The sequence below is a fragment of the Neovison vison genome, chromosome 2, assembly GCF_020171115.1.
Source record: "Neovison vison isolate M4711 chromosome 2, ASM_NN_V1, whole genome shotgun sequence".
Taxonomy (NCBI): Eukaryota; Metazoa; Chordata; class Mammalia; order Carnivora; family Mustelidae; genus Neogale; species Neogale vison.
The window spans coordinates 126,320,750-126,464,928 of record NC_058092.1 but is presented as its reverse complement, the minus strand read 5'-3'; the positions used below and the strand labels follow the sequence as shown (position 1 = coordinate 126,464,928).

Here is a 144,179-nt window from a genome sequence, read left to right as displayed (position 1 = left end):
ATCTCACCTCAGAGAACTGGTTTGAAGACCAGCATCTGGGGCTTCTGAAGCACCAAACAGAACATATCTCATCTCCATATGGGGAGCTTTCTTATTGGAGCCATGTTGGTTTGGCGAATTCTGCAAGGCCCCTGAGCCACCAGCACATCCCTAGGTCTCCATGGACACAAACCAACATTACAACCCATCCTCAGGAGAGTCCATTTCAACTCAGCCCCCTGGGTAGCTCTCCCCAGAGCAAGCAGTTCAAACATGTCTTGTAGCTAATAGCCATTGGGAATGTGAGGTATGGTGTACAGCTATCCATCCTTTGAACCCTGCTCTCCAGTCCTTCTGTATGGGACATCCTGGAGCCATCCAACAGGACTTAACTCTCCTGCAGAAGGAAACCTTGTGGTATGGAGCAATGCACAAACTTAGCATATGTGCTGGTGTCTAAGGTGCTGTGCAGGATTCTCCAACCATGAGGGTTTGGCACAGGTCGAAGGCCACGGTTTCCATCTGGTGACAGGAGATGTTCTGTTGTGTGGCTCAGTGTCCACATGTTGTATCCTAAGTTGGTATTCCAGAACAGAGCCTTCAGGACAGATGCCTGAAAACCTAATCTAGGATTCAAATGAGATCCTAGGGATATGCCAGGTTCAATATTCTGACTCAGGAACATTGACTTGGCTGTCTGCTTGGATGTAAGTGATCAAGGTGTTTCAGACTGGCATTTGCATCCAGTGCTGCTGACAATATTGGGGTGCGCTCAGGGAACTTGCATGTATCTACTAATATGGAAGGTTTGGGCAGCTTTGACAGGCACAGTTTCCATGGGGATAGCAGGCACAGTCCTGTGGTGTGGATCCAGAGACCCTATTCTAGAGGGCATGTGAGCCATGGTTTTGGGAGAGGAGTCTGCAAACACAAATGTGGGTTAGGGTTAGTGGCAAGGTGATGGCAGGACCAATGCATAGACCTGGAGTGCAGCTCGTCAGGAACTGCAATTAGGGTGACTGGAAGTCGGTAACACAGGCTTTTCTATCTGGATTGTGTATCCAGAATGTACTCTGAATGCAGTTGTGGTCTCTTGGGTTTATGGGAGACATTACCTCACTTAGGATCCTGGTGGCTCTCCATAGTTTGGTGTCATTTTCAGGGAAGGGAAGAGTGCTGTTTTCCATCTTAAGGGTTTCCGAAAACAGGGATGCCTGAGACGAGCTCTCGATCTGGGTTCCTGGAAAATCACACCAAGTTTTAGATTTGGGCCTAAGGGCGTATAAGTCCTGCAATGCAGGATCATGGTGGTGCAACTGAGAGGGCGTGCTTGAAAGAATGATCAGAATGAGGGTCACAATGCTTGTTTCTGCCCAGAGCGGCCCTCATGAGTGGCCATGTTCTCATTGGCCATGGAGCTGGCTCCCACTTTGTGGGTTGGACACCCATGCCTACAGTCAGGTCACCTGCCATAAGGAAGGTGAGTTTTCTATTGGCCTTCAGGTTCCCCCAATGGCAGGGATTCCAGCCAAGGTCTGGGACAGGTGACTGAATATCAAGGATGGGTAGAGATGACGTACATGGGCCATGACATACCCCAATGTTAGATATGTGGCCCGCTCTCTGGTGGCTGAAATGCGGTTGGGGCTCAGGCTCTGTCAGACACAGCAATAGTGGCCATGGAAGTCTATAAATCGGGGTTGATTCGTAGACGGAGAAGATTGATCCTCATGTGGGGCTTCTGGGCAGACTCAGCAGGCACTTCTTCATTTGATGGGGAAGGCAGAATTCTCCGTTGTGGCTCCAGATTTCCCTGAGGGCTTGGAGACCAGTCGGGTGAGGATGGAATTGTAAACACAAGCTACATTTCACCTGAGTGCCAAGCAGAACCCAGTTCCAATGTGCAGAGGTTTATTTGAGACATCCAGCACCGGAATAAGGGTGGATGTCTGATGTTTGCTCACACTGGAGTTTGTGTCTATGATGACCGACCAATGGACGAGTGGCGTCAAGAGGCCATGGAGGATTTCCCAAGCTGAGGCTTGTGAGATGCTCTAAACAGCAAGATTTCCTTCTACTGGACAGTTGGAGTCTGGTTTGTTTGCGCCAGGGTCCCTCATGTGAAAAGTTTGGGTAGCAGAGCTCTCCCATATGGATGAATGAAAAGAATACCTCTATTGACCATTGCAGCTGAGGAAAATGGCAGGTTCGTTCTGGTGGCTCTGGGGTGAAGTACCAAGGCCTTGAGTTGACATGGAATCTCTTGCAGATGGACCACAATGCTGATTTGTTACCAGGGAGATCTTAGAACGTGCTGGTCTCTAAGGGGCCATGCAGGATTCTCCTACACTGAGGGTTTGGCACAGGTCGAAGATCACGGTTTCCTTCTAGGGAAAGGAGATGTTCTATCGTGTGGTTCAGGGACCACATGATGTGTCATAAATTGGTATTACAGAACAGGCCCCTGAGGACAGATGCCGGAAAACTTAATGGGGTTCCAATGAGGGCCTCGGGGCATTTCAGGTTCAATTTTCTAACTCATGATCATTGACGTGGCTGTCTCCCACGTCAGGTGATCAGGGTGTTTCAGACTGCTCATTTGCGTCCAGAGTGGTTGGCAATATTGGGGTGAGCAGAGGCACCTTACAGGTTTCTCTTAATCTGGAAGGTATGGGCAACTCTGTTATGCACATTGCCTTTGGGTATGGCAGCCAGAGTTCTGTGGTGTGGCTCCAGAGATCCCATTATGGTGAGAATGTGAGCTATGGTTTTGGGAGAGAAGTCTGGAAACATAAATTAGGGTTAGTGAATTTGTGGCGATGTGATCGCAGACCCAATGCATATACCTGGAGGGCAGCTCATCAGGGACGCTAACTACGGTAACTGGAAGGCAGTAGCACAGGCTTTGCTCTCTGGATTGTGTGTCCAGGATGGCCTCGCAATGCAGCTGTGGTCTCATGGGTCCACGGGAGACGTTTCCTCTCTATGGATCCTGGCAGCCCTCCATAGTTTGGTGGCTTTTTAGGGGAAGGGAAGAGTGCTGTTTTCCATCTAGGGGTGCCCCAAAACAGGGATTCCAGAGACAAGCTCTGGTTATCGTTGTCTGGGACATCCCACCAAGGGTTAGGAGTTGGGCCTAGGGGCTTACGAGGCCTGCGATGCGGAATCATGGTGGTCCAAATGAGAGACATTGTTTGAAAGCATGCTCAGGCAGAGGGTCACAATGCCTGTTTGTGCCAAAAACTGCCCTCAGGAGTGGGTGTTGTCTCATTGGTCTTTTGACAGGCTCCCTATTTGAGGGTTGGACACCCATCCCAACAGCCAAGTTTCCTGCCTGGAGGAAGGAGGAGTTCTCTCTTGTGCTTCAGGTTCCCCCATTGGCAGGGATTCCAGCAAAGGTCTGGGGACAGGTGCCTGAATACCAAGGATGGGTAGAGATGACATAGTTGGGTCATGGCCATCCCAAATGCTAGATGTAGGGCTCACTCTCTGGTGACTGACACTAGGTCGGGGATCAGGCTCTGTCAGACACAGCACTAGTGGCCAGGGTAACCTATAAATTGGGGTCCTTTTGGGACGCCTGGGTGGCTCAGTTGGTTAAGCGGCTGCCTTCGGCTCAGGTCATGATCCCAGCGTCCTGGGATCAAGTCCCGCATCAGGCTCCTTGCTCCGCCGGGAGCCTGCTTCTCCCTCTGCCTCTGCTGCCACTCTGCCTGTGCGCTTGCTCACTCACACTTGCTCTCTCTCTCTCTGACAAATAAATAAACAAGATCTTTAAAAAAAAATTGGGGTCCTTTTGAGGGCCAAGCAGATTGATCCTCATGTGGGCTTTCTGGCCAGAATCACCAAGCGCTTCTTTCTATAGGGAAGGCAGAATGCTGTGTTGTGGCTTCAGAATTCCCTATCAGGAGGGCTTGGAGACCAGTCGGGTAAGGATGAAATTGTACACACAAGCTACGGTTCAATTCAGTGCCAAGAGGGAGGCCGTTCCTAAGTGCAGTGGCTTATTCAAGATATCCCGAACCTGAGTGAGGGCGGATGTCAGATATTTGCTCACACTGGAGTTTGTGTCTTCGATGACTGACAAATGGAAGGGTGGCGTCAAGAGGCCATTGAGGGGTTTTCACGTTGAGTCTTATGAGCTGCTCCAAACAGCAAGGTTTCATTCTACTGGACAGGTGGAGTCTGTTTTATTTGCTCCAGGGTTACCCCTGTTGAATGATTGGGTAGCAGAGCTCTACCGCATGGATGCCTGAAAAGCTCAACTCCATTGACCATTGCAGCTGAGGAACATTGCAGGTTCATTCTGGTTTCCCTGGAGCAAAGAACCAAGTCCTTGAGTTGACATGGAATCTCTTGCAGATGGGCCACAATGCTGGTGTGACCAGGGAGATCTTAGAATGTGCTGGTGGTTAAGGTGCTGTGCATGATTCTACTACCCTGGGTTTTGGGACAGATGTAAGGGCCTGGTTTCCTTCTGGGGACAGGAGATGTTCTGTTGTGTGGCCCAGGGATGACATGTTGAATCATAATCTCACATTCCAGAAGACGCCTTTAAGAACAGATGTCTGAAAAACCAAAACTAGGGCTCCAATGATGTCCAAGGGGCATGTTAGGTTCACTATTCTGACTCAGGACCATTGATTTGGCTGTCTCCCCGGATGTAGGTGACCAGCGTGTTTCAGACTGTGCATTTGCATTCAGAGCAGCCGCCAATATTTGGGTAGGCCCAGGGGCCTTGCAGGTTTCTCCTAATCTAGAAGGTTTGGGCAACTGTGACAGGCACAGTTTCCATGGGGATTGCAGGGACAGTACTATGGTGTGGATCCAGAGACCCCATCCTGGAGGGCATGTGTGCCATGGTGTTGGTAGAGAAGTCTGCAAACAAAAATTCAGATTAGGGTGAGTGGCGAGGTGACCCCAGGCCCAATGCATAGACCTGGAGGGCAGCTCATCTGGAACTGTAATTAGGGTGACTGGAAGGCGGTAGCACAGGCTTTTCTCTCTGGATTGTGTGTCCACGATGGCCACAGAATGCAAATGTGTTCTCATGGGTCCATGGGAGACATTTCCTCTCTATGGAACCTGGAGGCTTCCCATAGTTTGGTGTCTTTTTTGGGGAAGGGAAGAGTGCTGCTTTCCATCTTAAGGATGCCCCAAAACAGGTATTCCAGAGATGGGCTCTGACTCTGGGCACCTGGAATATTCCAGCAAGTTTTAGGATTTGTGCCTAGAGGCATACGAGGCCTGCAATGCGGGATCATGTTGGTGCAATTGAGAAGGATTATTTGAAAGCATGCTCAGGCTGAGGGTCACAATGCCTGTTTGTGCCCAGGGTGGCCCTCAGGAGTGGGAATGGCCTCATTGGCCTTGTAACTGGCTCCCCCTTTAAGGGTTGGACACCCTTGCCAAAAGCCAGGTTTATCGCCATGGGGGAAGTGGAGTTCTCTGTTGTGATTCAGGTCCCCCCATTGGCAGGGATTGCAGCCAAGGTCTGGGTACAGGTGACTGAATACGAAAGTTAGGTAGAGATGACCTACGTGGGACATGACCATCCCAAATGCTAGATATTGGGACCACTCTCTTGTGGCTGAAACTGGGTTGGGGGCCCCTGAAGACAGATGACTGAAAAACTAATTGGGTTCTATTGTGGGCCTAGGGGCATTTCAGGTTCAATCTTCTAACTCACGATCATTGACTTGGCTGTCTCCCTGGATGTAGGTGATCAGGGTGTTTCAGACTGCACATTTGCGTCCATAGTGGCCGGCAATATTGGGGTGGGCTCAGGGGCCTTACAGGTTTCTCCTATTCTGGAAGTTTTGGGCAACTCTGATATGCACAGTGTCCTTGGTGACAGCAGCCAGAGCTCTGTGGTGTGGCTCCAGAGTTCCCATTTTGGTGGACATTTGAGCCATGGTTTTGGGAGAGAGGTCTGGAAACACAAATTCCAGTTAGCAAATTTCCGGTGATGTGATCGCAGGCCCAATGCATAGACCTGGAGGGCAGCTTTTCAGGAACTTTAAATAGGGTGACTGGAAGGCAGTAGCACAGACTTTTCTCTCTGTATTGTGTGTCCAGAATGGCCGTGGAATGCAGGTGTGGTCTCATGGGTCCATGGGAGACTTTTCCTCTCTATGGATACTGGCGGCTTTCCATAGTTTGATGGCTTTCTTGGGGAATGGAAGACTGCTCTTTTCCATCTTAGGGGTGTCCTAAAACAGGGATTCCAGAGACAGACTCCGGTTCTGGGCATCTGGGACATCCCACCAAGGGTTAGGATTTGGGCCTAGGAATGTACGAGGCCTTCAATGCAGGATCATGGTGGTGCAACTGAGAGGGATTGTTTGAAAGCATGCTCAGGCTGTGGTCACAATGCCTGTTTGTGCCAGGGCGGCCCTCAGGAGTGGGCGTGGTCTCATTGGTGTTGTAACTGGCTCCCCCTTTGAGGGTTGGACACTTATCCCAACAGCCAAGTTCCCTGCCATGAGGAAGGAGGAGTTCTCTCTTGTGCTTCCGGTTGCCCACTGGCAGGGATTCCAGCAAAGGTCTAGGGACAGGTGCTTGAATACGAAGGATGGGTAGAGATGATGTACTTGGGCCATGGCCATCAAAAATGCTAGATGTGGGGCCCACTTTCTGGTGATTGACACTAGGTTAGGGCTCAGCCATGACCTTCATCTCTACCCATCCTTGGTATTCATGCAACTGCCCCAGTACTTTGCTGAAATCCCTACCAATGTGGGAACCTGAAGCACAATAGAGAGCTCCTTGTTCCAAAATGGCAGGAATCCTGACTGTTGGGATAGGTGTCAAACCCTCAGAATGGGAATCAGCTGCATGGCCAAGGAGACCACGTGCACTCCTGAGGGCCGCCCTGAACACAAGCAGGCATTGTGACCCTCAGTCTGAGCATGCTTTCAAACAAACACTCCCGGTTGCAACTCCACGATCTGGCATTGCATGACTGGTATGCACCTCGGCCCGAATCCTAACTCTTGGTAGGATTTTCCATAGGCCCATTCCCAGAGTCCGTCACTGGAATCCCTGTTTTGGGGTGCCACTAAGATTAAAAACAGCACTCTTTGCTTCCCTTAGAAAATAACCATACTATTGGGAGCCGCTGGGATCCTGCAGAGAAAAAATCTCCCATGGACCCATGAGACAACACCTGCATTCGAAGCCATCGTGGATACAAAATCCAGATATAATAGCCTGTGCTACTTCCTTTGAGTCACCTGATTTACAATTCCTGATGTGCTGCCCTCCAGGTCTAGGCATTGGGCCTGCGATCACCTCACCACTAACCCTAACCCTAGTTTGTGTTTGCAGACTTCTCTCCCAAAACCATGGCTCACATGCCCTTCAAGATGGGATCTCTGGAGTCACACCACAGGACTGTAGTACCTGCCATTCCCAAGGAAACTGTGCCCATCACAGTTGCTTAAACCCTCCAGATTAGGATAAACCTGCAAGGCTCCTGACCCCACCCCAATATTGGAGGCCGTTCTGGACACAGATGTGCAGTCTGTAACATCCTGATCACCTCCATCCAGGCAGACACCCATGTCAATGGTCTTTAGTCAGATGATTGTACCTGACATGCACCTGGGACCTCATTGGAAGCCTAGATTGGCTTTTCAGGCATCTGTCCACAGAGGCCTCTTCTGGAATACAAACTTATGATACAACGTATGGTCCCTGAGCCCCATTACAGAACATCTGCTGTCCTGAGATGAAAGCCACGCTCAGGTCCTTTGTCAAACCCTCAGGGTATATGAATCCTGCAAAGCCCCTTAGCCACCAGAACATTCTATGATCTCCCTGGTAACAAACCAGCATTGTGACACATCTTCATGAGAATCCATGTCAACTCATGGCCTTGGTACTTCGACCCAGAGCCACAAGAACGAACCTGCTATGTTCCTCAGATGCAATGGTCAATGCAGGTGTGCTTTCCAGGCATCCATGCTGAAGAGTTCTGCTATCCAGACTTTCCACACGGGGAAACCTCGAGAAAACAAACCAGACTCCACCTGTCCAGTAGAAGAACACCTTACTGTTTGGAGCATCCCACGAGCCTCATCGGGGGAAATCCTCCATGGCCTCTTGACACCACGCCTCCATTTGTCGGTCATAGACATCATAGACACAAACCCCAGCATGAGCAAACATCTGACATCCGCCCTTACTCAGGTGCTGGATACCTCGAATAAGGTGCTGTGCATTGGAACTGCCTTCCACTTGGCCCTGAATTGAACCATAGTTTGTGTATAAAGTGCCATCCTCACCCTACTGGTCCACAAGCCCTCTTGATAGGGAATTCTGGAGCAACAACCCAATATTCTGCCTTACGCATAGAAAGAAGTAGGGCCTGGTGCGTCTGGCCCAGAAACTCTACATGAGGATAGATCTGCTCAGCCCTCGAAGGAACCCCAATTTATACGCTGCCTTGGTCACTAGTACTGTGTGACAGAGCCTGAGCCCTAACCTCGTGTTAGCCACCAAGGATGCGGTACCCATATCCAGCATGTGAGACAGGCCATGGACCAGGGCCATCATCTCTACCAATCCTTTAGGCATCAGTCCCCAGACCTTTCGTGGAATCCCTACCAATGGGGTACCTAAAGCACAATAGAGAACTCCTTCCCCATGGCAGGATTCCTGGAAGTTGGGATGGGTATCCAACCCTCAGAGTGGGAGCCAGCTGCATGTCCAATGAGACCACTCCCACTCCAGCGGGCTGCCCTGGGCAGAAGAAGGCATTGTGACTCTCCGCCTGAGTATGCTTTCAGACAGACACTCTCAGTTGCACTTCCAGGACCCGCATTGCAGGCCTGGTAGGCCCCTAGGCCCAAATCTTAAAACTTGTTGGGATTTTCCAGGTGCCCAGACCAAGAGCCCGTCTCCTGAGTCCCTGTTTTGGGGCACCCCTGTGATGGAAAACAGCACTCTTCCCTTCCTCGGTTAAGGCACCAAACTATTGGGAGCCTCCTGGATCATTAGAGAGGAATAATCTCCCATGGACCCATTAGACAACACTTGCATTCTGAGGCCATCCTGGACACAATATACAGACACAAAAGCCTGTGCTTCTGCCTTCAAATCATTCGATTTACAGTTCCAGACGAACTGCCCTCCAGGTCTACACAATGGGCCTGTGATCACCTTGCCATTAACCATAACCCAATTTTGTGTTTGAAGACTTCGCTCCCATAACCATGGCTCACATGACCAACAGGATGGGGTCTCTGAAGCCACACCACAGGACTGTGCCTTCCATTCCCAAGGAAAAAGTGTACATCATAGTTGCCCAATAATCTCCATATTAGGAGAAACCTGCAAGGCCTCTGAGCCCAGCCTAATATTGGAGGCCACTCTGGACGGAAATGCACAGTCTGAAACAGCCTGATCACCTTTTTCCAGGAAGACGCCGAGTCAATGGTCCTGAGTCAGAAGATTGAATCTGACATGCCCCTACCACCTCACTGGAACCCTGAATTAGGTTTTCAGGCATCTGGCCTGAGAGTCCTGTTCTGGAATATCAATATGATACAACATATGGTCCCTGAGACCCACAATAAAACATCTCCTCACCCCAGATGGAATACGTGCACTTGGACCTGTGTCAAACCCTCAAGGTAGATGAATCCTGCATGGCCCCTTAGCCACCGGCGTTTCTAAGATCTCCCTGGTAACAAACCAGCTTTCTTACTCCTGTTCATGAGATTCCATGTCAAAATAAGTCCTTGGTACTTCTCCCCAGAGCCACCAGAATGAACCTGCCGTGTTCCTAAGCTGCAATGGTCAGTGGAGGTGTGGTTTCCAGGCATCCATAGGGGAGTGCTCTGCTACACAATCTTTCCACATGGGGGACCCTGGAGACAACAAACCAGAATGCCCCTGTCCAGTAGAAGGAAATCTTGCTGATTGGAGCATCTCACAAGCCCTAGCCGGGGAAATCCTACATGGCCTCTTGACGTCACCCCTCCATTTGTCAGTCATCATAGACACAAACCCCAGCATGAGCAAACATCTGACATCCGCCCTTACTCAGGTGCTGGATTTTCGATTCAATCGCTGCACACTGAAACTGCCTTTCACTAGACTGAATTTAAACATACATTGGGTTTAAAATTCCAACCTCAACCTCCTGGTCAGCAATCCCTCTTGAGAGGGGATTCTGGAGCCACAATGCAACATTCTGCTGTCCCCATAGAAAGAAGAAGGGATGGATGAGTCTGCCCTGAAACTCCACATGAGGATGGATCTGCTCGGTGGTGAAGGGAACCCCGATTTATAGACTGCCCTGGGCACTAGTGCAGAGCCTGAGCCAAGACCTAGTGTCAGTCGCCCAGAGATCAGGGCTCATATCCAGCATGTGAGACCGGCTGTGGCCCAAGTCCATCATCTCTTCCTATCCTTGGTATTCAGACATCTGTCCCCAGACCTTTGCTGGAATCCCTGCCAAAGGGGGAACCTGAAGTACAATATAAAACTCCACCTTCCCCATGGCAGGAATCCTGGCTGTTGGGATGGGTGTTCAACCCTCAAAGTGGGAGCTGGCTGCATGGCCAAGGAGACCAAGCTCACTCATGAGGGCCACCCTGGCACAACCAGGCATTTTGACCCTCAGCCTGAGCATGCTTTCAAACACACGCTTTCTGTTGCACCACCAGGATCCCACATTGCAGGCCTGGTACACACCTAGGCCCAAATCCTAACCCTTGGTGGGATTTTCCAGGGGCCCAGACACGGAGCCCGACTCTGGAATCCCTATCTTAGGGCACCCTTAAGATGGAAAACAGCACTCTTCCCTTCCCCGCGAAAGCCACCAAACTATTGGTAGCCACCAGGATCCTTGAGAGGAAAAATTTGCCATGGACCCATGAGACGACACCTGCATTCCGTGGCCATCCTGGACATACAATCCAGATACAAATCGTGTGCTACCACCTTCGAGTCATCCGATTTACAGTTCCTGACAAGCTGTCTTCCAGGTCTTTGCATTGGGCCTGCAATCACCTCGTCATTAACCCTACCCCGAGTTTGTTTGCAGACTTCCCTCCTAAAACCATGGCTCACATGACCTCCAGGTTCTGGTATCTAAAGCCACACCACAGGACTGTGCCTGCTATCCTCAAGGAAACTGTTCCCATCACTTTTGCCCAATAACTCTAGATTAGGAGAAACCTGCAAGTCCCCTGAGTCCAGCCCAATAATGGCGGCTGCTCTGGACGCAAATGCACAGCCTGAAACACCCTGATCACCTCCATCCAGTCAGACACCCAAGTCAATGGTCCTGAGTCAGAAGATTGAACCTGACATGCCCGTGGACTTCATTGGAACACTAGATTAGCTTTTCAGGTATCTGTCCGCAGAGGCCTGTTTTGGAATACCAACTTATGATACAACATATGGTCCCTGAGCCACAGAACACAACATCTCCTCCCCGAGAAGGAAGCCATGCTCTTGGACCTGTGTCAAACTCTCAGGTAGTTGAATCCTGCATGGCCCCTTACTAACCAGCACATTCTATGATCTCCCTGGTAACAAGCCAGCATTGTGACCCATCTTCATGAGACTCCATGTCAACTGAAGGCCTCAATACATCGCTCCAGAGCCACCAGAACGAGCCTGCCATGTTCCTCAGCTGCAATGGTCAATGGAGGGGTGCTTTCCAGGCATCCAAGCAGGGTGTTCTGCTACACAAACTTTCCACATGGAGAAACCAGAGAAAATGAACCAGACTCCTCCTGTCCGGTAGAAAGAAACTTTGCTATTTGGAGCATCTCACAAACCCCAGCGTGGGAAATCCTCCATGGTCTCTTGACGTCACCCCTCCATTTGTGGCTCATCATAGACACAAACTCCAGCGTGAGCAAACATCTGACATCCGTCCTTGCTCAGGTGCTGCATACTGGAACTGTTTTCCCTTCGCAATGAACTTAATCAGAGCTTTGTATGACTATTCGATCCTCACCTTACTAGTCCGCAATATCTCTTGATAGGGAGTTCTGGAGCCACAACACAGTATTCTGCCTTCCACATAAAAAGAAGAAGGACCTGTTGAGACTGCCCAGAAACTGCACATGAGGCTCAATCAACTTGGCACATGGGGCAACCCCAATTAATAGTTTTCCCTGGCCACTAGTGCTGTGTCTTACAGAGACTGAGCCCCAACCTCGTGTCAGCCACCCAGAGGTTGGAGCCCATATACAGCATGAGAGATAGGCCACGGCTCTGGGCTGTCATCTCTACCCATTCTTGATATCCAGGCATCTGTCCCCCGACCTTTCCTGGAATCCCTACCAATAGGGGAACCTGAAGCACAATAGAGAACTACTCCTTCCCCATGGCAGGAATCCTGGCTGTTGGGATAGTTGTCCAACCCTCAGCATGGGAACCAGCTGCATGGCCAATGAGACTATGCCCACTCCTGAGAGCCAACCCGGGCACAAGCAGGCGTGGTGATAATCAGCCTGAGCATGCTTTCCAGCAAACGCTCTCAGTTGCTCCTCCAGGATCCCGCATTGCAGGCCTGGTATGCCCCTAGGCCCAAAAGGCTCAAAACCTAACCCTTGGTGGTATTTTCCAGGTTCCCAGTCCCAGAGCGCGCCTCAGAATCCATGTTTAGGGCACCCGTATGATGGAAATCAACACTCTTCCCTTTCCGGAGAAAGGCACCAAACTATTAGGAGCCAGGATCCTTAGAGAGGAAAAATCTCCCATGGACCCATGAGAACAAACCTGCATTCTGAGGCCATTCTGGACACACAATCCAGAGAGAAAAACCTCTGCTACCACCTTCGAGTCACCCTATTTACAGTTCCTGAAGCGCTGCCCTCCATGTCTATGCATTGGGCCTGCGATCATCTCGCCACTAACCCTAGCCCCAGTTTGTGTTTGCAGGCTTCTCTCCCAAAACCATGGCTCACATGCCCACAAGGATATGGTCTCTGGAGCCACACCACAGGAAAGTGCCTGCCATCCCAAAGAAAACTGTGTCCATCACAATTGCCCAAAACCTCCAGATTAGGAGAAACCTGCCAGGGCCCTGAGTCCACCTCAATATTTGAGGCTTCTTTGGAAGCAAACGTGCATTCTGAAACACCTTGAGAACCTCCATCCAGGAAGACAGCCAAGTCAATGGTTCTGAGTCAGATAATTGAACCTGACATGCCCCTAGGACTTCACTGGAACCCTAGATTGGGTCTTCAGTCATCTCTTCTCAGATTCCTGTTCTGGAATACCAAATTATGATACATCATGTAGTCCCTGATCCCCACAACAGAACATCTCCTGTCCCCAGAAGGAAAGGGTGTTCTTGGACCTGTGTCCATCTTTCAGGTTAGATGAATCCTGCACGGCCCATTAGCCCCAGCACATTCTATGATCTCCCTGGTAACAAACCAGCATTGTGACCCATATTTATTTGACTCCATGTCAGCTCAAAGTGTTGGTACTTTGCCCAAGAGCCACAAAACGAACCTGCCATATTCCTCAGCTAAAATGGTCAATGGATGTGTGCTTTCCAGGCATCCATGAAGTAGTTCTTTGCTACCCAAAAATTCCACATGTTGCACCCTAGAGCAAACAAACCAGCCTGCCCTTGTCAGGTAGAAGGAAACTTTGCTGTTTGGAGCATCTCACAAGCCCCTGCATGGGAAATCCTCCATATTCTCTTGACGCCACCCCTCCATTGGTCGGTCATCATTGACACAAATTCCAGCATGAGCAAACATCTGACGTCTGCCCTTACTCAGGTGCTGGATATTCGAATCAGTAGCTGCACACTGGAAATGCCTTTCACTTGACACTGTATTCATGCATAGTTTCGGTTTACAATTCCATCCTCACCCTACTGGTCCGAAAGCCTCTTAATAGGGAATTCTGGAGCCAAAACGAAACATTCTGACTTCCCCATAGAAAGAAGAAGGTCCTTGTGAGTCTTCCCAGAAACTCCCCATGAAGATCACTCTACTCGGCCCTCGAGGGAACCCCGATTTATACTTTGCCCTGGCCACTAGCGCTGTGTGTCTGACAGAGCCTGAGCCCCAACTTCGTGTCAGCCACCCAGAGTGTGGGGCCCTAATCCAGCATGTGAGACTGGTCATGGCCCATGTCCGTCATCTCTACACATCCTTGGTATTCAGGCAACTACCCCAGACCTTTGCTGGAATCCCTACCAATGGGGGAACCTGAAACACAATTGAGAACTCCTCCCTCCCCATGGCAGGAAGCCTGGCTGTTGTGATATGTGCCCAACCCTCAGAATGGGAACCAGGTGCATGGCCAATGAGACAACGCCCAGTCCTGATGGCCGCCCTGGCAAAAGCAGGCATTGTGTCCCTCAACTTCAGCAGGTTTCAAACGTTCTCAGTTGTATCTCCAGGATCCCGCATTGCAGGACTGGTCTGCCCTTAGGACCATACCTAACCCTTGGTGGGATTTTGCATGCCACCATACCCAGAGCCCGTCTCTGGTATCTCTGTTTTGGAGCACCCCTATAATGGGAAACAGCACTCTTCCCTTCCCTGAGAAAGGTTCCAAACTATTGGGAGCCTCCAGGATGCTTAGGAAAAATCTCTCATGGACCCAAGAGAACACACCTGCATTCTGAGGCCATCCTGGACACATAATCCAGATACAAAAGCCTGTGCTACCGCCTTCGAGTCACCTGATTTACAGTTCCAGATGAGCTGCCCTACAGACCTACACATTGGGCCTGTGATCACCTCACCATTAACCCTGACCCAAGTTTGTGTTTGAAGACGTCTCTCCCAAAACCATGGCTCACATGCCTTCCAGGATGGAGTCTCTGGAGCACACCACAGGAAAGTTCCTGCCATCCCCAAGGAAACTGTGTCCGTCACAGTTGCCCAAACCCTACAGATTAAGAGAAACCTGCAAGTCCCCTGAGCACAGTCCAATATTGGAGGCTGCTCTGGATGCAAATGCACAGTCTGAAACACCCTGATCACCTCCATCCAGGCAGACACACATGTCAATGGTCCTGAGTCAGATGATTGAAACTGACGTGCCCGTAGGACTTCATTGGAATCCTAGATTATCTTTTCAGGCATTTCGCCTCAGAGGCCTATTCTGGAATACCAATATGATACAACATATGGTCGCTGAGACCCACAATAGAATATCTCCTGTCACCAGTCGGAATCCATGATCTTTGACTCGTGTCAAGCCTCAGGTTATATGAATTCTGCACAACCCCCTAGCCACCAGCACATTCTAAGATCTCCCTGGTAACAAACCAGCATTGTGACGCATATTCATGAGATTCCATGTCACATCAAGTTCTTGGTAATTCTCCCCAGAGCCACCAGAATGAACCTGCCATGTTCCTAAGATGCAGTGGTCAGTGGAAGTGTGCTATCCAGGCATCCATGTGGGAGTGCTCTTCTACCCAGTATTTCCACATGTGGGACCCTGGAGTGAGCAAACCAGACTGCCACTGAGTGGTAGAAGGGAACCTTCTGTTTGGAGCATCTTAGAAGCACCAACGTGAGAAATCCTCCATGGCCTCTTGACACAACCCCTCCATTTGTCTTTCATCATAGACACAAACTCCAGCATGAGCAAACATCTGACATCCACCCTTATTTAGGTTCTGGATTCTCGTTTCCACCGCTGCACACTGGAACTGTGTTTCACTTGACACTGAATTTAACCATAGCTTGGGTTTAGAATTCCATCCTCAGCCCCCTGGTCCACAAGCCCTCTTGAGAGGGAATTTGGGAGCCACATAGCAACATTCTGCATTCCCGATAGAAAGAAATAGGGCCTGGTGAATCTGCCCAGAAACTCCACATGAGTATCAATCTGCTTGGCGCTCAAGGAAATCTTGATTTGTAGGCTGTCCTGGGCACTAGTTCTGTGACTGACAGAGCCTGAGCCAAGACCTAGTTTCAGCCACAGAGAGATCTGAGTCCATATCTAGCACGTGAGATCGGCCAGGGCCCAAGTCCATCACCTCTATCTATCCTTGGTATTCAGGTATCTGTTCCCAGACCTTTGCTGGAATCCCTGCAAAGCACAATAGAGAACTCTTCGTTCCCCATGGCAGGAATCCTGGCTGTTGATATGGGTGTCCAAACCTCAAAGTGGGAGCCAGCTGCATGGCCAAAGAGACAACGCCCACTCATGAGGGCTGCACTGGGTGCAAGCAGCCACTGTGACCCTCAGCTTGAGCATGCCTTCAAACAAATGCTCTCAGTTGCACCTCTAGGATCCCCCATTGAAGGCCTGGTACAACCCTAGGACCAAATCCTAACTTGGTGGGATTTTCCATGTGCCCATACCCAGAGCCCGTCACTGGAATCCCTGTTTGGGGCACCACTAAGATGGAAAACAGCACTCCTCGCTTCCCTGAGAAAGCCGCCAAACTACTGGGAGGCCCCAGGAAACTTGAGAAGGAAAATCTCTCATGGTCCCATGAATCCACACCAGCATTCCAAGGCCATCGTGGATACACAATCCAGATACAAGAGACTGTGCTACTACCTTCGAGTCACCTGATTTACAGTTCCTGACGTGCTGTCCTCCAGGTCTATGGATTGTGACTGCAAACACCTCACCACTAACCCTACCCCAAGTTGGTGTTTGCAGACTTCTCTCCCAAAACCATGGCTCACATGGCCTCCAGGATGGGGCCCCTAGAGTCACACCACAAGACTGTGCCTGCCATCCCCAAGGAAACGGGGCCCATCACAGTTGCCCAAAACCTCCTGATTAGGAGAAACCTGCAAGGCTCCTGAGCCTACCCCAATATTGGAGGCCGCTCTGGATGCAAATGCACAGTCTGAAACACGCTGATCACCTCCATCCAGGCAGACACCCAAGTCAATGGTCCTGAGTCAGATAATTGAAACTGACATGGCCCTAGGATCTCATTGGAAGCCTAGATTAACTTTTCAGGCATCTGTCCTCAGAGGCCTGTTCTGGAATACCAACTCATGATACAACATATTGTCCCTGAGCCCCACAACAAAAAATATGTCCCCAGACAGAAGCTGTTCTTGGACCTGTGTCCAAACCTCAGGGTATATGAATTCACACAGCCCCTTATTCACCAGAACATTCTAAGACCTCCCTGGTAACAAACCTGCATTGTGACCCATCTTCATGAGGCCCCATGTCAACTCAAGGCTCTGGTACTTCGCCTCAGAGCCACCAGAAAGAACACGCCATGTTCCTCAGCTGCAATGGTCAATGGAGATGTGCTTTCCAGGCCTCCATATGACAGTGCTCTGCTACACAAATTTTCCACATGAGAAACTGGAGCAAACAAACCAGACTCCCCCTGTCCAATAGAAAGAAATGTTGATGTTTGGAGCATCTCACAAGCCCCAGGGTGGGAAATCCTCCATGGCCTCTTGACGCCACCCCTCCATTTGTTGGTCCTCATAGACACAAACTCCAGCCTGAGCAAATATCTGACAACAGTCCATACTCAGGTGCTGATATTGGAATCACCTGCTACACACTGGAACTGCCTTTCACTTGGCACTGAATTTAACCCCAGCTTCGGATTACAATTTCATCCACACCCTACTGGTCCTCCATATCTCTTATAAAGAATTCTAGAGCCACAGTGCAACATTCTGCCTTCCGCATAGAAAAAAGGACCTAGTGAGTCTGCCCAAAAACTGCGCATGAGGATCAAATACTCAGCCCAGGAGGGAACGCCAATTTATCGTTTGCCCTGACCACTATAGCTGTGTCTGACAGAGCCTGAGCTCAGACCTCGTGTCAGCCACCCAGAGGGTGGGGCCCATATCGAGCATGTGAGACCGGCCATTGCCCAGGGCCATCATCACTACCCACCCTTTGTATTCAGGCATCTGTCCCCTAGAACTTAGCTGGAATCCCTACCAATGCGGGAACCTGAAGCACAGTAGAGAACTCCTCCTTCACAGTAGAGAAATCCTGGATTTCAGATAGGTTTCCAACCTTCAGAATGGGAACTGGCTGCATGGCCAAATAGACAACGCCCACTCCTGATGGCCTTCTGGGCACAAGCAGGCATTGTGACTCTCAGCTTGAGCATGCCTTCAAACAAACGCTCTCAGGTGCACCTCCAGGATCCTGCATTGCAGGACTGGTATGGCTCTAGGCCCAAATCCTAACCCTTGGTGGGATTTTCCAAGCGCTTAGACCCAGAGCCCATCTCTGGAATTCCTGTTTTGGGGCATGACTAAGCTAGAAAACAGCACTCATCCCATCCCCGAGAAATCCACCAAACTATTGGGAACCGCCAGGATCCTTGAGAGGAAAAATCTCCCATGGACCCATGAGACCACACCTGCATTCCAAGGCCATCCTGGAAATTAAATCCAGATACAATAGCCTGTGCTACTGCCTTTGAGTCACTAGATTTACAGTTCCAGACTTGCCGCCCTCCAGGTCTATGGATTGGGACTACAATCACCTTGCCGCTAACCCTAACCCGAGTTTGTGTTTGCAGACTTCTCTCTCAAAACCATGATGCGCATGCCCTCCAGGTTGGGGTCTCTGGAGTCACACCACAGGACTGTGACTGCAATCCCCTAGGAAACTGCCCAGCACAGTTGTCCAAACCCTCCAGATAAGGAGAAACCTGCAAAGACCCTGAGCCCACCCTAGTATTGGACGCCACTCTGGACGCAAATGCGCAGTCTGAAACACCATGATCACCTGCTTCCAGTCAGACATCAGAGTCAATGGTCCTGAGTCAGAAGATTGAACCTGACATTCCCCTAGGACCTCATTCGAAACTTAGATTAGGTTTTCAGGCTTCTTTTTTTTTTTTTTTTTTTTTTTTTTTAAGTGATTCACAGTTTTTTATTTTTATTTATTTTTTTTTTTAATTTTTTTTTTCCCAATTTATTTATTTTCAGAAAAACAGTATTCATTATTTTTTCACCACACCCAGTGCTCCATGCAAGCTGTGCCCTCTATAATACCCACCACCTGGTACCCCGACCTCCCACCCCCCCGCCACTTCAAACCCCTCAGACTGTTTTTCAGAGTCCATAGTCTCTCATGGTTCACCTCCCCTTCCAATTTACCCAAATTCCCTACTACTCTCTAACGCCCCTTGTCCTCCATGCTATTGGTTATGCTCCACAAATGAGTGAAACCATATGATAATTGACTCTCTCTGCTTGACTGATTTCACTCAGCATAATCTCTTCCAGTCCCGTCCATGTTGCTACAAAAGTTGGATATTCGTCCTTTCTGATGGAGGCATAATACTCCATAGTGTATATGGACCACATCTTCCTTATCCATTCATCCGTTGAAGGGCATCTTGGTTCTTTCCACAGTTTGGCGACTGTGGCCATTGCTGCTATAAACATTGGGGTACAGATGGCCCTTCTTTTCACGACATCTGTATCTTTGGGGTAAATACCCAGGAGTGCAATTGCAGGGTCGTAGGGAAGCTCTATTTTTAATTTCTTGAGGAATCTCCACACTGTTCTCCAAAGAGGCTGCACCAACTTGCATTCCCACCAACAGTGTAAGAGGGTTCCCCTTTCTCCACATCCTCTCCAACACATGTTGTTTCCTGTTTTGTTAATTTTGGCCATTCTAACTGGTGTAAGGTGATATCTCAATGTGGTTTTAATTTGAATCTCCCTGAGGGCTAATGATGATGAGCATTTTTTCATGTGTCTGATAGCCATTTGTATTTCTTGATTGGAGAAGTGTCTGTTCATATCTTCTGCCCATTTTTTGATGTGTTTGTCTGTTTCGTGTGGGTTGAGTTTGAGGAGTTCATTATAGATCCTGGATATCAACCTTTTGTCTGTACTGTCATTTGCAAATATCTTCTCCCATTCCGTGGGTTGCCTCTTTGTTTTTTTGACTGTTTCCTTTGCTGTGCAGAAGCTTTTGATTTTGATGAAGTCCCAGAAGTCTATTTTCGCTTTTGTTTCCTTTGCCTTTGGAGACGTATCTTGAAAGAAGTTGCTGTGGCTGATATCGAAGAGATTACTGCCTATGTTCTCCTCTAAGATTCTGATAGATTCCTGTCTCACGTTGAGGTCTTTTATCCATTTTGAGTTGATCTTTGTGTACGGTGTAAGAGAATGGTCGAGTTTCATTCTTCTACATATAGCTGTCCAGTTTTCCCAGCACCATTTATTGAAGAGACTGTCTTTTTTCCACTGTATATTTTTTCCTGTTTTGTCGAAGATTAATTGACCATAGAGTTGAGGGTCCATATCAGGGCTCTCTGCTCTGTTCCACTGGTCTATGTGTCTGTTTTTATGCCAGTACCATGCTGTCTTGGTGATCACAGCTTTGTAATAAAGCTTGAAATCAGGTAAGGTGATGCCGCCAGCTTTATTTTTGTTTTTCAACGTTTCCTTAGCGATTCGGGGTCTCTTCTGATTCCATACAAATTTTTGGATTATTTGCTCCAGCTCTTTGAAGAATGCCGGTGGAATTTTGATCGGAATGGCATTAAAAGTATAGATTGCTCTAGGCAGTATAGACATTTTAACGATGTTTATTCTTCCGATCCAAGAGCATGGAATGGTCTTCCATCTTTTTGTATCTTCTTCAATTTCTTTCATGAGTGTTCTATAGTTCCTCAAGTATAGATCCTTTACCTCTTTAGTTAGGTTTATTCCCAGGTATCTTATGGTTCTTGGTGCTATAGTAAATGGAATCGATTCTCTAATTTCCCTTTCTGTATTTTCCTTGTTAGTGTATAAGAAAGCCACTGATTTCTGCACATTGACTTTGTATCCTGCCACGCTGCTGAATTGCTGTATGAGTTCTAGTAGTTTGGGGGTGGAGTCTTTTGGGTTTTCCATATAAAGAATCATGTCATCTGCGAAGAGAGAGAGTTTGACTTCTTCATTACCAATTTGGATACCTTTTATTTCTCTCTGTTGTCTGATTGCTGTTGCTAGGACTTCTAATACTATGTTGAACAAGAGTGGTGAAAGTGGGCATCCTTGTCTTGTTCCTGATCTCAACGGGAAGGCTGCAAGCTTTTTCCCATTGAGGATGATATTTGCTGTGGGTCTTTCATAGATAGATTTGATGAGGTTCAGGAATGTTCCCTCTATCCCTATACTTTGAAGCGTTTTAATCAGGAACGGATGTTGGATTTTGTCAAATGCTTTTTCTGCATCAATTGAGAGGACCATGTGGTTCTTCTCTCTTCTCCTATTAATTTGTTGTATCACATTGATTGATTTACGAATGTTGAACCATCCTTGTAGCCCAGGGATGAATCCCACCTGATCATGGTGGATAATCTTTTTAATGTGTTGTTGGATCCTGTTGGCTAGGATCTTGTTGAGAATCTTAGCATCCATATTCATCAGTGATATTGGTCTGAAATTCTCCTTTTTGGTATGGTCCTTGCCTGGTTTGGGGATCAGGGTAATGCTGGCTTCATAGAAAGAGTCTGGAAGTTTTCCTTCTGCTTCAATTTTTTGAAACAGCTTCAGGAGAATAGGTGTTATTTCTTCTTGGAAGGTTTGGTAGAATTCCCCAGGGAATCCGTCAGGTCCTGGGCTCTTGTTTTTTGGGAGATTTTTGATCACCGCTTCAATCTCGTTATTAGATATCGGTCTATTCAGGTTGTCGATTTCTTCCTGGTTCAATTTTGGTAGTTTATATTTTTCCAGGAATGCATCCATTTCATCAAGGTTGCTAAGCTTATTGGCATATAACTGTTCGTAGTAACTTCTGATGATTGTTTCTACTTCCTTGGTGTTAGTTGTGATCTCTCCCCTTTCATTCATAATTTTATGAATTTGGGATTTCTCTCTTTTCTTTTGGATTAGTGTAGCCAGTGGCTTATCGATCTTATTGATTCTTTCAAAAAACCAGCTTCTAGTTTCATTGATACGTTCTACTGTATCTCTGGTTTCTCCCTCATTGATCTCAGCTCTAATCTTGATGATTTCCCTTCTTATGTGTGGAGTTGGTTTGATTTGTTGTTGATCCTCCAGTTCTTTAAGGTGTAGAGACAGCTGGTGTGTTCTGGATTTTTCAATTTTTTTGAGCAAGGCTTGGATGGCTATATATTTTCCCCTTAGGACCGCCTTTGCTGTATCCCATAGGTTTTGGACCGAAGTGTCTTCATTCTCATTGGTTTCCATGAATTGTTTCAGTTCTTCTTTGATCTCCTGGTTGATCCAAGCATTCTTAAGCAAGGTGGTCTTTAGCTTCCAGGTGTTTGAGTTCCTTCGGAACTTTTCCTTGTGATTGAGCTCCAGTTTCAAAGCATTGTGATCTGAGAATATGCAGGGAATAATCTCAGTCTTTTGGTATCGGCTGAGTCCTGATTTGTGACCCAGTATGTGGTCTATTCTGGAGAAGGTTCCGTGTGCACTTGAGAAGAATGAGTATTCTGCTGTTTTAGGGTGGAATGTTCTGTATATATCTATGAGGTCCATCTGGTCCAATGTGTCGTTCAATGCTCTTGTTTCTTTATTGATTTTCTGCTTCGATGATCTGTCTAATTCTGAAAGAGGCGTGTTAAGATCACCTACGATTAGTGTATTCATATCAATATGACTCTTTATCTTGATTAACAGTTTTCTTAAGTAATTGGCTGCTCCCATATTGGGAGCATAGATATTTACAATTGTTAGATCATCTTGGTGGATAGTCCCTTTAAGGATTATGTAGTGTCCTTCTGTATCTCTGACTACAGTCTTTAGTTTGAAGTCTAATTTATCTGATATGAGAATCGCTACCCCAGCCTTCTTTTGAGTCCCATTGGCATGAAAGATGCTTCTCCACCCCTTCACTTTCAGTCTGCGTGTATCTTTAGGTTCAAAATGGGTCTCTTGTAGACAGCATATGGATGGGTCCTGTCGTTTTATCCAATCTGCAACCCTGTGCCGTTTTATGGGTGCATTGAGGCCATTCACATTGAGAGTGATTATTGATAGATACGTTTTTATTGACATCGAGTTACCTTTGAAGTCTTTCTTTCTGTAGACTGTCTCTATATTTCTGTTCAATGCTATTCTTGGGATTTTTCCTCTTTTATAGAACCCCCCTTAATATTTCCTGCAGTATCGGCTTGGTGGTTGCATAGTCTTTTAAGTCTTGCCGGTCTTGGAAACTCTTTATCTGTCCATCCATTTTGAATGTCAGTCTTGCTGGATAAAGTATTCTTGGCTGCATGTTCTTCTCATTTAGTGCCCTGAATATATCTTGCCAGCCTCTTCTGGCTTGCCAGGTCTCTGTGGACAGGTCTGACGTTATTCTGATGGGCTTCCCTCTGTAAGTAAGGAGCCTCTTTGCCCTGGCAGCTTTCAAGAGATTATACCTACAATTATAATTTCTCAATTTGACTATCAGGTGTCGTGATGTTTTTTTGGAGTGTATAATCTTGGGTGGAGACCGTTCAGCCTCTAGTACATGAACGCTGGTTTCATTCGCGAGATTCGGAAAGTTTTCATGAAGGACTTGTTCCACGACATCTTCTAGACTTCTTTCTTTCTCCTCCCCTTCAGGAATTCCAATAATTCTGACGTTGGAACGCTTCATGGCATCACTTATTTCCCTAATTCTGCTTTCGTGGGATCTAAGCTGTTTGTTCCAGGCTTCCTCCTGATCCTTTCTCTCTATCTGTTTGTCTTCCAGATCACTAATTCTATCTTCTGTCTCAGTTACCCTAGCTTTGAGAGAGTTTAGATTGGATTGGAACTCATTGAGAGCATTGTGGACCTCCTCCCTGGTAGCTTTAAGCTCCGCCCTAACATTGTGAACATCCTGTCTGGTCGCTTTCAGTTCGGCTCTAATCAATTCTGTTTGGTCATCCATGGCTTTCTCCAACCTAGCTATTGCCTGGATAATTGTTAGCCTGAATTCTCTTTCCGACATATTGTCTATGTTGATAGCCGTTAGCTCTGTTGCGGAAGGTCCATCCTCTGTATTTTTCTTCTGTTGGGCATTCCTCCTCCTAGTCATTTTGGTGGGAGAAGACTGAACAGATGTAGCTGGATGTATCAACTCTGGTGCAGTCAAGGTGCACCCTGGAACACTTCCTGATCTCCGTCTCAGAAGCCTCAGTCTGGGTGCAGAAGCTGAATAAATTCCCCCTTGGATGCTGGCAGTGCAGGTTCCAAGTTAAAGACCCTGAGGGCGCAGGATCTTTTGCTCGTCCCCAAAGCCAAGGCAGTGGCGGCTGTCTGGGAGCTCCCGACCACCAGAGAGGTTCCAAGCAGCGATCGCACACTGAGATTTTGCCGCCGGCCCGGGCTGGGAGTGCCCGGCTTGCGCGCACCTCTTTTCAGAGGCGGCTGTGGGTCGGGCGCGCGTCTGGGGCACTGAGAACGGGGCGCTGGTCCGTAAGCCGCAGGCTGGGCTTTTGCGCGCCTCTGTCCGGGGAAGAGTTTCGCGGGCGGGAGGCTTAGAATTTGAAACAATGGCCCGGGTCAAGAAGCGCCCCAGGGCCTTAGAAACCCAGGAGAGCTGGAGCGAAGTGCACGCGCATCTCAAGCTTTGTGGTAGGGCTAGCGCGCGTTCTGCAGACTGGCGCAGCTCCCATCCCCTCACAGGAGCCGGAACCCCGCGCTCTGGGGCGCGCTGGCGGCTTAGGGACCAGGAGCCGGTTTCCCCGCCGCACTCTCTCTGCCTCCGCGCCGGGGAGGCCGTCTGGGACCGGGGACTCAAGCCCCTGTCCCTAGCCGCCCCGATTCCCACAGTTTGCCCCCGCGATCCTTTGCTCTTTTGGAGTGCTTTCAACCAGTCTCTGAGTTAATGCTGGTCCCCAGACGCAGGGCACTCTCGCTCGTATCGGGGTATTACTTTCGCACCGGTCGCCTCTGGTGGCTCCCTCCCCCTTTTGTTTATCTTCCGATATCAGTCCGCTGTTCCCATTCCGCTTTACCTGCTCACTGGCGTCTTCTGCCCCTGTAGAGATCCAGACGTGTATAATTCTGATCTCAGGCTGATTTCATGGGTGATCAGAGTTCTTTGGTAGGTAATCAGCTCACTTTGGGGTACCAGCTGAAAAGACGCCTCTTCCTAGTACCCCGCCATCTTGTCCCCCCCGGTTTTCAGGCTTCTGTCCTCAGAGGCATGTTCTGGAATACCAACTTATGATACAAAATATGGTCCCTGACCCCCACAACAGAACATCTCCTGTCCCCAGATGGAATCCGGGCTCTTGGACCTGTGTCAAATACTCTGGCTAGATGAATCCTGCATGGCCCCTTAACCACCAGCACATTCTAAGATCTCCCTGGTAACAAACCAACATTTTGACCCATCTTCATGAGGTTTCATGTCCAATCCAGTCATTGGCTCTTCACCTCAAAGTCACCAGAATGAACCTGCCATGTTCCACCGCTGCAATGGTCAATGGAGGTGTGCTTTCCAGGCATCGATGCGGGAGAGCTATGCTATCCAATCTTTCCACATGGAGAACCCTGGAACAAACAAACCAGACTTCCCCTGTCCAGTAGAAGGAAACCTTGCTCTTTGGAGCATCTCACAAGCCCCAGCCTGGGAAATCCTCCATGGTCTCTTGACACAACCCCTCCACTTGTTGGTCATCATAGACACAAACTCCAATATGAGCAAACATCTGACATCCGCCTTTACTCAAGTGCTGGATATTTGATTCAACTGCTGCACACTGGAAGTGCCTTTCACTTGACATTGAATTTAACCATAGCTTGGGTTTACAATTTCATCCTCAGCCTCCTGGTCCGCAAGCCCTCTTGATAGGGAATTCTGGAGCCAGAGCGCAGCATTCTGCCTTCCCAATAGAAAGAAAAAGTGCCTGGTGAATCTATCCAGAAACTCCACATGACGATCATTCTGCTTGGTGCTCAAGGGAACCCCGATTTATAGGCTGCCCTGGGCACGAGTGTTGTGTCTGACAGAGCCTGAGCAAAGACCCTGGGTCAACCACCCAGAGATCGGTGCCCATATCCATCATGTGAGACCAGCCATGGCCCAAGCCGTCACCTATACCCATCCTTGGTATTCAGGCATTTGTCCCGAGACGTTTACTGTAATCCCTTCCAGTGGGGGAACCTGAAGCACAATAGAGAACTCCTCCTTCCCCATGACAGGAATCCTGACTGTTGGGATGGGTGTCCAACCTCAAAGTGGGCACTGGCTGTATGGCCAAGGAGATTACGCCTACTCATGAGGTCCGCCCTGGGCACAAGCAAGCAATGTGAAACTTAGCCTGAGTGTGCTTTCAAACAAGCCCTCTCAGTTGACCCAAAAGTATCCCACATTGCAGGTCAGCTATGCCCCTTTGCCCAAATCCTAACAGTTAGTGGGATTATCCAGGGGCCCAGACCCAGAGCCAGTCTCTGGAATTCCCTATTTTGGGGAACCTCCAAGATGGAAAACAGCACTCTTCCCATCCCCAAGAAAGCAACCAAACTATTGGGAGCCACCAGGTAACAGAGAGGAAAAACCTCCATGGACCCATTAGAACACACCTGCATTCCGTGGCCATCGTGGACACACAATGCAGATACAAAAGCCTGTGCTACCCCCTTCGAATCATCTAATTTACAATTCCTGAAGATTTGCTTTCGAAGACTATGCATTGGGCCTGCGATCACCTCGCCACTAACCCTAACCCAAGTTTGTGTTTGCAGACTTCCCTCTCAAAACCATGGCTCACATGCCCTCCAGGTTGTGGTATCTGGAGCCACACCTGAGGACTATGCCTGCCTTCCTCAAGTAAACTGCACCAGTCACTGTTGCCCCAAATCTCTAGATTAGGATAAACCTGCAAGGCCCCGGAGCCCCCCTCAATATTGGAGGCCACTCTGGACTCAAATTCACAATCTGAAAAACCCTGATCACCTCCACACAGATACACACCCAAGTCAATGATCCTGAGTCAGAAGATTGAACCTGACATGCCCCCAAAGACTTCATTGGCACACTAGATTAGGTTTTCAGGTATCTGTCTTCAGAGGCCTGTTCTGGAATACCAACTTATGATACAACATGTGGTCCCTGAGCCACAGAACAGAACATCTCCTGGACCCAGAAGGAATCCGTGCTTGTGGACCTGTGTCAGACACTCAGGGTAGATGAATCCTACACAGCCCCTTAGCAACCAGCACATTGTATGATCTCCCTGGTAACAAACCAGCATTGTGACCCATCTTCATGTGACTCCATGTCAACTCAAGGCCTTGGTACTTCGACACGGAGCCACCAGAAAACACCTGCCATGTTCCTCAGCTGCAATGGTCAATGGAGGTGTGCTTTCCAGGCATCCATGCCAGAGAGCTCTGCTTCACTAACTTTCCACATGGGGGAACCTAGAGCAAACAAACCAGACTTCACCTGCCCAGTAGAAGGAAGCCTTATGTTTGGAGCCACTCATAAGCTTCAGCGTGTGAAGTCCTCCATGGGCTCTTGATGCCACCCCTCCATTGGTCAGTCATCATGGACACAAACTCCAGTGTGAGCAAACACCTGACATGAACACTTTTCCAGTGCTGGATGTCTCGAATAAACTGCCGCACATTGGAACTGCCTTTCTGCTTGGCACTGAATTGACCTGTAGCGAGTGTTAACAATTCCATCTTCACTCGACTGGTCCCCAAGCCCTCTTGATAGGGAAATCTGGAGCCACAACGCAGCATTCTGCCTTCCCCTTCGAATGAAGAAGTGCCTGGTGAGTCTTCCCAGAAACCCCACATGAGGATCAATCTGCTCGGCCCTCAAGACAACCCCAATTTATAGGCTGCCATGGCCACTAGCATTGTGTCTGAAACAGCCAGAGCCCCTACCGAGTTTCAGCCACCAGAAATCGAGACCCATATCTAGAATTTGGGATGATCATGGCCCAAGTACGGCATCTTTACTGATCCTTGGTATTCAGGCACTTGGCCCCAAACCTTGGCAGGAATCCCTGCCAATGGGGGAACCTGAAGCACAGTTGAGAACTCCTCTTTCCTCAAGGCAATAAAGCTGGCTGTTGGGATGGGTATCGAATTCTCAAACGGGGAGCCAGTTACAGGAACAATGAGAAGACAGCCACTCCTGAGAGCTGCTCTGGACACAATCAGGCATTGTGACCCACAGTCTGAGTACACTTTCAAACAATTCCTCTCAGTTTCACTGTCATGATCCCACATTGCAGGCCTGGTATGCCTGTAGGCACAAATCATAAAACTTGGCGGGTTTTTCCAGGTGCCCAGACCCAGAGCCCGTCTCTGGAATCCCTGTTTTGGGGTACCCCTAAGATGAAAAACAGCACTCTTCCCTTCTCTGAAAAAGCCACCAAACTATGGGGAGCCACCAGGATCCATAGTGAGTTAAAGTCTCCCATGGACCGATGAAAACACACCTGCATTCCGAGGCCATCCTGCACACACAATCCAAAGAGAAGAGCCTATGCTACTGACTTCCAGTTCCCCTAATTAATGTTCCTGATGAGCAGCCCTACAGGTGTACGCATTGGGCATGCAAACACATCGAACCAAAGTCGGTAACCCGAATTGTGTTTCCAGACTTCTATCCAAAAACCATGGCTCACCTGCCCACCAACATAGGATCTCTGAGCCACACCACAGAATTCTGGCTTCCATTCCCAAGGACACTGTGCATAAAAGAGTTTGTCCAAACCTTCCAGATTAGGAGAAACCTGGAAGGCCCCTGAGCCCACCCCAATATTGCCGCCCACTTTGGACGCAGATGCGCAGTCTGAAACACCCTGATCACCTACATCCTGGGAGACAACCAAGTCAAAGATTGTGAGTTAGAAGATTCAACCTGAAATGCCCCTAAGCCCTCAATGGAACCCAATTAGGTTTTCAGGCATCTGTCCTCTGGGGCATGTTCTGGAATACTAATTTATGACATATCATTTGGCCCATAGCCACACGACAGAACATGTCCTGTCACCAGAAGGATACCGTGCTCTTCGACCTGTGCCAAAGCCTCGGGGTAGGAGAATCCTGCATGGCATCTCAGCAACCAGCACATTCTAAGATCTCCTTGGTAACAAAGCAGCAATGTGGCCCATCTGCAAGAGATTCCATGTTAATTTAAGCCTTGGTACTTCGCCCGAGAGCCACCAGAACGAACCTGCCATGTTCCTCAGCTGCAATGGTCAATGGAGGTGTGCTTTCCAGGCATCCATACCGGAGAGCTCTACTTCACTAACTTTCTACATGGGGGAACCTAGAGCAAACAAACCAGACTTCACCTGCCCAGTAGAAGGAAGTCTTATGTTTGGAGCCACTCACAGGCTTCAGCGTGTGAAATCCTCCATGGCCTCTTGACTGCACCTCTCCATTGGTCGGTCATCATAGACACAGACTCCAGTATGAGCAAACACCTGACATGAACACTTTTCCGGTGCTGGATGTCTCGATATACCACTGCACATTGGAACTGCCTTCCGCTTGGCACTGTATTGACCCGTAGCGTGTGTTAACAATTCCATCCTCACCCGACTGGTCCCCAATCTCACTTGCTAGGGAAATCTGGAGTCACAATGCAGCATTCTGCCTTCCCCATCGAATGAAGAAGTGCCTGGTCAGTCTGCCCAGAAACCCCATATGAGGATCAATCTCCTCGGCCCGCAAGTCAACCCCAATTTATAGGCTGCCATGGCCACTAGTGCTGTCTGAAAGGGCCTGAGCCCCTACCGAGCTTCAGCCACCACAGAGTGAGACCCATATCTAGCATTTGGGATGGTCATGGCCCAAATACGTCATCTCTACCGATCCTTGGTATTCAGGCACCTGTCCCCAGACCTTGGCAGGAATCCCTGCCAATGGGGGAACTTGAAGAACAATAGAGAGCTCCTCTTTCCCCAAGGCAATTAACCTGGCTGTTGGGATGGGTGTCGAAACCTCAAAATGGGAGCCAGTTACAGGGCCAATGAGACCACGCCCACTCCTGAGGGCTGCTCTGGACACAAGCAGACATTGTGACCCTCAACCTGAGCATGATTTAAACAATCTCTCTCAGTTGCACCGCCATGATCCCGCATTGCAGGCCTGGTACGCCTCTAGGCACAAATCATAAAACTTGGTGGGATTTTCCAGGTGCCCAGACCCAGAGCCCATATCTGGAATCCCTCTTTTGGGGCACCCCGAAGATGGGAAACAACACTCTTCCCTTCCCCGAAAAAGCCAACAAACTATGGGGAGCCACCAGGATCCATAGAGAGGAAAAGTATCCCATGGACCCATGAAAACACACTTGCATTCCGAGGCCATCCTGGACACACAATCCAGAGAGAAAAGCCTGTGCTACCGCCTTATAGTCAGCCTAATTACAGTTCCAGATGAGCTGCCCTCCAGGTCTATGCATTGGGCCTGCAATCACATTGCCTCTCACCCTAATCCAAATTTGCGTTTGCAGACTTCTCTACCAAAACCATGGCACACATGCTCTCCAGGATTGGGTCTCTGGATCCACACAACAGTACTGTCCCTGGCATCCCCCCAAAACTGTACCTGTCCCAGTTGCCCAAACCTTCTAGATTAGGAGAAACTTGCAAGGCCCGTGAACCTGCCCCAATACTGGCGGACTCTCTTAACGAAAATGGGCAGTCTGACACACCCTGATCACCTACATCCAGGAAGACAGTCAAATCAATGATTCAAGTCAGAATAGTGAACCTAACATGCCCTAGGACGTCATTGGAACCCTAGATTCGGTTTTCAGACATCTGTCCTCAGAGGCCTGTTTTGGAATGCAAACTTATGATACAACATATGGTCCCTGGGCCACACAACAGAATACCTCCTGTCTTCAGAAGGAAACTGTGCCCTTCCATCTATGCAAAAGCCCAGGGTAGTAGAATCCTGCACAGCACCTTAGCCACCAGCACATTCTTAGGTCTCCCTGATAACATACCAGCATTGTGGCCCATCTGAAAGATTCCATGTCAACTCAAGGACTTGGTACTTCGCTACAGAGACACCAGAACGAACCTGCCATATTCCTCAGCTGCAATGGTCAATGGAGTTGAGCTTTCCAGTTATCCTTGTGGTAGAGCTCTGCTACCCAAACTTTCCACATTGGGGACACTGGAGCAAATAAACCAGACTCCACCTGTCCGGTAAAAGGAAACCTTGATGTATGGAGTAGCTCATAAGCCTCAACATCAAAACCCCTCCATGGCCTCTTGACGCCACCGCTCCCTTTGTCAGTCATCATAGACACAAACTCCAGTGTGAGCAAATATCTGACATCTGCCCTTACTCAGATGCTGGATATTTGAATAAGCACCAACACATAGGAACTGCCTTCCAATTGGCACTGAATTGATCCGTAGCTTGTGTTTACAATTCCATCCTCACTCCACTGGTCCCCAAGCCCTCTTGATAGGGAATTCTGGAGCCACAACACAGCATTCTTCCTTCCCTATAGAAAGAAGTGCCTGGTGAGTCTGGCCAGAAATCCCATCTGAGGATCAATCTGCTCGGCCCATGAGGGAACCCCGAATTAAAGGTTGCCCTGGCCACTAGTGTTGTGTCTGACAGAGCCTGAGCCCTGATCTAGTGTCAGTCACCAGAATGTGGGACCCACATCTAGCATTTGGGATTGCATTGGTTCAAGTACGTCATCTCTAGCCATCCTTGGTATTCAGGCACCTGTTCCCAGACCTTGGATGGAATCCCTGCCAATGGGGGAAATTGAAGCACAATAGAGAACTCCTCCTTCCTCGTGGTAGGAGATTTGGCTGTTGGGATGGGTGTCCAAACCTCAAAGAGGGAGCCAGTTACAAGACCAATGGGACCACACCCACTCCTGAGGGCCGCCCTGGGCACAAACAATCATTGTCACCCTCAGCCTGAGCATGCTTTCAAATAATTCCTCTCAGTTGCAGCACCATGGTTTCACACTGCAGGCCTCATACGGCCCTTGGCCCTAATTCTAACGCTCAGTGGGATGTCCCAGGCGCCCAGAACCAGAGCTCGTTTCTGGAATCCCTGTTTTGGGGCACCCATAAAATGGAAAACAGCACTCTTCCCTTCCCCGACATAGTCACCAAACTATGGAGACTTGCCAGAATACATACAGAGGAAAAGTCTCCCATGGACCCATGAGACCACACCTGCATTCCTAGGCCATCCTGGACAAACAATTCAGAGAGAAAAGCCTGTGCAACTGCTTTCCAGTCACCCTAATTAAAGTTCCTGATGAGCTGCCCTCCAGGTGTACACATTGGGTCTGCGATCACAAATTTGCTTACCAAAATTTGTGTTTCTAGACTTCTATCCCAAAACCATGGCTCACATGCCCACCAGAATGGGATTTCTGGATCCACACCACAGAATTCTGGCTGCCATCCCCAAGGAGACTGTGCATATCCGAGGTGCCCAAACCTTCCAGATTAGGAGAAACCTGGAAGGCCCCTGAGCCCACCCCAATATTGCCAGGTACTTGGGATGCAAATGCACAGTCTGAAACTCTCTGATCACCTACATCCAGGGAGACAGCCAAATCAATGTTCGTTAGTTAGAAGATTGAACCTGAAATGCCTCTATGCCCTCAATGGAACACCATTAGGTTTTCAAGCATCTGTCCTCAGGGGCCCTAACCGAGTTTGAGTCACCAGAGAGAGGGCCCCATATGTACCCTTTGGGATGATCATGGCCTAAGTACGTCATCTCTATACTTCCTTGGTATTCAGGCACCTGTTCCCCGACCTTGGGTGGAATCCCCGCCAATGGGGAAACCTGAAACACAATACAGATCTCCTCCTTCCTCATGGCAGGAAACTGGGCCCTTGGGAAGGTTGTTCAACCCCCAAAGTGGGAGCCAGCTACATGGACGATGAGACCACAGCCACTCCTGAGGGCCGCCCTATCCACAAACAGGTATTGTGACCCTCAGCCTGAGCATGCTTTCAAATAAGCCCTCTCATTTGCACCAACATGATTCTGCATTGTAGGTCTGGTATGCCCTTAAGCCCAAATCCTAAACCTTCGTGGGATTTTCCAGGGACCCCGATCCAGAGCTCGTCTCAGGAATCCCTATTTTGGTACACCCCTAAGATGGAAAACTGCACTCTTCTCTTCCCCAAAAAAAGCCACCAAACTATGGACAGCCACCAGGATCCTAAGTGAGGTAACATCTCCCATGGACCCAAGAGACCACACTTGCATTCAGAGACCATCCTGGACATACAATCCAAATAGAAAAGCCTGTGTTATTGCCTTCCAGTCACACTAATTACAGTTCCTGACGAGCTGCACTCCAGGTCTACGCATTCGGCCTGCGACCACCTTTTCACTTACCCTAAACTGCATTTGTGTTTGCAGACTTCCCTCCCAAAACCATGGCTCATATGCCCTCAAGGATAGGGTCTCTGAATCCAGGCCACAGAACTGTGCCTGCCATCCCCAAGCAAACTATGCCCATCAAAGCTGCCCAAACCTTCCAGATTAGGAGATACATGCAAGGCCCCTGAACCCACCCCAATATTTTCGGCAATGCTGGACGCAAATGCACATCTGAAACACCCTGATCACACACATCCAAGCAGAAAGCCAAGTCAATGTTCCTGAGTCAGAAGATTGAACCGGACATGCCCCTAGGACTTCATAGGAACCCTGGATTAGGCTTTCAGGCATCTGTTTTCAACGTCCTGTTCTGGAATACCAACTTAGGATACATGTGTTCCCTGAGCCACACAACTGAACATCTCCTGTCCCCAGAAGGAAACTGTGCCCTTCGACCTGTTCCAATCCCTCAGGGCTGGATAATGCTGCACATCACCTTAGACACCAGCACATACGCTAATTTGTGATTTGCTCCAAACCACAATGTTTCCATCTGCAGGACAGTCGAATCCTGTTGAATGGCTCCAGGATGTCCCATACAGAAGGACTGGAGAGCAGGGTTCAAAGGATTGATGCCTGTACACCATACCTCGCATTCCCATTGGCTATTAGTGACAAGATATGTTTGAACTGCTTGCTCTGGGGCAAGCTACCCAGGGGGCTGAGTTGAAATGGATTCACTGAGGATGGGTCGTAATGTGAGTTTGTGTACATGGAGACCGTGGAATGTGCTGGTGGCTCAGGGGCCTTGCAGAATTTGCCTAACCGAAGCGTTTGATATGGTTCCAATAAAAAAACTCCTCATGTGGAGATGAGAGAGGTTCTGTTTGGTGCCACAGAAAAGCCCCAGATGCTGGTCTTCAAACCAGTTCTCTTAGTAGAGACACCTGGAAACCAAAGCTAAGGTTCATAATAGTGCCTAGGTGCCTGTCCGTTTCAATCTTCTGTCTCTGGGGACACTGTCTGAGTGTCTAAGTGGAGATAGTTGCTCAGCTGGTGTCAGAGTGGCCCTCTTAGTCCAGTGCAGCTTACACTATTGGCATGGCTTTGGAGGCCTTGGAGGTTTCTCCTAATCTGTAGGGTTGTGGTCAATGGATTGGCCACAAAGTTTTCATGGAGAGGATAGGCACAGTCCTTCTCTGTGTCTCCATAGGTCCTAGCCTGCAGGTGTGTGTGTCTGGGCTGTGGGTACAGAAGTCTGAAAACACAAACTCGGCTTAGGTGTGGCGCCGAGGGTATGGCAGGCCGGATCCACACACCGTGAGGGGAGCTCCTCAGCTTATGAAAGAAGGGCGAATGGGAGGCAGTTGCACAAACATTTGTCTCTGGATGTTGTGTCCCCCATAGTCGTGGAATGTAGGGGTGGCCTCAGAGGCTATGGAAGAGTCTCCCTCTCTGAGCAGTTGGACCAGCTCCCAAGATTTTGGGGTCATTTTGTGGGAAGGGTGGAGTCCTGTTGTCTGGCTCAGGTGTTTCTCCAGGAGAGGAATTCCAGATCACAGCCCTGGGTACGAGTGACTAGAAAACTCAAACTCTGGTGAGTATTGGGATTATAGGGGCTTGGCCAGTCCCATATGCGGGCCCTTGGTCCAGGCCATGAGAGGCCTTACTTCGACATAGGGCTCATGTTGACGGTCACAATGCGAGTTTGTGCCTAAGGCGGCCCTCAGGGGCCATGAAAGTTTTCCTTACCCTGAAGGTGTGACTCCATGCCAACAGCAAGCTTTACAGCCCTGGGGAAGGAGGAGTGCTTCAGGTACCCACTTGTGTGGGGATTTGATATAATGTCTAGGTTCAGATGTCAGAAAACACAGGTTGGGAAGAGATGACGGCCTAAGGCCATGGCGTGTCAGATGCGCTGGGTGTGAGGCCAACTGTCTCCTTGTCTGTCGGAACGTCTGGCCTCAGGCAGTGTCAGAGCATTAGTGCACAGGGCAGCCTATCCAATTGGGGTGCAGTCAAGGCCCGATCAGGTTGATCCTCATTTGGGGCTTCTGGAAAGTCCCATAGGGCAACGTTTTTCTTCTGGTGGGCAGGCAGAGGGCGGCATTGTGGTTCCAGAATTCCCAGTCTGGAGGGCTTGTTTGCCAGGAGTGTGAGGAAGGAAGTCCAAAAACACAAGCTAACGTTAGGTTTGGGGCTGAGGGCATGGCAGGCCTACCCTGCAGAGACTAAATCGAGATCTCCTGCATCTGAGGTCAGGGCGAATATTAGACGTTGACTCAGGCTGGAGTTTGTGTCCATGATGGTCCCTTCCTGAAGGGGGTGAGAGCCTCATGAGGCCAGGGATGTTTCCATACGCTGGGAGTTATGAGCTTCTCCAAACCTCAATGTCTCCTTCTGCAGGACATTTGAGTCCTATTGGATGGTTCCAGGACGCCCCGTATGGAAAGACTCAAGAGCAGGTGTCTAAGCATGGATGCTTGGAAACTCCACCTCACATTCCCACTGGCTGTTGGGACAAGGCAGGTTCAATCTGCATGTGCTTGGGTGGGCTACCCAGAAGACTGAGTTGAAATGGACTCCTCCTGAGGATGAGTCATATTGTGGGTTGGTGGCCATGGAGACCTTGTGATGTGGTGGTAGCTCAGGGAATCTGCAGGACTCTCCAACCCGAAAGGTTTGACACAGCTCCAGCAAGAAAGCTTCCCATGTGGAGATGAGAGGTGTTCTGTTTGGTGCCTCAGGAAAGCCCCATATGCTGGTCTTCAAACCCAGGCCTCTGAGGAGTGACACCTGGAAACCAAAGCAAGAGTTCAGATTAGGGCCTAGGGGTGTGTCCAGTTCAATTTTCTGTCTCTGCAGACATTTGTCTGCATGTCTGTGTGGAGGTAGTTGCTCAGCTTGTATCAGGATGCCCCTGTTTGTCCAGGGTGGCTTACAGTAGTGGGAGTCCTCGGGGGCCTTCAGGCTTCTCTTATTCTGTTTGGTTGTGGGCAATGGAATGGGCACACTCTCCTATAAGAGAGCAGTCCTGTGATGTGGCTCCAGAGGGCCCAGCCTGGAGGCTGTGTGGACCAGGGCTGTGGGGACAGACGTCCAAAAACAAACTCGGCTGAGGTTTGGGGCCGAGGTTATGGCAGGAGTGATCTACAGTCTGTGAGGCGAGCTCCTCGATATTAGAAAGGAGGGCGAGTGAGAGGCAGTCGTTCAGGTTTATGTCTCTGGGTGTTGTATTCATGTTGGTCGTTTAATGTAGGGGTGGCCTCATGGGCCGTGGAAGAGTTTTCCTCTCTGGTGATTTGCCCAACTTCCAAGAGTTTGAGGTCATTCTGTGGGTAGGGAGGAGTCCTGTTTTCTGCCTCATGGGTTTCCCCAATAGAGGGATTCTAGAGCAGAACCCTGGGTACAGACAACTGGAATACCCGCCCTCTGGTTAGGCCTGGGGCCTATGGGCATGGCAAGCCTCATAGTCGGGCTCTTGGTCCAGCCACTGAGAGGCATTACTTGAAGAGGGGACTCACACTGAGGGTCACAATGTGTGTTTGTGCCCAAGGCGGCCCTCAATCATGGGCGGGGCCTCATTGAGCATGCAGGTTTCTCCTACACTGAACCTTGGACATGCCAACCTCAAGGTTTCTTGCCATGGGGAAGGAGGAGTTCTGATTTCTACATCACATTCACCTCTGGGAAGTCATTGGAGATAAGGTCTAGGTTCAGAAGGCTGGAACCTGAGGTTGGGAAGAGATGACGACCTAAGGCCATGGAAGGCCCAATGTGTTCAGTTTGGGGCCAGCTTTCTATGTGTCATTCAGGAGGTCTGCACTCAGGCTGTGTCAGACAGGTCATTAGTGTTCAGATAGGCTGTATAATTGGGGTCAGTCAAGTGGTGTGCAGAAGAAAATCATTTAGGGTTTCTCAGTAGCCCCATAGGGCAAAGTATTTCTTTTGGAGGGCAGGCAGAGTGCTGCATTCTAGCTCTGGAAAGGCCAAACTGGAAGGCTTTTGGGCCAGGATTGTGAGGACGTATGTCTCAGAACACAAGCTTGGCTTGGTTTCAGGGCGAGGACACGGCAGGCACACTCTGCAGACCTAAATTGAGATTTCGTGCATCTGATGTCAGGGCGAGGATCAGACATTGGCTCAGGTTGGAGTTTCTGTCCATGATGGTCCCTTCATGAAGGGGGATCATCATGAGGCCATGGGGGTTTATCCAAGGAGAGTAGTGAGATGCTCCAAACCACAGGGATTTTCTGCGGGTCAATTTAAACATGTTGGATGACTCCAGGACATCCCATATGGATCGACTCCAGAGCAGGGTTCTAAGGATGGATGCCTTGGCAGCCCGCCTCTCATTCCAATTGTCTCCTAGTGACAGGACACGTTAGATCTGCTGGCTCTGGCATAGCAACCTATGGGTCTGAGTTGATGTGGAATTCTCCTGAGGATGGGTCATAATGTGGGTTTGTGTCCATGGAGACCTTGGAATGAACGGTGACACTGGCGCTATGAAGGGTTCTCCTAACCAGAAGCTTTGAAACAGCTTCAGTGAGCAAGTTTCCCATGGGGAAACAAAATTTATTCTAATTGGTGCTTCAGTAATCCACATAAGTGGGTATTGGAAACCAGAACTCTGAGGAGAGATACCTGGAAACCAAAGCAATGGATCTGATTAGGACCTAGGGTCCTGTCTGGTTTAATCTTCTTCTCTCGGGTCATCTGTCTACGAGTCTGAGTGGAGGTAGTTCCTCAGCTGGTTTCAGATAGCCTCTGTCCTGGGAGGTCTACACTATTGGGATGGCCTCTGTGACATAGGAGGTTTCTCCTAATTTGCAAGTTTATGGCCAACGAAATGTGCAGAATTCCTTTGGGCAGGGAAGGCACAGTCCTGAGGTGTGGCTCCAGGGGCCCAAGCATGGAAGGTGTGTGGACCAGAGCTGTGGGGACAGAAGTCGGAAAACAGAAACTCGGCTTAAATTTGGGGACGTAGTTATGGGATGCCCAATCTACAGACCTTGAGGAGAACTCTTCAGGATATGAACAAAGGGTGAGTGTGAAGCACTTGCTCATGATTTTGTCTCTGGATTTTTTGTCACCGATGGTTGTGGAATGTAGGGGTGGCCTCATGGGCCATGGACGAGTCACCCTCCTTCAGGATTTGGCCCGATCACAATATTTTGGGGCCATTCTACGTCATAGGAGGAGTCCGTTCTGATTTCTTAACTCAGGCGTGCCACTGAAAGAGGAATTCCAGAGCAGAGCCCTGGGGAAGGGCAAATGGACAACCCGAACTCTGGTTAAGATTGGGGGCCTAGGGGCATAGCAAGCCAGATATGCGGGACCTTGGTCCAGCCACTGAGAGGTCTTACTTGAGGAAAGGGCTCACACTGAGGCTCATAATGCATGTTTGTGCCCAAAGCAGCCCTCAAGCATAGGCGGGGTCTCATGGGCCATGTTGGGTTCTCCTACACTGAACTTTGGACAACACACCAACCACAAAGTTTCTTGCCGTGGGGAGGGAGAAATTCTGATTTCTGCATCAAGTTCACCCTTGAGCAGTGATTGGGGATAAGGTCTAAGTTCTGAAGCCTTAAAACCGAGGTTGGGAAGAGATGAAGGCCTAAGGCCATGACGGGTCCGATGTGCTCAGTGTGCGGCCAGCTGTCTGAATGTGGGTTGGGAGGTCCAAGCTCAGGCTTTGGCAGAAAGGGCATTAGTGCCCAGGGCAACCTGTATAATTGGGATACAGTCAAGTGGCGTGTAGTTTGATCCACATTTGGGGTTTCTGGATAGCTCCAGAAGGCAATGATTTTCTTCTGGAGGGCAGGCAGAATGCTGCATTGTAGTTCTGGTATTGCAAAACTGGAGGGCTTGTGGGCCAAGAGTGTGAGGACGGAAGTCTGAGAACACAAGCTAGGCTTAGGTTTGTGGGTGAGGGCACGGCAGGCACCCTGTGCAGAGCTGAATTGAGATCCCATGCATCTGAATTCAGGGAGAGGACCAGACGATCGCTCAGGTTGGTGTTTCTGTCCCTGATGGCCCCTTCATGAAGGGGAGAGGATCACAAGGCTATGGAGCTTTTCCCACGATGGGAGTTGTGAGATGCTCGAAACTGCAAAGATTCTTCTACAGGACAATTCAGACCTGTTGGTTGGCTCCAGGACTTCCCACATGGAATGATTCTGAGCAGGGTTCTAAGGATGGATGGCTGGGCAGCCCGCCTCACATTCCAATTGTCTCCTAGCGACAAGACAGGTTCGATATGTGGCTCTGGGGTAGCAACTGAGGGGGCTGAGTTGAAATGGACTCTCCTGCGGATGGGTCCTAATGTGGGTTTGTGTCCATGGAGACCTGGGAATGAGGTGGTGGCACTGGGGCCCTGAAGGGTTCTCCCAACCAAAGACTTTGACACAGCTCCAACACACTGTTAGGGTCCGTGATCAAAGGAATGAGACTGATACAAAGCGAAGGTCAAGCAAAACTTTATTTCGCACCAAGCATCAGGAATCTAACTACCAGTCAGAGCTACCTCTTATGAAAAGGCGGTGACGATGAACCCAACAAGGTCACTTCCAAGAAGGCCACTCTGGACGAGGCCGCTCTAGATGACGTTGCTGCTCCACAGATGAGGCCGCTCCATGATTGGAGCCGTTCCCAAGAAGAGGCCACTCCGAAGACAAGGCCACTGCTCAATGAAGTTTCTCCCCGGACAAGGCCGCTCCCAAGAAGAGGCTGTTCTGGACAATACCATTTCCTGGATGAGGCCACTCCCAATGACGAAGAAGCAACAATGACAAGGAGGACAACCCAGATGACACAGACTCTGTTCCGCATGATGCTACTCTGACCAGGCTTCCACCCGGAGGAAGCCACCACTGCGGACAAGGCCACTTGTGGTTCGGGGTGGCGAGGCATTTTGCAGCGAGGCTGCTGGTGTCTAGGGGCCGATGGCATCTCAGGGCTGCTTACGCCTCCAGACTGCTGGCATCTAGGGGCTGCAGGTGTCAGGACTGACTGCTGGCCTCTAGGGTCTGTAGGCATCAGGACCGCAGGCGTCGAGGGACCGCTGACAACTGGACCCCAGATGTTCAGGACCGCAGGCGTCGAGGGACCGCTGACAACCGGACCGCAGATGTGTCAGGACCGCAGGCGTCGAGGGACCGCTGACAACTGGACCGCAGGCGTCGAGGGACCGCTGACAACTGGACCGCAGATGTCTCAGGACCACAGGCGTGGAGGGACCGCTGACAACTGGACCGCAGATGTCTCAGGACCACAGGCGTCGAGGGACCGCTGACAACTGGACTGCTGGGCCGCCGCCGGAGGCTGGAGGCTGCAGGCGGCGGCTCGGGGCGGCGGAAGGCGGCAGGCTGCAGGCGGCGGCGCTCGGGGCCACTGCCGGAGGCTGGAGGCTGCAGGCGGCGGCGATCGGGGCCGCCACCGGAGGCTGCAGGCTGCAGACGGCGGCGTTTGGGGTCGCCGCCGGAGGCTGCAGGCGGCGGCGCTCGGGCCGCCGCCGGAGGATGGAAGCTGCAGGCGGCGGCGCTCGGGGCCGCCGCCGGAGGATGCACGCTGCAGGCGGCGGCTTGGCGCCGCCGCCGAGGCTGGAGGCTGCCGGCGGCGGCTCGGGGCCGCCGGAGGCTGGAGGCTGGACCGCCAAACGCGGTTATAGCTCTTACAAGAGCTGTTACAGCTCTTCTATACACCGTTGACTCCCCTGCTCTTCTGCGACTTCCACCGCTCTCCGCTCCACTTCACCGCTCTCCGCCGACTTCACCGCTCTTCGCTCCACTCTCCGCAGACTCGGCTCCACCGCTCTCCTGCAGCAGCCCCCGGCCCTCCTGCAGGAGCCCCGGCTCTCCTGCAGCAGCCCCCCTTAGCAGCCTGGCAGAGCACCCTTTATGGGGGTGGTTAAGCCCCGCCCCTACACAGGTGGCCAATTGAATTCCAACCTTCCCAGTGGATATACATATGGCCTACTGATTGGATGACTCCACTCAGTCTGCCCCACCCTTACATTCCCCCCTTTTCTTTGGAGATTAGTCAAATCCTTGACTTTTCAGATGGTTCTACCTTATATTGAACATATAAGACTAACATTTTATCACCCCAATTTTCTTTAGTATAGCAACAATACACTCACAGTTTCTTTAGTCTTAGTTTCAGTCTATGGTCAGCAGGGTCTTTTGGCTGCATTTCCCATTTCTGTAGGGCATCCTTACTCTCAGCTCGTTTGACATGACCCGCATGAACCCAGGCCCTGATGCCTTCCACTTTTACTGCCGTGGGGGTGGTTAGGATAACAGTAAATGGTCCCTTCCAACGAGGCTCCAAATTCCCCACTTGATAGCGACGTATCCAAACCAAGTCCCCGGGTTGGTAAGGATGTGGTTCCACCGTCTCTGTTCCAGTATAGGCAGTTTGGATCCCTTCTTTTTAAGACAGACTGTAATGCCTGCAGTGACTGGGGTATAGACTGATCAGTCATTTCTTCTAGGGCAACCTCCTGTAACCTAGGACAGAGCTCCCAAACATTATTTTAAATGGGGTCACCTTGTTTATTACATCGTGCCCTGAGAATAAAAGGAAGGAGATTTTCTATCCACCGCCAGCCTCCAAAATTAACTTTGTCAAGGTCTTTTCGAGAGTCTGGTTCATTCTCCTTGCTCAGAGCTCTGGGGCCAGTAGGCACACTGTAGTTTCCAGTTAGTGCCTGTGGCCTCGGCCATCTGTAGTGCATTGGTGAATGCAATCAGCTTTGCTTTTCCACCGAGATCCTATGTGGCAGGGCTGTCATCCAGAGTCTCTGCCCAGGATAAACCATTGCAGCCCCCGCATACCTCTTTTCCACTGACCATGTAACTACTCCCTTCTGTGAACAGAGTCATTTCCGCATCCGGGAGGGGAGTGTCTCTGAGATCCGGCCTTATTCCTGTGACTTGGGTTAAGACCTCCCCACAGTCGTGTGGATGGTCAGCTAGCTCTTCTGGCAGCAGTGTGGCTGGATTTAGCACTGCTGGGGGTCGGAAGGCCACTTTTGGTTCATTGAGGAGAAGGGCCTGATACCCCGTTACTTGGGCGTTCGTCATCCATCGGTCTGGTAGAGTCCGGAGAAGGCCCTTAATCGCGTGTGTGGTGGTTATAACAAGATTTTGGCCCAAAGTTAATTTACTCGCATCCTTAACCAGGAGGGCTGTTGTGGCAATTATGCGGAGGCAAGGAGGGAACCCAGCTGCTACTGGGTCTAGTTTCTTGCTAAGATAGACCACTGGCCTTCACCATGCCCTAGAGTCTGAGTCAAAATTTCTTTAGTCAGCCCTGCCTTCACATACAAGTGGAAGGGCTTGGTAACATCTGGGATGACCAATGCTGGGGCACACAGTAAGGCTCTTTGTAATTCCCGAAATGCTCCTTCTGCCTCAGCTGTCCACACTCTACCATAGTGAGTCCTCCCTTAGCCAGTTCGTAGAGAGGTTGTGCCATCTCCGTGAAGGTAGCATCCACAGCCTGCAGTAGCCCACCGTCCCAAGAAATTCCCTCTTGGAGATCAAAGCAAAAGCAACCGGTATTCCCTGGCAGTCTTCCATCCAAGTACTAACCAGGCCCGACCCTTCTTAGCTTCCAAGATCAGACGAGATCTGGCGCCTTCAGGGTGGTATGGCCGTAGACAATCATAAGGTTCTTACCCGATATTCTCAGATGAGTGTACGTGACACCCTATATAACATGGAACCGTCCTCCCCTTGCTGGAGGAAGCTGAACTTTCTCATACCCTACTGTTACCTTAATTTGTTCAGGCTTGGTTAGCTACCATATCTCTCTCGTTCATAGTTACATTGGCCCCCGGCCTTCTTGGGCTACTGATGCCTTGTGGTCATACCCATTCTGTACAAAGGAGGAGGTAGTGGAGGGTTTCTAAGTGCTTGGAACAGAATGATGTTTCAGACAGATGGACATGTTGTTCAAAGATGCAGAGGCTGCAGAGAGCCAGCATATTCAGAAACGTGCCAGCAGCTGCACATGTATCAATCGGGTCAGGTCCCTGGCAGTCTCCGATGGCCAAGATTTGAAGCCTTGACTCCCGAGCTCCTCCCATAGGCCCTTGTGTGACCCATCGAGTCCAGACATCAGAGAAGAGGGACGAGCAGCTCACGGAGCTTCAGAGAGTTTTCTTCCTCTTGGAAGATGGCTTCCTAGACTCAAAGTGGACCCTCAGGCTCTCGTTTTTCTAGGGCTGAGAGCCAACACAGAGGTGCTAAGCAGAGTCCAAATTCATTGCACAGAATTTCCCCTGTTCCATCTCCCAGATTCTGGGTGGAGGAGCCCAGAGAGAACAGCTGTGATCTGCTCTGCCATTGGAGCAGGGCTGTCCCTGGATGCTGCCCTGCTCGTGTCCCTCGTGGGAACTTAGGAGCGTCTTATTTAAGGTCTGTCTGGACCTTAAGTAGCCCCCTGGACTGGGCTACTCCATGGAGTAGATGACCGTTATGCCATATGAAGCCCTGCAAGATTTAGGGTGCAGTCCATTCAGACTCCATAGTGGAAGCGGTGGAGCCATAGAGATACATTCACACAGTCAGGCATTTTCCAGATTCAAACAGGTTGGACATCCTCCCCTTTTGGTATCCCTGGCTAATGGGAGGTGATCAGTCTCCCCTTCCATTCTTTTACGAATGGATTTAGCTCTGACAGTGGCCTTAGGGCTGTTTATCTCTCTTTTACATATCTCCTACTTTTTACATACAGAGTTGCTTTTCTCATTTCCATCAGTCTTAATTACACTTAACAGAATTTTGTACTCTTAGAAATACCTTAACCTCTACTTAAGACTAAATATAAACCAATGGTGAGTTGTTACAACAGAATTCTTTAGATGGCAAATTTATCAATCAGTTAAGCACAGAATGTGTTCACCAGCAGATTTCAAAAGTACAAACCCAGTTCCAGCAAACAGCGCCCTAGCATTTCATCCCATTTGGTTAGGATCTAGATGTCCAACAAATTTAACTCCATTTGTCATTCAAGCAACCCTTCACAGTTTCAGGTTATCAAAGACTTCGGAAGCCACTTTAACAATTACTCATTAAACCCTTGAAACAGACAGTTAACCATCAGCCCAGCCATCCCTTCGCCAACAGACCTCATGCTCCACCTGGGCCCATTCCACTTCAGATGCCATGCTTTCCCTGCCAGCAAGGGGGAGGGGCCAGGCAGTCCACGTCGGGCCAGAGAAGGCAAGGAATTCCCCGAAACAAAAGAAGTTTCGGCAGCTGCTTGGGAATATTCCTTAAAGTCTCTGTCTCGAGGTTGGTTCATCCCACAGTACCAGTTCTGCTTATCAAAAGTGGCCCACTAGGCACTTATTTTCCATGCCCGGCTCTAATGAGCATCAGCATTGGACACCTTAACCCGGCATTTGACTAACTCTAGGTAGCTCGTTATAGCCCTTAACACACAAAATGAGTGAGGGAGAAGCCCCACATCTATTATGAGGAACAGAGAGATGAAAGCTAGCGTCCCCTTACTCTCTGCTTGCCACATTCCTTCAACCATAACAAAACACAATAGACAACAAAAAACTAAAAACAAACAAATAACCACAACCCCAGTGGCCCTCGTCCAGAGCCTGCTGCTGGGGGGGGGGGGCTTCCTTTCCTGAGCTCCATGAGCTTTTTCATATTCTCCTATTATCTTGTTATTTATCTTTCTATTTGTTGTTCCTTTAGAGTTCCTATAACCTTTAAATGGTTTATTGTAATGTATACTTTAAAAGTATGAATTGTGTCCAATCAAGTTCTGGACATTTTCACCATCCTAAATGAAACCCCATTCAAACATTGGTCACTCCCATCTCTTGGCAACCTATCTTAAGTAACTATTAATTTACTTTCTTTTCCTATAGATCTGAGTTTTCTGGACATTTCACATATAAACAGGATCATACATGTAGTCTTTTATCACTGGCTTCTTTAATTTGGCCTAATGTTTTCAAGGGTCATATATCGTTGCCACAAGTTTCCCATGTGGAGACGAGATTGAGTCTGACGGGTACCTCAATAAACAGCCGTATGTTGGTATTGGAATCCAGGCCTCTGAGGACAGATGCCTGTAAACCAAATCAATGGATCTGATTAGGGCCTAGGGGCCTGTTCGTTCCAATTTACCTCTGGGGACATCTGTCTCTGAGTCTGAGTGCAGGTAGGTGCTCAGAAGGGCTCAGATTTCCCCTGTTTGTCTTGGGATAGCCAACTCTATTGGGATGGCCTCAGGGACTTTGGAGGTTTATCCTATTTTTAGGGTTGTGGCCAATGGAATGGGCAGAATTCCTTCGGATGGGGCAGGTACAGTCCTCATGTTTGGCTCCAGGAGCCTGAGCCTGTAGGCTTTGTGGGCCAGAACTGTGGGGACAGTTGTTTGAAAACACAACTTTGGCTTAGGTTTCGGGTCGTAGGTATGGCAGGACTGATCTATAGACCGTGAGAAGAACTCTTCGGGATATGAACAAAGGGCGAGTGTGAGGTGCTTGCTCAGGCTTTTGTCTCTGGATATTGTGTCACTGATGTCCATGGAATGTCCAGGTGTGCTCATGGGCAATGAACGATTCTTCCTCTCTGGGGATTTGACCCAATCCCAAGAGTTTGGTGTCATTCTGTATGAATGGAAGAGTCCTCTTTGTTTTTTTACCTCAGGTGTCCCAGCAAAAGAGGAATTCCAGAGCAGAGCCCTCGGGAGTGGCAAATGAAAAAAACGACCTCTGATTAAGAATGGGGGCTAGGGGCATAGTAGCCCCATATGCGGGCTTTTGGTCCAGCCACTGACTGGCCTTACTTGAGGACAGGGCACACGCTGAGGGTCACAATGAGTTTTTTGCCCAATGCAGCACTCTAGCATGCTCATGGGCCACGCTTGTTTCTCCTAAAATGAACGTTGGACAACATGCCCACCACAAGTTTTCATGCCAAGGGGAAAGAGAGTTCTGATTTCGGCATCATGTTCACCCCTGGGCAGGGATTAGAGATAAGGTCTAGTTCTGAAGCCTGAAAAACGAGGTTGGAAGAGATGACGACTTAAAGCCATTGTGGGTCCAATGTGCTCAGTGTGCGGCCAGCTGTGTGATTTATGGTTGGGAGGTCTGGGCTCAGGCTGTGTTAGACAGGACAATAGTACCCAGGGTAGACTGGATAATTGGGGTCTAGTCTAGTTGAATGCAGGTTGATCTTCATTTGGTGTTTCTGGATAGCCCCACAGGGCAACGTTTTTCTTCTGGAGGGCAGGCGGAGTGCTGCATTGTGGCTCCAGTATTGTCAGAGTGGAGGGCTTGTGGTCCAGGAGTGTGAGGATGGAAGTCTGAGAACAGAAGCTGGGCTTATGTTTCAGGGTGGGGGCATGGTAGGCACACTCTGCAGAGCTGTATCAAGATCTCATGCATCTGAATCAGGGTGAGGATCAGATGTTGGCTCAGGTTGGAGTTTCTATCCATGATGGCCCTTTCATGAAGGGGGCTGGGAAGCACGGTGCAAAGGAGGTTTTCCCATGATGGGAGATTTGAGATGCTCCATGCAGCAAGGATATTTTCTGCAGGACAGTAGAGACCTGTTGGATGGTTCCAGGACGTCTCATATGGGATGACTGCAGAGAAGGTTCTAAGGATGGATGTCTGTGCAGCCTGCATCACATTTCGATTGTCTTCTTGTGACAAGACCGGTTCGATCGGCTGGCTGAGAGGGAGTAAAGAGGATCCTGCAATGTGCTACAATGTGGGTTTGAGTCCATGGAGACCTTGGAATCTTGGGGTGGCACCAGAGCCCAGAAGGATTCTCCTAACTGTATGTTTAGACCACAGCTCCAATGAGCACGTTTCCCATGTGGAGACAAGATGTGTTCTGATCGGTCCCTCTGGATACCCCCATATGCTCATATTGGAAACCAGGCCTCTGAGGAGAGATGCCTGGAAACCAAAGCAATGGATCTGATTAGGGCCAAGGGGCCTGTCAGTTCAATCTTCTTCTCTGGGGACATCTGGGGTAGTTGCTCAGCTGGTGTCAGATCGCCACTGTTTGTCCTGGGCAACCTACATTATTGGGCTGGCCTCGGGGACTTTGGAGGTTTCTTCTAATTTATATGATTGTGGCCAATGGAATGGGCAGAATTCCCTTGGTGAGGGCAGGCACAGTCCTGTGGTGTGGCTCCAGGGGTCCCAGCCAGGACGGTGTGTGGCCCAGGGCTGTGGGGACAGAAGTCTGAAAACACAAACTTGGCTTAAGTTTCGGGACATAGGTATGGCAGGCCCGATCTACAGACCATGAGGAGAACTCTTTGGGATATGAACAAAGGGTGAGTGTGAGGTGCTTATTCAGGCTTTTGTCTCTGGATTTTGTGTCAATGATAGCCGTGGAATGTGGGTGTGGCCTCATATGATATGGATGTGTGTCCTTCTCTGGGGATTTAGCCTGATCCCAAGAGTTTGGGGTAATTCTGTGGGATGGGAGGAGTCCGTTCTGTGTTTGTTTGATTTTGTTTTGTTTTGTTTTACCACAGGTGTCCCACCAAAAGAGGAATTCCAGAGCAGAGCCCTAAGTGGGGCGACTGGACAACCCAACTTCTAGTTAAGATTGGGGGCCTAGGGTCATGGCAAGCCCCATATGCGGTCTATTGGTCTAGCTACTGAGGGCCCTTACTTGAGGACAGGGCTCACACTGTCACTATGTGTGTTTGTGCCTAATGCTGCCTTCTAGCATGGGCGGAGCCTCATGGGCCATGCTGGTTTCTACTACACTGTGCATTGGACAACATAACAAACACAAGGTTTCTTGTCATGGGGAAGGAGGACTTTTGATTTCTGCATCACGTTCACCCATTGGCAGGGTTCAGAGATAAGGTCTAAGTTCTGAAGCCTGAAAAGCTAGGTTGGGAAGAGATGACGAGCTAAGACCATGGCAGATCCAATGTGCTCAGTGTGCGGTCAGCCATCTGGGTGTCGGTTGGGAGGTCCGGGTTCAAGCTGTGTTAGACAGGGCACTAGTGCCCAGGGTGGACTATATAATTGGGGTACAGTCGAGTGGCGTGCAGGTTGATCCTCATTTGGGGTCTCTGGGTAGCCCCAGAGGGCAATGTTTTTCTTCTGGAGGGCAGGCAGAGTGCTGCATTGTGGCTCTGGAATGCCAAACAGGAGGGCTTGTGGGCCTGGAGGGTGAGGACTGAAGTCTGAGAACACAAGCTAGGCATAGATTTGGGGCGAGGGCACTGAAGGCACACTCTACAGAGCTGAACTGAGATCTCGTACACCTGAAGTCAGGTGGCGAGGATCAGACGTTGTCTCAGGTCCGAGTTACTGTCCAAGATGACCCCTTCATGAAGGGGGGTGGGGCAACATGAGGCCATGGAGTTTTTCCCTCGATGGGAGTTTTGAGAGGCTCCAAACCGCTAGAATTACTTCCGTGGGCAATTGAGACATGTTGGATGGCTTAAGGACGTCCCATATGTAACAACTCCAGAACAGTGTTCTAAAATTTGATGCCTGGGCAGCCCTCTTCATATTCCAATTGTCTCCTTGGGACAAGAGAAGTTCAATCTGCTGCCTCTGGGGGAGCAACCAAGTGGGGTGTGTTGAAATGGACTCTCCTGCGGATGGGTCATAATATGGGTTTGTGTCCTGGGAGGCCTTGGAATGGGGCAGTGGCACTGGGGCCCTGAAGGTTTCTCCTAACCGGAGGTTTTGAAACAGCCCCAACGAGCAAGTTTCTAATATGGAAATGAGATGTGTTCGGATCGGTGCCTCAGGAATCCCCCGTATGCTGGTATTGAAAACCAGTCCTCTGTGGCAATACCTGGAAACCAAAGCAGTGTATCCGATTAGGGCCTAGGGGCCTGTCCGGTTCAATCTTATTTATGGGGAACATCTGTCTACGGGGCTGAGTGGCGGTAGTTGCTTAGCTGGTGTCAGATGACCCCTGTTTGTCCTATGGTGCCGACACTATTCGAATAGCCTCAGGCACTTTGGAGGTTTCTCTTAATTTGTACAGTTGTGGCCAATGGAATGGGCAGAATACCCTTGGAGAAGGCATGCACAGTCCTGATGTGTCACTCCAAGGACCCCAGCCGGGAGGGTGTGTGGGCCAGGGCTGTGGGGACAGAAGTCTGAAAAAAAAAACTTGGTGTGGGTTTGAGGACGTAGGTATGGCAGGCCGAATCTACAGACCGTGAGGGGAACTCTTTGGGATATGAACAAAGGGCGAGAGTGAGGCTCTTGCTCAGGCTATTGTCTCTGGATTTTGTGTCAACGATAGCCTTGGAATGTCGAGGTGGCCTCATAGGCCATGGATGAGTCTCCAACTCTGGGGAATGGTCCAATCCCAAAGGGTTGGGATGATTCTCTGGGATGGGAGGAGTCCATTCTGTTTTTCTAACTCATGTTTTTCTAACATGTCCCACCAAAAGAGGGATTCCAGAGCATAGCCCTCGGGAGGGGCGAAAGGACAAACTGACCTCTGATTAAGAATGGGGACCTAGGGGTATGGCAAGCACCATATGCGGACTCTTGGTACAGCCACTGACAGGCCTTACTTGAGGACAGGACTCACGCTTAGGGTCACAATGCATGTTTGTGCCCAATACAGCTCTCAAGCATGGCTGGGCTCTCATGGGCCATAATGGTTTCTCTTACAGTGAACGTTGGAAAACATGCCAACCACTAGGATTCTTGCCACGGGGAAGGAGGAGTTCTTATTTCTGCATCACATTCACCCCTGGGCCTTTATTGGAGTTAAGGTCTAGCTTGTGAAGCCTGAAAAACAAGGTTGGGAAGAGATGACAACCTAAGGCCATGGTCAGGTCCGATGTGCTCAGTGTGCGGCCAGCTGTCTGGGTGCTACTTGGGAAGTTCGGGCTCAGCCTGTGTCAGATAGGGCATTAGTGCTCAGGGTAGACTCTATAATTGGGGTACAGAAGAGTGGCATGCAGGTTGATCCTCATTTGTGGTTTCTGGGTAGCCCCATATTGCCACGTTCATCTTCTGGAATTCAGGCAGAGTGCTGCATTGTGGTTCCGGAATTACCATCCTGAGGGCTTGTGGGCCAGGAGTGTGAGGACAGAAGTCTGAGAACACAAGCTAGGCATAGGTTTTGGGGTGAGGGCACGGCAGGCACACACTGCAGAGATGAATCAAGATCTCATGCATCTGAAGTCAGGGCGAGGATCAGACGTAGGCTCAGGTTGGAGTTTCTGTCCATGATGGCCCCTTCATGAAGGGGGCGGGGCATCATGAGTCCATGGAGGTTTTCCCACGATGGGAGTTGTGACATTCCCCAAACCGCAAGGATTCCTTCTGCGGGACAATTGAGACCTGTTGGATGGCTCCAGGACATCCCATAGGGATGACTCCAGAGCAGGGTTCTAAGAATGGATGCCTGGGCTGCCCGCCTAGCATTCCAATTGTCTCCTTGTGCTAATACAGGTTCAATCTGCTGGCTCTGGGGGAGCAACTGAGTGCACTGAGCTGAAATGGACTCTCCTTTGCATGGGTCATAATATGGGTTTGTGTCCATGGGGACCTTGGAATGGGGCGTTGGCACCAGGGTCCTGAAGGTTTCTACTAACCAGAGGTTTTGACACAGATCTCACATGCACGTTTCCCATATGGAGAGGAGATTTGTTCTGATGGGTCCCGCAGTAAAGCCCCATATGCGGCTATTGGAAACCAGGCCTCTGAGGAGAGATGCCTGGAAACCAAAGCAATGGATCTGATGAGGTCCTAGGGGCCTGTCCGGTTCAATCTTCTTCTCTGGGGACATCTGTCTCTGAGTCTGAGTGGAGGTAGTTGCTCAGCTGGTGGCAGATAGCCCCTGTTTGTCCCGGCGGCCTACAGTCTTAGGATAACCTTGGGGACATTGGTGGTTTCTCCTAATTTGTTCTGATTGGTGCCACACCGACATTCCATGGCCATCGTTGACACAAAACCAAGACAAAAACCTGAGCAAGCACCTCACACTTGCCCTTTGTTCATATCCCGAAGAATTCTCATGATCTGTAGACCAGGCCTGCCATACCTACGTCCCCAAACCTAAGCCGAGTTGCTGCTTTCAGACTACTGTCCCCACCGCCCTGGCCGCATGCCCTCCAGGATAGGGCCCCTTGTGCCACACCTCAGGACTGTGCCTGACCTCTCTAAGGGAATTCTGCCCATTTCATTGGCCAGAACTGTACTAATTAGTAGAAACCTCCAAGTCCTCAGGGCCCCGGATCCACCACCCCATTCCAAGGTCTCCATGGACACAAACGCACAATATGACCCATCTTCCGGAGAGTCCATTTCCACTCACTCCCCTCAGTTGCTCCCCCAGAACCAGCAGTTTGAACCTGCCTTGCCACTAGGAAATAATTGAATGTGAGGTGGGCACACCACACATCCATCCTTAGAATCCTACTCTGGAGTCATTCCGTATGGGACCTCCGGAAGCCATCCAGCAGATCTTGAGGTTCCTACAGAAGGAATCTGCTCTGTAGCATCTCACAACTCCCATCGTGGGAATACCTAAATGGACTCTTGAGAACCTCCCCCTTCATGAAGAGGCCATCATGTACAGAAACTCCAACCTGAGTAAAAGACTGATCCACGCCCTGAGTTCAGATGCACGAGATCTCGATTCAGGTCTGCAGAGTGTGCCTACCATGCCTTTGCCCCGAAACCTAAGCCTAACTTGTGTTCTCAGGCTTCCATCCTTACAATCCTGTCCCACAAGCCCTCCAGTTTGGGAATTCCAGAGCCACAATGCAGCTCTCTGCCTGCCCCCAGAAAAAAAAAAAACTTTGCCCTATGGGGTTACCCAAAAACCCCAAATGAGGATCAACCTACATGCCATTCAACTCTACCCCAATTATACAGTCTACGCTTGGCACTAATGTCCTGTCTGACACAACCTGTGTCTGAACCTCCCGACCGACACCCAGACAGTAGACCACACACTGAGCACATCATACCCAACCATGGCCTTATATCGTCATTTCTTCCCAACCTCGTTTTACAGGATTCAGAACCTAGACCTTATCTCCACTCACAGCCCAGTGTTGAACCTGATGCAGAAATCAGAGCTCTTCCTTTCGCATGGCAAGAAGCCATGTGGTTAGCATGTGGTTGAACATTCAGATTAGGAGAAACCAGCGTGGTCCATGAGGCCCCATCCATGCTTGAGGGACAGGTTGGGCACAAGCTCACACTATGACACTCAGTGTGAGCCCTGTCCTCAAGTAAGGCCTTTCAGTGGCTGGACAAGGAGCCAGCATATGGGGCTTGCCATGCCCCTAGGCCCCCATTCTAAATCAGCGGTCAGGTTGTCCAGTCACCCATCCCCAGGGCTTTCCTCTGGAATGTGTCTTACTTGAGGTTAAAAAAAAAAAAAGAAAAAAATATTATGCTGAGTGAAATAAGTCAAGCAGAGAGAGTCAATTATCATATGGTTTCACTTATTTGTGGACCATAACAGATATCATGGAGGACAAGGGGTGTTAGAGAGGAGAAGGGAGTTGGGGTAAATTGGAAGGGGAGGTGAATCATGAGAGACTATGGACCCTGAAAAACAATCTGAGGGGGTGTGGGAGGTTGGGGTACCAGGTGGTGGGTATTAGAGAGGGCACGGATTGCATGGAGCACTGGGTGTGGTGAAAAAATAATGAATACTGTTTTTATGAAAATAAATAAATTAAAAAAAAACAGAAAAGACTCCTCCCAACCTAAAAAATGACAACTAACTCTAGGGATTGAGCCAAATCTCCAGAGAGGGATACACGTACATAGCCAATGAAGCCACCTCGACATTCAATGGCTATTATTGACACAAAACCCAGAGAAAAAAGCTTGATGAAGCACTTCACATTCGCCCTTTGTTAATATCACAAAGAGTTCTCCTCACCATCTCTAGATCGTGCCTGCCATACCTACATCCCCAAACCTAAGCCGAGTTTGTGTTTTCAGACTTCTGTCCCCACAGCCCTGGACCACACACCCTCCAGGATGAAGCCCCTGGAGCCACACCTCAGGTGTGTGCCTGCCCTCTCCAGGGGAATTCTGCCCATTTCATTGGCCCCAACACTACAGATTAGGAGAAGCCTCCAAAGACTCCGAGGCAATCCCAATACTGTGGGCCGCCCGGGACAAACAGGGGTGATCTGACACAATCTTAGCTACTACCTCCACTCAGACTGGTAGATTGATGTCCCCAGAGAAGATTGAACCAGGCAAGCCTTTAGGCCCTAATCAGATCCATTGCTTTGGTTTCCAGGCCTCTCTCCACAGAAGCCTGGTTTCCCATGCCAGCATATGGGATTTCCTGAGGTACCAATCAGAAAAAAATGTCCTCTACAAATAGGAAACTTGCTCTTTGGAGCTGTGTCAAAACCTCCACTTAGGAGAATACATCAAGGCCCCGTAGTCACCGCCCCATTCCAAGGTCTCCATGGACACAAATCCACATTATGACCCATCCTCCAGAGGGTCCATTTCAACTCAGCCCACTTGGTTGCTCCCCCACAGCCAGCAGATCGAACCTACCTTGTCAGTAGCAGATAATTGGAATGTGAGACAGGCTGCCACCCATCCATCCTTAGATCCCTGCTTTGGAATCGTTCTCTTTGGGACGTCTTGGAGTCATCCAACAGTCTCAACAGTCCCACAGAAGGAATCCTTGCGGTTTGGAGCATCTCAAAATTCCCATCATGGGAGTACCTCCATGGCCTCGTGAGATCCTCCCCTTGATGAACGGGTTATCATGGACAGAAACTCCAACCTGAGCCAACGTCTGATCCTCGCCCTGACTTCAGATGCATGAGATCTCAATCCAGCTCTGCACAGTGTGCCTGCCATGCCCTTGCACCAAAACCTAAGCCTTGCTTATATTCTCAGATTTCCATCCTCACACTCCTGACCCACAAGACGTCCAGTTTGGAAATTCTGGAGCCACACTGCAGCACTCTGCCTGCCCTCCAGAAGAAAAACGTTGCCATCGGGGGCTACCCAGAAACCCCAAATGAGGATCAACTTACACGCCACTCGACTGTACCCTGATTTTACAGTCTACCCTGTGCACTAATGCCCAGTCTGACAGAACCTGAGCCTGGACCTCCGACTGAAACCCAGAGAGCTGGCCACACACTGAGCACATCGGACCTGCCAAGGTCTTAGGTCATCATCTCTTCCCAACCTCGGTTTGCTAGCTTCAGAACGTATACCTTATCTCCAATCACTGCCCAGGGGCGAAGGTGATGCAGATATCAGTACTCTGCCTTCCCCATGGCCAGAAACATTGTGGTTGGCATGTTGTCCAAAGATCAGTGTAGGAGAAACCAGCATGCCCCATGAGGCCCTGCCCATGCTTGAGTGCCATGTTTAGCACAAACATGAATTGTGACCCTCAGCGTGATCACTTTCCTCAAGTAAGACCTCTCAGTGGCTGGAACAAGAGCCTGCATATGGCACTTTCATGCCCCTAGGCCCCCAATCTTAACCAAAGGTCAGGTTGTCCTGTTGACCGTCTCCAGGGCTCTGTTCTGGAATCCCTCTTTTGGTGGGACTCCTGCGGTGAAAAAACAGGAAGGACTCATCCCATCACACAGAATTACACTTAACTCTTGGGATCGGGCCAAATCCCCAGAAAGGGAGACTCTTCCATGGCCCATGAGGCCTCCTCGACATTGCACGGCCATCGGTGACACAAAATCCAGAGAGAGAAGCCTGAGTAAGTGCCTCACAGTTGCTCTTTGTTCTTATCCCAAAGAGTTCTCCTCATGGTCTGTAGATCGACAGATCTGCCATACCTATGTCCTGAAACCTAAGCCGACTTTTCAGACATCTGTCCACACAGCCCTGGCCCACACACCCTCCAGGCTGGGACCCCTAAAGCCACAACTCAGGACTGTGCCTGCCCTCTCCAAGGGAATTCTGCCCATTCCATTGACCAAACCCTAAAGATTATGAGAAACCTCCAAAGTCCCCGAGGCAATCCCAATAGTGTAGGCCGACTGGGAGAAACAGGGGTGATCTGACACCAGAGGAGCAACTACCTCCACTCAGACCAATGGACAGATTTCCCCCGAGAAATAGATTGAACTGGACAAGCCCCTAAGCCCTAATCGAATCCATTGCTATGGTTTCCAGGCATCTCTCCTTAGAGGCCTGGTTTTCAATACCAGCATATTGGGGTTTCCTGTGGCACCGATCAGAACAAATCTCATTTCAACCTGGGAAACATGCTCGTTGGATTATCGCAAAACTGCCGGTTAGGAGAAACCTTCAGTGCCCCGGTGCCACTGCCCCATTCCAAGGTCTCCATGGACACACACTCAGATTAGGACCCATCCACAGGAGAGTCCATTTCATCTCAGACCCCTCAGTTGCTCTCCCAGAGCTAAAAGATCGCACCTGTCTTGTCGAGAGGATACATTTGGAATGCGAGGCAGGCTGCCCAGGCATCCATCCTTAGAACCCTGCACTGGAGTCATTCCTTATGGGAAGTCCTGGAGCCATTCGACAGCTCTCAATTGTCCCACAGAAGGAATCCTTGCGGTTTGGAGATTCTCACAACTCCCATTGAAGGAAAACATCCATGTCATCGTGATGTCCCGCCCCCTTCATGAAGGGGCCATCATGGACAGAAAATCCAACCTGAGCTTATGCCTGATCCTCGCCCTGACTTCAGATGCACGAGATCTTGATTCAGCTCTGCAGTGTGTGCATGCCGTGCCCTCGCCCCGAAACCTATGCCTAGCTTGTGTTCTCAGAATTCCATCCTCACACTCCTGGCCCATAAGCCCTCCTGTTTGGTAATTCTGGAGCCACAATGCAGCACGCTGCGTGTGCTCCAGAAGAAGAACGTTGCTTTATGGGACTACCCAGAAACCACAAATGAGGATCAACCAGCATGCCAGTCGATTGTACCCCAATTATACAGTCTAGCCTGGGCACTAATGCCCTGTCTGACACAGCCTGATGCCAAACCTCCCGACCGACACCCAGACAGCTGTCCTCACACTGAGCACATCGGACCCACCATGGCCTTAGGTCGTCCTCTCTTCCTAACCTTGGTTTTCAGCTTCAGAACCTAGACCCTATCTCCCATCTCTTCCCAGGGGTGAAGGTGATGAGGAAATCAGAACTGCTCCTTCCCCATGGTAAGAAGCCGTGTGGTTGGCATGTTGTCCAACATTCAATGTAGGATAAACCAGCGTCTTCCATGAGGCCCTGCCCATGCTTGAAGGCCACGTTTGGCACAAACAAGCATTGTGACTCTCAGCGTGAGCTCTGTTTTCAAATAAGGCCTGTCACAAGGCCTGTCACTGCCTGGACCAAGATCCTGCATATGGAGTTTGCCATGCTCCTAGGCTCCCAATCTTAACCAGAGGTTGGTTTGTCCAGTCGCCCCTCCCCAGGGCTCTGTTCTGGAGTCCCTCTTTTTGTGGGACACCTGAGGTATAAAAACAGAAATACTTTTCCCATCCCACAGAATGAACCCAAGCTCTTGGGTTATGGGCAAATTTCTAGAGAGGGAGACACGTCCATGGCCCATGAGGCCATACTGACATTCCATGGCCATTGTTGATAAAAAATCCAGACAAAAACATCAGCAAGTGCCTCACACTCACTCTTTGTTCATATCCCGAAGAGTTCTCCTCACGGTCTGAAGATTGGGCCTGCCATACCTTCGTTCCTAAATGTAATCAGAGTTTGGGTTTTCAGGCTTCTTCTGTCACCACAGCCCTGACCCACACACCCTCCAGGCTTGGGTCTCTGGAGCCACAACTCAGGACTGTGCCTGCCCGCTCCAAAGGAATTCTGCCCATTCCATTGGCCAGAACCATACAAAATAGAGGAGCCTCCAAAAATCCCCAAAGTTATCCCAATGGTGTAGGTCGCCTGGGACAAACAGGGTCGATCTGCCACCAGCTGAACAACTATCTACACTCAGCACTGTAGACAGATAGCCCCAGAGAAAAACATTGACCCTACAGGCCCCTAGGCCCCAATCAGATCCATTGCTTTGGTTTCCAGTCATCTCTCCCCAAAGGTCTGGTTTCCAATACCAGCATATGGGGAGACTTGAGACAGTGATCAGAACAAATGTCGTCTCCACATGTTAATCATGCTCTTTGGAGCTATGTCAAAACCTCTAGTTAGGAGAATCTTTCAGGGCCCCAGTGCCACCACCCCTTTCCAAGGTCTCCATGGACACAAACCCACATTATGACCCATCCGCAGGAGAGTCCATTTTGACTCATCCCCCTCAGTTGCTCCCACAGACCCAGCAGATCGAATATATCTTTTTGCTAGGAGCAAATTGGAATGTGAGGCGTTCTGCCCAGGCATCCATCCTTATAACACTGCTCTGGAGTCGTTTCCTATGGAACGTCCTGGAGCCATCCAACAGGTCTCAACTGCAAGGTATCCTTGCAGTTTGGAGCATCTCACAATACCCATCATGGGAAAACCTCAATGGCCTCCTGTTTCCCCTCCCTTCATGAAGGGGCCATCATGGACAGAAACACCAATGTGAGCCACCGTCTGATCCTCGCCCTAACTTCAGATGCAAGAGATCTCAATTCAGCTCTCCAGAGTGTGCCTGCCCTGCCTTTGCCCAGAAACCTCTGACTAGCTTGTGCTCTCAGGTTTTTGTCCTCACACTCCTGACCAAAAAGCCCTCCACCTGGGGATTTCTGGAGACACAATGCAACACTCTGCCTGTCCTCCAGAAGAAAATTGTTGCCCTATGGGGATACCCAGAAACCTCAAATGAGAAACAACCTGCAGGCCACTCAACTGTACCCCAATTATACAGCCTACCCTGGGATCTTATGCCCTGTCTGACACAGCCTGAGCCCAGACCTCCCGACCAACACCCAGACATCTGGCTGCACACAGAGCACATGGCCCCTGAAATGTCCTTAGTTCGTCATCTCTTCCCACCCTTGGTTTTCAGGCTTCAAAACCTAGAACTTATCTCCGATCACTGCCCAGTGGTGAACGTGATACAGAAATCAGAACTGCTCCTTCCCCATGGCAAGAAACCTTGTGTTTGGCATGTTGTTCAACATTCAGTGTCGGAGAAAACAGCGTGGACCATGAGGACCCGCCCATGATTGAGGGCCGCATTGTGCACAAACACTCACTGTGACCCTAAGAGTGAGCCCTGTCCTCAAATAAGGCCACTCAGTGACAGGAATAAGAGCCCGCATATGGGGCTTGACATGCCCCAAAGTCCCCAATCTTAACCAGAGGTTGAGTTTTCCAGTCGCCACTCCCCAGGGCTCTGCTCTGGAATCCCTTTTTTGGTGGGACACCTTAGGTTAAAAAAAAAAAAAAAAAAACCACAAAGCATTCCCCATCCCACAGAATGACCCCAGTCTCTTGGGATTGGGCCAAATCCCCTGAGAGGGAGAGTCGTCCATGGCCCATTAGGCCACCCGGACATTCCATGGCTATTTTTGACACTAAATCCCGAGACAAATGTCTGAGCAAGCGCCTCACACTCGCCTTTTCTTCATATCCCGAAGAGTTCTTTCTTGGTCTGTATTTGAGGCTGTCCATACCTTTGTCCCCAACACTAAGACAAGTTTGTTATTTTAGACTTCTGTCCCCACAGCCCTGGCCCACACACCCTCCATGCTTGGGACCCTGGAGACACACATCAAGACTGTGTCTTCCCTCTCCAAGGGAATTCTGTCCATTCAATTGACCACAACCCTACAGGTTAGGAGAAACCTCTATGGTCCCCTTGGCCCTCCCAATAGTATAGGCACCCCGGGACAAACAGGTGAGATCTGCCACCAGCTGAGCAACTACCTTCACTCAAACCTGGAGACATTTGTCCCCAGAGAAGAACATTAACGAGACAGGCCCCTAGGCTCTAATCAGATCCATTGCTTTGTTTTCCAGGCATCTCTCCTCAGAGATCTGGTTTCTAATACCACCATATGTGGGTTTCCTGAGGTACCAATCAGAACAAATCTCGTCCCCACATGGGAAACTTGCTCTTTGGAACTGTATCAAAACTTCTGATTAAAGCAATCCTCAGGGCCCCAGTGCCACCGCCCCATTCCAAGGTCTCCATGGACACAAACCCATATAATTACCCATCCGCAGGAGAGTCAATTTCAACTCAGCCTCCTCGGTTGCTCCCCCAGATCCAGCAGATGGTGCCTGCCATGTCAGCAGGAGACAATTGGAATGCGAGGCGGGCTGACAGGCATCCATCCTTAGAACCATGCTCCGGAGTCATTTTATATGGGACATCATGGCGCCATCCAACATGTTGCTACTCTCCCAGAGAGGGAATCCTTGCTGTTTGGAGCATCTCACAACTCTCATAATGGGAAAACCCCATGGCCCCGTGATGCCCGCCCCCCCCTTCTTGAAGGGGCCATTAGGGACAGAAACTCCAAAATAAGCCAACATCTGATCCTCCCGCTGACTTCACATGCATGAAATCTATTCAGCTCTGCAGAGTGTGCCTGCCATGCCCTCGCCCCAAAACCTAAGCATACCTTGTGTTCTCAGATTTCTGTCCTCACACTCCTGGCCCACAAGCCCTCCAGTTTGGAAATTTTGGACACACAAGACAGAACTATGCTTGCTCTCCAGAAGAAACACGTTGCTTTATGGGACTACCCAGAAACCCAAATTGAGGGTCAACCTGAAGGCTACTTGACTGTACCCCCATTATAGAGCCTACAGTGAGCACTAATGCCCTTTCTGACACAACCTGAGCCCAGACCTCCCTTTCGACACACAGAGAGCTGGCCGCACTCAGAGCACAATGGACCCGCCATGGCCTTAGGTCATCCTCTCTTCCCAGCCTCGGTTTTCAGGATTCAGAACCTAGACCTTATGTCCAGTGGGGTGAACATGATGCAGGGGTGAACGTGATGCAGAAATCGGAACTCCTCCTTCCCCATGGTGAGAAACCTTGTGGTTGGCATGTTTTCCAACGTTCAGTGTAGGAGAAACCAGCATTGCTCATGAGGACTTCCTTGCATTACCATTGCAGCCGAGGAACATGGCAGGCTTGATCCGCTGGTTCTGGTTCCAATTTCCAAGTGATCTAAGTTGACAGATATACTCAGTCTAATGAGTCACAATGCTGCTTGGTGTCCAGGGAGACGTTAGAATGTGGTGGTGGGTCTGCGGCCATGCAGGATTCTCCTACCTGCGGGTTAGACCCAGTTCCTAGGAGGCAGGTTTCCTTCTCGGGACAGGAGGGGTTCTCTTGTATGGCTCAGGGCCCCATGTCGGATCATATGTTGAATTTCAAGAACAGAATATCTAGGCTAGGGTTCTGATGAGGTTGTAGGGGCATGTCAAGTTCAACCTTCAGACTCAGGGCCTTTGACCTGCATGTCTTTCTGGAGGTAGGTGCTGAGGCTGTGTCACACTGTACATTTTTTCCAGAGATGCTTATGAAATTGGGGTGGGCTCAGGCTCCTTGCGGTTTTCTCCTAATCTGGAGGGTTTGGGAAACTGAGATGGCAGAGTTTCCTCTGGAGAGCAGGCCCAGTGATGTAGTGTGGTTCTGGCAGCCCCATCCTGAAGGGCATGTGGTTCAGGGCTCTGGGATAAAAGTCTTCAGACACAAAATTGGTAAAAGTTAGGGGCGAGGTGATAGCAGGCCAGATCTGCAGACTCTGAGGGCAGCTCCTCGGAATTTAAAATTCGTGCAGCTGGGAGGCAGGAGGAAAGGCTTTTATGTCTGGATTGTGTCTAGGATGGTCTCGGAATGGTGGGGTGTCCTTATGGGTCCATGGGATATTCTACCTCTCTGCGGATTTTGCCCGGCACCCAAGAGTTTGGTGTCTTACTGGGGGAAGGAGAGAGCGCGGTTTACCATGTCAGGCTTCCTGTGAAAATAGGGATTCCAGAGATGGGTTCTGGGTCCTTGTGCCTGGATAACCACACAAAGGCTTAGGATTTGGACCTAAGACATGACAGGCCCGCTCTGTGGGGCCCTGGTCCAGCTCCCGCATGGGCTTGTTGGAAATGGGTCTCAGGGTGAGGGTCACAATGCCTGTTTGTGCCCAGATGACCGTCCTGAGTGGGTGTTGTCTCTTGTTCCATACACCTGGGTCCCAATCTGAGGGTTGGTCCACCATCTCAACAATTAGTTTTCCTGCCATGGGGAAGGAGGAGTACTCTTTTGTGCAGCAGGTTCCCCCAGGCGCAGGAATTTGAGCTATGTTCTAGGATAGGTACGTGAATACCCAGGTTGGTTCTAAATGAAGGACTCACGTTAGGCAGGTCGCACCTGCCGGATATGGGGCCTGCTATCTACGAGGCTGCCAGGAGGTCGGGGCTCAGGCTGTGGCAGACAGAGCATTAGTGCACAGGGTGGAATATGATTTGGGGTGCCATAGAGGGCTGTGCAGGTGGATCCTCATTTGGGGTTTCACGCAGACCCATAGGGCACTTATTCTTTCTGGTGGGCAGGCAGAAGGCTGCATTGTGGTTCCCAAATTCCCAATATATAGGGCTTAAAGGCGAGGAGTGTGAGAACGGAAGGCTGAAAACACAAGCTACGGTTAAGCTCAGTGCCGACCACATGGCTGTTCCAATGTGTAGCGGTTGTTTCGAGATCTCCAGCACCTAAGGACGGACAAGGTTCATATGTCTGCTCACGATGGAGTTTGTATCTATGATGGCCAACAAACGAAATGTCCAGCACCTGAGTAAGTGTGGATGTCAGATTTTTGCTCACACTGGAGTTTAGGTCTATGATGACCAAGAAATGGAGGAGTGGCATCAAGAGGCCATGGAGGATTCCCCACGCTGATGCATGTGAGATGCTCCAAACAGCAAGGCTGCTTTTTCTACTGGACAGGTAGAAAAACATCAAACAGGACCCTGTTTGCTCCAGGGTCCCCCATGTGAAAAGAATGGGTAGCAGAGCTCTTCCGCATGGATACCTGGAGATCGCACCTCCATTGACCAATGTAGCAGAGGAACAGGTTCTTTAGGGTGGCTCTGGGGCAAAGTACCAAGGCCTTGAGTTGACATGGAATCTCTTGCAGATGGGTCACAAAGCTGGTTTTGTTACCAGGTAGATCTTAGAATGCTTTGGTGGCTAAGAAGCCATGTAAGATTCTCCTACCCTGAGGGTTTAACACAGGTCAAAGGGCACGGTTTCCTTCTGGGGACAGGAGAAGTAGTGTGTGGCTCAGGGACCACATGTTGTATCATAAGTTTGTATTCAAGACAGGCATCTGAAGACAGATGCCTGACAACCTAATCTAGGTTTCCAATGGTCCTAGGGGCATGAGAGGTTCAATATTCAGACTCAGGACAGTTGACTTGGGTGTCTGCCTGGATGTAGGTGATCAGGGTGTTTCAGACTACTCATTTGTATCCAGAGTAGCCTCCAATATTGGGGTGGCCTCAGGGGCCTTGCATGTTTCAACCTACTCTGGAGGGTTTGGGTAACTGTGACAGGCAAAATTTCCATGGAGATGGCAAGCACAGATCTGTGGTGTGGCTCCAGAGACCCCATCCTGGAGAGCATGTGATCCATGGTTTTGGGAGAGAAGTCTGTAAACACAAACTCAGATTAGGGTTAGTGGCGAGGTGATCGCAGGGCAATGTGTAGACCTGGAGGGCTACTCATAGGAACAGTAATTCGAGTGAATCGAAGGCAGAAGCACAGGCTTTTATATCTGGATTTTGTGTCCAGGGTGGCCTTGGAATGCAGCTGTGGTCTCATGGGTCCATGGGAGATTTTTCCTCTCTAAGGATCCTGGCAGCTTCCAATAGTTTGATGGCTTATTGGGATGGGAAGAGTGCTATTTTCAATCTTAGGGGTGCCCCAAAACAGGGATTCCAGAGACGGGCTCTGGGTCTGGGTGCCTGGAAAATCCGACCAAGTGTTAGGATTTGGGCCTACGGGCATACCAGGCCTGCAATGCTGGATCCTGGTGGTGCAACTGAGAGGGCTTGTTTGAAAGCATGCTCAGGCTGAGCGTCACATTGCCTGTTTGTGCTCAGGGCGGCCCTCAGGAGTGGGCGTGGTCCCATTGCCCATGTGCTTGCTCCCACCCTGAGGGATGGACACCCTTCCTAATGGCCAGGTTTCCAGCCATGGAGAAGGAGGAATTCTCTAATGTGCTTCAGGTTCCCCCATTGGCAGGGATTCCAGAAAAGATCTGGGGACAGATGCCTGAATACCAAGGATGGGTAGAGATGACAGATTTGGACCATGGCCATTCTCACATGCTGGATACGGGTCCTGCTCTCTGGATGGCTGACACGAGGTCTGGACTTAGGCTCCTTCAGACACAGCACTAGGGGCCAGAGAAGCCTATAAATTGTGGTTCTCTTGAGGGCCGAGCAGATTAATCCTCATGTGTGGTTTCTGTGCAGACTCACGAAGAACTTCTGTCTATGGGGCAGGCAGAATGCTGCATTGTGGCTTCAGAATTCCCTATCAAGAAGGCTTGGGGACAAGTAGGGTGAGAATGCAATTGTAAACATCAGCTATGCCTAAATTGAGTGCCAAGCAGAAGTCAGTTCCAATGTGCAGCAGCTTATATGAGATATCCAGCACCTGAATAAGGGCATATGTCAGATGTTTGCTCACAGTGGAGTTTGTGTCTATGAATCCGACAAATGGAGGGGTGGCTTCAAGAGGCCATGGAGAATTACCACACTCAGGATTGTGAGATGCTCCAAACAAGGTTTCCTTCTAATGGACAGGAGGCGTCTGGTTTGTTTCCTCCAGGGTCCCCCATGTGGAAAGCTTGGGTAGCAGAGCTCTCCCTCATGGATGACTGGAAAGCACATGTCCAATGATCATTGGAGCTGAGGAACATGACAGGTTCGTCTTGGTGGTTCTGGGACCAAGTACAAAGGCCTTGAGTTGACGTGGAATCTCTTGCAGAGGTGTCCCAATACTGGTTTGTTATAAGGGAGGTCTTAGAATATGCTGGTGGCTAAGGGACCATGAAGGATTCTCCTACCCTGAGGGTTTGGCAAAGGTCGACGTGCACAGCTTCCTTCTTGGGAAAGGAGATGTTCTGTTTTGTGGCTCAGGATACATATGTTGTATCCTAACTTGGTATTCAAGAACAGGACTCTGAGGACAGATGCTTGAAACCTATTCTAGGGTTCAAATGATGTCCTAGGTGCACGTCAGGTTCAATTTGCTGACTAAGGACCATTGACATGGGTGTCTGTCTGGATGTTGGTGATCAGGGTGTTTCACACTGTGCATTTGCATCCAGAGCCACTTCCAATATTGGGGTGGGATGAGGGGCCTTGCAGGTTTCTCCTAATTTGTAGGCTTTGGGCAAATCTGATGGACACAGTTTCCTTGGGGATGGCAGGCCCAGTCCTGAGGGAAGGCTCCAGAGACTCCATTCTGGAAGGCATGAGAGCCATAGTTTGGGAGGGAAGTCTGCAAACACAAATTTGGGTTAGGGATAGTGGTGAGGTGATCGCAGGTCAAATGAATAAACCTAGAGGGCAGCACGTCAGGAAATGTAATTAGGGTGACTGGAAGCTGGTAGCACAGGCTTTTCTATCTGGATTGTGTTTCCAGGATGGGCTCAGAATGTAGGTGTGGTCTCATGATTCAATGGGAGACTTTTCCGCTCTAAGGATCCAGGTGGCTCTCCATATATTGGTGGATTTTTCGGAGAAGAATAGAGTGCTCTTTTCCATCTTAGGAGTGCCCCAAAACAGGGAAGAGTGCTGTTTTCCAACTTAGGGGTACCAAAAACAGGGATTCCAGAGACGGGCTCTGGGTCTGGGTGCCTGGAAAATCCCACCAAGTGTTAAGATTTGGGCCTGGGAGCATTCCAGGCCAGCAGTACCGGATCATAGTGTTGTAAATGAGAGGGCTTGTTTGAAAGCATGCTCAGGCTGAGGGTCACCATGCCTGTTTGTGTCCAGGGGTGCCCTCAAGAGAGGGCGTGGTCTCATTGGCCATGGAGCTGGCTCCCACTTTGAGGGTTGGACACCCATCACAACATCCAGTCTTCCTGCCATGGAAAGAGGAGTTCTCTATTGTGCTTCAGGTACCCCCATTGGCATGGTTTCCACCAAAGTTCTGGGGAAAGGTGTCTGAATACCAAGGATGTGTAGAGATGATGGACTTTGGCTATGGCCAGTCTCACATGTGGGTAATGGGGCCCGCTCTCTTGGTGGCTGATACTATGTCGGGGCTCATGCTCTTTCAGACACAGCACTGTGGCCAGGGCAATCTATAAATCGGGGTTCCCTTGAGGGCCGAGCATATTTATCCCCATGTGAGGTTTCTGGGCAGACTAACCAGGCACTTCTTTCTATGGGTAAGTCAGAATGCTACGTTGTGGCTCCTGAATTCCCTATCATGAGGGCTTGGGGACTAGTAGTTTGACGATGAATTTGTAAACACAATGGTTCAATTCAGTCCCAAGTAGAAAGCAGTTCCAATGTGCTGTAGTGTGGCTCCAGAGACCCCATCCTGTTGGGCATGTGATCCATGGTTTTTGGAGAGAAATCTGCAAACACAAATTCAGGTTAGGGTTAGTGATGTGGTGGTCGCAGGCCTAATGCATAGACCTGGATGGCAGATCATCAGGAACTGTAATTGAGGTGAAGAGAAGGCGGTAGCACAGACTTTTCTATCAGGATTGTGTGTCCAAGATGGCCTCGGGATGCAGGTGTGTTCTCATGTGTCCATGGGACACTTTTCCTCTCTAAGGATCCTGGTGGCTTCCCATAGTTTGATGGCATTTTTGGGGAAGGGAAGAAAGCACTTTTCCATCTTAGGGGTGCCACAAAATAGGGATTCCAGAGATGGGCTCTGGGTCTAGGCGCCTTCAAAAGCCCACCAAGTGTTAAGATTTGGGCATAGGGCATAACGGAACTGCAATGCAGGTTCATGGTGGTGTAACTGAGAGGGCTTGTTTGAAAGCATGAAGAAGGGCCTGGTGAATCTGCCCAGAAACTCCCCATGAAGATCAATCTACTCGGCCCTCGAGGGAACCCAGATTTATACTTTGTGCTGGCTACTAGTGCTGTGTCTGACAGGGCCTGAGCCCTGAATTCATGTCAGCGACCCAGAGTGTGAGGTCCATAACCAGCATGTGAGACCAGCCATGGCCCATGGCCGACATCTCTACCCATCCTTGGTATTCATGCAGCTTCCCCATACCTTTGGTGAAATCCCTACCAATGGGGGAACCTGAAGCACAATAGAGAACTCCTCCTTCCCCATGGCAGGAATCCTGGCTGTTGGGATGGGTGTTCAACTCTCAGCGTGGGAGCCAGCTGCATGGACATGGAGACCACGCCACTCATGAGGGCCACCCTGAACACAAGCAGGCATTATGAACCTCAGTCTGAGCATGATTTCAAACAAATGCTCTCAGTTGCAACTCCAGGATCTGGCATTGCATGACTGGTATGCACATAGGCCCAAATCCTAACTTTTGGTGGGATTTTCCATGGGCCCATTCCCAGAGTCCGTCACTGGAATCCCTGTTTTGGGGCAATCCTAAGATGGAATACAGCACTCTTTGCTTCCTTTAGAAAGCAACCAAACTATTGGGAGCCGCCGGGATCCTTCAGAGAAAATATCTCCCATGGACCCATGAGACAACACTTGCATTCCGAGACCATCATGGATAAAAAATCCAGGTACAATAGCCTGTGCTACTGCCTTCGAGTCACCCGATTTACAGTTCCTGACGTGCTGCCCTCCAGGTCTATGCATTGGGTCTGTGATCACCTCACCACTAACCCTAACTGGAATTTTTGTTTGCAGACTTCTCTCCCAAAACCATGACTCAAATGCCCTTAAGGATGGGGTCTCTGGAGTCACACCACAGGACTGTGTCTGCTATCCCCAAGGAAACTGTGCCCGTCACAGTTGCCAAAACCCTCCAGATTAGTATAAACCTGCAAGGCCCCTGAGTCCTCCCTATATTGGAGGCCGATCTGGATGCAAATGCACAGTCTGAAACAACCTGATCACCTACATCCAGGCAGACAGCCAAGTCAATGGCCCTTCGTCAGATGATTGTACCTGACATGCACCTAGGACCTCATTGGAAGCTTAGATTAGCTTTTCAGGCATCTTTCCTCAGAGACCTCTTCTGGAATACCAACTTATGATACAACATATGGTCCCTGCGCCCCACAACAGAACATCTTCTGTCCCCAGATGAAAGCCGAGCTCAGGACCTTTGTCAAACCCTAAGGGTTTATGATTCCTGCACAGCCCCTTAGCTACCAGAACATTCTAAGATCTCCCTGGTAACAAACCAGCATTGTGACACATCTTCATGAGACTCCATGTCAGCTCATGGTATTGGTACTCTGACCCAGAGCTACAAGAATGAACCTGACATGTTCGTCAGATGCAGTGGTCAATGCAGGTGTGCTTTCCAGGCATCCATGCCAAAGAGTTCTGCTATCTAGACTTTCCACATGGAGGAACCTCGAGCAAACAAACCAAACTCCACCTGTTCAGTAGAACACCTTACTGTTTGGAGCATCTCACAAGTCTCATCAGGGAAAATCCTCCATGGCCTCTTGATGCCACCCCTCCATTTGTCAGTCATTATAGACACAAAACCCAGCATGAGCAAACATCTGACATCAGCCTTTACTCATGTGCTGAATATTCGCATCAGTCACTGCACACTGGAAATGCCTTTCACTTGACACTGTATTCATGCGCAGTTAGGGCTTAGAATTCCATCTTCACCCTACTGGTCCACAAGCCCTCTTGATAGGGAATTCTGGAGCCACAATGCAACATTCTGTCATACGCATAAAAAGAAGAAGGGCCTGGTACCTCTGCCCAGAAACTCTACATGAGGATAGATCTGCTCAGCCCTCGAGGGAACCCCGATTTATACTCTGCCTTTGTCACTAGTGCTGTGAGACAGCACCCGAGACCTGACCTTGTGTCAGCGACCCAGGGGGCGGGGCCCATATCCAGCATATGATACCAGCCATGGACCAGGGCCATCATCTCCACCAATCCTTGGTAATCAGGCAACTGTTCCCAGACCTTTCGTGGAACCCCTACCAATGGGGGAACCTAAAGCACAATAGAGAACTCCTCCTTCCCCATGGCAGGATTCCTGAAAGTTGGGATGGGCGTCCAACACTCAGAGTGGGAGCCAGCTGCATGTCCAATGACACCACGCCCACTCCGGAGGGCTGCCCTGGACACAAGAAGGCATTGTGACTCTCCGCCTGAGCATGCTTTCATACAAACGCTTTCAGTTGCACCTCCAGGACCCGCATTGCAGGCCTCGTAGGCCCCTATGCCCAAATCTCTAAACTTGATGGGATTTTCCAGGTGCACAGACCAAGAACCCATCTCTGGAATCCCTGTTTTGGGGAACCCCTATGATGGAAAACAGCACTCTTTCCTTCCTCGGTTAAGGCACCAAACTATTGGGAGCAGCCAGGTTCATTAGAGAGGAATAATCTCCCATGGACCAATGAGACCACACTTGAATTCTGAGGCCTTCCTGGACACATTATACAGACACACAAGCCTGTGCTTCTGCCTTCGAATCATCTGATTTACAGTTCCAGACGAACTGCCCTCCAATTCTACACAATGGGCCTGAGATCACCTTGCCATTAACCCTAACCTGAATTTGTGTTTGAAGACTTCTCTCCCAAAACCATGGTTCACATGCCTTCCAGGATGGGGTCTCTGGAGTCACACCACAGAAGAGTGCATGCTATTCCCAAAGAAATAGTGTCCATCACAGTTACCCAGTAATCTCCAGATTACGAGAAACCTGCAAGGACCCTGGGCCCAGCCCAATACTGGAGGACAGTCTGGACACAAATGCACAGTCTGAAAAACCCTGACAACCTCCTTCCAGGCAGACACTGTGTCAATGGTCCTGAGTCAGAAGATTGAAACTGATATGCTGCTAGGACTTCATTGGAACCCTAGATTAGGTTTTCAGGCATCTGGCCTGAGAGGCCTGTTTTGGAATACCAATATGATACAACATATGGTCCTTGATCCCCACAATAGAACATCTCCTGACCCCAGACGGAATACGTGCTGTTAGACCTGTGTCAAAATCTCAAGTTAGATGAATCCTGCACGGCCCCTTAGCGACCGGCGTTTCTAAGATCTCCCTGGTAAAAACTAGCATTGTTACCCATGTTATGAGATTCCATGTCAAAATAAGTCCTTGGTACTTTGCCCACGAGCCACCAGAATGAACCTGCCATGTTCTTAAGCTGCAATGGTCAGTGGAGGTGTGGTTTCCAGGCATCCATATGGGAGTGATCTGCTACACAAACTTTCCACATGGGGAATCCTGGAAACAAACAAACCAAAATGCCCCTGTAGAGTCAAAGGAAACCTGTTTGGAGCACCTCACAAGCCACAGCGTGGGAAATCCTCCATGTCCTCTTGACGCCACCCCTCCATTTGTCGGTCATCACAGACACAAACTCCAGCAAGAGCAAACCTCTGACATCCGCCCTTAATCATGTGCTGGATTTTCAATTCAGTCACTGCACAATGGAACTGACTTTCACTTGACTGGATTTAACCATAGCTTGGGTTTACAATTCCATCCTCAACCTCCTGGTCAGCAAGCTCTCTTGAGAGGGAATTCTGGAGTCACAATGCAACATTCTGCCTTCCCCATAGAGAGAGAAGTGCCTGGTGTGTCTGCCCAGAAACTCTACGTGAAGATCAATCTGCTCGGTGCTCGAAGGAACCCCGATTTATAGGCTGCCCTGGGCACTAGTGCTGTGTCTGACAGAGCCTGAGCTAAAACCTAGTGTCAGCCACACAGAGATCGGGGCCAATATCCAGCATGTGAGATCGGCTATGGCCCAAATCCGTCATCTCTTCTTATCCTTGGTATTCAGGCATCTGTCTCCAGACCTTTGCTGGAATTCCTGCAAATGGGGGAACCTGAAGCACAATAGAGAACTCCTCCTTCCCCATGGCAGGAATCCTTGCTGTTGTGAATGGTGTTCAACCCACAGAGGGGGAGCCAGACGCTGACTCATGAGGGCCCCCCTGTACCTGAGCATGCTTTCAAATAAACGCTCTCAGTTGCACCACCAGGATCCCGAATTGCAGGCCTGGTACATACCTAGGCCCAAATACTATCCCTTTGTGGGATTTTCCAGGGGCCCAGATACAGAGCCTGTCTCTGGAATCCCTATATTGGGGCACCCTTAAAATGGAAAACAGCACTCTTCCCTTCCCTGAGAAAGCCACCAAACTATTGGTAGCCACCAGGATCCTTGAGAGGAAAAATCTGCCATGGACCCATGACACCACACCTGCTTTCCAAGGCCATCCTGGACATACAATCCAGATACAAATCATGTGCTACCACCTTCAAGTCATCCGGTTTACAGTTCCTGACGAGATGCCTTCCAGGTCTCTGCATTGGGCCTGCAATCACCTCGCCATTAACCCTACCCCGAGTTTGTGTTTGCAGACTTCCCTCCTAAAACCATGGCTCACATGACCTCCAGGTTCTGGTATCTACAGTCACACCACAGGACTGTGCTTGCGATCCTCAAGGAAACTGTTCCCATCACTTTTGCCCAATGCCTCTAGATTAGGAGAAATCTGCAAGGCCCCTGAGCCCAGCCCAATAATAGAGGCTGCTCTGGACGCAAATGCACAGTATGAAACACCATGATCAGCTCCATCCAGGCAGACACCCAAGTCAATGGTCCTGAGTCAGAAGATTGAACCTGACATGCCCCGAGGATTTCATTAGCACACTAGATTAAGTTTTCAGGTATCTGTCCTCAGAGGCCTGTTCTGGAATACCAACTTGTGATACAACATATGGTCCCTGAGCCACAGAACAGGACATCTCCTCCCTGAGAAGGAAGCTGTGCTCCTGGACCTGTGTCAAACTCTCAGGGTAGTTGAATCCTTCATGGCCCCTAGCATCCAGCACATTCTATGAACTCCCTGGTAACAAACCAGCATTGTAACACATCTTCATGAGACTCTATGTCAACTCAAGGCCTCGATACATTGCCCCAGAGCCACCAGAAGGAACTGGCCATGTTCCTCAGCTGCAATGGTCAATGGAGGGGAGCATTCCAGGCATCCCTCTGGGTGTTCTGCTACACAAACTTTCCATATGGAGAAACCAGAGAAAACAAACCAGACTCCACCTGTCCGGTAGAAAGAAACTTTGCTATTTGGATCATCTCACAAGCACAAGAGTGGGAAATCCTCCATGGTTTCTTGACGCCACCCCTCCATTTGTGGATCATCATAGACACAAACTCCAGTGTGAGCAAACATCTGACATTCGTCCTTACTCAGGTGCTAGATATTCGAAACCCGCAGCTGCAAACTGGAACTGCCTTTTGCTTCACAATGAATTTAACCATAGCATTGTAGTACTATTCCATCCTTACCCTACTGGTCCGCAATATGTCTTTATAGGGAATTCTGGAGCAACAATGCAGTATTCTGCCTTCCACATAGAAAGAAGGAGGACCTGTTGAGCCTGCCCAGACACTGCACATGAGGATCAATCTACTCGGCCCATGAGGCAACCCCGATTAATAGTTTTCCCTGGCCACTAGTGCTGTGTCTCACAGGGACAGAGCCCTGACCTCGTGTCAGCCACCCAGAGGTCAGGGCCCATATTTAACATGAGAGATCGGCCATGGCCGGGAGCCGACATCTCTACCCATCCTTGGTATCCAGGCATCTGTCCCCAGACCTCTGATAAAATTCCTGCCAGTGGGGGAACCTGAAGCACAATAGAGAACTCCTCCTTTCCCATGGCAGGAATCCTGGCTATTGGGATGGGTGTTCAACTCTCAGCGTGGGAGCCAACTGCATGGACAAGGAGACCACGCCCACTCATGAGGGCAACCCTGTGCAAAAGCAGACATGGTGATCATCAGCCTGAGCATGCTTTCAAACAGATGCTCTCACTTGCATCACCAGGATCCCGCATTGCAGGCCTGGTACATACTAGGCCAAAATCCTAATCCTTGGTGAGATTTTCCAGGGGCCCAGACACAGAGCCCGTCTCGGAATCCCTGTTTCGGGCACCCGTAATATGGAAAACATCACTCTTCCCTTCCCGTAGAAAGGCACCAAACTATTAGGAGCCGCCAGGATGTTTAGAGAGGAAAAATCTCCCATGGACCCATGAGAACAAACCTGCATTCCGAGGCCATCCTGGACACACAATCCAGAGAGAAAAGCCTGTGCTACCGCCTTCAAGTCACCCAATTTATAGTTCCTGATGAGCTGCCCTCCATATCTATGCATTGTGCCTGCAATCATTTCATCACTAACCCTAGCCCCAGTTTGTGTTTGCAGACTTCTCTCCCAAAACCATGGCTCACCTGCCCACAAGGATATGGTCTCTGGAGCCACACCACAGGAAAGTGTCAGCCATCCCCAAGAAAACTGTGCCTATCACAGTTGCCTAAACCCTCAAGATTAGGAGAAATCTGCAAAGCCCCTGAACCCAACCCAATATTGGGGACCACTCTGGATGCAAACGTGCAGTCTGAAAAACCCTGAGAATCTCCATCGAGGCAGAGAGCCAAATCAATGGTTCTGAGTCAGATGACTGAAACTGACATGCCCCTAGGACTTCACTGGAACCCTAGATTGGGTCTTCAGACATCTGTTCTCAGAGTCCTGTTCTGGAATACCTAGTTATGATACAACATGTGGTCCCTGATCCCCACAACAGAACATCTCCTGTATCCAGAAGGAAACAGTGCTCTTGGACCTGTGTCCAACTTTCAGGGTGGATGAATCTTGCACGGCCCATTAGCCACAGCACATTCTATGATCTCGCTGGTAACAAATCAAGATTGTGACCCATCTTCATGAGACTCTATGTCAACTCAAGGTGTTGGTATTTTGCCCAAGAGCCACAAAACAAACCTACCATGTTCCTCAGTTACAATGGTCAATGGATGTGTGCTTTCCAGGCATCCATGAGGTAGTTCTCTGCTACCCCAAAATTCCACATGGGGCACCCTCGAGCAAACAAACAAGCCTGCCCCTGTCAGGTAGAAGGAAACCTTGCTGTTTGGAGCATCTCACAAGCCCCAGCGTGGGAAGTCCTCCATATTCTGTTGACGCTACCTCTCCATTTGTCGGTCATCATAGACACAAATTCCAGAATGAGCAAACATCTGACGTCTGCCCTTACTCAGGTGCTAGATATTCGGATCAGGCGCTACATACTGCAAATGCCTTTCACTTGACACTGTATTCATGCGTAGTTAGGGTTTACAAGTCCATCCTCACCCTACTGGTCTGCAAACCCACTTGGGAGGGAATTCGGGAGCCAAAACGGGACATTCTGCCTTCCCAATAGAAAGAAGGGCCTGGTGAGTCTGCCCAGAAACTCCCCATGAAGATCAGTCTACTCGGCCCTTGAGGGAACGCGGATTTATACTTTACCCTGGCCACTAGCATGTGTCTGACAGAGCCTGAGCCCCGACCTCGTGTCAGCTACCCAGAGTGTAGGGCCTTTATCCAGCATGTGAGACCATCCATGGCACATGTCTGTCATCTTTATTCATCCTTGGTATTCAGGAAACTACCCCAGACCTTTGCTGGAATCCCTACCAATGGGGGAACCTGAAGCACAATTGAGAACACCTCCTTCCCCATGGCAGGAAGCCTCGCTGTTGTGATGGGTGCCCAACCCTCATAATGGGAACCAGCTGGATGGCCAATGAGACAACACCCAGTCCTGAGGGCTGCCCTGGGCAAAAGCAGGCATTGTGTCCCTCAACTTTAGCATGCTTTCTAACAAACGCTCTCAGTTGCATCTCCAGGATCCTGCATTGCAAACCTGGAACGCCCCTAGGACCAAATCCTAACACTTGGTGGGATTTTCCATGCACCATGGCCAAGGAGACAATGCACACTCATGAGGGCTCTCCTTGACACAAGCAGCCATTGTTTTCCTCAGCTTGAGCATGCCTTCAAACAAACGATCTCAGCTGCACCTCCAGGATCCCGCATTGCAGTCCTGGTATGCCCCTAGGACCAAATCCTAACACATGGTGGGATTTTCCATGTGCCCATACCCAGAGCCCGTCATGGGAATCCCTGTTTGCAGCACCCTTAAGATTGACAAACAGCACTCTTCACTTCCCTGAGAAAGCAGCCAAACTATTTGGAGCCCCCAGGATCCTTGAGAATAAAAATCTCCCATGGTCTTATGAGTCCACACCTGCATTCAAGGCCATCGTGGATACACAATCCAGATACAAGAGACTGTGCTACTGCCTTCGAGTCACCAGATTTAGAGTTCCTGATGTGCTACCCTCTATGTCTATGGATTGGGACTGGAAACATCTCGCCACTAACCCTATCCTGAGTTTGTGTTTGCAGACTTCTCTCCCAAAACTATGGCTCATATGCCCTCCAGGATGGGGCCCCTAGAGTCACACCACAGGACTGTGCCTGCCATCCCCAAGGAAACTGGGCCATTACAGTTGCCCCAACCCTCCTGATTAGGAGAAACCTGCCAGGCTCCTGAGCCCACCCCAATGTTGGAGGCTGCTCTGGATGCAAATGCACAGTCTGAAATACCCTGATCACCTCCATCCAGGCAGACACCCAAGTCAATGGTCCTGAGTCAGATAATTGAACCTGACATGGCCCAAGACCTCATTGGAAGAGGGATTAGCTTTTCGGACATCTGTAATCAGAGGATTCTTCTGGAATACCAAATTATGATGCAACATACGGCCCCTGAGCCCTACAACAGAAAATTTCCTGTCCCCAGATGGAAGCCGTATTCTTCAACCTGTGTCAAACCCTCAGGGTCTATGAATTCTGCACAGCCCCTTAGCCACCAGAACATTCTAAGATCTACCTGGTAACAAACCTGCATTGTGACCTATCTTCATGAGGCTCCATGTCAACTCAAGGCCCTGGTACTTTGCCCCAGAGCCACCAGAACGAACCTGCCATGTTCCTCAGCTGCAATTATCTATGGTGATGTGCCTTCCAGGCCTCCATACGGGAGTGCTCTGCTACACAAATTTTCCACATGAGAAACTGGAGCAAACAAACCAGACTCCCCCTGTCCAGTAGAAAGAAACTTTGATGTTTGGAGCATCTCACAAGCCCCAGGGTGGGAAATCCTCCATGGCTTCTTGATGCCACCCCTCTATTTGTCTGTCTTCATAGACACAAACTCCAGCCTGAGCAAACATCTGACATCCGCCCATAATCAGGTGCTGATATTGGAATCAGCTGCTGCACACTAGAACTGCCTTTCACTTGGCACTGAATATAACCATAGATTTGGATTACAATTTCATCCTCACCCTACTGGTATGCCATATCTTTTGATAGGGAATTCTGGAGCCACAACGCAACATTCTGCCTTCCACATAGAAAGAAGGACCTGCTGAGTCTGCCCAGAATCTGCACATGAGGATCAATATACTCAGCCCAGGAGGGAACCCCTATTTAGAGTTTGCCCTGGCCACTAGTGCTGTCACTGACACAGCCTGAGCCCTGACCTCGTGTCAGCCACCCAGAGGGTGGGGCCCATATCGAGCATGTGAGACCGGCCATGGCCCAGTGTCGTTATTACTACCCATCCTTGGTATTCAGGCATCTGTCCCCTATACCTTTGCTGGAATCCCTATCAATGGGGGAACCTGAAGCACAATAGAGAACTCCTCCTTTTCCATGGCAGGAATCCTGGCTTTCGGATGGGTGTCCAACCCTCAGAATGGGAACCAGCTGCATGGCCAAGTAGACAACGCCCACTCCTGATGGCCTCCTGGGCACAAGTAGGCATTGTGATCCTCAGCTTCAGCATGCTTTCAAACAAACGCTCTCAGTTGCACCTCCAGGATCCTGCATTGCAGTCCTGGTATGGTCCTGGGTCCAAATTCTAACCCTTGGTGGGATTTTCGAAGCGCTTAGACCCAGAACCCATCTCTGGAATCCCTGTTTTGGGACATGCCTAAGCAGGAAAACAGAACTCGTCCCTTCCCCGAGAATTCCACCAAACTATTGGGAACCGCCAGGATCCTTGAGAGGAAAAATATTCCATGGACCCACGAGACCACACCTGCATTAAAGGCCATCCTGGAAATTAAATCCAGATACAATTGCCTGTGCTACCACCTTTGAGTCACCTGATTTACAGTTCCAGACTTGCTGCCCTCCAGGTCTATGAATTGGGTCTATGATCATTTCGCCGCTAACCCTAACCTGAGTTTGTGTTTGCAGACTTCTCTCTCAAAACCATGATGCACATGCCCTCCAGGATGGGGTATCTGGAGTCACACCACAGGACTGTGCCTGCAATCACCAAGGAAACTGCCCGTCACAGGTTTCCAAAACCTCCATATAAGAAGAAACCTGCAAGGACCCTTAGCACACCCTAGTATTGGACGCCACTCTGGATGCAAATGCGCAGTAGGAAACATCCTGATTCACCTGCATCCAGTCAGACACCAGAGTCAATGGTCCTGAGTCAGAAGATTGAACTTGACTTTCCCCTAGGACCTCATTCGGACCCTAGATTAGTTTTTCAGGTATCTGTCCTCAGAGGCCTGTTCTGGAATACCAACTTATGATACAACATATGGTCGCTTAGCCCCACAACAGAATATCTCCTGTCCTCAGACGGAATCTGGGCACTTGGACCTGTGTCAAATCCTCAGGCTAGATGAATCCTTCACGGCCCCTTACCCACCAGCACATTCTAAGATCTCCCTGGTAACAAACCAAAATTTTGACCCATCTTCATGAGGTTCCATGTCCAATCCTGTCCTTGATTCGTCGCCTCAGTGCCACCAGAATGAAACAGCCATGTTCCTCCGCTGCAATGGTCAATTGAGGTGTGCTTTCCAGGCATCCATGCAGGAGAGCTATCCTATCCAATCTTAAGACATGGGGAACCTTGGAGCAAACAAACCAGACTTCTCCTGTCCGGTAGTAGGAAACCTTGCTGTTTGGTGCATCTCACAAGCCCCAGCCTCGGAAATCCTCTATGGCCTCTTGACACCACCCCTCCATTTGTCAGTCGTCATAGACACAAACTCCAGCTTGAGCAAATATCTCACATCCGCCCTTACTCAAGAGCTGGATATTCGATTCAACCGCTGCACACTGGAAGTGTCTTTCACATGACTTTGAATTTAACCATAGCTTGGGTTTACAATTCCATCCTCAGCCTCCTGGTCCACAAGTCCTATTGATAGGGAATTCTGGAGAGACAACTCAGCATTCTGCCTTCCCAATAGAAAGAAAAAGGGCCTGGTGAGTCTGTCCAGAAAACCACATGATGATCAATCTGCTTGGTGCTCAAGGGAACCCCGATTTATAGGCTGCCCTGGGCACTAGTGTTGTGTTTCACAGAACCTGAGCAAAGACCTTGTGTCCACCACCCAGAGATCGGTGCCCATATCCAATATGTGAGACCGGCCATGGCCCAAGTCCGTCACCTCTACCCATCCTTGGTGTTCAGGCACCTGTCCCTAGACCTTTGCTGTAATCCCTTCCAATGGGGGAACCTGAAGCACAATAGAGACCTCCTCCATCCCCATGGCAGGATTCCTGGCTTTTGGGATGGGTGTCCAACCTCAAAGTGGATGCTGGTTGCATGGCCAAGGAAATTACGCCCACTCATGAGGGCTGCACTGGGCACAGCCAGGCAATGCGAACCTCATCCTGAGCATGCTTTCAAACAAGCCCTCTCAGTTGACCCAAAAGTATCACGCATTGCAGGCCAGGTATGCCCCTTGGCCTAAATCCTAACGCTTAGAGGGATTATCCAGGGGCCAAGACCTAGAGCCAGTCTCTGGAAGTCCCTATTTTGGGGAATCTCCAAGTTGGAAAACAGCACTCTTCCCTTCCCCGAGAAAGCCACCAAACTATTGGGAGCCACCAGGTAACTTAGAGAGGAAAAACATCCATGGACCCATTAGATCACAGCTATATTCCATGGCCATCCTGGACACAAAATGCAGATACAAAAGCCTGTTTTACCCCCTTCAAATAATCTAATTTACAATTCCTGACAAGTTGCTTTCTAAGTCTATGCATTGGGCCTGCGATCACCTCACCACTAACCCTAACCCAAGTTTGTGTTTGCAGACTTCCCTCCCAAAACCATGGCTCACATGCCCTCCAGGTTGTGGTATCTGGAGCCACACCTGAGGACTATGCCTGCCTTCCTCAAGGAAACTGTGCCCATCAGTGTTGCACAAAATCTCTAGATTAGGAGAATCCTCAAGGCCCCTGAGCCCACCTCAATATTGGAGGCCACTATGGACTCAAATTCTCAATCTGAAACACCCTGATCACCTCCATCAGGCATAAACCCAAGTCAATAATCCTGAGTCAGAAGATTGAAGCCTACATGCCCTGAGGACTTCATTGGAACACTAGATTAGGTTTTCAGGTATCTGTCCTCAGAGGCCTGTTATGGAATACCAACTTATGATACAACATGTGGTCCCTGAGCCACACAGAAGAACATCTCCTGGACGTAGAAGGAAGCCATGCTTGTGGACCTGTGTCAAACCCTCAGGGTAGATGCATCCTGCATGACCAATTAGCAAACAGCACATTCGAAGAGCTCCTTGGTAACAAACCAGCATTGTGGCCCATCTGCAAGAGATTAAATGTCAACTCAATGCCTTGGTACTTCTCCCCAGAGTCACCAGAAGGACCCTGCCATATTCCACAGCTGCTATGGTCAATGGAGGTGTGCTTTCCAGGCATCCATGCTGGAGAGCTCTGCTTCACAAAGTTTCCACATGGGGAAACCTTGAGTAGACAAACTAGACTTCACCTGCCCAGTAGAAGGAAAACTTACTGTTTGGAGCAGCTCGAAGGCCTCAGCGTGTGAACTCCTCCTTGGCCTCTTGACACCACCCATCCATTAGACGGTCATCATACAAACAAACTCAAGTGTGAGCAAACATCTGAAATCCACCCTTATTCTGGTGCTGGATGTCTCGAATAAACCGCTGCATACTGGAACTGCCTAACACTTGGCACTGAATTGAACAGTAGCTTGTGTTTACAATTCCATTCTCACCTGACTGGTCCACAAGCCCTCTTGACAGGGCAATCTGGAGCCACAACGCAGCATTCTCACTTCCCCATTGAATGAAGAAGTGTCTGGTCAGTCTGCCCTGAAACCACACATGAGGATCAATTTGCTCGGCTCTCGTGTCAACCCCTATATATAGGCTGCCATAGCACTGGTGCTGTGTAGGACAGGGCCTGAGCCCCGACCGAGTTTCAGCCACCAGAGAGCAGGCCCCATATCTAGCATTTGGGAAGGTCATGACCCAAGTACGTCATCTCTACCCATTCTTGGTATTCAGTCACCTGTCCCCAGACCTTGGCGGGAATCCCTGCAAATGGGGGAACCTGAAGCACAATAGAGAACTCCTCTTTCCCCATGGCAATAAACCTGGCAGATGTAATGGGTGTCCAACCCTCAAAGTGAGAGCCAGTTACAAGACCAATGAGACCACGCCCACTCTTGAGTGGGCACAAACAGGCATTTTGACCCTCAGCCTGAGCATGCTTTCAAACAATCCCTCTCAGTTGCACCACCATTATCCCGTATTGCAGGACTGATATGACTCCAGACACAGATCCTAAAACTTGGGATTTTCCAGGTGCCCAGATCCAGAGGCCATCTCTGGAATCCCTGTTTTGGGGCACCCCTAAGTTGAAAACCACCTTCTTCCCATCCCTGAAAAGCCACCAAACTATGGGGAACCACCAGGATCCATAGAGGGGAAAAATCTCCCATGGACTCCTGAGAACAGCTCTGCATTCTGAGCCCATCCTGCACACACAATCCAGAGAGAAAAGCCTCTGCTACCGCCTTTCAGTCACCCTAATATCAGTTCCAGACAAGCTGCCCTCCATGTCTACGCATTGGGCCTGCAATTACCTCGCCACTCATCCTAGTTCGAAAATGGGTTTGTAGACTTCTCTACCTTAACCAAGGCACACATGCCCTCCAGGATGGGGTCTCTGGATCCACACCACAGTACTGTCAATGCCATCGCCAAGGAAACTGTGCCAGTCACAGTTGCCCAAACCTTCTGGATTAGGAGAAAGCCGCAGGGCCCCTGAGCCTTCCTCAATATTGGCAGCTGCTCTGAACTCAAATTCACAGTCTGAAACACCCTGATCACCTACGTCCAGGCAGACCGCCAAATCAATGGTACTGAGTCAGATTAGTGAACCTAACATAACCCTGGACGTCCCTGGAACCCTAGATTCGGTTTTCAGACATCTGTCTTCAGAGGCCTGTTCCCAGAATGCACACTTATGTTATAACATGTGGACCCTGGTCCACACAAGAGAACATCCTGTCCCCAGAAAAAAACCGTGCCCTTCCATCTGAGCCAAAGCCCAGGGTAGTAGAATCCTGCACAGCACCTTAGCCACCAGCACATTCTAAGATCTCCCTGTTAACATACCAGCATTGTGACCCATCTGCAAGAGATTCCATGTCAATTCAAGGACTTGGTACTTCGCTACAGAGAAAGCAGAATGAAACTGCCATGTTCCTCAGCTGCAACGGTCAATGGAGTTGAGCTTTCCAGCCATCCATGCGGTAGAGCTCTGCTACCCAAACTTTCCACATGGGGGACCCTGGAGCAAATAAACCAGACTCCACCTGTCCAGTAGAACGAAATCTTGCTGTTTGGAGCAGCTCATAAGCCTCAACGTGAAAACCCCTTCATGGCCTCTTGACGCCACCCCTTCATTGGTCGGTCATGATAGACACAACCTCCCGTGTGAGCAAATATCAGACATCCACCCTTATTCCGGTGCTGGATGTCTCAAATAAACCGCAGCACATTGGAACTGCCTTCCACTTGGCACTGGATTGAACCATAGTTTGTGTTTACATTTCCATCTTCACCCGACTGGTTCCCAAGCCCTCTTGATAGGAAAATCTGGAGCCACAATGCAGCATTCTGCCTTCCCTATCGAATGAAGAAGTTTCTGGTTATTCTGCCCAGAAACCCCACATGAGGATCAATCTGCTCGGCCCTCGAGTCAACTCCAATTTATAGGCTGCCATGGCACTAGTGCTGTATCTGACAGAGCCTGAGCCCTGACCGAGATTCAGCCACGAGAGAGAGCGGGCCCCATATCTAGTATTTGGGATGGTCATGGCCCAAGTACACCATCTCTACACATCCTTGGTATTCAGGCACCTGTCCCCAGACCTTGGCTGGAATGCCTGCCAATGGGGGAAGCTGAAACACAATAGAGAACTCCTCTTTCCCCATGGCAATAAATCTGGTGGTTGGGATGGGTGTCCAACCCTCAAAGCGGGAGCCAGTTACAAGACCAATGAGATCACGCCCACTCCTGAGGGCCTCCCTGGGCACAGTCAGGCATTGTGACCCTCAGTCTAAGCATGCTTTCAAATAATCCCTCTCAGTTGCACCACCAACATCCCGCATTTCAGGTCTGTTACAACTCCAGGCACAAATCCTAAACTTGGTGGAGTTTTCCAGGTGCCCATACCCAGAGACTGTCTCTGGAATCCCTGTTTAGGGGCACCCCTAATTTGGAAAACAGCACTATTGCCTTCCCTCAAAAAGCCACAAAACTATGGGGATCCACCAGGATCCATAGAGAGAAAAGTCTCCCATGTTCCCATGAGAACACTCCTGCATTCTGAGGCCATCCTGGATACACAATCCAGAGAGAAAAGTCTCTGCTATCACCTTCCAGTCACCCTAACTACAGTTCCAGACGAGCTGTCCTCCATGTCTATACATTAGGCCTGCGATCACCTCACCACTCACCCTAATTCGAGTTTGTGTTTGCAGACTTCTCTACCTAAACCTTGGCACACATGCCTTCCAGGATAGCGTCTCTGGATCCACACAACAGTACTTTCAATGCCATCCCCAAGGAAACTGTGCCAGTCACAGTTGCCCAAACCTTCTGGATTAGGAGAAATGTGCAAGGCCCCTGAGCCTACCTCAATATTGGTGGCCACTCTGATCCAAATTCACAATCTGAAACACCCTTATCACCTACATCAAGGAAGACCACCAAATCAATGGTACTGAGTCAGATTAGTGAACCTAACATGACCCTGGACGTCACTGGAACCCTAGATTCGGTTTTCAGACATCTGTCTTCAAAGGCCTGTTCCCGGAATGCTAACTTATGTTATAATATGTGGGCCCTGGTACACACAAGAGAACATCCTTTCCCCAGAAAAAAAACGTGCCCTTCCATCTGTGCCAAATCTCAGGGTAGTAGAATCCTGCACAGCACCTTAGCCACCAACACATTCTAAGATCTCCCTGTTAACATACCAGCATTGTGACCCATCTGCAAGAGATTCCATGTCAAATCAAGGACTTGGTACTTCACCCCAGATAAAGCAGAACGAACTTGCCATGTTCCTCAGCTGCAATGGTCAATGGAGTTGTGCTTTCCAGGCATCCATGTGGTACAGCTCTGCTACCCAAACTTTACACATGGAGGACCCTGGAGCAAATAAATCAGAGTCCACCTATCCAGTAGAACGAAATCTTGCTGTTTGGAGCAGCTCATAAGCCTCAACATCAAAACCCCTCTGGCCTCTTGACACCACCCTTCCATTTGTCAGTCATCATAGACACAAACTCCAGTGTGAGCAAATATCTGACATCTGCCCTTACTCAGGTGCTCGATATCTCGAATAAGCCACTGCACATAGGAACTGCCTTCCGCTTGGCACTGTATTGAACCGTAGCTTGTGTTTACAATTCCATCCTCACCTGACTGGTCCCCAAGTCCTCTTGATAGGCAATTCTGGAGCCAACGCAGCATTCTGCCTTCCCTATAGAAAGAAGTGCCTGGTGAATCTGGCCAGAAATGCCATATGAGGATCAATCTTCTCGGCCCTCAAGGGAACCCAAATTTTTAGGTTGCCCTGGCTACTAGTGCTGTGTCTGACAGAGCCTGAGCCCTGACCTGGTGTCAGTCACCAGAGAGTGGGACCCACATCTAGTATTTGGGATTTCCATGGCTCAAGTACATCATCTCTAGACATCCTTGGTATTCAGGCTTCTGTCCCCAGACCTTTGCTGGATTCCCTGCCAATTGGGAAACCTGAAGAACAATAGAGAACTCCTCCTTCCCCATGGCAATAAACCTGGCAGTTGAGATGTGTGTCCAACCCTCAAAGAGGGAGCCAGTTACAAGACCACTGAGAACACGACCAGTTCTGAGGGCCGCCCTGGGCACAAACAGGCATTGTAATCCTTAGCCTGAGTTTGCTTTCAAACAATCCATCTCATTTGCACCACCATGATCCCGCATTTCAGGCCTCCTATGCCCCTAGGCCCAAATTCTTACACTTGGTGGGATGTCCCAGACGCCCAGAACCAGAGTTAATCTCTGGAATCCCTGTTTTGGCGCACCCATGCGATGGAAAACAACACTCTTCCCTTCTCCGAAAAAGCCACCAAACTATGGAGAGCTGCCAGGATCCATAGAGAGAAAAAGTCTCCATGGACCCATGAGACAACACCTGCATTCCCAGGTCATCCTGGACACATAATTCAGAGAAAAAAGCCTGTGTTACTGCCTTCCAGTCACCCTAATTACAGTTCCTGATGAGCTGCCCTCCAGGTCTACACATTGGGCCAGTGATCACATTGCCACAAAGTCGCTAACCCAAACTTGTGTTTCCAGACTTCTCTTCCAAAACCATGGCTCACATGCCCACCAGAATGGGATCTCTGGAGACTCTGGCTGCCATCCCCAAAGACACTGTGCATATCAGAATTCTCAAACCTTCCAGTTTAGGAGAAACCTGTGAGACACTTGAGCCCACCCCATTATTGCTGGCCACTCTGGATGCAAATGCGCAGTCTGAAACACCCTGATCACCTACATCAAGGGAGAAAGCCAAGTCAGTGATCGTGAGTTAGAAGATTGAACCTGAAATGCCCCAAGGCCCTCAATGGAACCCCATTAGGTTTTCAGGCACCTGTCCTTTGGGACCCCGACTGAGTTTTGGCACCAGAGAGCAGGCCCCATATTTAGCATTTGAAATGATCATGGCCTAAGTACATCATATCTACCCCTCCATGGTATTCAGGAACCTGTCACCAGACCTTGGCTGGAATCCCTGCCAATGGGCCAATCTGGAGAACAATAGAGAACTCCTCCTCCCTCATGGCAGGAAACTTGGCTGTTGGGTTAGGTGTTCAACCCTCAAAGGGGGAGCCAGTTTCAAGACCAATGAGACCGTGCCCACTCCTGAGGGCCGCCCTGGGCGCAAACAGGCATTGTGACCCTCAGCCTGAGCATGTTTTCAAACAATCCCTCTCAGTTGCACTAACATGATCCCGCATTGCAGAACTCGTACTCTCCTAGGCCCAAATCCTAAACCTTGGTGGGATATCCCAGATGCCCAAACCAAAGCCTGTCTCTGGAATCCCTGTTTTGGGGCATCCATAAGATGGAAAACAGCACTCTTCCCTTCCCCGAAAAAGGCAACAAAGTATTGAGAGCCTCCAGGATCCATAGAGAGGAAATGTCTCCCATGGACCCATGAAACCACACCTGCATTCCGAGGCCATCCTGGACACACAATCCAGAGAGAAAAGTCTGTGCTACGGCCTTCCAGTCTCCCTAATTAAAGTTCCTGATGAGCTGCCCTCCTGGTCTATGCATTGGGCCTGCGATCACATCACCACAAAGTCACTAACCCAAACTGTGTTTCCAGACTTCTCTCCCAAAACCATGGCTCACATGCCCACCAGAATGGTATCTCTGGATCCACACCACAGAACTCTGGATACCATCCCCAAGGACACTGTGCATATCAGAGTTGACCAAACTTTCCAGAGTAGGAGAAACCTGTAAGGCCCCTGAACCCACCCCAATATTGCTGGCCACTCTGGATGCAAATGCGCAGTCTGAAACACACTGATCACCTACATCCAGGGGGACAGCCAAGTCAATGATCGTGAGTTAGACGATTGAACCTGAAATGCCCCTCGGCCCTCAATGGAACCCCATTAGGTTTTCAGGCATCTGTCCTCAGGGGCCTGTTCTGGAATACCAATTTATGACACATCATGTAACCACAATTTATGACACATCATGTAGCCTGATCCACATGACAGAATGTCTCCTGTCCCCAGAAGGATACCATGCTCTTCGACCTGTTGCAAACCCTCAGGGTAGGAGAATGCTACATGGCACCTTAGCAACCAGCACATTCTTAGATCTCCTTGGTAACAAACCAGCATTGTAACACATCTAAAAGAGAATCCATTTCAACTCAAGGCCTTGGTACTTCGCCACAGAGCCACCAGAATGAACGTGCCTTACTCCTCAGCTTCAATGGTCAATGGAGGTGTGCTTTCCAGGCATCCATGTTGGAGAGCTCTTCGTCACAAACTTTCCACATGGGGGAACCTAGGGCAAACAAACCAGACTTCACCTGCCCAGTAGAAGGAAACCTTATGTTTGGAGAAGTTCACAGGCCTCATCATGTGAACTCCTCCATGGCATCTTGACTCCAACCATCCATTTGTCAGTCATCATAGATACAAACTCTAGTGTGAGCAAATATCTGACATCCACCCTTATTCCGGTGCTGGATGTCTTGAATAAACTGCTGCACATTGGAACTGCCTTCTGCTTGGCACTGAATTGAACCGTAGCTCGTGTTTACAATTCCAAACTCAGCCGACTGGACCCCAAGCCCTCTTGATAGGGAAATATGGAGCCACAACGCAGCCTTCTGCCTTCCCCATCGAATGAACAAATGCCTAGGAATCTGCCCAGAAACCCCACATGAGGATCAATCTACTCGGCCCTCGAGTCAACCCCAATTTATGGCTCCCATGGCCACTAGTGCTGTGTCTGACAAAGCCTGAACCCCAACAGAGTTTCAGCCACCAGAGAGCGGGCCTTATATCTAGCATTTGGGATTGCCATGGCCCAAGTACATCATCTCTACCCATCCTTGGTATTCAGGCACCTGTCCCCAGATTTTGCTGGAATCCCTGCCAATGGGGGAACCTGAGGCACAATAGAGAACTCCACCTTCCTCAAGGAAAGACATTTGGCTTTGGGGATGGGTGTCCAACCCTCAAAGGGGGAGCCAGATAGAAGACCAATGAAACCACGCCCACTCCTGAGAGCCGCCCTGGGCGCAAAAAGGCAATGTGACCCTCAGCCTGAGCAAGCTTTCAAACAATCCCTCTCAGTTGCACCGCCATGAACCTGCACAGCATTCCTCATATGCCCCTAGGCCCAAATCTTAACCCTTGGTGGGATGTCCCAGATGCCCAGAACCAGAGCCCGTCTCTGGAATCCCTGTTTTGGGGCACCTCTAAGATGGAAAACAGCACTCTTCCTGTCCCAAAAAAGCCACCAAACTATGGAGAGCCACCAGGATCCATAGAGTGGAAAAGTCTCCCATGAATCCATGAGACCACACCTCCATTCCGAGGCCATCCTGGAAACACAATCTAAAGATAAATGCCTGTGCTACTGCCTTCCAGCTCCCCCCCCCAATTATACTTCCTGACAAGTTGCCCCGCAGGTCTACGTATTGGTCCTGAGATCACATTGCCACAATTTCGCTAACCTGAATTTGTGTTTGCAGATTTATCTCCCAAAACCATGGCTCACATGCCCACCAGAATGGGATCTCTGGAGTCACACCACAGAACTCTGTCTGCCATACCCAAGGATACTGTGCATATCAGAGTTGTTGAAACATTCCAGATTAGGAGAAACCTGTAAGGCCCCTGAACCCACCCCAATATTGCCGGCCAATCTGGATGTAAATGTGCAGTCTGAAACACCCTGATCACCTACATTCAGGGAGACAGCCACTTCCTTGATCGTGAGTTAGAAGATTGAACCTGGAATGACCCTCGGCCCTCAAGGGATCCCCATTAGGTTTTCAGGCATCTTTCCTCAGGGACCTGTTCTGGAATACCAATTTATGACAGATGATGTGGTCCCTGAGCCACATGACAGAACATCTCCTGTCCCCAGAAGGATACTGTGCTCTTCGAACTGTGCCAAACCCTCAGGGTAGGAGAATGCTACATGGCACCTTAGCAACCAGCACGTTCTAAGTTCTCCTTGGTAACAAACCAGAATTGTAGCCCATTTTCAAGAGGTCCCTGTCAACTGAAGGCCTTGTTACTTCGCCCCAGAGCCACCAAAACGAACCTGACATGTTCCTCAGCTGCAATGGTCAACAGAGGTGTGCTTTCCAGGCATCCATGCTGGAGAGCTCGGCTTCACTAACTTTCCACATGGGGGAACCTAAAGCAAACAAACTGGAATTCACCTGCCCAGTAGAAGGAAACCTTAGTGTTTGGAGCAGCTCACAGGCCTCAGCGTGTGAACTCCTCCATGGCCTCTTGACTCTACCCCTCTATTGGTCGGTCATCATAGACACAAACTGTAGTGTGAGCAAACATCTGACATCCACCCTTATTCCGGTACTGGATGTCTTGAATAAACGCTGCACATTGGAACTGCCTTCTGCTTGGCACTGAATTGAACTGTAGCTTGTGTTTACAATTCCATCCTCATGCAACTGGTCCCCAGGCCCTCTTGATAGGGGATTCTGGAGTCACAACGCAGCATTCTGCCTTCCCTATAGAACAAAGTGCCTGGTGAGTCTAGCCAGAAACCCCACATGAGGATCAATCTGCTTGGCCCTCAAGGGAACCCCAATTTATACGTTGCCCTGGCCACTAGTGCTGTGTCTGAGAGAGCCTCATCCCTGACCTTGTGTAAGTCACCAATGAGCGGGCCCTACATCTAGCATTTGGGATTGCCATGGCTCAAGTACATCATCTCTACCTATCCTTTGTATTCAGGCACCTGTCTCCAGACCTTTGATGGACTCCCTGCCTATGGGGGATGCTGAAGCACAATAGAGAACTCCTCCTTTCCCATGGCAGGAGACCTGGTTGTTGGAATGGGTGTCCAACCCCAAAAGTGGGTTTAACCTACATGGCCAATGAGAACACGGCCACTCCTGAGGGACGCCCTGTGCACAAACAGGCATTGTGACCCTCAGCCTGAGCATGCTTTCAAACAGGCCCTCTCAGTTGCACCAGCATGATTCTGCATTGCAGGCCTGGTATGCCCTTAAGCCCAAATCCTAAACCTTGGTGGGATTTCCAAGGGAACCAGATCCAGATCTCGTCTCAGGAATCCCTGTTTTGGGGCACCCCTAAGATGGAAAACAGCACTCTTCTCTTCCCCAAAAAAGCCACCAAACTATGGAGAGCCACCAGGATCCTAAGTGTGGTAACGTATCCCATGGACCCAAGAGGCCACACCTGCATTCAGAGTCCATCCTGGACACACAATACAGATAGAAAAGCCTGTGTTACCGCCTTCATGTCACCCTAATTACAGTTCCTGACGACCTTCACTCCAGGAATACCCATTGGGCCTCCGATCACCTTTCCACTAACCCTATTCCACATTTGTGTTTCCAGACTTCTCTCCCAAAACCATGGCTCATATGCCCTCCACGATAGGGTCTCTGGATCCACACCACAGGTCTGTGACTGCCATCCCCAAGGAAACAGTGCCCGTCAAAGCTGCCCAAAGCTTCCAGTTTAGGAGAAATATGCAAGCCCCCTGACCTCACCCCAATATTGTCAGCAGCGCTGGATTCAAATGCCAGTCTGAAACACCCTGATCAACTACATCCAAGCAGACAGCTAAGTCAATGTTCCTGGGTCAGAAGATTGAACCTAACATGCCCCTAGGACCTCTTTGGAATCCTAGATTAGGATTTCAGGCATCTGTCCTCAGGGTCCTGTTCTGGAAAACCAAATTAGGATACATGTAGTCCCTGAGCCACACAACAGAACATCTCCTGTCCCCAGAAGGAAACCGTGCCCTTCAATCTGTGCCAAACCCTCAGGGTTGGAGAATCCTGCACAGCACCTTAGACACCAGCACATACGCTAGTTTGTACATTGCTCCAAACCACAAGGTTTCCATCTGCAGGACAGTCGAGTCCTGTTGAATGGCTCCAGGACATCTCATATAGAAGGACTGGAGAGCAGGGTTTGAAGGATGGATGCCTGTACAGCATACCTCGCATTCGATTGGCTCTTTGCGACAAGATATGTTTGAACTACTGGCTCTGGGGCGAGCTACCCAGGGGGATCAGTTGAAATGGACTCTCCTGAGGATGGGTCGTAATGTGGGTTTGTGTCCATGGAGACCTTAGAATGTGCTGGTGGCTCAGGGGCCTTGAAGAATTCACCTAACAGAAAGGTTTGATATGGCTCCCATTAAAAAATCTCCCCATGTGGAGATGAGAGAGGTTCTGTTTGGTGCCTCAGAAAAGCTCCAGATACTGGTCTTCAAACCAGTTCTCTGAGGAGAGACACCTGGAAACCAAAGCTAGGGTTCAGATTAGGGCCTGGGGCCTGTCCGTTTCAATATCTTGTCCCCCACAGGTTTCAGGGGACACTGTCTGAGTGTCTAAGTGGAGATAGTTGCTCAACTGGTGTCAGAGTGCCCCTCTTAGTCCAGGGCAGCCTACACTCTTGGCATGGCCTCGGAGGCCTCAGAGGTTTCTCCTAATCTGTAGAGTTGTGGACAATGGATTGGGCACAGTTTTCTTGGAGAGGACAAGCACAGTCCTTTGGTGTGTCTCCATAGACCCTAGCCTGGAGGGTGTGTGGGACCGGGCTGTGGGTACAGAAGTCTGAAAACACAAACTTGGCTTAGGTGTGGCGCTGAGGGTATGGCAGGCCAGATCCACAGACTGTAAGGGAGCTCCTCGGCTTATGAAAGAAGGGTGAATGGGAGGCAGTCACACAATCTTTTGTCTCTGGATGTCGTGTCCCCCATAGCCATGGAATGTAGGGGTGGTCTCAGGGGCTATGGAAGAATCTCCCTCTCTGAGGAGTTGGACAAGCTCCAAAGATTTTGGGGTCATTTTGTGGGAAGGGTGGAATTCTGTTGACTGGCTCTGGTGTTCCTCCAGGAAAGGGACTCCAGATCACAGCCCTGGCTACGAGTGACTGGAAAACTCGAACTCCGGTGAGGATTGGGAGCATAGAAGCTTAGCAAGTGCCATATGCGGGCTCTTGGACCAGGCCCTGAGAGGTCTTACTTCAATATGGGGCTCACGCTGACGGTCACAATGCAAGTTTGTGCCCAAGGAGGCACTCTAGTGTGGGCTTGGCCTTAGTGGCCATGAAAGTTTCTCCTACCCTGAAGGTATGACTCCATGCCAACAGCAAGTTTTACAGCCATGGGAAAGGAGGAATTCTGATTTGTGCTTCAGGTACCCACGTGTGCCAGGATTTGATATAATGTCTAGGTTCAGATGCTGAAAACACAGGTTGGGAAGAGATGATGGCCTAAGGCCATGGTGTGTCTGATGTGCTGGGTGTGCGGCCAGCTCTCTCCTTGTCTGTCGGGATGTCTGGCCTCAAGCTGTGTCAGGCAGAGCATTAGTGCCCAGGGAAGCCTATCCAATTGGGGTACGAGCGAGGCCTGAGCAGGTTGATCCTCATTTGGGGTTTCTGGAGAGCCCCATAGGGCAACGTTTTCCTTCTATTGGTAGGAAGAGAGCTGCATTATGGTTCCAGAATTCCCAGTCTGGAGGGCTTGTTTGCCAGGTGTGTGAGGAAGGAAGTCTGAAAACAAAAGTTAGCATTAGGTTTGGTGCCGAGGGCATGGCAGGCCCACTCTGTAGAGGCTGAATCGAGATCTCCTGCATCTGAGGTCAGGACGAGTATCAGACATTGCCTCAGGCTGGAGTTTGTGTCCATGATGGCCCCTTCCTGAAGGGGGTGGGTGCGTCATGAGGCCAGGGATGTTTCCCTACGCTGGGAGTTGTGAGCTTCTCCAAACCTGAAGGTTTCCTTCTGCAGGAAAGTTGAGTTCTATTGGATGGTTCCAAGACACCCCATACGGAAAAACCCGAGAGCAGGTTTCTAAGCATGGATGTCTGGAAACGCCACCTCACATTCCCATTGGCTGCTCGGGGCAAGGCAGGCTCAATCTGCAGGTGCTTGGGCGAGCTACCCAGAGGGCTGAGTTGAAATGGACTCTCCTGAGGATGAGTCATAATGTGGGTTGGTGGCCATGGAGACCTTGGAATGTGGCGGTGGCTCAGGGACTCTGCAGGATTCTCCAACCTGAAGGGCTTGACACAGCTCCAACAAGGAAGCTCCGAATGTGGAGATGAGAAGTGTTCTGTTCGGTGCCTCAGGAAAGCCCCATATGCTGGTCTTCGAACCCAGGCCTCTGAGGAGTGACACCTGGAAACCAAAGCAAGAGTTCAGATTAGGGCCTAGGAGCCTGTCTGGTTCAATCTTCTGTCTCTGCAGACATCTGTCTGCATGTCTGTGTGGAGGTAGTTGCTCAACTTGCGTTAGGATGCCCCTGTTTGTCCAGGGCGGCATACAATAGTGGGATGTCCTCGGGGGCCTTGAGGTTTCTCCTATTCTGTGGGGTTGTGGGCAATGGAATAGGCACAGTCTCCTAGGAGAGAGCAGGACAGTCCTGTGTTGTGGCTCCAGAGGCCCCAGCCTGGAAGCTGTGTGGGCCAGGGCTGTGGGGACAGACATCCAAAAACACAAACTCGGCGGAGGTTTCGGGCCGTGGTTATGGCAGAAGTGATATACAGTCCGTGAGAGGAGATCTTCGCAATTAGAAAGGAGGGTGAGTGAGAGACAGTAGTTCAGCTTTATGTCTCTGAATGTTGTATTCACCTTGGTCATTTAATGTAGGGGTGGCCTCATTGGCCGTGGAAGAGTCTCCCGCTCTGGTGATTTTCCCAGCTCCCAAGAGTTTGGGTTCATTCTGTCGGAAGGGAGTAGTCCTGTTTTCTGCCTCATGTGTCCCCCCAATAGAGGGATTCTAGAGCAGAACACTGGGTACAGACAACTGGAATACCCACCCTCTGGTTAGGTTGTGGGCCTATGGTCATGGCAAGCCCCATATGCGGGCTCCGGTTCCAGCCACTGAGAGGTGTTACTTGAATAGTGGACCCACGTTGAGGGTCACAATGCGTTTGTGCCCAAGGCGGCCCTCAATCATGGGCGGACCCTCATTGAACATGCATTTTTCTCCAACACTGAACCCTGGACATGCCAACCTCAAGGTTTCTTGCCATGGGGAAAGAGGAGTTCTAATTTCCACATCACGTGTTTGGAGATAAGGTCTAGGTTCTGAATCCTGAATACCGAGGTTGGGAAAAGATGAGGACCTAAGGCCATAGCGGGTCTAATGTGGTCAGCGTGTGGCCAGCTGTCGGTGTCGGTCAGGAGTTCCGGGTTCAGGCTGTGTCAGACAGGGCATTAGTGCCCAGAGATAGACTGTATAATTGGAGTAGAGTCTAGTGGCACTCAGGTTGATAGTCACTTGGCATTTCTGGGTAGCCTCAGAGGGTAACATTTTTCTCAGAGGGCAAGCAGAGTGCTGCATTGTGGCTCCAGTACTGCCAAACTGGTGTGCTTGAGTGCCAGGAGTGTGAGGGCAGAAGTCTGAGAACACAAGCTAAGCTTAGGTTTCGGGGCGAGGGCACGGACGACACCCTCTGCAGAGCTGAATCCAGATCTCATGCATCTGAAGTCAGGGCGAGGATCAGACATTGGCTCAGTTTGGTGTTTCTGTCCATGATGGCCCCTTCATGATGGGGGTAGCATCATGAGGCCATGGAATTGTTCCCAGGATGGAACCTGTGAGATGCTCCAAACCGCAAGGTTTCCTTCTGTGGGACAATTGAGGCCTGTTGGAATGCTCCAGGACTACCCATATGGAAGGACTCCAGAGCACGGTTCTAAGGATGGATGCCTGGGCAGCCCGCCTCGCATTCCAATTTTCTCCTAGTGATAAGACAGTTTCGATCTGCTGGCTCAGGGGGAGCAACGGAGGGGGCTGAGTTGAATTGTACTTTCCTGTAGATAGGTCCTAATGTGGGTTTGGGTCCATGGAGACATTGGAATGGGGAGAATTTCCTAATAGGAACATGAGATGTTCTGTTGTGTGACTCAGGGAACAGATGTTGTATCATAAGTTGGTTTTAGGGAACAGCCATCTGAGGACAGATGCTTGAAAACCTATTCTTGGGTTCCAGTGATGTCCTAGGGGCGTGTCGGGTTCAATGTTCTGACTCAGGATCATTGACTTTGGTATCTGCCTGGTTGTAGGTGATCAGGGTGTTTCAGACTGTGCATTTGCATCCAGAGTCGCTTCCAATATTGCGGTGGGATCAGGGGCCTTGGAGGTTTCTCCTAATCTGCAGGGTTTGAGAAAATGTGATGGGCAAAGTTTCCTTGGAGATGACAGGCACAGTCCTGTGGTGTGGCTCCAGAGACCCCATCCTGGAGGACATGTGAGGCATGGTTTTGGGAGAGAAGTCTGCAAATGAAAACTAGGTTTAGGCTTAGTGGCGTGATGATCGCAGCCCAGTGCGTCGACCTAGAGGACAGCTCTTCAGGAACTGTAACTAGGGTGAATCGGTGATGGTAGCACAGCCTTTTCTATTGGAATTGTGTGTCCAGGATGACCTCGGAATGGAGGTGTGGTCTCATAGGTCCATGGGAGATTTTTTCTCTCTAAGGATCCCAGCGGTTCCCAATACTTTGTTGGCTTTTTCAGGGAAGAGAAGAGTGCTGTTTTCCATCTTGGGGTGCTGCAAAACAGTGATTCCCGAGACGGGGTCTGGGTTAGGTCACCAAGAAATTCCCACCAAGGGTTAGGATTTGGGCCTAGGGGCATACCGGGCCTGAAAAGTGGGGTCCTGGTGGTGCAATAGAGAGGGCTTGTTTGAAAGCATGCTCAGGCTGAGGGTCACAATGCCTGTTTGTTCTTAAGGCGCCCCTCAGGAGTGGGCATGGTCTCATTGCCCATGCAGCTGGCTCCCTCTATGAAGGTTGGACAACCATCCCAACAGCTAGGTTTCCTGCCTTGGGGAAGGAGCAGTTCTCTATTGGACTTCAGGTTCCCCCATTGGCAGGGATTCCAGCAAAGGTCTGGAGACAGATGATCGAATACCAAGGATGTGGAGAGAGGACGGACTGGGTCATGACCAGTCTCACATGCTGGATATGGTGCCCGCTTTCTGGGTGGCTGACACGAGGAAGGGTGTCAGGCTCTGTCAGACATAGCTCTAGTGGACAGGACAGCCTATAAATCGGGGATCCTCGAGGGTCGAGCAGATGATCCTCATGTGGGGTTTTTGGGCAGTCTCACCAGGCACTTCTTCTTTCTATGGGGAAGGCAGAATGTTGCATTGTGGCTCCAGAATTCCCTATCAAGAGGGCTTGGGGACAAGTAGAGCGAGGATGGAATTGTAAACACCAGTTACGGTTAAATTCAGTGCAAAGCAAAAGGCAGTTCCAATGTACAGCAGCTTATTCGAGATATCCAGCACCTGAGTAAGGGCAGATGTCAGATGTTTGCTCACACTGGAGTTTGTGTCTATGATGGCCGACAAATGGATGAGTGGCTTCCAGAGGCCATGGAGGATTACCCATGCTTAAGATTGTGAGATGCTCCAAACAACAAGGTTTCCTTCTACTGGACAGATAGTCTGGTTTGTTTGCTCCAGGGTCTCCCATGTGGAAAGTTTGGTATCAGAGCTCTATTGCACGGATGCCTGTAAAGCTCATGTCCAATGAACATTGCAGCTGACGAACATGACATGTTAGTTCTGGTAGCTCTGGGGCCAAGTGCCAAGGCCTTGATTTGACATGGAATCTCTTATAGATGGGTCCCAATGCTGGTTTGTTACCGTGGAGATTTTAGAATGTGATGGTGGCTAAGGTGCCATGCAGGATACTCTTACCCTTAGGGTTTGGCACAGGTCTATGAGCAGTTTCCTTATTGGGACAAGAGATGTTCTGCTGTGTGGGTCAGGGTTCACATGTTGTATCCTTACTTGGTATTCCAGTATAGGCCTCTAAGGACAGAGACCTGAAGCCTAATCTAGGGTTCCGACTATGTCCTAGGGGCATGTCAGGTTCAATTTTCTGACTCAGGATTATTGACTTGGGTGTCTGCCTGGATATATGTGATCAGAGTGTTTCAGACTTTGCGTTTGCATCAAGAGCGGCTTCCTATATTGGGGAGGGATCAGGGGCTTTTGAGGTTTCTCCTAATCTGGAGGGTTTGGTCAATGTGATGGGCAAAGTTTCCTTTGGGATGGCAGGCACAGTCCTGTGCTGTGGCTCTAGAGACCCCATCCTGGAGGACATGTGAGGCATGGTTTTGGGAGAGAAGTCTACAAACCAAAACTAAGTTTAGGCTTAGTGGCGCGGTGATCGCAGCCCAATGAGTCAACCTGGAGTGCAGCTCGTCAGGAACTGTAATTAGGGTGACTCAATGGCGGTAGCATAGCCTTTTCTATCGGCATTGTGTGTCTAGGTTGGCCTCGGAATGCAGGTGTGGTCTCATGGTCCATGGGGGATTTTTCCTCTCTAAGGATCCTGGTGGATCCCCATGGTTTGGTGGCTTTTTCGGGGAAGGGGAGAATGCTGTTTTCTATCTTATGGGTGCCCAACAACAGGGATACCAGAGACGGGCTCTGGGTCTGGGCACCAAGAAATTCCCACCAAGAGTTAGGATTTGGGCCTAGGCACCTACCAGGCCTGCAAGGAAGGATCCTGGTGATGCGACTGAGAGGGCTTGTTTGAAAGCATGCTCCGGCTGAGGGTCACAATACCTGTTTGTTCCCAGGACACCTTTCTGGAGTTGGAATGGTCTCATTGCCCATGTAGCTGTCTCCCTCTCTGAAGGATGGACAACCATCACAACAGCTGGGTTTCCTGCCATGGGGAAGGAGCAGTTCTCTCTTGGGCTTCAGGTTCCCCCATTGGCAGGGATTCCAGCAAAGGTCTGGAGACAGATGCCTGAATACCAAGAATGGGTAGTGAGTGCAGACTGGGCCATTGCCGCTCTCACATGCTGGATATGGGTTTTGCTCTATGGGTGGCTGACACGAGGTCGGGTCTCTGTCAGACACAGCATTAGTGGCCAGAGCAGCCTATAAATGAGGGATCCGTGAGGGCCGAGCTGATGATACTCATCTGGGTTTTTTGGGTAGTCTTACCAGGCTCTCCTTCTTTCTATGTGGAAGGCAGAATGCTGCGTTTTGGCTCCAGAATTCCCTATCAAGAAGACTTCAGGACCAGTAGGGTGAGGATGGAATTGTAAACACAAGCTAGGGTTAAATTCAGTTCAAAGCAGGAGGCATTTCAAATATTCAGTGACTCATTCGAGATATCCAGCACCTGAATAAGGGCAAATGAAAGACGTTTGCTTACACTTGAGTTTGTGTCTATGATGACCAACATATGGAGAGATGGCATCAAGAAGCCATGGAGGATTTCCCATGCTGAGGCTTGTGAGATGCTCCAAATAGCAAGGTTTCCTTCTACTGGACAGGTGCAGTCTGGTTTGTTTGCTCCAGGGTCCCTCATGTGGAAATTTTGGGTAGCAGAGTCCTTCCGCATAGTGCCTGGAATGCACAAGTGCAATGACCATTGCAGCTGACGAACGTGATAGGTTTGTACTGGTGGTTCTTGGGCCAAGTGCCGAGGCTTTGACTTGACATGAAATCTCTTATAGATGGGTCTCAATACTGGTTTGTTACCCGGAAGGTCTTAGAATGTGCTGGTGGCTCTGGGGCCAAGAAGGATTCTCCTATGGGTTTGACACAGGTTGAACGCATTGTTTCCGTCTGGGGACAGGACATGTTCTGTTGTGTGGCTCAGGGTCTACATGTTGTATCCACATGGTATTCCCGAAGAGGCCTCTGAGGTCAGATAGCGGAAACATAATCTAAGATTCCTATGATGTCCTAGGTGCACGTGAGGTTCAATTTTCTGACTCAGGACTATTGACATGGGTGTCTGCCTGGATGTAGGTGATCAGGGTGTTTCAGACTGTGCATTTGAATCCAGAGTAACTTCCAATATTGCAGTGGGATCAGGGGCCTTGGAGGATTCTCCTAATCAGGAGGGTTTGGGGAAATGTGATGGGAAAGTTTCCTTGGGTATTGCAGGCACAGTCCTGTGGTGTGGCTCCATAGACTCCACCCAGGAAGGCATGTGAGCCATGGTTTTTGGAGATAAGTCTGGAAACACAAATTCAGTTTAGTGTTAGTTGCATGGTGCTCGCAGGCCCAATCTGTAGACGTTGAGGGAAGCTCATTAGGAATTGTAATTAGGGTGATTGGAAATCGGTAGCACAGGCTTTGCTATCTGGATTGTGTGTCCAGGATGGACTCCGAATGCAGGTGTGGTCTCATGGTTCCGATGGACACTTTTCCTCTCTAAGGATGCTGGCGACTCCCCATAGTTTGGTGGCTTTTTCAGGGAACTGAAGAGTGCTGTTTTCCATCTTAGGGGTGCCCAAAATGGGATTCCAGGGACGGGCTCTGGGTCTGGGCACCAGCAAAAGCCAACCAAGGGTTAGGATTTGGGCCTAGAGGCCTACTAGGCCACAATGTGGGATCCTGGTGGTGCCACTGAGAGGGCTTGTTTGAAATCATGCTCAGGCTGAGGATCACAGTGCCTGTTTGTGCCCAGGGCAGCCCCTAGGAGAAGGCATTAGCTCATTGGCCATGCAGCTGGCTCCCACGTTGAGGGTTGGACACCCATCCCAACAGCCAGGTTTCCTGCCTTGGGGAAGGAGGATTTCTCTATTGTGCTTCAGGTTCCCCCAATGGCAGCATTCCAGCAAAGGTCTGGGGACAGGTGTCTGAATAACAAGGATTTGTAGAGATGATGGAGTAGGGCCATGGTTGGCCCCACCTGTTAGATATAGGTCTCACTCTCTGGGTGGCCGACAGTTGGTCGGGGCTCAGCCTCTCTCAGAAACAGCATTAGTGGCCAGGACAGCCTATAAATCAGGATTACCTCGAGGGCCGAGCAGATTGATCCTCATGTGGGTTTTCTGCGCAGACTCACCAGTCACTTCTTATTTCTATGGGGAAGGCAGACTGACGAGTTTAGGCTCTAGAATTCCTTATCAAGAGACCTTGGGGATCAGTAGGGTGAGGATGGAATTGTAAACACTAGCTAGGGTTTAATTCAGTGCCAAGCGAAAGGCATTTCCAGTGTGCAGGGGCTGATTTGAATATCCAACACCTGAGGAAGGGTGGATGTCTGATATTTGCTCACACTGGAGTTTGTGACTATTATGACCGACAAATGGAGGGGTGGCGTCAAGAAGCCATGAAGGATTTCCCATGCTGAGGCTTGTGAGATGCTCCAAACAGCAAGGTTTCCTACCACTGGACAGGTGGAGTCCAGTTTGTTTGCTCAAGGGTTCCCCATGTGGAAAGTTTAGGATGCAGAGCTCTCCCACATGGATGCCCGGAAAGCACACCTCAATTGACGATTGCAGCTGAGAAGCATGACAGGTTCTTTCTGGTGGCTGTGGGGCGAACCACAAAGGCCTTGATTTGACATGGAATGTCTTGCAGATGGGCCACAATGCACGTTTGTTACCAAGGATTTCTTAGAATGTGCTGGTGCCTAACGTTACATGCAAGATTCTCCTACACTGTGGGTTTGGCACAGGTCGAAGAGCACGGTTTCCTTCTGGGTACAGGAGATTTTCTGTTTTGTGGCTCAGGGACCGCATGTTGCATCATAAGTAGGTATTCAGAACAGGTCCCTGAGGGCAGGTGCCTGACAACCCAATCTAGGGTTCCAGTGAGGTCCTAGGGGCATTTCAGGTTCAATCTTCTGACTCAGGACCATTGACTTGGCTGTCTGCCTGGATGGAGTTGTTCAGGTTGTTTCAGACTGAACATTTACATCCAGAGCGGCTGTCAATATTGGAGTCAGCTCAGGTGTCTTTCAGTTTTCTCCTAATCTGTAAGGTTTGGGAAACTGTGATGGGTACATTTTCCTTGGGGATGGCAGGCACAGTCCTGTGGTGTTCCTCGAGAGACCCAATCCTGGAGGTCATGTGAGCCATGGTTTTGGGAAAGAAGTCTCCAAACACAAATTCGGGTTCGGGTTAGTTGTAAGTCGATCGCAGGCCCAATGCATAGACCTGGAGGGCAGCACATCAGGAACTGTAATAAGGGTGACAGGAAGGTGGTATATCAGGCTTTTCTATCTGGATTGTGTCTCCAAAATGGCATCGGAATGCAGGTGTATTCTCATGGGTCCATGGGAGACTTTTCTTCTCAATGACCCTGGCAGCTCCCCATAGTTTGGTAATTTTTTCGGGGAAGGTAAGATTGCTGTTTTCCATCTTAGAGGTACCCCAAAACAGGGATTCCAGAGACTGGTTCTGGGTCTGGGAGCCTGTAAAATCCCAACCGATGTTTAGAATTTGGCCTAGGGGAATACCAGGCCTGCAATGTGGGAGCCTTGTGGTAGAACTTAGAGGATTTTTTGAAAGCATACCCAGGCTGTGGGTCACAATGCCTGCTTGTGCCCAGGGCAGCCCTCAGGAGTGGGCATGGTCACATTGGCCATGCACCTGGCTCCCACTTTGAGGGTTGGACACCCTTCCCAACAGCCAGGTTTCCTGCCTTGGGGAATGAGTACTATTCTATTGTGCTTCAGGTTCCCCCATTGGAAGGATTCCAGCAAAGTCTGTGGAAGGAAGCCAGAATACCAAGGATGGGTAGAGATGACAGACTTGGGCCATGGCCAGTCCCACATGCTAGATATGGGACCCATCTCTGTTTGGCTAACCCTAGGTCTGGGCTCAGGTTTTGTCAGAAACAGCACTAGTGACCAGAGAAGCCTACAAATTGGGGTTCACTTGAGAGCCGAGCCGATTGATCCTCTTGTGGGGATTCTGGGAAGACTCAGCAGGCACTTCTCCTTTCTATGGGGAAGGTAGAATGCTGCGATGTGGCTCCAGAATTCATTATCAAGAGGCCTTGGGGACCAGTATGGTGAGGATGGAATTGTAAACTCAAGCTACGGTTAAATTCAGTGCCAAGCAAAAGGCAGTTCAAATGTGAAGCATCTTTTTCGAGATATCCAGCACCTGAATAAGGGTGGATGTCAGATGTTTGCTCACATTAGGGTTTGTTTGACATGCTTGTCTGACTGGATGTAGGTGATCAGGGTGTTTCAGACTGCAAGTTTGCACCAGAGAGACCGTCAATATAGAGGTGGGCTCAGGGGATTTGCAGGTTTCTCCTAATCTTGAAGGTTTGGGCAACTGTGACTGGCATATTTTCCTTGGGGATGGCAGGCACAGTTTTGTGTTGTGGCTCCAAATGCTCCATCCATGGTGACATGAAAGCCATGGTTTTGGAAGAGAATTCTGAAAACTGAAATTCGGGTTAGGGTTAGTGGGGAGGCGAACAGTCCCAATGCATAGACCTAGAGGGCAGCACATCAGGAACTGTAAATAGGGTGAATAGGAGGCAGTAGAACAGGCTTTTCTATCTGTATTGTGTGGCCAAGGTGGCCTCAGAATGCAGGTGTGGTCTCATGGGTCCATGCTAGAATTTTCCTCTCTACGGATCCTGGCGGCTCTCCATAGTTTGGTGACTTTTTCAGGGAAAGAAAGAGTGCTGTTTTACATCTTATGGATTCCAGAGATGGACTCTGGGTCTGGGCGCCTGGAAAATCCCACCCAAGGTTAGGATATGGGCCTATGGGCATACCTGGCCTACATGCAGGATCCTGGTGGTGCCACTATGAGGGCTTGTTTGAAAGCATGCTGAAGCTGAGGGTCACAATGCCTGTTTGTGCCCAGGGTGGATCTCAGGAGTGGGCATGGTCTCATTGGCCATAGAGCTGGCTCCCTCTTTGAGAGCTGGACAGCCATCCCAACATCCAGGTTTACTGCCATGGGGAAGGAGTTCTCTATTGTGCTTCAGGATCCCCCATTGGCAGCAATTCCAGCACAGGCCTGGGAACAGGTGCATGAATACCAAGGATGGGTAGAGATGAGATTTGGGCCATGGCTGGTCTCACTTGCTGGATATGGGGCCCACTTTCTGGGGGGTGAAACTAAGTCTGTTCTCAGGTTCTTTCAGACACAGCAATAGTAGCCAGGGCATCCTATACATTGGGGTTCCCTCGAGGGCCGAGAAGATTGGTCCTCATGTGGGGTTGCCGGGCAGACTCACCAGGCACTTCTTTCTGTGGGGCAGGCAGAATGCTGCATTGTGGCTCCAGAATTCCCTATCAAGAGGCCTTGGGAGCCAGTAGGGTGAGGATGGAATTATAAACACAAGCTGTGGTTCAATTCAGTGCCAAGCAAAAGGCAGTTCCAATGTGCAGTGTCGTATTCAAGATATCCAGCACCTGAACAAGAACGGATATCAGCTGTGTGTTCACACTGGAGTTTGTTTCTCTGATGATTGACAAATGGAGGGGTTGTGTCAAGAAGTCTTGGAGGATTTCCCATGCATAGCCTTGTGCAATGCTCCAAACGGCAAGGTTTCCTTCTACCGGACAAGAGGAGTCTGATTTGTTTGTTCCAGTGTCCCCCATGTGGAAAGTTTGGTAGCAAACCTCTCCTGCATGGATGCCTGGAAAGCACATCTCCATTGACCATTGCAGCTGAGGACATGGCAGGTTCGTTTTGGAGGTTTGGGCGAAGTACCAAGGCCTGATGTTGACATGCAATCTATTACAGATGGGCCACAATGCTGGTTTGTTAGCAGGGAGATCTTAGAATGTGCTGGTGGCTAAGGTGCTGTGCAGGATTCTCCTACCATGAGGGTTTGGCACAGGTCGAATGCACGGTTTCCTTCTGGGGAAAGGACAAGTTCTGTTGTGTGGCTCAGAGACCAAAAGTTGTATTATAAGGTGGTATTCCAGAACAGGCCTCGGAGGACATTTGCTTGAAAACTCCAATACTGGCAACTCCAATACTGGAGTTGGCTCAGGGTCCTTGCAGATTTCTCCTAAACTGGAGGGTTTGTGCAACTGTGACAGGCAAAGATTCCTTGGGGATGGCAGGCCCAGTCCTGTGTTGTGGCTCCAGAGAACCCATCCTGGAGGGCATGTGAGCCATGGTTTTGGGAGAGAAGTCTGGGGTTAGGGTTAGTGTCGAAGTGATTTCAGGCCCAATGCATGGACGTGGAGGGCAAATTGTCAAGAACTGTAATTAGGGTGACTGGAAGGAGGTAGCACAGGCTTTTATATCTGGATTGTGTGACCAGGATGGCCTCAGAATGCAGGTGCGGTCTCATGGGTCCATGGGAGATTTTTCCTCTCTAAGGATCCCCTCTTCTCCCAATACTTTGGTGGCTTTTTCGGGGAAGGGAAGAGTGCTGTTTTCCATCTTACCCATGCCCCAAAACAGGGATTCCAGAGATAGGCTCTGCATCTGGGTGCCTGGAAAATCCCATGCAAGGATAGGAATCTGGCCTAAGGGCGTCCCAGGCCTGCAATGCGGGAAACTGGTGGTGCACCTGAAAGGGCTTGTTTGAAAGCACACTCTGGCTGAGGGTCACAATGCCTGTTTTTGCCCAGGGCATCCCTTAGGATTTGGTGTGGTCTCATTGACCATGTAGCTGGCTCTCAATTTGAGGATTGGACACCCATCCCAACAGCCAGGTTTCCTGCAATTGGGAAGGAGGAGTTCTCTACTGTGCTTCAGGTTCCCCCATTGGCAGAGATTCCAGCACAGGCCTGGAGACAGGTGCCTGAATACCAAGGATGGGTAGAGTTGATGGACTTGGTCCATGGCTGGTCTCACATGCCGAATATGGTGCCCTCTCCCCAGAGGCTGAAACGAGTTTGGGGCTCAGGCTCTGTCAGACACACCACTAGTGGCCAGAGTAACCTGTAAATCGAGGCAGCCTATAAATCCCTCGATGGCTGAGCAGATTGATTCACATTTGTCATTTCTGGGCAGACTCTCCAGGCACTTCTTTCTATGTGAAGGCAGAATGCTGCAATGTGGCTTGAGAATTCCCTACCATTCCCTACCTCACCCCTCACTATTGGGGTGACGTTGGAATTGTCAACCCAAGCTACAGTTCAATTCAGTGCCACACAGAAGGCAGTTCTAGTGTGCAGTGGCTTATTCGAGATATTCATCACCTGAGTAAGGAGGATGTCAGAGTTTTGCTCACACTGGAGCTTGTGTCTATGATGACCAGCAAATGGAGGGGTGGATTCAAGAGGCCATGGAGGATTTCGCTCGCTGGGGCTTGGGAGATGCTCCAAACAGTAAGGTTTCATTCTACTGGACAGGTGGAGTCTGATTTGTTTGCTCCAGTGTCCTCCTCCATGTGGAAGGTTTGGGTAGCAGAGCACTTCTGCAAGGATCTATGTAAAGTAAACCTCCAATGACCATTTCCCCTGAGGAACATGGCAGGTTCATTTTGGTGGCTATGGCGCTAAGTTTCAAGGCCTTGAGTTGACATGAAATCTCTTGCAGATCAGTCTCAATGCTAATTTGTTACCAGGGAGATCTTAGAATGTGCTGGTCGCTAAGGAGCCATGCAGGATTCTACCAACCTAAGTATTTGGCACAGGTTCAAGAGCATGGTTTCTTTCTGGGGACAGGAGATGTTCTGTTGTTTGGCTCAGGGAACACATGCTGTATTATAAGTTGGTTTTCCAGAACAGGCCTCTGAGGACAGATGGCTGAAAACCTAATCTAGGGTTCCAATGAGGTCCTAGGGGCATGTCAGTTTCAATCTTCTTACTCAGGACCATTGATTTGTGTGCTGCCTGGATGGAGGTGTTCAGGGTGCTTCAGACTGGGCTTTTGCATCCGGAACTGCCTCCCATATTGGGGTGAACTCAGGGGCCCTTCAGGTTTATTCTAATCTAGAGAGTTTGTGCATCTGTGACGGGAACAGTTTCATTGGGGATGGCAGGTACAGTCCTGTGTTGTGGCTCCAAAGACCCCATTCTGGAGGACATGTGAGCCATGGTTTTGGGAGAGAAGTCTGCAAACCCAAATCGGGTTAATGTTATCAGCAAGGTGATTGCAGGTCCAATGCATAAACCTGAAGGGCAGCTCATCAGTAAATGTAATTATGGTGACTGGAGGGCTGTAGCACAGACTTTTCTATCAGGATTGTGTGTCTAGGATGGCCTCCGAATGTATGTGTGGTCTCATGGGTCCATGGGAGATTTTTTCCTCTCTAAGGATCCTGGTGGCTACCCATAGTTTGGTGGCTTTTTCAGGGAAGGAAAGAGTGCTGTTTTCCATCTTAGGCATGCTCCAAAACATCCATTCCAAAGCCAGGCTCTGGGTTTGGGTGCCTGGAAAATCCCACAAAGTGTTATGATTTGGACTTTGGGGTACACCAGGCCTGCAATGTGGGATCCTGGTTGTGCACCTGAGATGACTTGTTTGAAAGCATGCTCGGGCTGAGGGTCACGATGCCTGTTTGTGCCCAGGGCTACCCTCAGGATTGGGTGAGGTCTCATTGGCCATGCAGCTGTCTCCCACTCTGAGTGTTGGACACCAATCTCAACAGACATGTTCCGGCCTTCTTGAAGAAGGAGTTCTCTATGGTGCTTAAGGTTCCCCTGTAAGCATCTCATTGGCCAGAGGGAGTCATTTTGTGTTTATGTAGTGAACTTAGATTGACCCTATGCAATAAACATAGATTGACCCCGCCCTTCCCAGAGGGACTTACGTGCAAAGCCTAGATACAGGGGCGGTTCAGGCCAGGTGAAGACATCCAATCAGTGGGGCATGCATATATCTACTAGGGTAAATTGGAATACAATTATTGGGCACCCGTGTGTTACCTAACATTTTTTTTTTATCTGTGTGTGGTGATTTAGCATGACTGTGCAGTGTTCTCTGTGTATTCCAATCTCATTGGCCACGTGTGTATAGCCCGGCTAAATACCTATATAAAAGTTAGTCTGCGAGGCTGGGAGGTGTCGACTCTTTGCAAGAGACGGCCCTGATCAGTCAGTTTGATTCTCAATGCTGGCGTGAAATAAAGCTTTGCTTGACCTTCATTTTGTATCAGTCTCGCTCCTTTCATTACGGACCCTAACATTGGAGAGGGCACCCGGATTCAAACGACGAGAACTGAGTCAGCATCAGAATTTTTTGGGAAAGCCCCCAGAAGTAAGATCACGGGATACTACTTGTCTGTGTGGTTAGAGCTCCAGAGTATGGCCCACCAGGGAGAAGATGGATGCAGCTGTGCCCCCCAGGACAGGAGTGGAGGCGGGGATGCCCCATCCCTCTGGGGTAGATTGACGGGGGGGTTCGAGTCTCACAGGTGGTCGGGGGTTTCGAGTCCCCCTAGGCTGTCCCAGGGGTGTTTAGTGCCCCTGTCAGTCAGGGGCCTGCCGAGGGGTTCGAGCACCCCTAGGCAGTGGGGGGTTTGAGTACCCCTAGACGGACAGGGGTTTTGAGTCCCCCTAGATGGACGGAGAGTTCATTTCTCCCTTGGCGGTTGGGGGGTTCGAGTCCCCCTAGACGTCCAGGGAGTTCATTTCCCCCTAGACGGTCAAGGGGTTCATGTCCCCGTGGGCGGTCGGGGGGTTTTAGTCCCCCTAGACAATCAGGGGGTTCGAGTACCCCTGGGCATTTGGGGGTTCGTGTCCCCCTGTGTGGTTGGGGGGTTCGAGTCCCCCTGGGCGGTTGAGGGGTTTGAGTCAACTAGTTGGTCAGGTGATAAAGCCCCCACCAGTGGCAGGTTATATGTACGAATCCTTGGGCCTGCGGTTGTCTTTGCCTGGTCCTTTTGTTGTCTGTTGTGTTGTTTGTTATGATTGAAGGAATGGGGCAAGCAGAGAGTAAAGGGACTCTGAATTCATCTCTCCGTTCTTCATAATAGATGTAAGGCTTCTCGCTCACTCATTTTATGTGTTAAGGGCTAAGACTGGAGTCAACTGTGGTTAGTCAAATGTTGGGGTAAGGTGCCCAATGCTGGCTCATTGGAGCCGGGCATGCAATATAGTGCCTAGTGGGCCAATTTTGGTAATCAGAACTGGCACTGGGAGATGAACTGACCTCGAGACAGAGACTTTAAGGAATATTCCCAAGCAGCTGCAGAAACCCCCTTTGTTTTGGGGAATTCCTTGCCTTTTCTGGCCCAACGTGGACTGCATAGCCCCTCCCCCTTGCTGGCGGAAGAGCCTGGCATCTGAGGTGGAGATGGTTATTTGTCTGTCTCAAGGTTTTTAATAGGTAATTGTTAAAGTGGCTTCTGAAGTCTTTGGTAACCTGAAACTGTGAAGGGTTGCTTGAATGACAAATGGAATTAAATTTGTTGGACATGTAGGTCTTAACCAAATGGGATAAAATGCTAGAGCGTTGGCTGCTGGAATTGGGTTTGTGCTTTTGAAATCTGCTTGTAAGCATGTTCTGTGCTTAACTAATTGATAAATTTGCCATCTAAAGAATTCTGTTGTACTAACTCACAATTGGTCTATATTTTGTTTTCAGGAGAGGTTCAGGTATTTCTAAGAGTACAAAATTCTATTTAGTGTAATTAAGACTGAAAATAAGACTGGAAATGAGAATAGCAGCTCTGTATGTAAAAAGTAGGAGATATGTAAAAGTTTGAATCTGAAAAGAGTCTGACTGTGTGAATGTGTCTGTATGGCTCCCTTCTGCTATGGAGTCTGAGTGGGTTGCACTCTGAGTCTTGCAGGGCATTATATGGCATAACGGTCATCTACTCCACAGAGTGTCCTGGTCCAGGGTTTATATGGACACCTTAGCTAAGACGCTTCTACGTTCCCACAAGGGATGTGAGCAGGACAGCATCTTAATTATCCCCCTCCTTTTGTCTGCAACATCATTCATGATGGGAGGGAAACCTAGTAAACTCATTATCTGCTTATTTAAAAAAAAGACACTGGTATAGAAAAGCTGGTTTTCTCTCTGTTAAAAAGAAAAAGTTTTCTTAAGTTAATTGATCTGTTATTGTTTTCTCTTTGCCTGCCCAGAAAATTCAGTTTCTATGTTTTGTTTTATCAGGTGTTTAGCATCCCTAATTATATTTAGGCATATATTTTAAAACTTTCTAAGGTTTTAGCAATTGTCGACAGGATTTAAAGCAACGATAAACCTTGGGTTACATTTCGGAAATTGCCATGCATTTCTTAAAGTTTTAATACAATTATAGATCACCACATGATATGGTGATTATGGAGATGTTACGTGTCACAGAAGTAACCTGATTTTCTTGCCAGTTACATTGTAAATTCTCATCTCACCAGCTCTTTACCATATCTGTTCTGAGTTTTTATCATTTGTAATTGTTTTAATTCTCTTGGAAGATGAATTCCGTCTCAAAGAAAATTCATATGGGAGACTTTCAGAGCAAATACAGGTTTTTGCTATGTTCAAATTCTGCAACTGAAATGGGTAAGAATTTACAGAAGTAAAAGCTGCATTCAGACTAAACAAGAAATATTAACATGGAACTAGGTGAACTGAAAGACTGTAATGTTGTATCTCTTGATGTTTTGTCTTATATTTGCTCTTCCAGATTAGGGAAACTTATTCTTAAGTTATCTGTAACTTATAGAGGTAAAATGTAGTCATTTGTAACCAAATCAAGGTATTCAACTCTTTCTCTCTATCTGAACCTGCTGAAATCAAAAGGCCTCAGCAAGTATTCTTTCTTTGATGGCAATCAGTCATTTGCATAGTTTCAATAAGAATCCGTTCTCCTTGTAACAGGACACCATTGGAAACACTGGTTATTTCATTTTTCCAAGGCTTTACCGGAATGCCATATTAGAAAAGAATCAGATATGACTAGAGAGCTTAAAGGAACTAAGGTTGACTTTATAAAACCTAGAACTGTAAAGCCCTTTGGAACTGTTGGCTGAATAACTTGCTTACAGAGTTCCCAGCAACCTCACCAGGTGATTAAAGGATGTTACTTCCTGGCAGGTTTAGGAACCTCAGGAATCTTTGGGGGCCTCAGGAAGAGGAATTCACCCAAATCAACACGTATTGCAGGCATGTCTGATGGCAAGTATGTAGCTTGGCTTCTGGCCTGGAGAGGCTATCATAAGTTCAACCTAGAGATTCCTTATGAAAAGTTCCAGCAGAGCAGATTCTAAAATATTTATATGATCCCTACTGTTCTTGCTGAGCTTATGTAAATAATTAGGCCAAGCATGTTAAAACTGGACTTGTTTTTCAAATAAATTAGTCCTGATTTGGCTATCTCTAAAAAAAAAATGGGTTATTTTAGGGAGAAAAATTATATTTTAATAACACACCTTTATGGATGTTAAATTCTAGATTTGATTGTCTATAAATGTTTGTTTACTTAAGCTAGACTACTTGAGGGAAGGAAAGTTGCACGATAGCTCACTCTGATGATCTGGCTTTGTCAGTCAGTCACCCCAGATATAGGGAACTTCAGAAAATTGAAGGATTTGAAGGGAAGAATCTGACTGAGTTAGTGGGAATAGCAGAAAAGGTGAATAACAACAGGGATGCACAGGAGGATGAAAAACAGACAAAAAAATGGTTAAGGTTTTGGGATTACATGAGGCAGAGAGAAGATGGGTAGGGGATAGTAAATGGAAGGAAAAGCATAAGCTCAGAGAAGGCAGACAGGAAGACTTAGATTCAGATCAGTGTGCTTACTGTAAGGAAAGAGGACATTGGGCCAGGGAGTGCCCCAAAAGGAAGACAATAATGCTTGCCACCAGAGATTGAAGGGGTCATGGTTCGGAGCCCCTCCCCAAACCTCGGGTAAAATTTGCAGTGGAGGGGAAATCAGTTTATTTTTTGGTGGACGTGGGAGCCCAATTTTTATCATTACTTAAACCTATTGGAACACTACTTGGAGAGGAAGTCTGGGTACAAGAAGCAAATGGCACAGAGAGACATAAGTGGACAAGAGAAAGGACTTTAAATTTGGCCTCAGGAATAGTTAAACATCAAATTTTGGTCCTCCCTAATGTCCCTAACTAATGTCCCTAACTTGATGGGAAGAGATATCCTCCACAAGTTAAGAGCTGGCATTCAGTTCTCAGAAGAAGGCATGACTGTAACCTTGAGACAACCCACTGTACAAGTGCTAATGGCAGCAGTAGATGAATACATCCTTTACAAGCCAGTCTCAAAACCAGAGGAAACAAAGTTGGCGGAGCCTACTCCAAATCCTACAGGAGGAGTTTCCCGAGGTCTGGGCAGAAGGGAAGCCCCCTGGCTTGGCCAAGGAACAACCTCCAGTGGTGATACAATTAAAGGCGACAGCTATGGCTGTTTGCATTCGGCAGTACCCCCCTTCCCCGTGAAGTAAAAAAGGAAGGAATCAGAAAACAAAGTAACTACCACCAAGGATAGGGGATCATAGTTCCTTACAAATCTCCATGGAACACAACTTTCATGCCCATCAAAAAGACGAGACTGGGGAGTACTGACCGGTCCAGGACTTGCAGGAAGTTAATAAATGAGTTGAAGATATCCACCCGACAGTGCCTAACCCCTTTAGCCTACTCTCCATTTAGGCCCCAGAAGAACTGTGTAATACTGTCTTAGAGCTCAAGGATGCCTTATTTCTGCATGTCTTTAGCAAAGGAATTCTCAGCATCTTTTTGCTTTTGAGTGGTCTGACCTACAGGAAGGATTCCAAGGCCAGCTCACCTGGACAAGACTTCCTCAAGGTTCAAGAATTCGCCCACTATCATCAAGGAGGCTCTACATGAGGATTTGCGTGTGTACAAAACCTCCAACCCAAGACTCACTCTGTTACAGTACTTTGATGACTCACTAGTAGCCACTGAGGACTATGAGTCATGTTTGCGGGGGGACGAGAGCTCTCTTACAGACTCTGCATGAAAAAGGGTATTGGGTGTCAGTGAAGAAAGCACAGCTCTGTCAGAGTCATGCCACTTAAAGGCTTTGATCTCCATGAGGGAGTTCATTCACTGTCTGAGTCCAGGAAACAGGTGATCACCCGATAGGCCTGCCCCACCATGCCCCGACAAGTGAGGACGTTTCTTGGGACAGTGTGCTACTGTAGGCCGTGGATACTGTGGTTTGCAGAGATTGCCTGACCTCTCTAGGAACTGGCAAAAGGAGGGCTTACTATGATAGAGTGGACAGCTGAGGCAGAAGAAGCATTTCAGGAATTACAAACAGCCTTAATGAGTGCCCAAGCATTGGCCATCTCAGATGTTACCAAGCCCTTCTGAATTGCCCGGGACACCAAAAGGGGACTGATCTGATTTCAAAAGCAAACCACTTAGCAGATCAAGCCGCAAAGCAAGCAGCTGAGAAACAGTGCAAGAGCTGTTTACACTCCCGGCTCTAGCCCTACCAGAAAAACTGGACTATTCTGAGGAAGATTTAAACTATTTACCAAGATGGGATAAATTAGACTATGAAGGAAACTGGGCTAAGACTAAAAGAGGAAATTTAATTCTTTTTTGAAAACTAGGTAAGAAGTTAGTAGACCAGATACATCAGGGTACTCATTTGGGTATACGCAAACTCAAGGACCTTATAGGCAAGCAATTCCAGGTTTCTAAATTAGGGCATATGATTCAGGATGTAGTTGATAGATGTGCTCAATACCAGGCACTTGAGGTGGGAGGAACTAGAATTGGAAGAGAGAAAAGAGAAAGAGGTAAGGAACCAGGAATTTATTGGGAAATTAATTTTACAGAAATGAAACCTATAAAATATGGACACAAATATATGTTAGTTTTTATAGATAACTTTTCAGGCTGGGTAGAGGCTTTTTCCACCAACGAGAGATGGCAGAAGTGGTAGGCAAAAAAAGGTTACTAGAAGAAATAATTCCTAGGTTTGGGCTGCCTCTCGTGATTGGGTCAGACAATGGCCCTGCATTTGTGAGCTCAGTCTCACAGACATTGGCGAACGCCTTGGGCACAAATTGGAAACTACATTGTGCCTATCGGCCTCAGAGTTCTGGGCACGTAGAGAGAATGAACCGGACTCTTATTTTCTTTTAAAGATTTATTTATTTATTTGACAGACAGAAATCACAAGGAGGCAGAGAAGCAGACAGAGAGAGAGGAGCAAGCAGGCTCCCCGCTGAGCAGAGAATCCGATGCAGGGCTTGATCCCAGGACCCTGAGATCATGACCTGAGCCGAAGGCAGACGCTTTAACCCACTCATCCACCCATGCGTCCCTGAACTGGATCATAAAGAGACCTTGACAAAGCTAATTCTAGAGGCTGGCGGTGGATGGGTGGATCTCCTTCCTTCGCCCTCCTCAGGGAATGATGTACACCCTATTTAAACAAGGTGATCCCATTTGAAATAATGTTTGAGAGACTGCACCCGCCCCCCACTCTGTCCTTGGCTACAAGAGGTTGCCCTAGCAGAAATTACTGATCAGTCTGCACTGCAGTCAGGCATTACAGTCTGTCTTAAAAAAAAGCCCATGCTGGGATCTGGACTGCCCACACTGGGATGGGGACGGAGGTGAAACCACATCCTTATCAACCCAAGGACTTGGATTGGATACGTCGCTATCAAGTGGAGAACTTGGAGCTTCGCTGAAAGGAAGCATTTACTGTTACCCTGACGACCCACACAGCATTAAAATTAGAAGGCATCTGGGCCTGGATTCACGAGGGTCACATCAAGCGAGCTGAGGATGAAGATGCCCCCAGAGGTAGAAGCCTCTGTCAATGGACCCCGCTGACCAAGGACTAAAGCTAAGACTCAAAAGACTATGAGTTTATTGTTGTTCTTATTGTTAACTGTTTATGTAAAGTATAGGTAGGAAATTAGATGAAGCGGTAAATGGCTAACTCATCAGCCGACTGTGCACTAGTGTCACTTGGACAAAAGAAAACTAGAGCAATAAAAATGTTAAACTTACATGCTCAATATAACCCCTTACAACCATAGAACATAGAACTGGCTGAAAAGTCAAGGATTTGACTAATCTCCAAAAAAAGGGGGGGATGTAAGGGCCTGGTTGGCCAGAGGGCGTCATTTTGTGTTTATGTAGTGAACTTAGATTGACGCTATGCACTAAACTTAGATTGACCCTTCCCCTCTCAGAGGAACTTAATTGCAGAGCCTAGATACAAGGGCGGGTCAGGCCAGAGGAAGACATCCAATCAGTGGGGCATGCATATATCTCCTAGGGTAAATTGAAATTCAGTTGGTCACATGTGTGTTACTTAGCATTTTTTTTCAGTGTGAGGGAGACATACCATGCATGTGCAGTGTTCTCTGTGTACTGCAATCTCATTGGCCACCTGTGTATAGCCTGGCTAAACTACCTCTATAAAAGTTAGTCTGTGAGGCTGGGAGGGTCACCTTCTTGCAAGAGACAGCCATGACCGGTCAGTCTGATTCTCAATGCTTGGCACAAATTAAAGCTTTGCTTGACCTTCGCTTTGTTTCAGTCCTGCTTCTTTGATTATGGACCCTAACACCCCAATTTTCAGGGACTCAAGGAAAGGACTGGGGAGAGATGCCTGAATAAGAACGATGGTTGGAGATGATGGACTTGAGCCATGACCAGTTTCACATGCTGGGTATGGGCCCCGCTCTCTGGTAGGAAGGCACAAGGAAGGGGCTCAGGATCTGTCAGACAAAGAACTAGTGGTTAAAGCAGCCTATAAATTGGGGTTCCCTCGAGGGACGAGCAACTTGATCCTCAAGTGGAGTTTCGGGACAGACTCAGCAGGCACTTCTTCTTTCTATGGGGATGGCAGAATGTTGTGATGTGGCTGGAAAATTCACGTGACTTCACATGGAATTTCTTGCTGATGGGTCTCAATGCTAGTTTGTTACCCGGGAGATCTTAGAATGTGCTGGTGGATAAGGGGCCAAGCAGGATTCTCGCACCTTGAGGGTTTGGCCTCTGAGGACAGATGCCTGAAAACCTAATCTAGGGTTCCAATGAGGTCCTAGGGTCATGTCAGGTTCAATCTTCTAACTCAGGACCATTGACTCGGGTGTCTGCCTCGATGGAGGTGAGCAGGGTGTTTCAAACTTCAATTTGCATCCAGACCGGCCTCTAATATTGGGATGGGCTCAGGTGCCTTGCAGGTTTCTCCTAAACTAGAGGGTTTGGGCATATGTGATGCCCACAGGTTCCTTGGGGATGGCTGGCACAGCCCTCTGGTGTGGCTGCAGAGACCCCATCCTGGAGGGCATGTGAACCATTGTTTTGGGAGAGACGTCTGCAAATATGATCTCAGGTTAGGGCAAGTGGCGAGGTGATTACAGGCCCAGTGCATAGAATTGGAGGACAGTTGATTCAAGAAATGTAATTAGGGTGACTCGAAAGTGGTAGTACAGGCTTTAATATCTGGATTGAGTGTCCAGGATGGACTCGGAATGCAGGTGTGGTTTCATGGGTCCATGAGAGATTTTTCCTCTCTAAGGATCCAAGTGGCTCCCAATACTTTGGTTGCTTTTTCGTGGAAGGGAAGTGATGGTTTCCAACTTAGGGGTGTCCCAAAATAGGGATTCCGGAGATCAGTCTAGGTATGGGTGCCTGCAACATCCCACCAAGGGTTAGTATCTGGTCCTAGGGGCATACCAGGACTTCAATGCCCGATCCTGGTGGTACAACTTAGAGGTCTGGCTTGAAAGCATGCTCAAGCTGAGTGTCACAATGCCTGCTTGTGCCCATGGTGGCCCTCAGGAGTGGGCGTGTTCTCATTGATCATGCAGCTTGCTGCCCCTCTGAGGGATGGAAACCCATCCCAAAAGCCAACTATCCTGCCTTGGGGAAATAAAGGAGTTCTCTATTGTGCTTCAGGTTCCGCCATTGGCAGGGATTCCAGCAAAAGTCTCTGTACAGATGCCTGAATACTAAGGATGGTTAAAGATGACGGACCTGGGACATGGCCGTTCTAACATGCTGGATATGGGCCCGGTTATCTTGGTGGCTGACAGGAGGTGAGGGCTCAGGCTGTGTCAGATACAGAACTAGTGGCCAGGGTAGACTATAATTTGAGGCAGCCTATAAATCCCTCAAGGGACCGAGCAGATTCAACCTCATGTGGGATTTCCTGGCAATCTCACCAGGCACTATTTTCTGTGGGGAAGGCAGAATGCTGCATTGTGGCTCCAGAATTCCCGATCAAGAGGGCTTGGTGACCTGTAGGGTGAGGGTGGAATTGTAAAGACACCCTACGGTTAATTCAGTGCCAAGCGGAAGGCAGTTCCAATGTGCAGCAGCTGATTCGCGATATCCAGCACCTGAGTAAGGGCGGATGTCCGATGTTTGCTCACACTGGAGTTTGTTGTCTATGATGACCAACAAATTCAGGGGTGGCGTCAAATGGCCATGGAGGATTTCCTAAGCTGAGGCTTGTGAGATGCTCCAAAAAGCAAGGTTTCCTTCTACTGGACAGGTGGAGACTGGTTTGTTTTCTCCACTGTCCTCCATGTGGAAAATTTGGGTAGCAGAGCTCTACTGCATGGATGCCTGGAATGCACACCTCTAATGACCATTGCAGCTGAGGAACATGGCATGTTCGTTATGGTGGCTCTAGGGCGAGTACCAAGGCCTGAAGTTGAGAGGTAATCACTTGCAGATGGGTCAAAATGCTGTTTTGTTACCAGGGAGATCTTAGAATCTGCTGGTGTTTAAGAGACCGTGCAGGATTCTCCCACACTGAGGGTTTGACACAGGTCTAAGAGCACGGTTTCATTATGGGGATAGGAAATGTTCTTTTGTGTGGCTCAGGGACCACTTGTTGTATTATACATTGGTATTCCAGAACAGGCCTCTGAGGACAGAGGCCTGAAAACCTAATCTAAGGTTCCAATGAGGTCCTAGGGGCATGTCAGGTTCAATCTTCTGACTCAGGGCGACTGACTTGGGTTTCTGCCTGCTTCCTCAAGATCAAACGCTTCTGCACAGCAAAGGAAACAGTTAACAAAACAAAGAGGCAAGCCACGGAATGGGAGAAGATATTTGCAAATGACAGTACATACAAAAGGTTAATATACAAGGTGGAAGATGGCGGGGTACTAGGAAGAGGCGTCTTTTCAGCTGGTACCCCAAAGTGAGCTGATTACCTACCAAAGAGCTCTGATCACCCATGAAGTCAGCCTGAGATCAGAATTAGACACGTCTGGATCTCTACAGGGGCAGAAGACGCCAGTGAGCAGGTAAAGCGGAATGGGAACGGCGGACTGATATCCGAAGATAAACAAAAGGGGGAGGGAGCCACCAGAGGCGACCGGTGCGAAAGTAATACCCGCATACGAGCGAGAGTGCCCTGCGTCTGGGGACCAGCATTAACTTGGAGACTGGTTGAAAGCACTCCAAAAGAGCAAAGGATCGCGGGGGCAAATTGTGGGAATCGGGGCGGCTAGGGACAGGGGGTTAAGTCCTCGGTCCCAGACGGCCTCCCCGGCGCGGAGGCAGAGAGAGTGCGGCGGAGAAAACGGCTCCTGGTCCCTAAGCCGCCAGCGCGCCCCAGAGCGCGGGGGTTCCGGCTCCTGTGAGGGGATGGGAGCTGGGCCGGTCTACAGAACGCGCGCTATCCCTACCACAAAGCTTGAGATCGCGCGCACGTCGCTCCAGCTCTCCTGGGTTTCTAAGGCCCGGGGGCGCTTCTTGACCCGGGCCATTGTTTCAAAGTCTAAGCCACTCGCGTGCGAAACTCTTCCCCTGACAGAGGTGCGCAAAAGCACACCCTGCGGCTTACGGACCAGCGCCCCGTTCTCAGTGCCCCAGACGCGCGCCCGACCCACAGCCGCCTCTGATAAGAGGTGCGTGCAAGCCGGGCACTCCCAGCCCCCGCCGGCGGCAAAATCTCAGTGTGCGATCGCTGCTTGGAACCTCTCTGGCGGTCAGGAGCTCCCAGACAGCCGCCACTGCCTTGGCTTTGGGGACGAGCAAAAGATCCTGCGCCCCCAGGGTCTTTAACTTGGAACCTGCACTGCCAGCGTCCAAGGGGGAATTTATTCAGCTTCTGCACCCAGACTGAGGCTTCTCTCTGAGACGGAGATCAGGAAGTGTTCCAGGGTGCACCTTGACTGCACCACAGTTGATAACATCCAGCTACAACTGTTCAGCCTTCTCCCACCAAAATGACTAGGAGGAGGAATGCCCAACAGAAGAAAAATACAGAGGATGGACCTTCCGCAATAGAGCTAAAGGGTATCAACATAGACAATATGTCGGAAAGAGAATTCAGGCTAACAATTATCCAGGCAATAGCTAGGTTGGAGAAAGCCATGGATGACCAAACAGAATTGATTAGAGCTGAACTGAAAGCGACCAGACAGGATGTTCACAATGTTAGGGCGGAGCTTAAAGCTACCAGGGAGGAGGTCCACAATGCTCTCAATGAGTTCCAATCCAATCTAAACTCTCTCAAAGCTAGGGTAACTGAGACAGAAGATAGAATTAGTGATCTGGAAGACAAACAGATAGAGAGAAAGGATCAGGAGGAAGCCTGGAACAAACAGCTTAGATTCCACGAAAGCAGAATTAGGGAAATAAGTGATGCCATGAAGCGTTCCAACGTCAGAATTATTGGAATTCCTGAAGGGGAGGAGAAAGAAAGAAGTCTAGAAGATGTCGTGGAACAAGTCCTTCATGAAAACTTTCCGAATCTCGCGAATGAAACCAGCGTTCATGTACTAGAGGCTGAACGGTCTCCACCCAAGATTATACACTCCAAAAAAACATCACGACACCTGATAGTCAAATTGAGAAATTATAATTGTAGGTATAATCTCTTGAAAGCTGCCAGGGCAAAGAGGCTCCTTACTTACAGAGGGAAGCCCATCAGAATAACGTCAGACCTGTCCACAGAGACCTGGCAAGCCAGAAGAGGCTGGCAAGATATATTCAGGACACTAAATGAGAAGAACATGCAGCCAAGAATACTTTATCCAGCAAGACTGACATTCAAAATGGATGGAGAGATAAAGAGTTTCCAAGACCGGAAAGGCTTAAAAGACTATGCAACCACCAAGCCGATACTGCAGGAAATATTAAGGGGGGTGCTATAAAAGAGGAAAAATCCCAAGAATAGCATTGAACAGAAATATAGAGACAGTCTACAGAAAGAAAGACTTCAAAGGTAACTCGATGTCAATAAAAACGTATCTATCAATAATCACTCCCAATGTGAATGGCCTAAATGCACCCATAAAACGGCACAGGGTTGCAGATTGGATAAAACGACAGGACCCATCCATATGCTGTCTACAAGAGACCCATTTTGAATACACGCAGACTGAAAGTGAAGGGGTGGAGAAGCATCTTTCATGCCAATGGGACTCAAAAGAAGGCTGGGGTAGCGATTCTCATATCAGATAAATTAGACTTCAAACTAAAGACTGTAGTCAGAGATACAGAAGGACACTACATAATCCTTAAAGGGACTATCCACCAAGATGATCTAACAATTGTAAATATCTATGCTCCCAATATGGGAGCAGCCAATTACTTAAGAAAACTGTTAATCAAGATAAAGAGTCATATTGATATGAATACACTAATCGTAGGTGATCTTAACACGCCTCTTTCAGAATTAGACAGATCATCGAAGCAGAAATTCAATAAAGAAACAAGAGCATTGAACGACACATTGGACCAGATGGACCTCATAGATATATACAGAACATTCCACCCTAAAACAGCAGAATACTCATTCTTCTCAAGTGCACACGGAACCTTCTCCAGAATAGACCACATACTGGGTCACAAATCAGGACTCAGCCGATACCAAAAGACTGAGATTATTCCCTGAATATTCTCAGATCACAATGCTTTGAAACTGGAGCTCAATCACAAGGAAAAGTTCCGAAGGTACTCAAACACCTGGAAGCTAAGACCACCTTGCTTAAGAATGCTTGGATCAAACAGGAGATCAAAGAAGAACTGAAACAATTCATGGAAACCAATGAGAATGAAGACACTTCGGTCCAAAACCTATGGGATACAGCAAAGGCGGTCCTAAGGGGAAAATATATAGCCATCCAAGCCTTGCTCAAAAAAATTGAAAAATCCAGAACACACCAGATGTCTCTACAACTTAAAGAACTGGAGGATCAACAACAAATCAAACCAACTCCACACATAAGAAGGGAAATCATCAAGATTAGAGCTGAGATCAATGAGGGAGAAACCAGAGATACAGTAGAACGTATCAATGAAACTAGAAGCTGGTTTTTTGAAAGAATCAATAAGATCGATAAGCCACTGGCTACACTAATCCAAAAGAAAAGAGAGAAATCCCAAATTCATAAAATTATGAATGAAAGGGGAGAGATCACAACTAACACCAAGGAAGTAGAAACAATCATCAGAAGTTATTACGAACAGTTATATGCCAATAAGCTTAGCAACCTAGATGAAATGGATGCATTCCTGGAAAAATATAAACTACCAAAATTGAACCAGGAAGAAATCGACAACCTGAATAGACCGATATCTAATAACGAGATTGAAGCAGTGATCAAAAATCTCCCAAAAAACAAGAGCCCAGGACCTGACGGATTCCCTGGGGAATTCTACCAAACCTTCCAAGAAGAAATAACACCTATTCTCCTGAAGCTGTTTCAAAAAATTGAAGCAGAAGGAAAACTTCCAGACTCTTTCTGTGAAGCCAGCATTACCCTGATCCCCAAACCAGGCAAGGACCATACCAAAAAGGAGAATTTCAGACCAATATCACTGATGAATATGGATGCTAAGATTCTCAACAAGATCCTAGCCAACAGGATCCAACAACACATTAAAAAGATTATCCACCATGATCAGGTGGGATTCATCCCTGGGCTACAAGGATGGTTCAACATTCGTAAATCAATCAATGTGATACAACAAATTAATATGAGAAGAGAGAAGAACCACATGGTCCTCTCAATTGATGCAGAAAAAGCATTTGACAAAATCCAACATCCGTTCCTGATTAAAACGCTTCAAAGTATAGGGATAGAGGGAACATTCCTGAACCTCATCAAATCTATCTATGAAAGACCCACAGCAAATATTATCCTCAATGGGAAAAAGCTTGCAGCCTTCCCGTTGAGATCAGGAACAAGACAAGGATGCCCACTTTCACCACTCTTGTTCAACATAGTATTAGAAGTCCTAGCAACAGCAATCAGACAACAGAGAGAAATAAAAGGTATCCAAATTGGTAATGAAGAAGTCAAACTCTCTCTCTTCGCAGATGACATGATTCTTTATATGGAAAACCCAAAAGACTCCACCCCCAAACTACTAGAACTCATACAGCAATTCAGCAGCGTGGCAGGATACAAAGTCAATGTGCAGAAATCAGTGGCTTTCTTATATACTAACAATGAAAATACAGAAAGGGAAATTAGAGAATTGATTCCATTTACTATAGCACCAAGAACCATAAGATACCTGGGAATAAACCTAACTAAAGAGGTAAAGGATCTATACTTGAGGAACTATAGAACACTCATGAAAGAAATTGAAGAAGACACAAAAAGATGGAAGACCATTCCATGCTCTTGGATCGGAAGAATAAACATTGTTAAAATGTCTATACTGCCTAGAGCAATCTATACTTTTAATGCCATTCCGATCAAAATTCCACCGGTATTCTTCAAAGAGCTGGAGCAAATAATCCTAAAATTTGTATGGAATCAGAAGAAACCCCGAATCGCTAAGGAAATGTTGAAAAACAAAAATAAAGCTGGCGGCATCACCTTACCTGATTTCAAGCTTTATTACAAAGCTGTGATCACCAAGACAGCATGGTACTGGCATAAAAACAGACACATAGACCAGTGGAACAGAGTAGAGAGCCCTGATATGGACCCTCAACTCTATGGTCAATTAATCTTCGACAAAACAGAAAAAATATACAGTGGAAAAAAGACAGTCTCTTCAATAAATGGTGCTGGGAAAACTGGACAGCTATATGTAGAAGAATGAAACTCGACCATTCTCTTACACCGTACACAAAGATCAACTCAAAATGGATAAAAGACTTCAACGTGAGACAGGAATCTATCAGAATCTTAGAGGAGAACATAGGCAGTAATCTTTTCGATATCAGCCACAGCAACTTCTTTCAAGATACGTCTCCAAAGGCAAAGGAAACAAAAGCGAAAATAAACTTCTGGGACTTCATCAAAATCAAAAGCTTCTGCACAGCAAAGGAAACAGTCAAAAAAAAACAAAGATGCAACCCACGGAATGGGAGAAGATATTTGCAAATGACAGTACAGGCAAAAGGTTGATATCCAGGTTCTATAATGAACTCCTCAAACTCAACCCACACGAAACAGACAAACACATCAAAAAATGGGCAGAAGATATGAACAGACACTACTCCAATCAAGAAATACAAATGGCTATCAGACACATGAAAAAATGCTCATCATCATTAGCCCTCAGGGAGATTCAAATTAAAACCACATTGAGATATCACCTTACACCAGTTAGAATGGCCAAAATTAACAAAACAGGAAACAACATGTGTTGGAGAGAATGTGGAGAAAGGGGAACCCTCTTACACTGTTGGTGGGAATGCAAGTTGGTGCAGCCTCTTTGGAGAACAGTGTGGAGATTCCTCAAGAAATTAAAAATAGAGCTTCCCTACGACCCTGCAATTGCACTCCTGGGTATTTACCCCAAAGACACAGATGTCGTGAAAAGAAGGGCCATCTGTACCCCAATGTTTATAGCAACAATGGCCACAGTCGCCAAACTATGGAAAGAACCAAGATGCCCTTCAACGGATGAATGGATAAGGAAGATGTGGTCCATATACACTATGGAGTATTATGCCTCCATCAGAAAGGACGAATATCCAAGTTTTGTAGCAACATGGACGGGACTGGAAGAGATTATGCTGAGTGAAATCAGTCAAGCAGAGAGAGTCAATTATCATATGGTTTCACTCATTTGTGGAGCATAACCAATAGCATGGAGGACAAGGGGCATTAGAGAGTAGTAGGTAATTTGGATAAATTGGAAGGGGAGGTGAACCATGAGAGACTATGGACTCTGAAAATCAGTCTGAGGGGTTTGAAGTGGCGGGGGGGTGGGAGGTTGGGGTACCAGGTGGTGGGTATTATAGAGGGCACAGCTTGCATGGAGCACTGGGTGTGGTGAAAAAATAATGAATACTGTTTTTCTGAAAATAAATAAATTGGGAAAAAAATAAAAGCATCAAAAAAAAAAAGGTTAATATACAGAATCTATAAAGAACTCATCAAAGTCAACACACACAAAACAGGAAACCATATAAAAATGGGTAGAAGACATGAACAGACAGTTATCCAATGAAGACAAGAAATGGCTATCAGACATATGAAAAAATGTTCATCATAACTAAACTTCAGGGAATTCAAATTAAAACCACATTGAGATATCAACTTACACCACTTAGAATGACCAATATTAGCAAGACAAGAAACAACGTGTGTTGGAGAGGATGTGGAGGAAGGGGAACCCTCTTCCACTGTTGGTGGGAATGCAAGTTGGTGCAGCCTCTTTGGAAAACAGTGTGGAGATTCCTCAAGAAATTAAAAATAGAGCTTCCCAGTGAGTCTGCAATAGCACTAATGGGTATGTACCCAAGAGATAGAGATGTAGTGAACATAAGGGCATCTGTACCCCAATGTTTATAGCAGCAATGGCGACAGTCGCCAAACTGTGGAAAGAAACAAGATGCCCTTAAATGGACAAATGGATATGGAAGATGTAGTTCATATACACAATGTAGTATTATGTCTCCATCAGAATGGATGAATACCCAACATTTGTAGCAACATGGTCGGGACTGGAAGAAATTATGCTGAGTGAAATAAGTCGAGCAGAGAGTCAATTATTATATGGTTTCACTTATTTGTGGAGCACAACGAATAGCATGGAGGACAAGGGGAGTTAGAGAGGAGAAGGGAGTTGAGGGAAATTGGAAGGAGAAGTGAACCATGAGAGACTATGGACTCTGAAAAACAATCTGAGTGTTTTGAAGGGGCGGGGGGTGGGAGATTTGGGGAACCAGGTGGTAGGTATTATGGAGGGCATGGATTGCAAGGAGCACTGGGTGTGGAACAAAAGCAATGAATACTGTTACACTGAAAAAAAAAATAAGTAAATATACCAAGGAGGGGGGAGTGGGGTATTCCTACATTCAGATGGCTCAGTAATATTCCATCGTATATATGGACCATATCTTCTTTGTCCATTCATCTGTTGAAGAGGACCTTGACCCTTTCCACAATTTAGCTATTATGGCCATTACTTCTATGAACACAGGGGTACATATGACACTTCTTTTCAATACATCTGTATCTTTAGGGTAAATACCCAGTAGTGCAATTGCTGTGTCGTAGGGTAGCTCTATTTTTAACTTTTTGAGAACTCTTCTGAAATACCTGTGGCTTCTGTGAATCTATAAATCTAGGTCTCCACCTCCCTTCCTGTCTGTAGTAGTGCTCTAACTGTCAGCACACCCCTAAGTAAACAATCCCACCCCAGGTCATGGGAGTCCAAATATCTCATAAAGAACCCTATGTTGTGGGTGTCAAGCAACAGTGAAGGGGGCAGGATGGGTCTGTACCTGGTCTGTGAATTGGCCGGTGCTGTCCTGTGCTGACCTATAGCCCAATGGGGCAGCAAATGCTGGATATGGGGGAGTCATCTCACACACTACCTTCCCAAATCTGATATTTTGCTTTGGGGAAAAAAGGCTGCAAAAACGACCTTTGTCTACTGTCACTTTTTCCCTTCTTCCTCTAGACTGCATATGTCCCTGCCCTTGTTGATCCCCTCCACAAACCTTCCTTCTCCTGTCTCTTGCTCACACAATCATCTCCTACAGAATTTGCCCCCATTTTCAGTATGAAGGAATGGGGACTGACGGGGTGAGCAACTCTGGGTTGCCAGTCAATGCAGGGCCTTGATGTTTGTGGAACAATTGGTACAGTGATCATAGTCTGAGCAGCTAATAACAGGAGTTCCCGAGTGCTAGGAACACATAAGCAACCCATGTCCCCCTTACACTTAAGTGACCTGGACTCTACCAGCCTTCACATTTGATCTGGGAAGCATCACCCTCAAATAAGCTCAGACATCAGCCATCTTATGGTTGCATGTCTCCCACTTTTCAGGTCCCTTGAAGTTCATTTCAATCCCCAGAAGAAACATCCTCATGGTTCCCATCTGTGTATGCCCAGATTCTATGAGCACACTGTCATTACTGAGCTCAGTCAGCCAAGGAGCCACATCTCTAGGCAATTCCCCTACAATGTCAGTTGGTGTCAAATGTAGACACCAGATCACTGTCGTTTGCACCACACCTACCCTCCCACTCCACATCCCTGCAGCTAGGATAGACCATAGCCCAGGAGGGGCATCCAGGAATCTCACCTTCCAACTGCATTCTGGCTCCAGTGTCCAATTTATCAGAAGATCAGTATTGAGTCCTGGAAGTGGCCCCATTCTTCATACCCAAGCAGAAACTACAGTCTCCAAGGTGCACCTCTTCCCACCTCTCTCCCACTGAGCCTTACTCTGTGCAGACACCCATGCACCAAAATCACCCATTGTTAATCCCACATTTATCCCCAATCCCTTCAGTCCTTCTTTGGTAAGAATGGAGCCCAGAGCCTGGCCACTCATGCGATTCTGCCTCCTGCTCTGACCCCAAACCTACTCAGCCAGACACAGGTAATCATACCCTGCCTCTGGAATCACTCTACTCTTATTGCATCGTCTTGTTACATTTGTTCTTCCAAAGACTGCATCACAGACAAATCTGTCCTGGATCAACAGCCGTATTTCTGGCCACAGACTGAAGCCACAACATCAGGGGCCAACCTCAAATTTAGCAAAAATCTGAAAAATTGTTTTCTGCCAAAGCTTTATGCAGAAATACCTGTGAACAGACACATGTATTGTCTATTCCTTCCAATCAAAATGCCCCTAAACTTTAGTATGTTTGAACAAGTTGATGAGGACAGGCAGGTTATGCTCAATGTCAACTCTGCATGTTTAACCAACATATTCTTCGAGCCATGGAGACCCCAACCTCAGGTGAATGTGATAGATAGTAAGGGATAGTAATAACTCTAAGACAGGAGGCTCTTTACAATCACCCAGGGGTTGTCTTTTGCAAATCTGTTATTTAGAAATAATAAGTTTTGTTTCTTTTTATTGTTTTTCTAATTTTAAATGCTTTATTTGACTATTTTTCAAATTCATACCATACCATTAATTGGGGAGATGAACACATATTTCACATCTCCCCTTCTATGCCATAGTGGGTGGGTGCACATACATTAACACCTGGACACTCCATGTAAGGCAGAAATGTCCACGAAGACTTTCATTTAAATGAAGAAACTCTCCAACTCAAGGGGCTGAGCCTGCCTCTCAGTGCACTGCTTGGCTTCTTGCTTTACGGCCTTCACCTCTCCTTTGAAGATGTAACACTTCTCCTTCAGCTGGAAGATCTCAGCCAATGACTCCACAGATTTCATGGCCTGGGTCTCCTCCACAATTTCCTCCAATTGTCCCCCTTCATTTTGTTCCATAAATTTGAATAAAAGTATTCAAACTACTGGACTGATTCATCTTCTAGGGCATGGTGTAGTTTTCTTCTCAAGGGGAGAACTCCCCCAAAAATGAATATTGTACAGATAGCAGGCCAAAATTACCTCAGGCTGAAGGAGATCAAAAGTATGAAGAAACATGAATACTCACTTTTCTGCAAAGGTGAAAATCATACTACCATAGATTTTTGAGGCAAGTTGGCATCTTAGTCCCGTGCTGTCCTGGGATGGAGGGCTGATAGTTTGGAGGTTCCCAGATCTCCATGGCTGCATTGGACAAATCAGTTAAATGCTTAGCAGGTTTGGAGGTTGCATAATCTCATGCCAGCTGGAAAGCTGAGTGTTAGAGTGTTCTGCACTTTGGGGAGAAGTAACGATCTGTTTCCAAGGAAACATGCTGAACTTGCTGTCTAGTTGCTTACTTGACCTGGTGCAGAGCCTTATTAGTCTCCAGGTCCTTGGGAACACAGTGAAACTGCTGTTGGGTGCCTGATAGGCCTATTATACAGCTAATTATTGGTCTCCAGTTCCAAGGGCATATGGTGAACCCACATCCATCATGCCTGCTTGGCCTAGCACACAGCTGATTTTTTGGTCTACTCGGTCAAGTGCCCATGGTAAGCCTGCTATCAACATTCCTAATTGCTTGAGCACAGAGCTGAGTTGTTGGTTTTGAGATCCAAGATCCCATGGTACACCTGATTACCAGGTGCCTATGTGGCATATCAGACAGCTAAGTTTGTCTCCACGTACAAGGGCACATGGAGATCCTGTTGCCCAGGTGTCTGCTTGGCCTATCAGACAGCTCATTTTTTGGTCTCCTGGCCAAAAGGTGCATGGTGAGCCCACTATTTTTCTGGTTGGCCTGGGGCAGAACTGTGTGTTTCTTATTGCCATTAAAGAACACATGGTGAGCCTGCTATACAGGTGCCCTTTTGGCTTATCAAAGTGCTGTGTGTTAGTTTCAGGTCCAAGGGTACATGGTGATCCCACTCTCAAGGTATGTGCTTGGCATAGTTGAGGGTTCTTTAATGGTCACCATGTCCAAAGTCTCATGGAAATCCTGCTATCCAAGTGGCTTCTTGACCTAATAGAGAGCTGTGTTGTTGGTCTTGAGGCCCAAGGGAACATGGTAAGCCAGCTCTCCAGGGGCCTGCTTGGCCTAGTAGAGACCTCACTGTTTGATGTCCAGGTCCATGGGTACATGTTGAGCCAACTGTGAAGATTCCCACTTGGCTTGTCACAGGGCTGTATTGTTGGTCTACAGATCCAAGGGTGACATCCTTATCCCACTGATAAGGAGACTGCTTAACCTAGCAGACAGCTCAGTTTCTGGTCTCAAGTTCCAAGGTCACACAGTGAGCCTGCTGTCAATGTGTGTCCTTGGCCAAGCTACAAAGATAGTTGTTTGTCTTGAGGTATAAGGGCCTATGTTGAGCTTCCTGTCTGGGTGTCTGCTTGGCCTAGTACAGACCTGGTATTGTGGCTTCTATGCCCATGGGCCCATGATGAGCCAGCTGTGAAACTGTGTCCTTGGCTTTTCACAGAGGGACATCATTGGTCTCCAGGTCCAAGGGCACCCAGTAAACTGAGTGTCACCATGCCAGTGTAGCCCATTACACAACTCAGTTGTCATTCACCAGGTCCAAGGACACATGGAAAGCCTGTTGCTAAATTGGCCACTTGGCCAAGCAAAGAGCTGAGTTGCAGATATCCAGATCCAGATGCATACAGTAAGCCTCCTGTCTAGGTGTCTGCTTGTCCTGTCCCAGGTCTCCTTTCTTGGCCTCAATGTCCAATAGCACAGGTTTAGCCGCACACGTTTAACCCACTATCCAGGTGCCTGCTTAACCCACCAGACTGCTCATTTATTGGTCTCCAGGTCCAAGGGCACTTGGTGAGTCCTTTGTCAAGGTGCCCCCTTGGCCTGGCAAAGAACTGAGTTGTTGGTCTCAAGGACTTGGGCACATGGTAAGCCATGTGTCTAGATGGCTGCTTGGCTTAGCCCAGAGCTTTATTATTGGTCTCCAGGTCCAAAGGCATATGGTGAACCATCTGTCCAGGTGCCTGCTTGGCCTGGTAGGGACCTGATTTTGTGGTTTCCAGTTCCATGGGCCCATATTGAGACAGTTGTGAAGTCACCTGCTTGGCTTTTCTCAGAGCTGCATTGTTGGTCTCCACGTCCAAGGGCACATGGTTAGCCCTCTGTCAACATGCCTTCTTAACCCACGAGACAGTCCAGTTGTTGGTCTCCAGGTACAAGGGCACATGGTAATCCCACCGTCATGGTGCCTGCTTGGCAAAGCAAATATCTGAGTTGTTGGTTTCCAGGTCTATGGGCACATGGTGAGGCTCAAGTCCATTTATCTGCTTGACCTAGACCAGGGCTCCTTTTTTGGGCTTAATATCCAAGGGACCATGGTGATTCCACTGCCAAGGTGCCTGCTTAGCTTACCAGACAGCTCACTTGTCAGTCTCCAGGTCCAAGAGCACATGGTGGACCTGCTGTCCAGGTGCCTTCTTGGTGTAATTGAAAACAGATTTGTTAGTCTCCATGTCCATGGGAACATGGTGAGATGGCTCTTCAAGGTGCCTGCTTGACCTAGCAGACATCTGAATTGTTGGTCTCCTAGTCCATGGGCACATGGTGAGTCTGGTGTCCAGGTGCCTTCTTGGCCTAGTGGAGAGCTGAGTATTTGTCCACTGGATACAAAGACCATGGTAATGTTTCTGTTGAGTTGAATCATTTTACCTATACCAGCTGGGATGCAGAACCCATGGTTTCTTGGCACTTGGCAAACCTGTTCTATGGAATTCTTGCTTTGTGCTGCACTTGGCCGGCCACGTTGAGGTATGGAGACTCCCTGTCCACCCAGTGCCTTTGTGAATCATCTGCCCAGTGTCAAATGGAATCAGAAGCCTCTTAGTCTTTGGGTTCCTGGGAAGTGTTGTGTCCTGAGGTCTGAACGTCTCTTTGTTAGGCTGTGTTTGAGGATTGATGGTCTGTGGCCTCTGGGTTAGCCAGGTTTCTGGAAATTATTTTGTGCACTGCTGAGTTGTTTCAGACAGTCCATGGACTGAGTGCCAGTGCTCCAAGGACTAACATTGCATATAGAGACGTGGTGATTCTTTTTCCCAGTACCTACTTGTGTAAAATCCCCCCTCTGCCTGATGTCTCCAGATATTCCACATATTGTGCACATCTGGTTTGGCTGGATGTTTAGAGCACCCATGTGCCCTGTGCTGAGCCAGGCTGGAGGGCTTCAGAGTAGTAGTGTGCCACATGTTCCCTCAGGATGTGAACTCAGCTTTTCTCTACTGAAGTTACATATGGCCCCAGGGGTGTGGGACCCAGCTGTCAGATAATCCATGGTATCCTGATAGATGGTGTCCCACTCCCACATGCCAAATAAGAATGTCTCCCTGAGGACCTGAGCCAGCATCACAGTGTGGAATGCGTCTAGGTTTTTCCGTGTATGGGTATGAGGATTCTCTGGACCACAGGGGGCAAAAACGTAGGTGCTAACATGATGGTGCTGTGTAGAGTAATGGAGAGGGCAAGAGCGTGAAGTTTGGGTAGGGGGCTTGTCATGGACAGGGGCAGGGAACAGGGCAGAGAATCGAGGAAGAGAAGGAAGAGTTGTGACTGAACTGCCATCTCTATCGTCACTGGAGCCTGGGTTGTTGCCAAGTTTTTATAACTGCCCTGGGACACCAGAATGCCTTCATGTGATGTCACCACCATGGAATGTCACCACTATGCCCTGGTCAATCACCAGGGATTTCTCAGATTGGCATGATTCTGATGACCAACGACAAGACATGTCAACTGGCCAATTACTGATGGATTTCTCAGTGACACCCCTGACTGATATCATCACCTGGAAACCATGTTTTAAAGGAAAAGAGTTAAACTGTGCTTCAAGTGGAAAATTTTATATTTGGGTTGTATTTACCGTGATGGTCATAAATACTGCAAAGTACATGTGCCACACAAAGGCACCATTAATTAAAACATTGACATACATATTAATGAAGACATGGGCCATTAGACCCCATGAAAGATCACAGGTGTACGTAAGTCAGACAACATGACAATAGAGAAATAGTTACTCTCAGCTCATCCAACAAAGCTTAAATATAAGTGGAGAATATGGTAGAAATTATGTTTAGGACATTTTACCACAGTAAACCTAAGCCTGGAAGGGATGAATATGTGTCACCAGTAAGGATCAGCTTGCCAATATCATAGTGGCATTCAGCTTTCATAGAGCGGGAACAAAAAAATCCATCCTGTCACCAGGTTCACAGTCTTCATATCCAACATGCAATGAGAGAATTCTGTGGGGAAAAATTAAATTTTTCTCCACCCTCAAATACAATTACATAATTAATAAATCATTCTGAACACTCAAGAAATCAGTCAAAGGTGTGATCACATAAATGTTACAAGGCTACAAGTAGAAAAGTGACCACTATTTCGAAGGCAGGAGGATGGAGACTTGAATTGGGTGTGGTATACCTGAGGATACAGTGGAGGGGAGGGAGTCTTATTCAGAAAGGTGCCACAAAGTATTATAAACAGCTGGGTGCAAAAGCAGAACATTTTAAAGTCTGGATAAAGAATATGTAGTTCATAGATAGGATGGAATATTACTCTGCCTCGCCAAAACCTGAAATATTGTCTTTTGTAAGGATGAGGATAGAACTGGAGGGTATAATGCTAAGGGAAAAAGTCAGTCACAGAAAGCCAAATGCCATATGATTTTTATCATAAGCGTAATATGAGAAACAAAACCAATGAACATAGGGGAAGGGGAGAAAAATAAAACAAGATGCATATAGGGAGGGAGGCAAACTATAAGAGACTCAACAACTAGGGAACAAATTGAGGGTTGCTGGAGAGGACGTAGCTGTGGCATGGGGAAACTGGGTGATGGGCATTACAAAGGGAATTTGATGGAATGAGCTCAAGGTATTATATGGAACTGATTCATCCCTAAATTGTACCCCTGAAACTTTAAAAAAATAATGTTTTCAGGAGAATTACATAGCTTTTCTCCACCAGCACATAGGAAGTTCCCATAAATTACTTGTTGAGAGAGTGAGCTGCTAGGTGGAGCCCTCTCATCCTTGTGCCCATCCACAGGCTCTAGATCTCAGGGAAGAGATTAATAAGTTCAGAGAGGTACCCTCGGAAAATGAGAGGAAATGGGCTTCCCTGTGTGAGTCATGAAGAGAAGAAGAGCATGTGACCTGGGACTGACCACCAACCAAAGGGGCACACAGGAAAAGCTTCCAACAGAAGCTGAAACAGAAATCTGCAAATAAGTGAACTAGAAGTAAATCACCACAGAAGTGAAGAGTGGGGTCTCCCCAGGAGACCAGTTACCTTTCACCCCTAGACTGGTCGAGTGAGGATAATTCCAGTTGGATTGCCCTTGGGTTTCTGTCACTCTCAGACAAACCCATTCCTGTTATATTTGTATACTTTATGACTCATTATTATTTTCTGTAGCATAGTTGACACACAATAATTTGTTAATATCAGGTGAACATTATAATGATTGGACAAGTTTTTACTTTATATTATAATGATGAGAAGTGTAGCTACCATCAGTCAACAGAGACACCATTCCAATACAATTGTCATACTCCCTATGCTGTGCCTTTCATCTCCATAACTTACTCAACCCACAATAGGAAGACTGTGTCCCCTATACCCCTTCACTTGTTTCCTCCATGCCCCCCTCAACTCCCTTCTGAGAACCATCTCTCTCTTATATATAGTGACATTCTGATTGTACTTTGTATTTGTTTATTCATTTGTTTTGCTTTTCAGAATCTAGACAGAAGTGAAATCCTATACTGTTGTCCTTCCTGTCTTACCTATTTCACTTTAGTGTATGCTCTCTGGGTCCATCAATGATCCAAAGGATATAAATTCAATTCTATTCTATGGCTGAGTAATTTTCCATTTCCTCTAGGTTGCTTACCTTATTGGCATATAGTTGTTGGTCATAATTTCTGATGGTTGTTCTTATTTCCTTGGTGTCAGTCATGATCTCTCCACTTTCACTCATAATTTTATTAATTTGGGAACACTCTCTCTTCTTTTGGAATAGTTTGGCCAGTGATTTATCAATCTTCTTGAGTCTTTTAAAGAGCCAGCTGCTAGTTTGGTTATGTGTTCTGTATCTCTAGTTCCTAACTCATTGATATCTGCTTTATTCTTGATTCTTTCCCTGTCTTTGTGTGGAAAAAAGGGCATGCTGCTTGGCCCCTGAGAAAGGTAGGCTAGGAATCCCAGAGGGGAGGGGCACCTGGAGCATACTGGTCTCACACACAGATGCCTCCATGGCGCACTAGATAGGCTCAGGCCAATGCTCATGTAGGCCATCAAGTATTTCTTCACACCTACAAGTTGTATTTTTTCACACCTACAGGTGGAAAGTTAAAGGGATCAGGGGGACTGATACCAGCTCCCTGCCTTGGAACCACACTGAGGTCCTTTGGGGAAACCCTGGGCATCCACAGAGAATCTGTGTTGTGGCGTCCTCCTCCTTCCCTCACCGTGGACTATAATCCACCCAGCATAAGCACAGCCCCTCCCATCCACACTACCCTCAGGGCCAATGGGACAGCAGGCTCTCTTCCGGATGAAGAGCAGAGGTGCCAGATCATGTCATGAGTTTTGTCATTAATACAGAATCTCTTTGTGAGAACAGATGGGGAAAGTCCCCAGCATCTGAGGAAGAAATGCACCGTTTGGACTCTTGAGTATTTTGATTTTGTTATTTTACAGTGGCTTCTACCTTGTGTTTCCCCTTGCAGTACTACTGAAATTATCAAAATAATTGTTCCTCCAAGAATACAAGTCAGCCATCAGATCTACCCAGAAATCAGATCTTAAGTACCATTTTTATGGGATGTCCTCAAATATTCTTAGTGGGATGCAGTCTGAAGTCTCAACTAGCTTGGATGACCCAGGAACTAGGAAACTGCCAACTTCCAGGGGAAGAAGGAACCCGAAGCAGGGATGGTAGGAAAACTCACTTGGATCATTGGTGTTTTCTGATGGCAGAAAAGAGATGGAGGAGGATTCTCAATGAAGAGTCGTAAAAAGGAAGCTTTGCTAAGAGAGCCACTCTGAAACTAGAGTTTGAAGGACAATCAGGATGGAAATCATAGGATCATCTCCTGTTTCAAGTATCTGAGCACCGTGAACTTTTGACATCTGGCACAAGGACCTGCTCATTGGGAATCCACCACAACCTGGTACACATCCTTTTACTCTGGACTGAAAGAGACACAAAGTAACGCCTGTTAGCCGCCAGCACTCATCATCATTCTTTCAAAACAAGTGCCTGTGCTTTTCCCTCGTGAACCTGTACTCCCTGATCAAAATCAGTAGCACACCTGATTTCTCTCCACGCTGTGTCTCCCAGATGATGGTCCGTAAATTCCCAAACAAAAATGTCCTTTTTTGCTTCTTTCTTTCCCAGAACCCACTTCTTGACTGACACGATGATGTACCAATGCAAAGGGCCATGTGAGGCTATTTGTACATTGTCAGGTCATGGCAAACGTCAGAGAAAACATTAAAATGCTGAAGTCCACCTCACCTTAAATTCAGATTCCTGAAATTGAGGTGTTCCCAGTTTGGTCTTTTCGGAAAATTTCTTTTCAAAGAACCGGCCCTGGGTGTCGGAATTGAAATGTCTATTTTGACGGAACATCAGAAATCCATGCAATTTCCTCCATCGTAGTCTATAAGGTACTCTAAATAGCTATACTATTTTTTTCACACCACCACCACCAAGAAAACCCTCACCAAGTGGTAAACTCCAATTACCTCTTATCTGACATTTGCCAAAGTGACAGAGATTACTTGATAGTGTTCAAAACTTAATTCTTTAAAAGTACATATGCTCATAAGATCCTTAAGAATTTTTTCCAAAACTGTGCCAGAAAAATGATCGATTTAGATACCAATTAGATAAAATGGTATAATTGTGTTACCTGAAGCAGCATGACAATTGTATTGTCATGTATAAATATGTGCTGTTACTTGGGCTTTTGTTTTCCTCCCATAGTATTATGTTGCATAAATCATAAAATATTTTTATTTACATTTCAATTTTATTAATGTGTTTATTTATCATGTAAGAATTGTACTCATTTTTTTGCCAGAAACATAGAGCTCACAAGTAGGCAGAGCGGCAGGCTGAGGCAGTGGGAGAAGTAGGCTCTCCTCCCCTGAGCAGGGACCTCGATTTGGGCTCGATCCCAGGGCCTGGACCTGAAATGAAAGCAACGCTTAAGCAACTGAGAAAATCAGGTACCCCAGGTAGAAACTATTTTAAAGATATCACGTTATAGGGTGCCTGGGTGGCTCAGTGGGTTAAGCCGCTGCCTTCGGCTCGGGTCATGATCTCAGGGTCCTGGGATCGAGTCCCGCATCTGGCTCTCTGCTCAGCAGGGAGCCTGCTTCCTCCTCTCTCTCTCTGCCTGCCTCTCTGCCTACTTGTAATCTCTCTCTGTCAAGTAAATAAATAAAATCTTTAAAAAAAAAGATATCACGTTATATTTGCTGCCTGCAAATGCCTATTTACCCTGGGATTTTTCCAAGGAGTTCTGAATTGTCACTTTCCAAGAGACCACACAGCAGTGGCCAGGCCTGCAGTGACTTACAATGGTTGTGGCCCCCAGCATGCCAAGCTCTAGGGAGTACAAGGATAAGGGGTGAAGCCAGCAGAGAGGTTTTGGGTCCAAACACTCCAGAGTGCACAGACTGACCTCTGCAGCCAAGACGGGCCTGCCCAGATGTCACCTGCCTCATCCTCTGTGTCCATGTAAGGACACCACGCATGCATGCCATGTATGCAGGCCCCGGAGGTGCCATCCAGTGGTCGAGACTACCCACTATCCACAAAGGGTGACCCTCCCTGGAGACAGGAAATTGAGGATGGGTGAGAGGCAAGAGGGAGGTCAGTGCACTATGGGCTTTTCAAATCAGACACTCACGGTAATCCAGTGTTTTCAAAGAGTATCTCTCTGTCCCCTGCAGAAAGGGCACCTTGCGATCCAAATTAGTGCAACTCACTGGAAAATGACAGACATATGTTTGTATCCTTAGCTCATGGCTCAGGCAGTCTGCCCCACAGACAATATTACTAACTGTCACCCTTGGCTCCAAGGGACTCCTGGAAGGCAAACAAGCCCTTCCTGGGGAGAAAAGCCCCACAGGAAGTACTTTTTTTTTTTACATATTTTACTTACTTGACACAGCAGGCATGACTTGGGTGAGGGCCAGAGGGAGAAACTCTCCCCCCTGAGCAGGGAGCCTGATGCTAGGTTTGATGCCTGGACTCCAAGAGCAGTACCTGAGCCAATGGCCAATTCTTAACACACTGAGCCACCCAAGAACTCCTAGAGAGACTTTGTGAAACAATGTCTTATAAATAGGAGTTTTACAGAGTAGCAGATGTAAAATGAACATTTAAGTCTCCTATGTGCCCTCAGGAATATCTTGTTTTTTAACTAAAAAAAAAGTTACTTAAATACAGTGCAGCTTTGCTTTCTGCAGTAGAATTCAGGGACTCATCATTTATATCCACCACTCAGAGCTGATCACAAGAAGTGCCTTCTTCAATGCCCATCACCCATCGACCCCTCCCCAACCCCCTTCCCTCCATGACCCCACAGTGTGCAGGGATGCCTTCACTCTGAGAGTTCTGACTTGAACCACCGCCATGGTGACCTGATGACACACACCTATCCTTCCATTTCAACTGCCACTCGTTAGATGAGCCCCTTGCAGTTTGGTGAACAAGTGTAAAGGTCCCCATGATGGGAAATCTCAACTTCTGTTCTACGGGTATGTGCCTATCAATTTTCTGAATTCTCTTCTCTAAGATTGCTGCCTTACTTTTACAGAGACTGGGTTCTTCTCTTCGTGTTTTCCTTTCCACCCTCTGATATCTCCTCCTGGTTTGATGCCTGTATTTGTTAGTTTTTCTGTGTTATTTCAGTGTGACTTCTTGGTGAAGTTTTCTTCCTTAAATAACTTCTATGTTCAGAAAACCGTACTATTTATGAATGCCAATTTCAGACACAGTCATACAGTTAACACACACAGGTCACATGCCACTCTGTTGTCTCTGGATCAAGAGAACCTTGGCAACACATTTGAGGGAGAGGAATTGCCGGTCACTTCTTCTCAGTGGAGATGACAAAATCAGAGAGGAACAGTCAGCAGTCAAAATGAAGCTGTTTTTAGAAGGAGAGACACTGTAAGTTATCAGGGTGTTTTCATGGGTTGATGTGGAGGCTTTCCCGGGCCATCTGCATGATTCTTGGGAGTGGATGAAAATGGACTGTGACACTGGGTGGGTGGAAAGAACACTTGGCAGCTGAACAGTGGACTGTCTGTTGGTCTCAAAGATACTGCTGGGCTGGGTTCTCAAGGTCCAGCCTATGGAGGGAGACAGGAGACTGTAGGTTTAGTAGACAGTCTCCTAAACCTACAGTCTCCAGAGGAGATCAAGAGACCTGTGAGTAGACACAGGATGTTGGGGAAGAATGAGAGAGTAGGGAGGAAATCACTCCAGCCAGGGTAGCCTCACTTCCATCCATGCTCTTAAGAACAGTCCTCACATCAAGAGTAGTCCATTCAGCATCATACACCTCCTTCCTTAAACCAACAATTCTCAGCCCAGATGGCCACCACCATGGTAACTCTTACCATGAACTGCTCCTCAGGATTGGCCAGCTGGAGGCAAGTAAATCCTCGGCAGGTTGAATCAGCTTGGGAGCCAAGCAGAACACCAGTAGCAGTGGGGATCCATTGGCCATCAGGAAGGCCGTGGGTGACAGTGCTGACCTTGCAAACAGGTGGGGGAACATGGCCAATGCTACACCTTCCTGATTCTTCACTAGGGCTCCATTTGTAAGAAACTGTTTCATTTTTTACGTCAGGGCCCCAAACACAGAGGTGACGGAGGACTGAGTCTGGTCTCATGGCACTCGGTCTCCCCTAAAGAAACACTGGCAAAGGGGAATTTGAGATTGTGAGGACAGCTCTTCGTTCAGGGGTTCAGAGTGTTTTCTCAGGGGCACTGGGTGGTTGTCAGGGGCTTGGGGATATCCATCCACAGGGAAAGAACGGCATTTCTGTCCCAGATGCATCCTTCATCAGGGTGGCAACTCTCGACATTCCCTTTACCACACTACATTTCAGTGCCTTCCACTGTGAAATGGGGCTTCCAGCCTGTTTCCACTCCCATTGGTGCTGCTGTGGGGAGGACAGGAGAAAGGGACACAGATTTTCTGTTGGCTGTAAAGCATTATTCTCATGTGAAGGATAAAGAGGTGGCTTCCATCCTCCCATGCAGTGGAGCCATCCCAAGTCCCATGCCTGGATTCACCCACAGCCAGCCGTCTAGCTGATTCCCTAGGCAGTATGTTCCTCAACACCTACAGAGCAACTGGGAAGCATCCCCTTCTTTCCTATGTCCCAGGGGCTCCTTGTGGTAAATTACTTGGGACACCCTGACGGCACACTAATGTCAAGGCTGGAGGACAGGGAAACCGGGCACAGAGGGCTCTCAGGGATGCTCTTGGGTAGGTGTGGCTGCTCAATGGGATGTAAATCCAGGCCATCAGGCATGCTGACTGCGCTCTGCTGCATTTCTGTAATGTCTATGCTAAATACAAGCAGTTGCCCACAGAACCTGTGGTGTGGGAGGGGGCGGAATTCAGAGCACAGTACATGGTGAAATCTTCCTAAGTCCCACCTGGAGGGAGCAATGCCTGCTGGGCAGCTAGTGAGTAGGGGGAGGAGATGGTTGGACTAGAAGTAAAGAATGTCGAATCCCGGGCGCCTGGGTGGCTCAGTAGGTTAAAGCCTCTGCCTTCGGCTCGGGTCATGATCTCAGGGTCCTGGGATCGAGGCCCACATAGGGCTCTCTGCTCAGCAGGGAGCCTGCTTCCTCCTCTCTCTGCCTGCCTCTCTGCCTACTTGTGATCTATGTCTGTCAAATAAATAAATAAAAATCTTTAAAAAAATAAAAGAATGCCGAATCCCCCTATGGTCTTCTGACAACAAGATGCCAATGCTGCTCTCCATTTCTATGTGTCACCCAGCAATCTCTGTGGAGCATCCCCCCTGAGAATGTGGAGGCACCCACAAACATGCCAGCCCCTCCACAACCCACCCAAGAGGAAAGTTCTTTTCTTCCTCCAGGATCAGGTTTACCCCATCAGGGACATCCAGGTAGGTACCTGGGCTATTGACTCATTACGTTGATTGGAGACACATTTTTCTACTCAGTAACACAGACATAACTGGAGCTTTCAAAATGCTGAGACACAATTTCCTATGATTTCACTGGTAGCAGTTTCCCTCTATGCCGTCCATCACCATTAAATCCAGAAGTCAAGATGGAATTCTGATTCAAACTGGATCCAAGGGACACAGGAAAAAAGTGTCTACTAGCTGAAGGGATGGATCGTAGGTCTTTTTGGAATACAGGTCCATATAGCTCCCTCCAGGAAACATGGTTCTTTTAGGTGTAGGAAGTAAGAGGCTATGTTTTCCACCTGTAACACTGAACTTAACAATGGAACAGAATACAAAGAGGGTTTCATGATCCTCCCCATCCACTTCCGTCCATTAGCCTCATCTTACAAGAGTGTGCTGGGTACCTTCAAAAGAACAAAACGACCTCACATTTGGGGAACTAAAGTACCCAGTACATTCCATGTGTTTACCATTCTACAAATTGGGCAAATGCATTCTGTGATGTCTTCTCATTCTGGAAACAGCAATCTGTGCACAAATGTCTAAGACAGCTGGGTTCCCAATAGCCATAGACAGGCACATCCCCCAAATCCATCACATTAAATGATGTTTAATGACACATTAAATGGCATACATATGCATCATGAAGTGCTATTCAGGCATAAGAAGAAACAAAAGTTTGCAATATTTTAGGAAATAGATGGGCCGTGGAAACCTAACACACATTGTGAGAGCATGCACACAAGGAAAGAGGTATATTACATAATCCCAGGCTTTGAGGACACTAGGGTAGGGACATTAGTAGACCCAGAAAATGGAAAGTACAGTACAGGGAGGAAAGGGGGAGGGCCGGTCATGTTGTCATGGGTACAGAGGTTCCATGAGATAGGATGGCAGAGTTTTCTACGTAGATGGCAGTTCTGTCTACAAAGCTTCAGGCATGTGAGCAGTGTCACCGAACATACATGTACTAATAAATACAACCGTCAATACTACTTATATTCCATCACCAAAAAACCCCACTACTCCAAGGCAATAGAGAACCGATAGGGTCACAGCAGAGATGCAGGGAAGACAGCTGACCTGGCCTCATGACCATGTGAAGAAGTGGCAAGCTGGCTTGGCTTCACAGTGAGCAGAAGTGTTCAGGGGACTGCACCCTGAAACCCAGTGTACCTTGAGTGTTTCCCAGATTGACCATGATGCTCAGGTCAAAACCCACTGATCAACCCCCCATTTGAAAGCTAAGGACCCATTTACCGTTCCCATCCTTCTCCCCTCCTCTGTGTTTCTATGTACACCAAGGACGTTGGCCCAGCAGCAAGTCAGGCCTTGCTTGGTCACTCTCACATCCATTCCTCTGGCTCCCCATACACATCAAGCAGAGTTAACTCCTGAGGCATTCCTGAGTAGTGAAGCCAAAGTCCTGACAGCTCTTCTGTGTTCTCATAATGACCTTCTTAGGGACTGGACAGAGGAAGGTGCCCCAACTCTCTCGAGGTAAGCTCGCCTCTCTTTCTCAGAGACTGAAATGTTCCTTCTTTGATTTCTTCCATCAATGCAGGATGAAAATCTGGCACTTTACCTCCCAGGGGAAGGGGGCAGCAGTCTCCCCTCGTAGAGTAATGCTGGTTCCAAACTCTTATGGACAGTGGACCCAAAAAGGGTGATGACACAGGACAGCCTCAGTTACAATCGCGATGGGATCAAACAACTTCTTCATCAGAAAATTTTTCTACTTGAAAAAGAATGTTCTATCTGTTGATCAGAATGCACTTCGGAGATCTGCCAAGAAAAGCTCCAGAATCATTCCAAGTGTCCTTTTTAACTCGGGTTGGGGGACATGGACTCAACCACGGGACCTCATCCAATTAACTGCCTGAAGTCCTCCCCAAACCAAAGAACTGGCCCAACAGCGTACAGGATGCTGGGATTCTCACAGTTTTCTTTTTCCCAATCACAGGTAGACGCTGGGAGGAATGACAGCTGTATGTATTTAAGAACATCAGGATCTGGGAGGAAATCTAGAATACAAAGAAGCCTGCCCCTGATTCTTGGTTCCAACAAGGAATGGGGGTTGGGAGATACTGACTGAGACTGTCCAGTGAGGCATGGTCACCACGTTGTACAGGGCCTGGAAGAACTAGTACCTACGGAAGGGTGATTTGTGTGCATGTTGGATGAAGGCCCTGTGTGTGTGGCTGCATGGTTGTGTGTCTGTCTGTATCTATGTGTTATTCTTGTGAACACAAATGTGTGCCTTTCTCAGGAGATCTTTCTCACACTTTCATCACATTCAAAGTGTCACCCTGCCAAAACACTCTCATCACCCTGGCACACTTTACATACTCCTTTCCCTTCTCAGCATAGATGTACCTGGAGGATGTTTCTGTTTGCTTTTCTGAGATGGCCATGGCTCGGAGATGAATGATCCAAACCCTTGACCTCCTACTTGGAAAGCCAAGATTTGAGCTCAGGTTTCAATATGAAAGTTGCTCTGGGATACACACCTGTGTTAGTCCCTCAGCCAGGGGGTCATGATGTACCATAGGTGCTAGTTAGCAAAGGGGCACCAGCATCTGTGCATACAGCCAAAAACCTAGATTCTATGAAGGTCCCCAAAAAGACCCATCATGACACATTGGCTTCCAAGGTCAAAGAAGCTGGGGCAAGGATAGAAGTCCATGTTAAAGATTACAGCCTTGTCCCTGGACTCACGGAGAAATGCCACATCCTCATGCTCAAGCCCATAATGCTGGAAAGTGTGTGGACCCATGGAGGACAGAATAGGGCAGCATTAGTCATAGCCACTCTCAATATGTACACACGACCAACGGCAGAAAAGCATAACAGAGGGAATGTAGTGTACTTGATAAGATTTCTATAAGCCTCAGGAAGGATCAAATTCTCTAAGCACACACTCACATACCACTGGCAAATAGGAAATCAAGGTCAAGCTTGGTTGGAAGCTTTGGACCCAACATTCCAGGGACAAATCTCCTGCAAAGCCGGCCTACAGAATATCATCACACACTCCAAGAGTACTTTTTGTAAGGAACTTCCCACTGGTCAGAACACCTGGCAGGGTTTGGACAGTCACTGTCTTCATCGCAAACACACACACATGGAACAGCTCAAGAATAGTGGAAGGAATACATCAAACTCATTGATGGTTCCAGCTGTTTATGTAAGTTACAATGTAAGTTTTCTCCAGCATTGTACATGGGATTTTCTGAAGACAAATGATGAGTGAAGCAAACGACTAGGCTTCTTTTCTGAGGGTTGAATTCAGCCCAGCAAGCAAAGCTGCTTTTTATGCCGTGCAAAGTCTTAGAGACGTGATGCATACAGTCATAGTATATGGGGATCTTGGGCCCAAAACTGATGTCCAAAGAAGCAGCGTGTGACACCTTAGTGGCACGTCAGTCAGGAGAGGTTATGGAACTTGGTCCTCACACAGAAGTCAGGTTAAGGTTCACATGTATTGGACTGACTCTTTGACTTTGATGGGCTCGTTTTGGCTAGAAAGACAAAAACCTTCTCATTTCCCTCCTGCTACTCTCGCACCCCTTCTTCTCTGCACCTAGGAGAAGGTACATCAGCAGTGTGGTCTGTACCTCCTATGCACACACACACACACACACACTGCTCTCCTGTCTTCATCCATCCAAACTCCCAGCCTACTTCCTGCGCAGCCACAGCAGTGTCCTCACAGTGCCTCTGTATCCTCCTAGCTCCTGCCGAGGACCTGATGGAAGAGCTAATCATTTTGAGGGCAGAGGAACTAACACCAACTCTCCTCAGGTAAACCCATTTTTCTTCAATATTTTTTTTTGAAAGAGAAAAATACAGAGTCAGAGAGAGATAGAGACAGACAGACAAACCAGACTCCACCTGTCAGTAGAAAAAACAATCTTGCTGTATGGAGCACCTCATAAGCATCATTGTGGGGAATCCTCCACATTGGAAAACCTCTCCTCCAATGGTGGTGGTGGGCACCTCTCCATTTGTCAGTCATCATAGACACAACCTCCAGTGTGAGCAAACTTCATTCATCTGCCCTTATTCAGGTGCTGGATATCTCGTCCATTGGCCATCATAGATACAAACTCCAGCTGAGCAGACATCTGACCTCGTCCATACTCAGGTGCTGGAGATCTCGAAAAAACCGCTGCACATTGGAATGGCAATGTGCTCGGCACTGAGCTTAAATGTAGCTTGTCTATTCAGACTTCTATCCTCACACTCCTGGCCTGTAAGCGCTCCTTACTGGGAATTTGGGAGCCACAATGCAGCTTTCTGCCTGCCCACAAGAAAGAAGAAGTGCCCTATGGGTCTGTGCAAAAAATCCACATGAGGATACACCTGCACGGCCCTCTATGGCATCCTAATATAATAGGCCACCCTGTGCACTAATGCTCTGTCTGACACAGCCCGAGCCCCAACCACCTGGCAGCCATACAGATAGTGGGCCCCATATCCCACAGGTGTGAGCTGCCTTGACCTGAGTCTGTCATCTCGAGCCAACCTGTGTATTCAGGTACCTGTTCCAGAACATAGCTCAAATTCCTGCCCATGGAGGACCCTGAAGCACAAAATAGTACTCCTCCTTCCCCATGGCAGGAAAACTAAATGTTGAGATGGTTGTCCAACCCTCAGATTGGGATCCAGGTGCATGGAACAAGAAAGAGCGCCCACTCAGGATGGGGATCTGGGCACAAATAGGCATTGTGACCCTCACCTTGAGACCCATTTCCAACAAGCCCCCACAGGGGCTGGACCAGGAACCCACAGAACGGGCCTGTCAGGCCCCTAGGCCAAATCCTAAGCCTTGGTGGGGTTGCTCAGTCACCGGGACCCAGAACCCATCTCTGGAATCCATGTTTTGACAGAAACCTTGACATGGTAAAATGCAGTCTCCCCTTCCCCAGTAAGACACCAAACTCTTGGGTGCTGGTCAGAAACCTAAGATAGGAAGAAACTCCTATGGGCAAATAGGACACCCATGCATTCCGTGGCGGCCTCCAGAACCACAGCACATCACTGGGCCTGCTCTCTGGAGGAACCTGCCCAACTCAGTTGCCCAAACCCTCCACATTAGGAGAAACCTGCAAGGCCCCTGACCTCACCCCAATTTCATGGGCCGCTCTGGAAAAGATGCACTGTCTGACACAGCCTCAGCGCTTACATGCCAGAAGACATGCAGGTCAATGGCACTGAGTCTGAAGATTGAATCTGCCATGCTTTTGGGACATCATCAGAACCCTAGCTTAGGTTTTCAGTCCTCTGTCCCTAGAGTCCTATTCTGGAAAACCATATATGGTCCGACCTGTGGTCCATGAGCCATGCAAGAGAACCACTCCTTTCCTGAGAAGGAAATCATTTTTACAGGAACTGGGTCTAACCCTTAGAATAGGAGAATGAGGATTGACCCAGGGACTCCACCACATTCTAAAGTCCTCCTGGACAAGAAGCAGCATTGGGACCCATTAGACTGAGAACTTCCATCAACAAAGATCACTTGGAACTTGGAACCAGAGACAGCGGATCAATCCTGCCCTGTTCCTTAACTGTAATGGTAACGCAAGGTGGGCTTCCCAGGCCTCCATTCAGAGACCTGTGCTATCGAATCTTCCATATGGGGAACCTGGAGCCCTCTAAGCGGACTTCCCCTGTCCCACAGTAGGACACCTTGCTGTTTGGAGCAGCTCACAAGCTCCAGCTTGGGAAAACCTCTAAGGCTTCTTGAGAAAACCCCACCATTCATTGGCCATCATGGATACAAACTCCAGCGTGAGCAGACATCTGACCCTTGACCATACTCAGGTGCTGGAGATCTCAAAACAACCGATGTACATTGGAATGGCCATGTGCTCACCACTGAGCTTAACCATAGCTTGTGTTCTCAGGCTTCTGTCCTCATAGTCCTTGCCTGCAAGCCCTCCATATTGGGAATTCTGGAGCAACAGCGCAGCCTACTGCCAGCCCACCAGAAAGAAGAAGTGCCCTATGGGTCTGCACAGAAACCCCCACATGAGGATCCAGTTGCACAGCTCTCAACGACACCCCAATATCATAGGCAGCCCTCTGCCTGAATGCTCTGTCTGACACAGCTCGAGCCCCGACCTCTGGTCAGCCTCCCAGACAGCGGGCCCCATATCCGGCAGGTGGGTCCTGCCTTGGCCCGAGGCTGTCATCTTGAAGCAACCTGGGTAATCAGGTACCTGTCCCAGAAGTTAGCTCAAATTCCTTCCCATGAGGGACACTGAAGCAGAAATGAGTACTACTCCTTCCCCATGGCAGGAAAACTGAAAGTTGAGATGACAGTACCACCCTCAGAATGGGAGCCAGGTGTATGGCCCATGATACCATGCCCATTCAGAATGGGCAGCTGGGCACAAACAGGCATTGTGACCTTCACCCTAAGACCCTTTCCAACAACCCCCTCGTGAGCTGGACCAGGAGCCCACAGAGCCGGCCTGTCATGCTCCTAGTCCAAAATCCTAAGCCTTGGTGGGGTTATCCAGGTGCGCAGCCCAGAACCAATCTCTGGAATGCCTGTTTGGATGGGACGCCTGTGATGGAAAACCGTGCTCTCCCCTTCCCCCAGAAAGACACCAAACTCTGGGATGCTGGGCAGAATCCCCAGAGAGGTAGAATCTCCCATGGACTCATGAGGCCACCCCTCCATTCCATGGCAATCCTAGACAAACAATCCAGACAGAAAAGCCTATGCTCCTGCCTCCCAGCCTTCCGAATTTCAAATCCCGAGAAGCTGCCCTCAGGGTCTGCAGATCGGGCCTGCTATCACCTCCCCCCTAACTCTTACCCAAGTTTATGTCTGAAGATTTTGGTCCCATAGTCCTGACCCACATGCACTCCAGGATGGGGCCTCCAGAACCACATCACATCACTGGGCCTGCTCTCCCAAGGAAACTCTGCCCATCTCAGTTTCCCAAGACCTCCAGATTAGCAGAAACCTGCAAGTCCCCTAAGCCCAACACAATTCCATAGGCCACTCTGGAAAAATGCACAGTCTGACATAGCCTCAGAACATACCTACAAGAAGACATGCAGGTCAATGGGAAAGGATGAATGCCCTAAGACCGTGGTGGGTCCAAGGTGCTGGGTGTGCAGCCAGCTGTCTCGGTGTCTGTCAGAAAGTCTGGGCTCAGGCTATGTAAGACAGAGCATTAGTGCTTAGGGTAGTCTATGCAATTGGGGTGTTGCCGAGGGCCGAGCAAGTTGATCCTCCTTTTGGGTTTCTGGGAAAGGCCATA

The 144,179-nt window shown here is 48.8% G+C and overlaps 1 pseudogene; it reads right to left on the bottom strand.

Moving 5' to 3' along the window:
* Positions 1 to 42,744: 42,744 nt before the first annotated feature.
* LOC122901318 lies at positions 42,745 to 42,863 on the bottom strand (annotated as a pseudogene).
* Positions 42,864 to 144,179: the final 101,316 nt, after the last annotated feature.